This window comes from Ischnura elegans, chromosome 4, assembly GCF_921293095.1.
Source record: "Ischnura elegans chromosome 4, ioIscEleg1.1, whole genome shotgun sequence".
NCBI classification, from domain to species: Eukaryota; Metazoa; Arthropoda; class Insecta; order Odonata; family Coenagrionidae; genus Ischnura; species Ischnura elegans.
Window position 1 is genome coordinate 52,924,402 of NC_060249.1, and position 144,179 is coordinate 53,068,580.

The window sequence follows — 144,179 nt, forward strand, 5'->3', positions numbered from 1 at the left end:
CGAGCTCCCCGAACGCACTCTATGAGTAACATGCCTTGTTTTTGTGCGTTGTAAGTAAAGTAAGTGAAAAGAAAGATGTTCAAGTTCCTTTTATACACTCTGCTATCAGTGTGATTAGCTAATTTTAAGAAGGAAGAAATTATAATTTCTTCCTTCTTAAAATTAGCTAATAGACTATAGTCAATAATTGCAACAATAAGAACATACTTTGAAATGCTGTGGCATAACTATGACGGGCATAGTTCCCCCAAAGCCTCAGAGAAATAAAAAAAATATTTAAAACTATTGTCTAGTTTTGACGTATTACAACTGCATCTGCTTGAAAATGATGTAAATGTATTTTCAGGCATGTAATTTTACAAAAATTTTTCAGGACCCCGCCCGTTGTCTAGGGGGCCACCCTTAGGCTCCTTCATCCCCTGTCAAAGCATATTTCTAGTCACACCACCGCTGAAATACAAATGAAACCTACCTGGAAAAAATGAAAATATGTGCTGACGTTCATGGTCGTCAGTGACATTGTGTGTACGTCAATCGGTCTTGGAACTAAATACAAAATTTATATAGATAGAAATTTTATGGGGTGGTATTAATGCCTTAAAGTAGGAGATATTATGTCGTAAACTAACTTTTGAAGCGATTGATATTAAATTCAAAATCACCGCCATCTTTATAATCCATCCGCCCATTGGCCATTTGGATGCAAATGAAATCTTGGGATAAAGGCACTCTCATCCAAGCAAGCGTTGCGTGTTGGGATCTCCACAAAGTGAAAACAAGGGAAACCGGGGAAACTGATAAACCACTTTCTTATTGATGAATGAAGTTATTTATGTGTGGGTTTGTCATGCTAGTTCCTCACGTTCGCTGCGATGAAAGGACGGCCATTATATGCGTTCCATATCTGACATCGATTTCCCCTTCACCGTTGCATCTAGTTAATCATTGAAAGCAAGTGACGAAGGCCTTACGTAAAGATAACGATCGTGGGATGTGACTACAATCCGTGTGGCATAATATTGTCTCCGAGATGAACTGTCAGCGACACTGATGAATTTTGTGTATTTTAATTTAATCGATCTAATCTGCTAAAACTCTAATATGTCTTCGGGAACGTCTAGTGATGACACTGAGATACTGTATGATACAACTGGATACTATATCGGTTTGGGCCTGGCAGTTAGTTCAAGTTTGTTCATAGGTAGGGTAACTATGAATATACCCGTGAAAGTGCTTTGTGATAATGATACTAAACGATACTAAAATGATATTATTACTTACTATTTTTCAGGGTCTAGCTTCATAATAAAAAAGCGAGCATTGATCAAACTTAGTCGAAGAGGTGGTATCCGAGCTGGTGCTGGAGGATTTGGATATTTAAAGGAATGGGTGTGGTGGGCAGGATTTTTTTCGAGTGAGTTTTTACGCTAGTATTGTACTTTTCCAGTTATCCCAGTATTTTGCGCTTCAAGTTTCTTCATTATAATTTTCCTCTTTTTGTATTTAATTTATTCATTTCGGCTTATAGTATTTAGTGAATGAATTTACAGGGATACTGAGAGAAGCATTGACATGTTTTGTCTTGAATATGACTCGCAAATCGTCAGTTAATGTGGTAATTGGAGGAACTTACTTTTTTGTCATCTACGCTTGTCAATTGCGTATCACCCTGGAATGCACCTAATATTCAAGTGCTGAGCCTGAGAATCTTTAAGCGCATACTCGCTTGTCTTTACGATGTCACTTTGATTGCCAGTAGATTGCAAGATATCTTGATATTTTTGCATAGGGTCGATAGGGATTGAGTGTGACTCATGTATAAGTCCTCACTACTTACTCATCCTCTGTGCTTTTTACAACCCACCTTTTCATTTTTATTAGCAGAATAGTCTCGCCTTTTGTTCACTCATGTGCAATCTTCAAAATTTCTAATGTAAATGTGTACTTATTACATAATGAACATTTAGACGTGAGAGAAAATGTTTTCGATCTGGTTAAAAAACTTAGCTTATAGTACCTGACTGGCTATCTCTGTATCAGTGTATGTCTGTATTAATGATCAGTCTTAAATTGTTGTTAACATTTAATACATATCAAGTATTAGGCTCACTTAAAGCCAAATATGCCAATTTTATTTCTCTTTTAAAACTGAGCTTGAACAAAAATATACTTGGCTTCCTAACTTGAGTGTAATTACATCGTGCTGCATTTAGTTATATTATGAGGCCTAACTATGTACAGACCGGATATAATAGAATGGATTTCCTTTAGTGGGATGGAGAGGAAGAATATACTACTGGTGTATGTCATCATGTGAATGAAATTGTTGATGTTCGTTGCGATTCCTCATTTTTTTTAATGTCTGAAGTTTGATTCTACTCTCCGGTTAGAATTTTGGGTGCTTAACAGCTGAAATATTGGCATGGCCATTGTTTTATCACTATATGTGAAAGGGCTTATCCTAATGGAGCCACATGCTGCTTTTTTTCTCTTCTCTCTGTTTAAGCCTATTTTTTTGCTAAACTTTTTAATATAAATGAAGTTAAAATCAGGAGATAAGTCTCATGTGTGTTAGGATTACTAAAATGGAAGTTGGTATTATTGCTGCTAACAGGCTGTGCCACGACTTAACAACTAATTTTAACTCCCCATAATTAAAAGTTTTAATTGGAGTTAATGTGTCTTTCATGATATTGTGTACATTTTATAATGACTTCACTTTTTCTATCCAATTTTTAATTTTTCCTTTTGACATTTGAAATAGTGAATCTGAAGAACCAAACTCATTAATGCTCATACATGTGCACCCTTTCTGGTGTCGCTTCTCTTATTTGCAAGCCTCTCGTGAAAACCTTGAAAACTTGCACACCTTTATTATTGCATGAGCTAACTTCATTTGTAAAAAGTTAACTATTGCCACAATTGCTAGGTTCAGCTTTGTTTTCTGATGAAATAATTTGCCATTGAAAATTTAAGCTGGTAAGTTTTTTTTTGTTTCTGTATTTTCTTGATTTATTTTCACACCACCAAAACAGTTGGTGCTACTTTGGGTTTCGTAGCAAGCTAGTAATAAACATTTTTGAACATCCATACCCAGGATAGTTGTAATATGCCAAGGCGGGACTTGAACCCTCAGCCTTTGGTTCGGCAGGAAAAGACTTTACCCTGCTACCGCTGAGGCTATCCAACATTTTCGCATTAACCCATTAGTGCATAGCGTCCGATATATCGGACGTGTGTATTTTATTTTTTTATGGGCTCCAGTTGACTTGCGCTACATTTTAATTACATTTTAATACCTTATTAAGTTCAAATGGATGTCTGTCTTCACCCCCCCCCCCCCCGCTAATATTTTAGTTGACTCATTGAATTTATCGACTAGAGAAGTATTTATGTGAGACATGGCACACATCCGATGTTTCAGACGCTATGCACTAATGGGTTAATAGTAATCATATTGACTGAATGTCAGAGGAATGTTGCTTTCTCTCTGCTAATAAGTTATAAACACAGAAAATACCTGTGGTGAAGTGTAAGGGAAATCGGGAGGCTGAGAATGCATTTTTAAAATGTCAGAAATTCATCTATTATACGTATGAGCTCAGTCATCCATTTTAAAATGTCCAAGGAGGCTATGAAAAAGACATTTTTAACATTAATTTGCATGCAGTATGTTGCATCAGAGCGTTTGAAAGGTGTGGGAGTCGGGTTGTTTGCGGGTAGTGTCTCCCATGTGACTGAATGGGATGTCCAAATGCCTATCTGCTGCTTCAGGCTTGCACCTGGCTAAATGTGATTCATAAGCACTGGGAGACTGATTTCTTTGATGCATTTGAGTCTTGGGAAATCATCTAGAGGGCTGAAATGAGACAAGGAGATGTACAGAGGCTGTGTCTGAGATCTGTGTCACTGGTGGTGAAGTCATTGAAGAGTAATTAGCATATCATTATTATGTTTGGTACCATTACTCATCAAGTACACATTATTTTTGAGGGGCCAATTCGCTAAAATAGAATTTTAGATTCCTTTAGCTTTGCCTCAGGCAATTGCTCCTTCACCTCTATTTTGGGATGGACTTGACACTAGATAAAGCTGGCCCTTAACTTCTTTTGTAGCACTAAGGATGTATTCTCTTGTGATTTAATTTTGCTTGAAGGCCTGTTGTGGTTTTAGTGAATATAATTAGCTCAAAATGGCATATCATATTTGTTTGCACTTTTAGTGGGACTTGGCGAGGCAGCCAACTTTGCAGCATATGCTTTTGCTCCTGCAACGCTTGTCACTCCCCTTGGTGCACTTAGTGTGTTAGTGTCTGCCATCCTCTCCTCCTATTTCCTTCATGAAAATCTCAATCTACTTGGCAAGGTAAGGAATAAGTCAACAACCTATTTATTACATGTAGTTGTATGTGAGAGAAGATTTGTATTTGAATGATGAAGTGTCACATGGTTCAATAAAGATGACATTTGGAAGATTTGTCTTGCACATGTCAATGGGGAGTGCTTATCAGTCCACTACCTTTTCCCCCATAGTAAAATATGCTCCAGCTAAGATGTATTTCGATACAAGCTTATACTTTTCTTGAAGGTATGATTTTCATGGTAAAGGGTGAGATATTTTTATTTGTATATCTTTAATCTTGATAATTTTGACGTACATGATATCACATGTTGACTTAATGCCCCTCTCATAGCATCAGTAAAGTTATGCATTCTTGATTGCTGGTGCACATTTATAACTAAATGGTGGCAGAGATTGAATTAATTTGGAACTGACTTGTATTTGGAAAAAGGCCTTTAATGGCGGTAACTTAAAAACATATTAAAGGTAATGTTAAAAGACTAGTGGACTAGTCAAACAACGGATATTTTGAACATTGTTTTATCTGAGAACAAGGTGGAATCCAGAATTTTTTCTGGGGGCGGACACAAGGGCCCTACAGGCAAACGGTGTTCTTATATTTGAGATTAAAAACAACGTAAAACAATCACTATGTGAAATATGCTCTTTATTTAATATGAAAGTTATTAATATGAAATTAAATGATTTAGGCTCCATAATATACACAACAAAATGAACGTAATGATAACCATGTTAAAAATTTTGTCTATTTTTTTAAACATCAGGGGTGGGTGGGGGAGGGGCATGTCCCCCCCTAAATCCACTGATGATGGAGAAAGTATAATTTGCTTTTTAGTAGTATGATAAAAATATGAAATCTTGGATTTGAACATTAAACGAAGTGTAAAATTTTAAGAAGATTTAAGTAATGAGCAATGAAGCATTTTTAGGTATGTAAGTGGACACAGGCAAATAAAATGATGTAAAATCCCTTCCTTTGGGAATTTGTGAGTTTACATTATGACCCTTGTTCCAAGTGTGAGCATTCATTCTATGATTTATTCCTGCACATATGCCTTAAACAAGGTAGGTTGCCTGATCAGTGGCCTCCATGAATCCCTGAACCTATAGCTAATAGCAGTCCCAGCGGTTTCCCTAGAAGGCACTTTAGTTTCATTCACTAATTAGTAAGGCAGGGAGTGGATTCAGTATCAAATTTGGGGGAGTTTATGACCTTGGTATAATATGACCTTGGAATAACCCCCAGGAGAGAGGGTCGCTCTCCCTTGTAAAATATTGTACAGGGAGTGCTATGCCCTACGATAAATACAACTCAAACTTCTCTCATGTTTGTGACTTGTGGTTATGCATTTGCATATACACTCCCTTAACACTTTTACAAGGGTATAAAAACTATTAAATTTATAAGGATTAAAAATATTTGAAAAAATTTGGGGGGGTCATGACCCTCCCCCTAAATCCGCTACCGAAGTAAGGGGCCTCTAATTTCCTTCAGGTCAAGTTTCCATATGATGTGAGGCATATCCCTGTCTGCAAGTGTAGTATATGACATCAAAAGATGAATTTGAAATGTAGGCATATTTCCTGTTTTATGGAAATAGGAATAAAGGATGCCATCATTATGTTTCTTATGCCCTTCCTCCTATCAATTTTCTTATAGCCCCAGTGACAATAAGTTAGGTAGTTGCCTCCATTATATGCCAGACAAGGAACACTCTGGCAACATTTTGAAACTTAAGATACTTCTGGTAGTTAATCAAGTATTCTAATAATAGTTTTGTTTAATATTAGTTGTAATTATGGAAACAATTATCGATATACGTATATTTATTGAAAATTTAATCTGTACGTAATTATTGCTGTCGCAAAGTCAGCAATAGCAGAAATTCCATGAATCATGTAAATACAAGGAAATAATATGATACATTTTTCTACCGCCTGCCTTCAACCTAAATATTCGTGGATCATCCTGCATGTACAAAATTTAATTTTTTGCTCTTTCAAAATTCTAATGTGTGGACTGCTTAAACTGCAAACTTCTCTTTTGTTTATCCACCCTTCTATTTGCGTAATTTTTGGAATGCTCAGAGTTTTTGCTTACATTATGTTTTGTTTACTGTATGCAGCTTGTTATAATTCCTCCAAGCTCCTGAAAAATGAAGTTGCTCATGAGAAATTCACCCAATGTTAATAAGGGTCACTACAGGTTTACAGAGAAAAAGTAGATGTACCCTTGTGATTCATTCAATGTTTCTTAACAATACTTAATTGGGTTGTGTTCAAGCAATTCTGCTGGAAGATCGTTTCAATTCAGTATTGTCCTGTTAGTTCAATGACCTTTTGTAAAATTGTAATATGTTACAAGAACTTGATTTAATGCTGGATATCATTTTTCCCTTAAAGTTTGGTTTTTAATAGGGTGGTTTCCTATTATTTTTTTATTGCCTAAATTAAAAGATTATTACTGCTGGAGTAAATATTTCACCCTATTAGATTTTTAAATGACGATATCTATTTTTCGTGATTAAATAGAAGTGAAAATTTTGAAGCGCACGAAAACGCGACAGCTAAGTATGAATGCTGGGAAAAGCCCATGTGACGTCTGGCTGCTGCTGTGTGAGTCCACCTGGGTGCGTGGCTATGAATGCCACTACGATGCAGGCTGCTTGCTGCCGAGCATGGCGGTAGCGTAGAATACCCTGCTAGCAGGTAGCGCTTGATGATCTGATAATACATTTTCTTTCCATGCTATGACATATATCCCTCATTGCATTCCCCTTTTTCTCATCACTGAACTATCATATCCTAGTAAATTGATCATTTCCATCCCACTCTTTATTTTCTATGCCTTTATATCTTAATGTCAGCTGCTCCCAGATGATGTTGAATTTTTGAAAAATATCTTGGCCAGGATTGAATTTGTGTCCAGTTCCCCAAAAATGCTGATTATTGGTCATTGTTTGCTTTCTCCAGCTCGGCTGTGTTCTTTGTATCCTTGGGTCTACTGTGATTGTTCTTCATTCCCCTAAGGAGGTTGAAGTGGAAAATCTCCAAGTTCTCCAAGAGTACGCTCAAGCTCCAGGTTTGTGAGAAATGATATGAGATAATCAGATATGTGGATTTGTATGTTTTAAGATACATAAATCATGAATTGTTTGGTGTGGCATTGTTTGTGTATTCATCATCGTTCATTTAGCCAGTAGATATGTGTATGAAATTTTCTCTCATTAATATTCTGGTATTTGCCTAAGGACTTGTCAATACATGCTCTCATGTACTTATGCTACTATTTCTACTATGTATTACTACTGTTTCTTGTACTGAATCTTTTTGTTGTTAATTTAGTTAATAGTTATGTGGCGAAGTGTGGACCCTATTTACCTATTTATTTTTACTTTTTTATTTCCCTCATTTATTCATAACAATATTTCTTTATTTTCAGGATTTATCGTGTATGTGTCTATAATTTTTCTAGTCTCATTGTTTTTTGGGCTCTACTTATCTCCACGCCAAGGACATTCCAATGTTCTTATCTATATAACTGTAAGTATCACATGAACATGATTAATTCATGTATACATGCTATGTGTTAGAATATCAGTTTGGATGCTATTTACAAAACATTTTTCCCTAAATGTGTCCAATTGGAGAGTTTTTACTATAAATTATTCGATCATGTCCTACTAATGGGAAGTTCTGGGGCTGGATAGAGTTCTAATTGCAAAATTTTGTTATTTTCTAAAATAATCATGATTATAGTAAAAGCAATTCAATTAGCTGAAATTTTTAAGTTGATTAACTGATGTGAGCATTTCCTTTGTTTGTACAGTAACTTAAGGCTGATGTAACAGCCAACTATGTCAGTGTGTGATGTTAAAAAGTTAGTGCAATGTATACTTGTACATACCTATATATGCTTCACCCTTTTTTTGTCGTGAATCTGTTGTAACATCTGTGCTAATCCATTTTGACAGTGGCTTTCCCTTAGTATAGTTGGAGGTGGTACAATTATCTGTAAGGCAAATCATCGTTCCTTGCTGTTGTAAAACTTAAAGAAAGATGGTTGTTTTCCTTAAGATCCTCTTTTAAGCTAGTGTTATTTAGCAGATAGTGATGTCCTGGTGTAGTTAACTTTATGGATTTTCCGAGATTATTGGTAGAAAAGTGAAATCCCATCATTGCCTTCTTCATTAATGAAGCATATATTTCAGTGTTGCCTACTGATGACGAGGGTGAAGGGGTCAATGAGATTCTTTGTTAAAAGCAAACTTCATTTTATATTTAGGCCAGTTTACTCTACGCCTCATTTTGAAGCGCACTACAGTAGTGTCCCAATTTTATTTGATCTTATCTTATCCCCGTAAAGGAAAGGGGGAAATGTACAGAAATTGTAAGCCATTCAAATAACTGAGAAAACTTTGTTGTGGCTATTCTTTGGATGGCATTTAAGAGCAATCACTGTTGGAGTGCTTGTTTGCTGAGTCAGGTTTACCTCATGACAGCAGGGGCTTTATGTCCTATCGTATGCATGCGTTTGCATGCTGGTATCCATTCACAAAATTAGTTGCGCCAATTCTAGACTTATTGCTTCCTCAAAATGTTTATTTTGTCATCCTATACCTACCAATTCAGACCCAAATCTGAAAAAGAATTCTTGGAAGTGACAACTTTGCACTGATCGAAAGAAATGGACTTAACTATCACTAATAGATGCACTCTAAATTGAATAAGGCTCACTTAGTGGAAGATGTTTTTATACAAATTTTGTATTCTAACTTTATTGTGGAAAAGTTTGAAGTTTTTATAATGACCCTTTATCATTTGAAATATTTCATGAAAGTCTGTATGCCCTCATGATTGAAATTTTATTGGTCAAAGTTTACTATTCCTTTGTTCATCTTTCAATATATTGCAAGGACACAATGAAGAATTAAGTCAGTTGCTCATCGAGTAAGTTATTCCAGCCATGGCTATACATACATATCCAGCCAAGCCTTCCATTTTTTTTCCATTTGTGCAAAGGAAGGTTCAAGAGACAAATTGCACATACGTAAGTCTTATGAATGGGAATGCCTCTCATGCCTTGCACTTGTCTCCATCCATTTGTCTCTCTTTCCTTCACCAATTTTTGAGGTAACGCTTAGTGCCATTAGGTGCCTCTGCCATTGATAAATATCCCATTAAATGACCAAACTAGTTGGACATTTGTGATATATGCATATTGGTGCTACTTGAATCCCTAATATCTGGTGTCCATCAATTATTCTGGGCTGATTTTGCAGTTTTGAAGTCACAGGTTTTACTTGCTAAGGTAGCTTTGATGAAGGTCTTTGAAAATATTACTTTGGGTGTGTAAAATTCATGCATGTTTTATAAAAAATGTACTTGGTTTTTGCTGGAAAACTAATTGAGCTATCCATTATAGATATGTTCTGCAATTGGATCTCTGTCAGTCATGAGCTGCAAGGGAGTTGGACTTGCCCTGAAGTCTACACTTACTGGTCAATCATCTGAATTGGGCAACTGGTTCACATGGCTGTTGCTGGCTGTGCTCATTGGATGCATTATTGTGCAAATGAACTATCTGAATAAGGTAAACACTCACTGTAGCGAATTATCGCTCTACTTGAGGTGGAGCAAATAATAGCCAGTTAACCTATTTTCAACACTCATATAGGAACAGGATGGTGTGGTGACGGATATTATTCTATCTGATAAACTTAAGCATAAATCCAGAGGAGAGGCGATTTTTTTTGCATCACTAAATTTCCACTATATTTTCACCAAAATGAATGACATATTTGTCGAACCACAGGTTACCACATGAATTTAAGACTGAGCACTTCATGTTAACTTCATTCCTAACAGGTCCCCAACAATTACAGAGATTAGGGACTCTTGGTGAAGGTTTTTCCAGTGATGGAAACTCGAGCCATGGCGAGTACCAACCCAAAAAGGACCTTGTAAAAACGATTTTTTTAAAATATTCCAATCATTGGGTCAATTGATAGTGCATCTACTATCTCTCATAATGATGGGGGTCTTGCAATAGCCCTTACTCGCTTTAACATGGTTCCACCGTAGATACCAAAAACCTTAAAAAATATTTGGTATTAGACTGGTGATGGCACCAATTGTGGCAATTTTACTTTTCCTCCAGCACAACATAATCCAGTAGATTTACCGCTGTATTTTAATGCCTTGCTGTATTGACAAATGATTTTCATTTCTCCCATCGTTACTGATTTGTCAGCACAATAGACTACTTCCGAATCATAGTTGAATGCTACTTGTTCCTGGACCCCAGGAACACTGCATCTGCGGAATTGCTCAATTTCATTGTGTTGTGCTCGCTGTTGTTGTGTTTGATGTGCACGAACTAGTTACATTTGAAGCATATCTCCTTCATTTTCAGTCACTCTAGAACGCAATTCTGCCGTGCCAATACGGCTATTAATATAATCTGTTTCATGCTGATCATCAGTATGATTAGCACGTAAGATGGCTCGTCACAAATTTGATTGATGAACCAAGTTAGGTTGTTTTCTCCTAGGCATTGTAAATAATCAAAGAAAAGAAAGTTGTTGCAAACTTAGCATAAATAGTGTTGCTATGTCAAACTAACGTAAAAATAAATGGTTAGTAATTAAATTGGCCTAAATTAAGAGACGAAAATTTTTGCACTACATTAGTGAAGAAATAATTATAGATGAACTTTTTAACGACTATAACAGAGGATTTATTTTGTGAATAAACTTGGAAAGACATGTCAAACTACATAAACAATACTGAGAGTCGGCAAGGGGACAGTAAGCCGAAAATGGTAAAATTTCAGTAATCATTTCTCATGATTTCACCTGAATAGTAATTTTGGTTCATCATATCAGCTGGTATCAGCAGAGCTAGAGTTTTATACTTCACTAAGAGTATCTATACAACTACATGGAATATTTTTTCTTAAGCACTTATTGTTGTATCCTGCCTTTATTTTAATTTGTAATTTGATTCTCCTACAAATATGTGCACTGCATGACCCAATACGGCTTATAATGATTGACTTTACAGTACACTCCCGATTATCCGGGCTAATGATGGGGAGAGACGGCACGAATAATCGGAAAACACGTATAACCCAAACTTTCACTTAATGTCTTGCAATGTTCTTAATACCTGTAACAAACAATATATTATTGCATATTTGTGCAGGTATTCTGTTATTTTAGAGTGCTTCCCGAACTCAATGAGAGCTTTCTTTGCCAGTTCGCCATCTTTTTAGTGGCGATAACATGGTTGTACTCGTATTATTAATGCTCCATGTAAGGCCTGGTTTCGAAAACCAAACATCCGTGGCTGTGAGATCACGCATACAGAAAAGTGGCCTGCACGAATGCTTCAAAACCACTGATCGACGTCGGAAACTACACTGTCAGGCACTATGCCACGTAGTTTCATCTCGCACAAGTTGTTCGGGTTGTAACTGCTGCGAGACGTGTATCCGTGTTCAGGGAGCGAGGTTGCGCACTGCAAGGCCTGGAAAACAAGAGCACGGTGCTCCCGTGAATGCAGTCAGGGCGTGATCGCTTCCGTTTTACGAAGGGGATTCTAATTGAAATAACAAGCCCGGTGTTTCCTTGCATTAATGCAGCAATTCCAATAATTTTGCGTCCGATTTCATTATTTTTTTTAAAGATCGTGGAAAAAATTGAGCTAGAGTGAAAATCATGCACGGATAATCCGCAACCCGGATAAATCGCAGCCTGATAATCGGGAGTCTGCTGTAATTATATCATACTTCTATGGAAAAATTAACATTCTAAAGTCATCGTTTGATATCGGAATCGATGATATTAATAAAGAAAATCTACAATTCTGGAATTCCAGTACAGAAATATTCAATTTAGTATTCATTTTGATTTCATGCTGTGCTCTCGATTTTTTGTTTTAATCCATTCATAATTACTTTTTCTTATTTTTCAGGCTTTGGATGTGTTTAATACTAGTGTTGTGACCCCAGTGTATTATGTACTATTCACAACTCTGGTCATCTGTGCTTCAGCAATCCTTTTCCGAGAGTGGCAGCACATGTCAGCAGAAGATGTTTTGGGAAGCCTCTGTGGGTTTCTCACTGTGATTGTAGCTATTTTCTTATTGAATGCCTTCAAAGATCTTGATATCTCCTTTGGGGATGTACGTGGTATTCTACAGCCTAAGAGAGAATTAATTCCTGGTGGGCCTTCAAATTCATCTTCTAGGGGTGAGTCAAAATTTTCTAGGGTAGTATATAATTACTAAATATGTACTTAAGGGTCCTCCTTAGTCAGCAGAGTAATTTTTGTATCCTTGAGGCTGGTCCACATTAATTTATCCATCTAAAATTTATATATCAGATACTAATTGAATAACGTAAAGAGTGGCAAAAGCTGCTTATTTATTTAACTTATTTGAAGACAGAAATTGAAAATTTCTTATGGCTCAACAAATTGTCATCCCTTTTATGTTTTTTTTTCAATATTCTTTGTATTTAAACATGTTATGATGTGATTCACATTGGTGTAGATGAGTATGGGTGAAGATTTTCAAATACTTATGACTCTATGGCAATAATGGTTGATGGGAATAGTGATTGAGTTGTATAGAAAATGAAATACTTTAAATGATAATGATTAAAGCAGGGAAAAGTATTCAGTGCTCGCAGAGAATGTTCAATTTTAAATATGCTCTTAAAAATTATTATAATTTGCTCTCTCACTTAATTTTACCTGAAAGTGGTCATGGTTTTTGGGTCATCAAGACTATGTGCTCTGTTTTTGTTACTGCTGTTCCATTACTTAGGGGGCATCCATTAATTACGTGAGGCGTTTAGGCAGGGAGGGATCCTCACCCTTCTCACGTGGGAGAGAAGGGGAGTCCTGACAAGTATCACGTAATTTTTATTCTACAAGAAAAAGTGTAAAATGTGATTCTACATTACGATCTTAGTAATCTTAAATACCAGTTTGAACTAATCTTAAATAAATATCATTAAACAACATTTTATTTTTATAAATCCAACGCAATGAAGCATAGATTAATGTATTGACACTGAAAATACACATTTTGGACAATCTCAAGAGGGATTAGAGGGAGAGGTGTGGGGGTCAAGTAATTCTCATGATATCTCACTAAAATCATCAACATCACCTCACGTAATGTATGCCCCGTAAGTATACGTTCATGAACTTGAGAGCAAGAATAACTGATTTTTTTTTTGTTCAGAAAAAATAATTTTATTATAGAATTGCATGAGATGTCCTACAGCACGAAACAGTGCGTTAAATTTAGCTAAAAATTGAATCTGTAATCTTGTAAAAAAAAACTTGTCTGCATGCATGGGTTTCAGCATGATTTCCATTTAAGGTATTAGAAAAATGTTTGGAGATGAGGAGAGAGAATATTTAAATTGAAAATCTTTCTCTTGCGAATGGTGAAAATGCATGAGACAAGCATGAGTGTGTGACTAACAAGTATGGTGCAGCTTAAGGTGCATGTTATAAGTTATTAAGGTGTCATTGTAAATAAAAATTTAAGTTCATAATTCTGATCTAATTTAATTTCTTTAAAAATTTAATCAAAATGCTGTTATTATGGTGTTCAAAATGATGTCATTTGAGTCTCCTTTATGTAATTTTCTTTAAGTTGTAGAATGTGTAACCTTTTTGGCAGTCTTATTAATTTTGAGGTTGGAAGTAGGTATTCTTTTTTGAAAAATTTCCATTCTTTCAAAATCCCTCCGTAAGTCATAAAAATGACTAAATACTACTTACGAGAGCATGAATGATTATGTACACATGGTCTCCCTTATTAATGATGTTCCAATTAGTGCTGTTCCGCATTAGCACTGTGTACATTATGAGACCCTTTTCCAGATTTACGCACTCCAGTTCTGTAGTGACGCTCTTGAAAATTCTGCTATGATCTGTAAGTTCCACTGCAGATTTGACTGATAGTGTAGTGAGTGATGTAATGGCTGGGTAGTGATGGGCCATGTCCTAGGAAGCAGAAATGTGAGACTCACAAAATTGAGTGTTGGTTACCGCAGTAAAAATCCTTATCTTCAATCTTTCAAAGCAGAAATTAAAAATTGTAAAGGCCAAATTAGTTGTTGATGATATTGTGGATACATAAAAATAAATTTACTTTCATTTTCTGTTAATTTCATATCAAACAATCACGCAGTTACCAAAATACATCACTTCAAACTCTGATAACTTGACATCTTTTTTTGACAGTAGTTTGTCATCATTTCCTATCCCTCGCATATTGTGAAGGGTTAGTGGAGCACTTGGAAAGGGGAGGTTAAGTAAGTGAAATTAACTTAGCTATGGGAAGAGAAGGCTTCCTATTTATAAAAATCATTGTGACATACCCTAGGTTTGAAAGTTTGCCAAAATCAATGACAATGTTTTTAGGTCAGTATTTTGTCTACTATTTGATTCCAAAATTAGGTGGTCAAAATTTGCTGAGGTATCGTGGCCAACTATCAGGACACAATATGCCAACCCACAGGTTATAAATTGCGTCTTAGACAGTGATGAGGTCCTTTGCCCCAAATTGCCAACCATTGGACCTCCAAGGGCATTTGAGGATCAAAGGTGATTGGGGTATACATATAATAATTTTCCTTACTCAACCTCTTGCAAAAGTGTTATTAATTATATTCATAGGTACATATTTTGTAAGTTTCTCTTGGGTGGGTCATGGTCTTCCTCACTCTACAGAATAGAAGAGAACTGAAATTGTGAGATGAAAAACAAAATTTGTTGAGTTACATAGTTGAAATTAAAAATGTTATTTTTTCACTTGAGAACTGGTTTTCATGAAAAATGAAAAGCATTTGACTGGTATGTAGCGAAAAATTTGCTTTGAGGGTGCCTGGGAGGTATGAGGATTGGCTCTGCATGCATATCATTAAGTCAGGTATATAGTATTTCATTCACATAATGCTGAAAGTTAAACTCATTGTTCTTTATATGCAGGTATTATGAAATGTATTTACCTTGCTTTACAATATTAATCTTTTACAGAGGACCGATTGTAAAGCGAATTCAATTGTATGTTGAATCACCATTATCACTGTACAAGGGATCCATTTAAAGAGCCGTTTGCATGAAAATGTTGCTATTTTTAAAAAAAATTCATTTTAAATAAATTAGTATTAGTCACTTGATAACATATTGTAAAAGTGGAAACAAATTTGTTGAAAATTTAACAAGAACACAGAAATTCAGTTCAAGTTGCATATTGCACATTAGGGTGGGCCGAAAAAAGGTTTTTTTTCCTGATCAAATTTGCCCTGTGCGTGAAAGTTGCGAAATGATATAAGGATCTCACACACAAAATTTTTTTCAAATCGGATAATATTAACCACTGCCGCCCGAGCTCTAAAGTTTAAAATTTTGCGAAAAATCAGGCTGATTTCAGAATCAAACGGCTATGAAGACGAGGTTTATGAAAGTATGGGATAATGGATTATATCAAAGAGTGGATTCATGTTTATAGTTTATAAAAATGAAATTTGAAGTTTTTTTGACAAAATCTATGGTTAAAGAAATGTCAATGAATTAACAACAAAATTAGAGTATAGACCACCCGCACAACACAACTCATTTTTTGCCTACATTCTAAAACTCCATTTTGGGGGCTAAATTGCAGGTAAAATAATGTTTATTTCGATTGAATTTCATTTCTTATCAAATAAGTCATCATATGGTAGTAAATAATCCCACAAAAAGTAATAATTAGGAAAATTATTTGAAATTAACATCAATCATAATGATGAATAACGTACCTGTGGAACTATTTTCAACAAGAAATTCAGCCAAGGCTTAGAAAAATCAGAACCTGAACACCAAGCATTTCACTAAGTAGCTCTCTACTAGTTTTGTAAAGAAACTACCCAGAACTCACCACGAGGAACTCTACCATCTACTACTACTACGACTACATCTACTAAGAGACTACCATCGAGTTCCACCCGTGTCCCCCCCAGCCAACCTTCCGAAGGACACGATTGTGAAAGCACATCAATTACTCTGAGAAAATTATTCTATTCTATTATTATTATCCGTCTCTTATGCACGATAATACCCATCCATGCCTGCGTTCTGTACTGCACACGGATTTTGATGCTAACATTATCATTTGTACCATCCTTTCAACTGCTTGTGAATGGCAGGGAAAAGGTACTTCTAATGCAGATCTTTCCGTAACAAGGTCTTCCAAGTTTTTGTTTGTCATCCCAGCTACTATTGGTGGTTGATTTACCTCAATTGGCTCACAGTCAACCAAGTCGATATAATTTTGAGCATCGAAGTTTAGATAGATTTTGTGCTTTCCCGGCGAATGGACTGAGGGAAGAGTTATCAGGATCGCCAATGGGTCAGAAACTCCATATTTGCCGACGTTTCGATGTCCGACTCAGTCATCGTCCTCAGGGCTGTGAAGTGTTCATCGTCCTCAGGGCTTTGAAGTCGGACATCGAAACGTCGGCAGATATGGAGTTCCTGACCCGGTGGCGATCCCGAAAACTCTTCACTCCATCGTAGGTTAGCTTTGGAAAATTCGAATTTCCTCATTTCCTCCTGCTGAGTTTCTCTCGATTTCAATGTATTTGTGATGGCCATTGCACGAGTTTGTCTGCGTTCATCGGCTAACATTGCAAGCGGAATATTCTCTGGGTGAGCAAAATTACATTTCCCTGAATCATAGAGTCACGGCGTAATTTGATGTCTCTATCTATATATTTCATAAGAAGAATCATGTTCATAATATGCTTCGGGACTTCTGTTCAATATTGTCTCAATTTTATTGAAAACCGCATTGGATCGTAAACTTCGATAACAAATTTTGCCAGGGTCATCAGTTCTTTTGACGGTTCTGAACGATAGTTCATTGCAATGAAGCAGGCAAACAAACCAATGCAAAGGTCTTCTTAGGGCCATTTCTATTCTCCTGATTACTCCAGCATGGCTTCCGGTGTTAACCTCAGTTCCATCGCACACAATTGCTTGGAGTCCATCGATAATGATCATTTCCTCCCCTAGAAAATTCGTTATGGAATCTTAGAGGCCAATAGCTTTGCTGACACATGGGGTGACATGCCATAGGTAGCGTGAACCGGGCTCTTGAACGAGAGTTACATGCTCCTCACCTATTGTTTTTCACTTTGATTGACTATAAACGAAAGCAGAGTCTTTCCTCTCGTCGAAGTAAAGAGCTTGCAGTTTAACAGTTCCCAAATTCCTCCGAAGAGACGTGCGCAATCTTTCTCTTTCCCTTCTAAATTTGTTCTTGTCAACAAAAAGTACATTGACTCCTTGAGTAACCAACCCGATATCTATTAGGTGCGCAGATGCAAGTGCTGCAGAGGTATGGTTTGGCATGCAGAATTATTCACAGGATGATGCAAATCTTGGCAATTTCAAATTACTTACACTAACCTTTTTCCATGAAATACTCTCCTTCACTTGCATCACATAACTCTCTGTTCAATGTCATTTCATCACCTGAGTCTTCCAAACAGAAGTGTTATGACAAAATAGGGTGGAACATTCGGGTGTTCCTTTGTTCCTTCTAACCTGCAAAGCCTCGTCTTCCTATTTTTGGTCTCCTGCACATCGATGGTGCCTATCTTCATTTTCCTGCCAATTCTCTGTCCTTAGGGAATTCCCATTCTAAACAAGGCATTTTCGAAAGAATATCACGAACAGAATCAGTCTCACTAAAGCAGTTTACATGCCACAACATCAAAAAGCTGACGTGTGTGACGAAGAAAGTCTTGCCTTAGATCAATGAAAGCATTCTTTTTGACAGATCGAAGAATATTGCGATTATTTCCATGATATTGAATAATTTGTGAAACAATTTGCCTATATCCAACAACTGGGATAGAGGATCTATGCCAAATGCCTTCAATGGCATAAGCCACTGTCTCCGCGATTCCCGACAGAGAAATAATGGTATTTTAACTTCCTTATTCAATGTACCGAGAGTACAAAAACATTTTCATCATCTCTTCATAAGTGGGCAAATCATTACCCATGAAATTTTCGGGTGCAATAAATATCACACACTTCACTCCACACCTGGTACGCTTTCCCTCTATTCTAACCATTGCGTCAATCCTCCCGAAATCCTTTGGAAGGTTGGTTGGGGGACACCGGTGGAACTCGATGGTAGCCTCTTCCTCATGGTGAGTTCTGGGTAGTTTCTTTACGAAACAAGCAGAGAGCTACTTAGTGAAATGCTTGGTGTTCAGGTTCTGATTTTTCTAAGCCTTGGCTGAATTTCTTGTTGAAAATAGTTCCACAGGTACGTTATTCGTCATTATGATTGATGTTAATTTCAAATAATTTACCTAATTATTACTTTTTGTGGGATTATTTACCACCATATGATGACTTATTTGATAAGAAATGAAATTCAATCGAAATAAACATTATTTTACCTGCAATTTAGCCCCCAAAATGGAGTTTTAGAATGTAGGCAAAAATGAGTTGTGTTGTGCGGGTGGTCTATACTCTAATTTTGTTGTTAATTCATTGACATTTCTTTAACCATAGATTTTGTCAAAAAAACTTCAAATTTCATTTTAATAAACTATAAACATGAATCCACTCTTTGATATAATCCATTATCCCATATTTTCATAAACCTCGTCTTCATAGCCGTTTGATTCTGAAATCAGCCTGATTTTTCGCAAAATTTTAAACTTTAGAGCTCGGGCGGCAGTGGTTAATATCATCCGATTTGAAAAAAATTTTGTGTGCGAGATCCTTATATCATTTCGCAACTTTCGCGCACAGGGCAAATTTGATCAGGAAAAAAAACCTTTTTTTGGCCCACCCTATTGCACATGCAACAAGCTATCAGCACTGATCAGTGTGATGACCTCTGGCTTTGCCAAACATATCCAATGAGTGGTTGAGTTAGGTTGAATTCCTTCAATAGAAGACAGAATCTATATTCCAAATAATTCAGCAGATTTTTCTGTGGCTGTGAAAGTAACTTTAAGCAAGGTTTTTTTTACTGAAATTCTAGGAGGATTTTTAATTAACTAGATTAGTTTTTCAGGTTTTCTAGCTCTTTGATAACAAAGAAATTTTAGTTTCTATGGAAATACCAGGGATATCTCAGTTGAATCTGGAATTTTCTGGGGTATCGATAAGTGATACAGCAAAGGTACCAATGGCCATTTTTGGCAAGTTCCTTCGTCATATTGCACTTGTGTTATCACATTTTGTATTATGGTTATCAACAAAAGTAGGTACATTGGTACAATGTTTTCTACTTAAGTAGTATGTTGGGCTCTTATTGGTTATAGTCTGTAGTGAGTGGCGTAAAGATTTTGGCTTCATCGGCAGATTTCCCTTCAAATGTTGCATTATTTTAAGGTTTTTTTCCATTACAGAATTGTGTTTGTAATTTCTAACATCTGGTATTTTGTTTCTTTTTCTTTCATCTGCTTTTTGCTATTATCCTGGAAAAGACTCATTTCCATTAGTTGTTTAAGTTGATTTTTTAAATGTCAATGCCATCATCATCATCATTAGTCAACAATCCTAAGATTGGTTTGACGCAGCTCTCCATTTCTCTCTCCTATCCGCTAATCTCTTCATAGCTACATATTTATTCTCTTTTACATCCTTTATAACCTGACCTATATAACTCATTCGGGGCCGTCCCTTGCCCTTTTTCCCTTCCACTTGTCCTTCAACGATTGTCTTCATCAGACCATCGTGCCTCAAAATGTGGCCAACTAAGTTGTCTCTTCTTCTGCTTAATGTTTTTAGGAGGCTTCTCTTTAAGCAGAAGCCATGCATAGTAAAATTTAGTACAATAAAACCCTGTTCCTTAGCATCAGCATGATATTTATTTAATCCAAGAAAGGGGTGATGGGATTTTTGGTATCGTAATCTTTTTAAATTTGTACTACAAAGTTTCTTTATTATTTTCCCTAAAATGTGCTAGTCAAATAATATTTCAGTTCAATCATTAAAAAAGGGCACCCAGTATTCTCTTAGGGGCTCTTACCCTGGCAACTTTGACAAAGCAACTAAATAGTTCTAGTAGTAATGAGGAAGTCCCAATGAAACACACAGCATTGACTGTTGACTGAGCACGGGCGACTTTTTAGTTGCCGCAACTAAAAAGTCACCCGTGCTCAGTCAATGCCGCGTGTTTCATTTGAACTTCCACAAAGCAACTAAATAGTTGCCCAGTAAAATTTGCCAGTGTGCGGTGGCCCTTATAGTTAACAACAAAAAAACACCTGTAATGACAGTTACATGTAGTAGGTTGTGTATCACATTTAGTAGGTGCTGTTAAGGTTTTGGTCCTTGGGTCTTTCAGCATAATTTATTTCTTTTGATTAGTACAATGGAATTATTTTCCAAAAGAGTAGCCTTATCTCTCTGCTACATTCCCCTCTAAACAAAGCCTTGGCAGCACAACTTAAGCAAGTGACATGTCTTCAAATGCAACCTCACCAATTCATCAAACATGAAAGAGCTTGTAGTCAGGTGTCACACAACATTTTGTTTGGAGAGATAAAAGTTTTGTCTGGAAAACTTGGAAATCTCAGGTAATTTACCAATACCCAGTTGCTGGGTACTCAATTTTTTTAATATCATTGTGAGTGAATTTTAATTTCAACTTATGTGACAGCCTACTATTTCATATTTGGTAGGATCTCTGGTGTCAAAGCATGCCAGCTCTGGAGCGGAGGATGAAGAGAGTCTCATGGAGGCAGCTGCAGCAGCTAGAAGCCATGGTCGTAGAATTTCATATGGCAGTAGCCCTAGTATTTCAGCAAGAAATGGCCGGTGACGTACACCCATGCTTGCCACCCAGTCTTCAGTTGTACGAGAGATGTCTCCTTCAGATTTTGCAAGGCCTCCCAGTTTGCCCATGGTTCGGCATGCTAATTTAGAGGTTTCCATTGATAGTCATGTTGCTTTTGACTGGTGCTGATAAGGTTTCGGTCCTATTATATTAATTAATTTGTATTTTTACGAAGAATTTTATTTTGTGATTAATTTTTACCTGCAAATTGAGTGATCAAAGTGGTAGTGACTGTGAAAAATCTATGTTTTATATTAAAGCTTATGTAAATAAATTACCCCAAGATTTATTTTTGTCACAGCCATGTATTTAAAGTAAACTTGTATACGGTGAATATATTTGGTCTGTAAATTATTAATGCGTTTATTTTTCTGATCATTAATCAAACTTCCTGTTTCTCATAATTTTACATTTTAAGCTACCCTTTGAAACTTGTGCAACATTTCAAGCTTCCTTCAATATTATACGTTACTGCATTAACAATTTGCATCACTTGATGTTTTCAAGATGTTTATTACTATTGCCCATGTACACCATTAATTAAATATAAAAGATGCATATAATCAAGGTTATAGCTAGAAATTTTTGGAGAGATTCCTTTGCAGAGGGTGAGCTTCAATAGGGTGGTTTCCTATTATTTTTTATTGACTAAATCGAAAGATTCTTACTCCTGGAGTATGCATTTCATGCTTTTAGATTTTTAAATGGCTTTTTTGCCAATGAATGAAATCGCGAAAAAAATTTTAATTTTTTTTTGCGATTAAATGAAAAGTGAGAATTTTCAAGGGTGTGAAAACGCGACGGCTAAGTATGAATGCTGGGAAAAACCCCATGTGACGTCAGTCTGGTTCCCACTGCCGTCGTGTGAGGTGACCTTGGGGCGACGATATGTGCGCCGCTGTGATACAGGCTGCTAGCAGGTAGCGCTTGGCTTAAATAAGGATTATTAATACCATATCAAACGAAGGAAACTTTCCGACCATAGACAGTTTTATTAGGTGATTAATAAGAGATGTTTCCCTGAGCTCTGTGCCTCATGCATGCATTGGTAATCTTAGACGATGCAAAACTCCTCTATCTTCTCGTATAGAAACTAGGTCCCTGTGATGTGATATCACAGGGACCTAGCTGTGGAGTGGCATCGCGTGGGCGCCAATCTGGCCTTTTTCAAATGAGGTTAAAATTGACTTAACATTCTTCTAAACTGTGAGTTCTATAACCAAATACATAATTTGTATATTATGAATACACTAATGGTGGGTAACGAATCGCAATCAATGCCTTTCAATTTCTTTGATGAAGGCAACTATACCCTATTGTACTCAACAGAGCAAAAGAGGTGAGGTCAGAAAAGTTAACCTTTTCTAGAAGCGCTTTATTTTTGATACAACTTAGAGTTCAACTCCTTCTCAAAATCAATTATAGGTACTCTTCTTCCATTGAGGTTGTATTTCCAGGCTTGTACACCCACAGTTCCTTGTTAGTGGTTTGTGCTCCGCAACTTTAACAAATTCTACTGACAATGTAACAACATCATCTCAAAAAAATTTATTCACCAATGGGTCATTTCAGGGACATATGCAATAATTGCATTCAAATTAAGCCTGAAATCTGTAAAGCAGTGGTAGTAATTGGTAGAAGTGCAAAGTCAGTGGAAGGTCACATTGACTGAGCGGGTCATCTGCACTCCCAAAATTGGGGAAGCCATCGCTAATCCCGCCACTGATGTTAACATTCATTCATATTTATGCCAAAAAATTATTGAGAACAATGGAAAAACTTATCTATCAGTGGTGACTGTGTGGGAAAAAGAAAGAAGCTACATGAATTAAAGTTATAGATTTTAATATATAATAATTAAAGTTGATAAATCAGAGAAGAGGTGAGATGGATTATATTTTAACCTATTAGCTTATTGATAAGCATTTCTTTTTACGGCGAACACATACTTCTGCTATTATTTAAACTCCGTTTACTTTTCTTTTCATGGACAAATCATTACCCATTTCTCCAGCATTTTCAGGTCCTTCCTCCATTTACTAAAGAGAATGGGTGCTATCTGAGAGGATAACTTTGATGCTTGAATTTAAGAAAAATTTTGGTGGTTTTTTCACACATTTTCTCGCACCAGTTGACCAAGATTTTGACATGTACAGTGGAACCTCGTTAAAGCGAGTACGGGCTATAGCGACACCCCCGCTATTACGAGAGATAGCCGATGCACCGTCAATTGACCCTATAATTAAAAAATTCGTTTTTACGAGATCCTTTCGGTGTTGGCTCTCGCCATAGCGAGGGTTTCACCGCCGGAAGACTTTCATCAAGACTCCTTAACCTCTGTAATTGCTAGCGATCGGTTAGAAATGAAGTTAATGGAGTGCTCAGTCTCAAATTTATGTGGTAAACTGTCGTTCGATAAATATAATGATGACGAAACAATGCTTTGCATGATTTTTATTCAGTGCGGCGCTTATAAATTGTTTGAATAGTTAGTCGTTATTTGGGTAAGGAAATTTAGTGATGCCAAAAAACATCCCCTTTCGTCTGGATTTATGCTTACGTTTATCGGATAGATGTTTATCTGTCGCCGCACCACTCCTGTTCCTGTATATCTGTTCGCAACTGGTATATTGGCTATTATTTGCTCCACCTCCGGTAAAGCGACAATTCGCTATAGCGAGTATTTATTAGTGCACCGTGGGGTGTCGTTATATCGAGGTTTCACTGTACTATGATTATATCACCGAGGTAAAAGTTAATGGAAACAATCCTATTAAAGGTATTCTTGACAACCATGAAATCCTAAATGGGAAATTTATCTACTACCTGCCAGGCCTGATGCTGTAGCAACAGTTCATTTTCTATTAACACTTACACATGAGGTCTCTTTTAACCCATTCAATGCGGATGTCATTCATGAATGGCATCCGCGACTTGCCACCCGCGCGGATGTCTTTCATGTATGACACGGCCTTGGGTCCTTCCTGATGCTTTATAACGATACCACGCTCAGCCCCTTCAGTTTGCCGCCACTACGCCACTCTTCAGTTGGTTCCTAGCTTCTGTCCATTGCGCTCCGTTTCTGGTTACGCCCATTTTTCTTTTTTCTACGGATTTTTGAATTTTGTTGTTTTTTACGAGACTTTTGCTGAATAAGTTTTTATTGAAGTGTGCTCTAGTCTTTTCTGTTTAGAATTGACGTCATCTTGAAGAATTTTTTCTTCCGTTCAGAAAAATCATTGTTTTAAAAATCTTGATTGTGGTTATATTGTAATAGCCAGTAAGTTTTTCAGCAGATCGATATTTTGAGAATCTATGGCAAGGGATCATTTCCTCGGGATTTTACAAGCATTACATTTTGCAAGATATCCCAATGAAAAGGAACCGGTGCGCCGGCTTGCAAAGAGAGAAATGCTTTACAGCAACATACAGCCGCGGCACCTAGTGATCGTCTTTGTAAAATAAGACCTCTTTTAGACAGTTTCTAGGAGACGATGGAAACTGCAGTCTTGCCGGGTCGGGAACTTAGTGTAGATGAGTCGATGGTACAGTGGAGAGCCCGTCTAATGTTTCGGCAATGCATCAGTGGCGGATACAGATGGGAGGTGCATGCCCCCTCCCCTTGTGGGGCCGCATGTATTGCTAAACATTCCAGAACCACAATTGTATCTTGTTTATATCATAAAATGGCATTGTCTTGTGTTTTTACATAATCACTTCAATTAAAACTTCTTACAATTTGCATATGACTTGCTTATTTTTTATTACGATAAAAGTAAAGGTAACTCAAGGAATCATTCTGCCCCCCCCCCCCCCCCCTTTGAGTGTTTCTGTATCTACTACCGCAATACATGCAGGGAAAGAAGTACAAGCATGGTGTGAATATGCACACGCTTTGTGAGCCGTCTGGCTTAGTTCACCGATTGCTAATTTATACAGGCTTCGGGGGCAATAAATTGGGCAGATGGGGACATGGCGATAAAGTCGTAAAAAATTGTTGGAAGATTTGAAAATTGTGGCCACTGTTTTCATGAACAATAATTACAACAATGTTACAGTGACTAGGGACCTTCTTTGTCAAAAAATCTATTGTACAGGTACATTGAGACCAAATAGGAAGGACAATCCAAAAGAAATATTTGGTCACAAATTACCAAAAGGAGAGGTTTGTTCTCGGTGGAGTGAGGAGGGAATGTATGTTTTCCGCTGGAAAGACAAGTGGAGCATATCAATGATCTCGTCGGAATTAGGAAAAGACCTAGTGGCAATCACCAGACAAGGCAAGGAGAAACCAGAGGCCTTGGTTGCTTATAATAAATTCATGGGTGGAGTTGATCATTGCGACTAGCTCCTTTTAGAAATGTAAGGTAACATACTTGAGGCGAATATTTTGGCACTTTCAGCTGTTGTTCGTTATTTATAATAAATTGATGCATCATAACGTTTGATTGGGTAAAGTTATATTCTAAACATTAGCTTTTTAACCATGTTTAAACCAAAGGCATTACGCCCTAATAGGCACATATTTCCAATCTCAACACCTCCACCCAGAATCAGCGTTCTTAGGAATTTAAATACCCCAGTACACAACGTGTTAAGTGTGAACGGAAATAATGCGAGCTATTGACAGTAACGAAATGTGACGTGCAGGGTAGTGTTAGCATATCTGGTGGTTGATTTAAGAATCAATTTCACCTTTATACTTATGGTTTTGCATGTGAAGAGCAAGAATTCACACAATGCCGATATAATATTACGTAAAAGAGCTCACATAATAAACACAAAATTACTTACAACTCCAGTTCAAGATTTCTGATTTTTCCATTGCCGCCATTTTCACGTCCATTTCCTACGAGGGCACGTCAACGAGGGAGCATCTGCGTTCCCTCGTTCACTTACCCTTCGTTCCCTTGCACCCCCGCCGATTGGATCCACCCTTGCTGTCGTCACATCCGTAAGTTGACGATCGAAAAGTGCACGAAGGGTGAATAATTGCGAATTGGGAAACGGCCTAAGGCTTCACCTAGCATCTAACTCAAGACCATTAGATCAGAAGCCAGATGCTCTACCCTCCCAGGAATCCACCCTCAAACCTTAAGGATATGGAAACTATGGATACTTATTCAAGAACTTACTTTTCTACAGAAGTGAGGCATGGATAATGACAGCAGCAGAGAATTCAAGGGTAGAGGCCTTTGAAATGTGGTGCTAAAGAAGAATGATGAGGATCAAATGGATCGACTGAGTAAGTTATGAGGAAGTCCTACGAAGAGTAGGAGAGAAGAGAAGCCTCATGAAAACCTTGACAAGAAGATAGAACAACCTTACAAGCCATACCTTGAGACATCATGGCCTGATGTAGACAATCATCGAGGGACAAGTATAAGGCAAGAACGGAAAAGGAAGACCCCGCATGACCTACATGTAACAGGTAAATAAGGATGTGAAAGAGAAGAAATATATGTATAGGTGTGAGATTATCTGATAGAAGAATTGAGTGGAAAGCTGCATCAAACCAATCTTAGGATAGTTGACCATGACTGCAGTGATGATGATGACCTTCAACTTCTGTACACACAAAAAATGTAATGACAAACAATTTTATTTATTTAGGGCCTTAGGTTACAAAACAAACCTTTGCTAACAGTCCAAAAAGCATGTGATGCATCGCCTAAAAATTTATAAGGAGTGTTTAGGGAACTGACTAAGTTACGGAGATCAACAGAGCAATAACCATTATAAGCATTTAAAAAACTGATAAAAAGGGATGTGGCACTTCCGCCAACAGATATTATTTTTTATGCTAGGATTATCTCTAGCTAAAATTTGAAGAGACAGTGACAGGAGGAGAATGATGGCAACTGGGATCCATTTCAAAGAACAAGCAGCATATTGAACAACGCATACCCTCCCCACAGAAAAAAATCCGTATTCTAATGTGTATCACTGTGATCACCCACTTCTCACCCAGCCACCCAATCTACACCCAGGAAGACTTATGAGATCCACATTTCAAATTGTGCTGAATGGTATATTGCCACTGATTTACTGTTTTCATTTAATTGAATATTGTTATATGCAAACGGAAAATTCTAAGGATATTTTCCTTCAAGGGTTAACTGCATGAGAAGGAAAGACCCAGTCAAACAGGCACCAAATATTCGCAAACGATTTTTTCCTATTAGGTAACTTTATTGACAAAATAACCTTATGTACAAATCAAAAACACTAACTCCTATGCGACTTACAGTCAACTCATGCGGGACAGCTCGCGCAGATTAATTAAAACTAAAATTTAACGAATAGGAGTCCATGGAATCAGAATGTCTTTAAACATCTTCCTCTCTGAAAAAATAATGGTGACATTGTATTAAAATTACTAACTCTCCTTATGCAAAGGAGCAAATAGAATTATTGGCACCGCAAATCGAAGGATGTACCTGGTTCTGGAAAATCTTCTGGGTGCAGTTCAATGTAATGCCGAAGTACAGCATCTTTCCTTGCCAACCTTTGGTTCCTACGGTCATCCCAGTACTTTCCCAGTACAAACCCAGCAGCTCCCAAACCAATGTGATTTTGAATACCTAAAATAGTATAAAAATTAAATCTTGCACTTCCTCATTGACAGAAACAGAGAAATGCCGAACACTCACCGCTAAATATAGGTCTTTTCGTAACGTACGTGTACGTTGCAGCCATTCCTACACCCATGACGGTAAAAAAAAGGGGGTTGAAGTGCTGAGATAGGAAGGGATATGGACGAGGCTCCGAGCCTAAGAGCTCGTACGCCGATAGCTTTGGAGGAGGAGAAGGAATATTCTCCATTTTAGCCGTCCACGGCAAAAAAGAACTTATGAGGAACTTATAACCTCCTTAGATCTCAGCGGAGAGCACAAGCACAAGGCACAAGTAACCTTATTTACTTTCGTAATTCAGGTGTTTACAGCTTCATTAATTTTCACCCAGAGTGCAGCAGTTACAGGACAGAAAACTTTGGATTAAATGGCGCGCGTCTTAGTTCGAATATCCCACGCACATTACGTTCGTCTTTCGTCGTACACATTCGTCGTTCGTACAATGGAGTTATCTTGGAATCTTATTTTAAATGAGCGAAAGTAAATGCGGTGCATTATAATTGTTCTCATGTGGCTTGGAGGTCTCTTTGTAATTAACGACTACTTAAATGGAACTCAGTGTGTCTTCAGACTCATCATGTGAGTACATTCCCTTTTGTTTCAAGCTAATCAGTTATTCCATTGAAGGTCTCTCAAAAAAAAATTGCAAATAACACCATAAACGTAACATTTGTCCATGGCCGTGGGTGACTTTTTAAATCATCTGAAAGTATGACATGTTGCTTCAAAAACCTTTTCATTTACTCGAAAATAGTGTACTGTGTAGTGAAAATAGTGTACTGTACTATTCAAGTGTGAAGCATTTTTGTGTGTTTCACCAGCATTTTGTGTGAGGAAATGTTTTTTGACTTGAAGCATATACCATCAAATGCGCAAAATTGTTTTGCAAAGTAAAGTGGCTATTTAGGAGGACCACTCATCTTCCATTCATAGCGCCACTCTTCGTTTATTAGTTAATTTTGTTAGCTTCAAAGCATATTTACGAAGGTGAAGACCTACGTATGTATTCTTAGAGTTCGGATCAATATATTTGCGTAGTCTAGGGATTCAAATTCAATACTCCTATTACAAAATTAATTGTTTATTTTTCCCGTAAAAATATACAATTATCTTCCACGAACATTTCTTTTCAAGACAACACTCATTAATTTTCACAAACATTTACACCTCTCATTATTTACAAAATGTATTTTTGATGCTCGTTGTACGGTGTCCACACTGTTGTACTCCTTTTTTAAAGTACTTCTTCAGCATTCTTTCATATTTCATTCAGATATGAGATGTTTCTATACAATAATGTAGCTTTAAAAAAATAACTCATTGTTTTAACATCTCCAACATTAGGTTATTTAATTTTCTGGGTTGTAGACATCACGTCCTGCTATTCCTGTGCCTTCAGAGTCTCCCAACCATGGATATTTATTTGGGCATTCTTTGCATGTGGTCAAATACCTGAAAATAAGAATTTGAATAAATTTGAGCAGTTAAGAAAAAAAAGATATGATATGTAGTTTTTTTGTTTCCCATAAAGTTAGCAACTGAAACTGGCTTGACATTTTGCTGATGTGATTTGCATTTTTATTCTCTTCATGATCTATTATCATTTACTACTCATAGCTTGGCAATTTTCAGTCTGGTTTTGATAGCATACTCAGTGTGAAACTTTGATGGGTGAATGAAGTAAAGGCTCTCTAGATACAGAGGCACAAATATTTGACCAGACAGGAAATCTTTCCAATAATGATTTCATTTTGTTGTTTAGGTGGTTGTTTTGGGGTAGGGAAGGCTGTTCATTATTTTCTGCAGCGCCTAATGGTGGTATGCAATATCTCAGCAATAGTGAGTCTAAGGTCGGAGATATGCATAGACAAGTGTCTTGTAGATATTCATCAATTGTTTTGCAATGTTGTATGCTAAGCTGGTGAAATAGGTAAAACTTTTAATTGGAGAGGCAACCTTAAATAGTATAATCATTTCAATTTTCCCGGAAATTCGGGGTGTCAGCCACCCCCTCCTCCCTTTCATCCACCATATGTGACTAAAAATGCCAATAGTCATTGTTAAACTGCTGTTATTTTATTAATCTGCAATAGAGAGGGAGGGAGGGTACTGAATGCTGGGCAAAGAATTAAGCTTGTTAGTCGAGTACCTCATCCTCTTGAAAGGTCATGGCTTAGAATTATGGTCAATTCTGATAGCAGTGCAAAATCAGATGCTATACAACAGGAATTAAGGACCTCTTACTATGTATTACCTTGTTGTTGAAAAATTAGCCTCAGCAGTCTTGAATGAGAGAGCACATTTATTGGGTAGATTACAAGGTGGAGGTGGTATATCCTCTGGCTTCCGTTCACATTTCCATGCATCGTAACCAGCATTGACTTCTTTGATTGATCTTGGGTCTGTCATCCATACCAGAGCCTGAGTGATTGTCACATACCATACATCGGGCCTGAAATAAAATGCATATTAGGTACTTGGCATGCAAAACAAGAGCATTTATAAAGAAGGAACTTGTCTTGATTGCTTGAATGCATATGACAGAACCACTGGACAGAATATAATGGCATGCTATTCTTGACGCCTTACCAGGAAAGCTTCTTTTCATATTTAACCAGCTGTTTTAATTACATTGTTGCTTCTTTGATAGAATAAAACTACAATCAGGATAATCATGAAATGTAGAGGCATTTTTAAAGTTCAGAGAAGATTTTTTGGCAAAATTATTTTTTATTCTCAAAAGTTACCCTTAATCTTAAAGAGAGAAGTTAAATATGACAGAGAAATAATCTTGGTGGAAGAAATATTTTGTCTTTGTGGCTTATATTTTTTCTATTCACATTGTAAGCAACACTTCTGCTGCTCAGGATACTTGGAATCTACGGCAAAGTATGATCCCCATGACTTAATTATTAATAGTCCTAAATCAGTTTTTTGGGTTGTTAGTAATCACATTTTTGCAGCTCGTATAAGACAGGCATACCTGCATAATCCTTTGGATTTCACTCTTCTTACTTCTCAAAATCAACTGTCATTCAAGATCTATGACGAAATTTCTCTCTATTTTGACGCTATCTCTTAGAAGTTAAAGCCATGTTAAACACTTTGGACCCTATATCGACAAGGCTACGACCAGGTGGCAGTAGAGACGACCCATTTGAAATAGCATATGAAAACTCTTTTTATGACCCTTTTATATCACCAAGGAAAGACTGTTATATTGATATCTATTAAGTGCTGCAAAAAATATCTGTTCTTCATTTTTATGCCTTGATTTAGTCACCCCTTCATTTAATTCAATTTGTTAGGCCTATAAAAATGGATTATTGCTTCCATTTTACTCTTATTTGTAATTTTGACGATTCATATAAAATATTTATACATACATGTGCACAATATACTCCTCTCTTGGCAAGTTCATTGTATCATGTATTCTTATCAAAGATTTTTTTAAAGTATGGGAAGTGATTATTTGTAAGAAATTACTTGCATACATTTGATGTTACAGGAGTACACAGTATTGAACTTTCATTCAGTTACTGGATGTAAAAATACCTCCTGTAAGCTTTATGTACCCATTATGCATACTAAGTGGAATGAATTTTCATTTTTTTACCCCTTGAAGCTATGCAACTCCAGTGTGTGAGGAGTGAAGCAACAGATTTGGTCGAAAACGTGACTAACTGTGACATGGTATCAAATAAAAACTGTCAAAATACTACCTTTTTCATTTTTTTATTGATGGGATAATCTGCAATCAACTTACTGAGGAAATTGGAAGAAAATAAAAGGTAGCCTTTTCATATTAATTGTTAAACAATTGCTGTTTTTATAGTTAAAACAAGCTGTATTTGTTTATTGCCACTTCAAATTACTTGCGAATTATGTCAAAATATTCATTATGTATTTTATTGCCATTAAAATATGAATCACTTCTCTATGTACTTTGGTTCCATAGTTATTAGCATAAATGTGATTTTTCATTTTTTGTTCCGAGGCTTGATGCAGCTATGCTGCAAGGATCAGAATTTTCCATGGGTTAAGTTCTGAACTTAAATGAACCTGTAATAAATCTTCATAAGTATGTATACTTCTTTCCTATACATAACTTCTAGAGAAATTGGCTGTGGTCACCTGACACTCCTTTGCCTGATTTGAGATGAAAAGGCCCAGTAATAATGTACTCACAGTGTAAGAGTCCAATCAATGAATTTGTGCAATCCTTGCTCGAGCTCCTTGATCTGGAACCAGTTGGTGTGGAACGGCATCATGTAAGGCGCACGGTTTTGATCCCTGTGACGGGAGAAATCTTCCTGAAGCCATTCAAACACCTCGTTGGCATCATGACTATGCAGCACACATTGGTCAAGGAAAGGGCAGTGTCCTCCCTCATAGCTTTCGACATAATGAGCATTCAGTGGAACTTCCCAAACACCTGTCAGAGATAGAATTTATGCTTGACACAAGAAACACTAAAAATTCTTGTCAACAGAATTACTTGTTAGAGATAAGTGTTAGCCTTTGAAATTTGGTGGAGGTTGCCAGTTTCAGGGATCAAATACTAAATCAAGAGCTCTAGAATATCTAGGTATGCACTGCATGATAAAATTTCTGAGGAATGCTGTAATTATTGGATTGAAAGCCTGGGTGGGTCTCTGGGGGATATGTTTATTACGGGTCTACAAGTCTAAAGACTTTTTTTTACCCTGTCTTCAATGGGGGAATTAAATGAGTTTTCATTCGAGTCATGTGTAAAAATACAATTTTATCATTGGTTTACCAGAGTTTTAGTACTTCTGTATAAACTTTTATGTATGCCGTGTATGTATGTATGATTTTTCCAACATAACTGCTGAAGGGTTCTACCAATTCAAATACACCAACAATATTGTTTGAATAATTATTTAATAATGGAAATTGAATCATCAACAACCTAAATTGTTGATACCTGGACTTATAATATGGAATATAGCGTACAATGATCTCTGGAAACAAACCTGGAAATGATCTAGAAGGACAGGTATCTGAACGGCATTCATGTGGAATCTTGTAGTCTAGTGTGTATGGCCAAATAGGAAGACGAGATGGTGGTACACCCATGGAGCTATCATAAATGTAGCCAAAGTCTTGCAGCACCTGTAAAATGTTTTCGAGAAGATTATTTGCATTGAATATTTCTCTTCCATGGCTATTGTTTCAAAATCATCACAACTAATGAAAAACCGGAGAAGAAAACTAACTAGCATTTCAAAATTGTCAAACCTGGTGAAGTGCAAGCTGTGGCAACAATTCATGAAAAACTTTATTTTTAGGCTCCACCTGAGCAAAGTTTTCATCAGGTAGTAAAGATTAATTCTGTTGCTTTTGACTCTGAGATGTAGAGTGAAAAAATACATTTCTACTTTGGGATTCTTATTTTCCTCTCTCAGCACTCTCTGTTGAGCTTATTTTTACTTTTTACATCACTGTTATTACTAAAATTTGATGAAAAATTCTTTCAACTTAAGCCTCCTTAATACATGTGTATTGTAAGTGCATTTTTACCCTCAATTGCGCAATAATGTTGGCCAAAATATTCGATAAAATGAAGTGAGTAGTGTATGAGCAAGAATGGAGAAACCATGTCTAGTGAATTTTCGTGAACAAAAATTGATTGCTTTCATGGTAAATAGGATCCTGTACAGTTTTCTTGCTATTGAAGGTGCTAGGTATGATAACTTTTGCCTGAAGAGACTACTTAACCCATAAAATACATGCAGTGGCACATAGCCTGGATGGGGGGAGCTAAATCTCACTACAGCACAAACAGTTATTTTTTCAACTTTTTTCAGTAGTTCTTATTGAAAATTATTTTTGCTATGATCCTAGTACTATTTGTCAGTATCTTTCATTTTAATTTCATATAACTAGTATTTTTTGTATGAAATTCTTAAGTAAAGGTTGCATAATTAATCTATCCCACAAGAAGTGATCATGATACACAGAAGATCTGCTTTCAGACCTCCCTACCTCCTAAGCACCATTTCCTGCCATTTTTCTCTGACTTACAGGTTCTCTCTATCGTACATATGTAAAGAATGAGAAATTCTAAATTCTTTGAGGTTTATTTTTGATAAATATACACTGCTGAAGTATATTCAAGAGGTTATAAGAGTGTGCTATTTTGTAAAAGATAATCTATTAAGAAGGTTATGTAAAAATCCGATACCTTGCATGCTATCAGATTCCTACATACATATTTTTTATTCATATTCTTTCAATCCTTTGCTCACCTCATACTGTGTGTTCCTTCCTGGTTTTAAGTAAGGAGCTCGCATACCTACAACATCACTGCGAGTAACATTTGAAAAATGATGCAGAATCTCCCTCATGCCAATCATCTCTCCGACCCATTCCTCGTAGCCCTTATCTTCAAGCCCTCGCTGTAAACTGAAACAATTAGCATTACACAACCAACATCATTCATTGATTTTTCAACCAGAAATATTTCATTTTCTAGCAAAATAGTCGCTCATGATTCTGTGAACAGTTGTGAATTTAGTAAAATAGGCTCTTAAGTGGGAAATTCTCAACTTGATAGTTCAATTGTTCATTCACGTGTTATTTGATTGCATAGAATTGTCAGCAAAATATCACTTTTTCTTTTGTTTTAAAGGTTCAAAACATGTACTCCAGGAGAATTGTTTATTTGTGTACAGAAATACCTGAAGAGATATGTTTTTTTACATGAAAATGAAGATTGAGAATCTGATATTGACATACACGTGTATATCTCTATCAGTAAATTTATTGGTCGAAGAGTTTTACTTATTCTAAGGACAGGTGCACGTAAGGCCACAAGTCATGGACACTGATGCCAGTTACGAATGGGTAGCATCAAATTCTAATCACAGTCTCTAGGGAATGCCCCAAGACATGATCTGTTTGTTGTTGACTGCCACTTTTTGTACTTCCTTTAAATGCTTTACACAATAGAGATTGAATGGCTGGTGTTACAGTACCCTAGCATATGCAATCAATTGGCAACTGGTGGCCATCAAAAGTAGCAAGAGCTGGCCAGAATCCTGGCTTGGTTGAAAGTCACAGTTACTTGAGGCTTCACTATGTGTGAGGCTCGAATTAAAATTAATGCAAATCGTTAGCCTATGCTTATGGTGCCCTTTAGTGTCCGAGGTATGGTGGCCTTGTGCACCCCTGTCTTAATGAAAAGTCATGCAGCAGAGCTTTAATTAATCCTCCTGATGAAGATAATCTATTCATGCTCATTTTATTAAAAAATAATATTTACTCATTACTATATCTAGTTCATGCTCTCTTTGTATCGTTTGCACCAATGTGATTGAAAAACTTTTTTTTGTGAGGTGGAGAAAGATAGGAAAGGCATAAATAGAAATAGGTTCAAAAAGTAGGGTTTGGTGGAGGAATGACTTGGGAAGTGATTAGTGAAGACAATCTAATGAACAGCTAATCAAATAACTGATCATTGAAGCTCTACTGCATATATGTCACAGCTGTTCTTAATATGTATTAATAATTATTTGCCTAATGTGAGCTTTGATATTTATCAGGAAATATAATAAATGATTATTATACTATGATAGCACTACTGCAATATATTATGGTAGTAAAAACTATAAATCATGGCTGGTATAATTATGACTAGGAATTTTTTGAAGACTTAGAACAATTTCTCACGAAATAGTTTCCGTGGCTATCTCGTGATTCTCGTGGGCAATCTGCTGTATCATGTGGTAGTTGCTGTACTCATGGGCAATGAAAAATGTTCCACGAATCTTGCAACCATTTGGATTTGTCCGTCCCTCCTTCTGAAATACTTTTTGGTACACGTCAAAGTTGTTATGGTTGATTGCTCCATCAAATGTCAGGAGTATCATCTGGGGTGTCTGTAAAGATAATACATAGATAGCTTCATTAGAACTGGTTGAAAGTTTAAAAAAAATTAATAGCTTCTGACGTAAAATTGAGTTTATTTCGATGATGAAACCTAACATTTTTTTGTACAAAACACTGTGGAAATTTATTTCTCCATCATCCTTTAGTTAGACTTTAGAGTTTTCCTTTGCCCAAGCAGTAATCAATATCCCAACTACATCCAGACAACATTGTCAGTGTTAACATATGACATCCATGCAATATCCATTTGAATCCAATTAAAATTGTATAGATATCTGTCAAATTTCCGAAGGAACCACCAAACAACTTTGCAGGGATGTCCAACAGTGGACATGGAGATCCACATTACAACATCTCTCAAATGTCTTCACAGCATCTTATGAGTAGATAATGGGTGTGCTTAGTATTTAGGAATCCAATGAATATGTATAATTGTCTGCTGCTTGGGTATTGACTTATGTGTATAAGACAAATCAGTTTTGTATTAAATAAATAATTTAACTGATATCTGAAAATGCCATTTGCCATCTAGCTACCGCAGCTGAAGGGTTAATGGCTTTGTTTTTGAAAGTACATCACGCTTGTAAATTTTCTTAAAATAGGGCCTGAAACTTTTTTATAAGATAAAATATTTCCACCACCTCACATCTTTGACATATCTATGAATTTGATTCTTACATCTTCTGGGTCTAATCCACCAGGAATCTGAGTGCCATCCTTTGAGCAAAAACAGTATGGAAGGCTGCAAGCTGCTGTATCACATTTTTTCGCCAAGTCCAGTGGTGGTTCTGTTGATGGAGCCGGAGCTGTAGAGTAAAGAAGAAAGTTATTCCAAATGCCAAATAAATTTGATCAAAATTTAGAATTTCCCGATCAACATGCTTATAATTATTAACATGAAGGTACAAACCATTTGCTTTTTTCTAAGACGAGAGTATTCATTGAAGCCAGATATAATTTGGGTGTTGGAGTTAACCTAGAAAACATTCTAAAATTTCTTGTGTATTGATGTTGTTGTCATCTTCCCTCGTTATATCTCTAGCTATTACAGAGTCAACTCTTTCGGTGTTCTAGACAAGGATCCTTTTTTCCAAGTATGTAGTATTTTAAATTGTGCAAAACAGAAGTTGTTTTACTCCAACTTTTTCCAAGTGAATGTCAGTATGTGGGCTTGAGTTGTGATTATTATCGTGATTTAGCTACGCATGTGTAAAAATCATCCTCATTGCTTCTGCTATGTATGCAGTGAATTGACTTAAACATCGCAGCAATAACCTCTTTCTTTAATTCTTAAAACTGCCTATACATATATTTTATTTTGACTGCCAAGTTGGCGGTCAGGGCTAGGATTGGGCTCAAAGAGTTTTCTGCACCACTCGTTACAGTAGTTTGACCAAATGGTGCAAAGTTAGCCATAAATGGATGCCAATCTCGTAGAAAGGGGCGTAAAAAATTTTTCCCATAGGAAAAGACAGTCAAAACTGAAATTACTGTTTAAGGAAGATAATTTGGTTTTTCACTGTAATTAAATGAATCGTTGATAGAATTGGTGATGTCATGTGACCCAGAAAAATGGAGACTGTTTATGGATTCGTCAAAGACAAGCTTAAAAGTGGTCCTGTTGGCCAATGGGAATGAGTTACCTTCTTTCTGCTGCATACTCTGCTGATATGGAGGAGACTTACAGAAATATCAGCCGAATCCTTTATTATCGTGATTATAATTGATAAACTTGCGCTGATCAGAAAGTTGTTCATCTAGTTTCTAGGTCATATGGACAAGACAGATGGAGATAGGATCAAACTAGGACAGATGAAACACTTTGTGATAGCAATCTACTAGACAGGAGCTGAATTTAAATTTTTAACTTAATTTCCTCATCTTAGTGAGGTTAAAACCAAGGAAAGAATATTCGTGGGCCCCCAGATTTGGAGACTTTTCCAAGATTTGATTTTTATGAAACACCTGTATCGTAAAGAAAATCGAGCTTGGCTTGGATTCTAACACGTGTGTTAAGACTTTTTGGGTAGCAAAAAATGATGGCTATGTTGCTCATGTCGAGGAATTGCTGGCAGTGTATGAGGCCAGTGGCGCAGTGAGGGGGGGATAAAACCCCCCCAGAGCTTGGAGAAATTTTAAAGTTTAATCCATTTTACTTAATTGGATTGATATTACTAATAGAATAGAGTAACCATTAATAAAATATCCCTTAGAAATCCGTTAACTCACCATTTTGGACCATTTATCTTAAAATTCCGCAATTTATTAATCTCACACCTACCACTTATCCTGGTGGGTATTCCATACCCCTGCACACCCCGGTATTAGTTGCACCTAAGCCTTAATTCCTTGCTGTGCCCCTGTATGAGAGTAACATATCCCTAAAAATGCATTTCCTTCATATGCACCAGCACCTTTTCATAGAAAATTTAGGAGCAGTTTTAGATTAACACCGGAAACGGTTCCATGAAGATGTCACCAAATTCGAGAGAAGATTTTCAGGGTAGTTATTTTACTCTTTGCTGATGCACGTGCGGTATTGCGGGCACCAGCGTGGTAGCGTACCTTCTGAACTGTTGGCACACATGTTCATTATTTTTTCTATATCATGTTCTTAAATTTTTCCATTATTGCTGATATAAGCTGTTGATATATTTTTTCCATCATTCTGGGATATTTGGGGTAGGGGAAGATGAAATGGGAGATGAAATCCCTACCCCAAATATCATCCCCTTATAATGTTGCTAACTACCTATAATTTTGAAAAACGAAAAGAATTTTCATGACTCGACATAGCATTGAATGAAATATACTAGGGATGAGTCGATTCCAAATGTCGATTCTCGATTCCACCGATTCTCGGGAACGGAATCGAGAATCGATCGCCTAAAGTCGATTCCGATTCCATCGATTCCAGGAAGGTAAATGTTATGAGCATAGACTATAAGTTTGGGGCATAAAGGCTGCCACACACCTAAGCGGCCGCGGTGTCAGCCTTCCCCGCGCGGAGGATACACCCGGCACGCGGGTGCTGCGACGGGCATGCCTAAGAGGCCTCGGAAACATGAAAATGTCGGCAAGAGTGGCATTATGAATCACATTCGGAGAATTCATCTGGACCACCAATTTTAAAGTATAATAGATCGAAATATATTTTTTTAAATTTTGAATGGTATTGGAAGTCTGATGATAATAAAAATGTGCAGAGAGCGAGTTCTCCTGTGAAAAAAGTTTCTTATAAATACGCGCTGAGAGCGGGTTTTTTACATATGCAACTTCTTTTAGACTAACACGCGTCTGTGTCAATAATAAAAAATTTAGACACATTCGCGTTTGTATAGCCCAGTTTCATCAATGCAACCCTTGAGAAAGTTGATACTTGCTTGGCATAAGCCGCCGCGGCCTCTGGGCGGACTCGACAGGTTGCCTTCGGCCGCCACCGCGCACCCGCCAGGCTGCTCTCATATGTATGGACGTAATGAACGCTATATTATTGTTTAGCCACCGCGGCTACTGTTATTTTTAGGGATGGTCGGATCGGATACCTCGGACCCAAATATCTGCGGATATATGCCCTTCATCGGATACATCGGATCCAAAGTCGCGGAAGACATCGGATCTGGATCCGAAATTTTAAATAATAGCTTCAGTGAATGCAACGCCCCATCAGGGTGGATAGAGTTCCGATTCCCTCTTCGAATGCGCCGTCGCATGCGATTCTTGTCCTACTCATGAACCATTTTGTTTGAAAGCTCTCGCAGAGGTTACGAGTAGAATTTCAGCCATGGCCAGAATTTTCAGCCAGAAAATAAAAAAGGCAAAATACGACTGGCACATAGTGTGACTCTTCCCAAGAGATTGAACAATCATCGGAGGAATCTCAGTGCCGTAGGATAATAACGTAATAACCACGTCAAAAGTAACTACGTCGCGGATTTCAGAAAACCACCTTTGGCCGTCCATCAGCCCGTGCCTCTATTGTTGTTTTTTCTATCCGAAATCAAACGGATCATAAATCATTGTCTTCTAAGGAAAATATCAAATCACACGAAACCAATTGAAGCGTGTTTCATCCCTACCTCGTCGCACCAACTGACCTTTTTAGGGCTACCTGCTTCAATTCTCCGTTTCTAGACGAAAAATGCTAGGAGAGTGACTTCTGGGCCCGAAGATATCTTGATAGCTTCGACAATAAGATGACATGCACGAGATTTAAAAAAGAATTAGACCAAACGAGACGCATTCCTGACGATAGTTCTGTTTATTTTTCAGCTGTAATTGAATGCCGCTCAGTTTTCTATCTACAATTCTACTATCTCTAATTCAATTAGACTTTACTGATATGCAACATTGTACAAGCAGCACAATTTTCAAAGAAACAAGCGCAACATTAATTCCTCAAACAATTAGAGACGGATTGGAAACGCCAACTACATATATCATGTAGTACGCCCGGCTTCGCTTTGAAGGCAACGACATCACTGAAGCAAAATCTGACTCCGAACCGAACCGTGTGTGTGCACTGTGGCATAAATTATCGCGAGGATGTGCTAAATCCACCTCACCATACTGAAGCGTTTTCGGATGAAACACAAGTCCGTATGCGATGAGAAAGTAAAATTCGGGGGAAACGTGCGTGAGGAAAATTTGAATTCAGTCGATGGCAGGAGGGTAGCCAGGAATTTTGTTAAGGGGGGGTCCAAAACCAGGGGGGAAATTTTTAAACAACAGGGTACAAAGGAGAGGGTTTCAAACTAATTTTAACACACTTCATAAAATAAAAAAAATCATTTTGCAAAGATACATTTTTCTTTCATTTTTCATTTTTGTAAATTCATGATTTTTTAATATTTTGTTTCCTTTAATGAAGGAAAGCAATTGTGTTTTTATATTTTTGGGGGTCCTCTTGCTACGCCACTGGTCAGTGGTTCATCCTAAGATTTCTCCTATTTTCACTTCCAAACCCAAGTTAACAGTTTAGGCCCTGAGTATGTAAAGATGTTTAAAAAAAAAAACTTGAAAGCCCATAAAAATTTTTTTAACGTATAAATATATTAAAATGTGTATGAAAATCTAAAAATCATTCCATTGATTGTATGTATCCAGAATAAACTTAAATAATGACTTTGTTCAATGACAGGAATTTGAAAATGCCTTTGGATTCAAAAATATCCGATTCCAAAGATCTGGCTCCAAAAATCCTGGATCCGTCCATCCCTAGTTATTTTATTCCATTCAATTCTTAAATTTTTATGATAGCAATGCTACAGATAAATTAAAATCCCACCTGTTAGAAGGAATAAGAATCGATGGAATCGAGAATCGGGAATCGATTTGAAGGAATCGGAATTGGAATCGGAATCGAAAAAAAGTGGAATCGACTCATCCCTAAAATATACAATGAGAGCTTCTATTTGGCAAGACCTAGTTTGACTTGGGGAAACCCCAAAACCCTGTGCTCACATACAAAGACAATTTTTTCTTGTAGATTTCAGTTTTTTTGGTAAATTATTACTTGCAAATTCAATTATAAAGCATACATTAGGTTAGGGTCAAAATGAGTTTTGATGGAAGACTCAAGCCAGAAGTTATAGAGACAGACCAGGGCACATAGAACTACATTTGAATTTGCCTCTGCATCAGGAAGTCTTTTCTTGTCTCTTAAAAAAACAAACTATGTAATTGGATAAGGCTTCAAGTTCTTGTAACGTCATTTTGATGAACCTAATTTTGGTGGAAATTGTTCTATTCTTTGCATTGAGGAAAACTGTATTTCACATTCAATCAAAGGATTTAGCACTGGTCCAGGATAATAAAAACAAGATAATGTTACTTACTTGTAATGATTGGACCACACCTGGCTTCATTTTTAAAGGTACATAACTTGCTTATGTCGTCAAAATAAAGTCCTGAGGGGCAGCGATTCAGGTATGGATAACCGTCAACACACTGTAAAATAAAAGAGAAATGATTTTATTTGTATTGACTTGCAATAATATGAAAAATTTATTTATACACTCCATTGTAGTGGAGTGAATAAATAAATTCTTTAATATGTCGTATTGGCGATAATGAAGGTTAGCTCCATTGTCATCGCTGCTGGAATCATCTTACAGAGATCTTTGACTGAATAAAAATGTTCGTAGAGTTTGGTTGACACTATTAATATTATTATTTTAATTTGCAGTTTTTCACAGACGCGGAGTGTGACTTTCAAAAGATTACTTTTGATCCATAGGGATAAAGTTTAAATTCTTATTTGGGAAAATATAAAAACTATAATTGTACATGCATTATGCAATTATTTTTAAATACAAAAGTCGAATGATAATTTGTAATGAGCATATTTTTGTATGATTCATGCATTACCTTTCAAAAATATGCCACTGATTTACATATACATTAATGTTGGCCATAGGTTCTAATAATAATTAGTTTCTCAGCAAATCCCAAGATGAGTAAAATTCTCATGCAGATGTAGCTGAGACTTTCAGTGCTAACAGCTTTTGTTTGCATTACCATCAGTCAGTATTTAGTTTGTACAAATTTATATTTCAAGAGAAGTAAACAACTTTTAATCTTCATTTATAATACAAGATTAGTTCTTTTCCCCCTACATTTTATGGTTATGCTACATATCTGAATAACATGATGGTCTATGATGGAATTCCACATTGTTAACTTTTCTGTCCACCTTTGCTCAGAGATATGATGCTTTTATAATTCAAAGACAGGAGATCCGAAAAAGAAAATACATAATAATTAGTAGGAAAAATAGGTCTAAATATATTAAATTACCAACTATCTTCTACCAACTTTTATTTGCATCTGATATTCTTTTTCAGACTTGTTGATTTCAACCTATTAGTCACTTAATTAGACTAAATCATGTATGATCAATGCATTATCTGTAGCATTAATAATATATCGAAATTGGAATGTGAGATATGCTTATGCTGTGCTAATTGGAAAAATTTAATTATGTCATCAAAACTTGTGTGACATAGGTATTCTGAGTTTATATTGGAAGCTTTAGCAATTAATTTGTATTTAATCCTTTCCTGCCGGTGCCTACGAAATGAAAATGTTTTATATGCTACAAGTAGCATGAAAATATTTTAAAACTCTCTTTTTGGAGCTGTTTCTTGGGAAGGAGTTGTCCTGGAATTTTTTCCCCTCTGATTTGGGACCCAACTGAAAGCCTGAGTTTCTCGGGCGCCCGGCCATTACCGCAGCCACTGGACTAGACCCTCTAACCCTTTCTTAGAATGAGACCACAGTCAACTTATTGCATTAGCCGTGACTTTTGAAAATAAATATTGTGTATGATTTTCAATAATTTACACTTATATGAGAATAACTAACATTTTTAAATCGTTGTAGAATTTTAAATGGATTTCTAGCGTTGATAATCACAAAGTTAGTAGACGGAACATATTAAGACTTTTACTCCAGAAGCTCATTAAAAATAACAATAATTACGTTAAAAAATTGCTTATGCACATAACAAAGCAAAGAATTCGCATCACAGTATAAAAAATTGCAGTACGCAACAATTTTTTTGCTAAAATCTATGAAAATTCAACCAATTCACCGCAGATTACTGCTGTGAGAATCATAAATGAGAAGGAGGGTTGGGTCCAATTGGTGGCGGATCCAGGATAGGGACAAGGGGGGGGGGGGGGGGGGGTAAACTCCCAGCAGTAGTGGGGATCCAAACAATATTTCCATGCTATCTAGTGTACATTGGATCAGTGGATCAGCTCACAGAAATTTTTAAGTTAAATCTATTTTACCTAATTGGATTAATATTGCTTATAGAATAGTGTGAGGATTGATAAAATATCCCTCAGAAGGCCGTAAAAATCACCACTTTGAACCATTTATCTAAATTTTTTCCGGTGGAAGGCCTCCGCACCTCCCGCTAACCCTGGCGGGTATGCAATACCCCAAGCACCCCAGTATTAGTTGCGCCTGAAACCCCCCCTAGCCTTAATTCCTAGCTGCGCCCCCGCATTGGATACTCGAGGAGATAGGTCTAGCCCCCTAACCCCTCTCTGGATCTGCCACTGGATTTGAACATACCAAAAGCATGCAAAATAATATATTTTAGTTAATTTTCACGGTAGACTTGTAATTACGAAGTTCTGTGGACCGAAAAACCGATGGTTCGTAATAAGGAGTTCGTATGGTTTCTTTTAGGATTCATCGAAAGAACATTGCACAAACAAAACACAACTAACGATGAAAAAAACAACTGTCAACATACACTCTCTTCCCTTCCTCTGCATCAGCTAGAGCTGGCATTCGTTCATTTGCATTGAAAAAGTCATGCCGGCCCGAGTCGAATTTAGGTCTTTTGAGTATGAAAATGCTCATCAACTATACTCAACGTTGGGTGTGAAAGAGCTAATGAGCATATATTTTTAGAGTACATAGTTCTTAACTCATGAGTATTTTCAACCTCCGGTTGTAAATTATTTTTGTTGAATTAATACATATCAGCTAATACAACCACCCTGGTGATTGTATTTCCTGTGTTCTCTTGCACAATATTATATTAGCCAAGTTTTTTAAAGCTTGAAGTATGGATGCATATGCTGGTGTGACTTCATTGGTATATAACAAAAAATTAGGTGTGATCGCACAGTATGCCACCTCACTAAACCATAGTTAATAAATTCACACCCAGAATTTGCCTGCATTACTGGGAGAAATGAATGAATCGACACATGGTAAACTGGTGAGTATAGAGCTTAGAGGCTGTTTGAAGGGTCTCTGGTTCAAATCCTGCGTGAAGCTTTTGGACACCCCCAAATAAAAGTGCAAGAAGGCCTAGTACCAATATTTTGACTGTCTAATGAAAATAACTTAAATAAGTCTATGTGGGTTCATCTATATGGACACTAAAACTCACTTAGATTTCGTGTTGCTGGAGTGCAAAGCAAGATTATATGTGTAACACTGTCTTATTTTAGAGGTATCTTCTCTTAACCATCGACATGGGCGATGTTGAGCAGACCGTCGAGGGCTGGCACGAATTTTAATCGTTTTCCCATTTGCGACTCACAATCAGTTCTTCGTCCTGAATTCTGCAATAACCGCGACTAATGGTAAAGAATTTCCGATTCTATGTTGAAACTATCGCAATTTCTCCTAAAGAAATTCCTTTCCTTTCAATTGAAGTCTAGAACAATATCGAAAATTAAAAAAGAAAACTTAAGAAAGTTATAGAAAAGAAACCTTAGCACCTGTCCATTACATGGAATTTATAGCCAACAGATATGTTCTCATAATGACCTATTACGAATATTTGATCGGCGTTTAAAGTGTCGATATCCAAATTCTACAATGCCGGCAATACAAGCTGGTTTTAAAAAGTGTCTTCGATGCGAAGATCGGGAAGTCATTGGACACTAATGTTCCTCTGTTTTAAACATTTAAAAACATATGGAGAATAAATCACTAAGACCAAATAATACCCTGTTTTGGCAATAAACAGTGATAAATATAGCATTAAAGGTTATATTGATGAATATTAAAGGTTATTTAAAGAATTCTATGGTTTTACGATGAGTGAGAATGATCAACAACTGTTGAGTGTATGCAACCCGCGTGCCACCAAAAATGTCTGCCTAGGGTGGGGTGCGCTCACTCTTGGGACCGTATCTCGGGAGCCACTGGTAACATTGGAAAATATTTTAGGAGAACCATGCCAACTGTCCATGGTATCGTTAGTTACCATTGAAAATCAGTTGAAAAAAACCAACGCCTACTTATCGCCATTCATATCCGAAAAACAGCCGAAAATACCAAAATTTCCAAACTTTGGGTGCGATGCGGCACGTTTTCCCGTGTTACAATTGCAATAATATTTTACAGGATATGTTTTTACACCAATTGGCATAAAATGAGGGGGTGTCCCGAAAGAAATTCGAAAAATCGAAAAATAAGGACCACCCTAGTGTAACATGGCATTAAAAATAAATTAAGGTGAATGTAGTGAAGTCTTTAAACAGAAAAAGACTAAAAAGCATAAAAATACCGCAGGACACAAAAGTAGCTATGATATTAGTTCTAAAATGTCAGTTCTAAGCAATGATGAAAATAAGAATAGAAATAATGTCTTTGCTGTTAGATCAAGGGAAATAATTCTCAAAAAAAATAAAAAAACTACAATATGTATGTATGTATATCAGTTAATATGCTACATAATTTGTTTTAAATTATCAATAGACCTGCAAAGCAATTGTTTTGAGGACCTCATATTTTAAAAGGAAGAACTATTAAGCACAACATTTTTTAAGGGTCTTACTGCCGTAGGTTCACTGTCTATTCATGCTAAGAAAAAGGCCACTCATCCATTCTAGGGTTGACCATATGCATGCAGTAATTTTATACCGTTATAGTTTTGGATACTTTCTACAAGAACAAAACTTTCAGCAAAATATTTTATTTCCTAATAGGAATTTACTTTCAAAATAAGCCTTTCAAAACTATTTGCTAACTGCCAGAATTTTGGACTCACTCAAACTTTTTGACTCGACTAAAAAGTTATCAATTTTTTGGTGAAAGAGATCTCATTTTCATATGAAGGTACATCAGTTACAATGGATATTGGCATTTAAATCCTGTTATTCCAGTTCTGGACCTATTTTTAATCGATTAGAGTTTTCGTGCGTCCGTGCAGTTAATTTTTATTGGCCCTCCTTAAGTACTACTATCTGAATTAATTGAGATTATGTTGGAATATATTTCATCTCTGGGTAAGTCCCATGAATTACACTTGAAAAGAGTTGCTGTAAAAATTTTTTGTCTGTACAATTAGTCAGCAAGTAATTTGTATTTACTGGTGAAAAACGAAGAAAGGGTAATGAATTAGGTTCTAGCACTCTACTTTTTATGAAGTGTGTGTGGCAAAATATGCGGGCTTTTTTCAGAGTTTCTAACCTATTGTAGAAATTTGTAATAATGTTTGATTAATTGTCAAGATGAAAAATGAATAAGATTGTAATCTTTGAAAATAATTTTCTTTCGACTTTTTTTGTTAGGTTGACTCAATGATCCAGATTTAGATGTGTGTGTACCTGGTAAAACCTTCGGCAGGTTACTGGATCTGCATAGTTTCCATTCCCTGAATCTTCTGGACAGGTGTACTCCTCCTCTGGCTTTCCTTTATTTGTCCCAGACTGTCCTTGAACTGAAAAGAAGGTAAATATAACTGGTGAGAAAGTATTCAGAGGTTACTCTCAGAACTAGGTGATTAGTCAATTATGGAGAAAGTTAGTGATATCTAAAAATAAAAATATTCAAAATAGAATTTAGTGCAGGAAAATGAGTGCCTCTCCTTAGTCATTTTCATTTGAATATTTGCCAAAGCTGTTATCAATGTTTTCCTCCAAGTTTCCAATTATAAGGCTGGAAAAAATCTCAAATAACATATTATGAGGAAGGCCATCATAACGGATGAAAACAAATCCATTTAGTAAAACCTCTTAAGCAACCACCGAAAGTTCCACTGAAAGGTGGTTGTTTGATTAGGGTGTAGAGGTCCATGTAGGTCTATCTTTGACTGCATGTAATTACAAACGACTTGGTGGCTCAATTGAAAATGTTGTGGAAACTTTTTAGCTCACAATTCATTTAATATCGTAATAAAGTAGTAAGAAATGAGTTCAAATATCCAAACAGATTTGCCAAAAATTATATAATTAATGATGATTTAATTCAATGTTGTCATACCCCAATACATTAAATTACATGTGTCCCTGGAAACAAATTGCAAATGACAGTGTATGAGTAAAATGTGATAAAAACATTACAGATGCATGATGTTTCCTTTTACTTCGTTTTTAGTTTATTTTTTATTAATACTAGGCTGAAAAAAAATTTCTTGAACGCGTCTGCTGCAGGCCTTTGTGACGTGCACTTCATTTTTTGTGGTCTTTATTCAAAGTGAAGGGTGCACCCAGGTGGCCTTTGAATAGGGGTACTTATTAAATACCTTGAACCTACGATCACTACAGATGGTGCGGTTTTATACTGGTCTTTAAGATAGGTGGTCACTTAATCAGCATGGTTGTTTAGAGAGGTTCTTTTGTAGGTACCTAATGAAAATGGGAGTATGAAAAATTGATATTCCTATGCTTTAAAGGCCCTTTTGAGACTCTGTGCAAAACATATTTTTGACAAATGTTTTGATTAACTTAAGAAATCTAGATTCATTTATAATTTCAAAGAGAAAGGCATTTCACACCTCCTATTTTAACTCAGGGGTGCAATGGGGAGTGAGGTTGCCTATGACAAGAGTACCTAGTCACTGATCATAGCACCCCAAGTCCAAATCTTGCGTGAAAGCTTCAGAAATGCAAACAAAAATTTGAAAGTTTTAAGGTAAACCAGGGAAAGATACTGACCCCATTTCTGAATTTGTGAACTTCACATGCCTATTGTTTGTCTGGAGTGAGCTCTACCTTCACCTATCTAATCAGCCTACCTTCACCCATCGAATCATAATTATCTTAAGTGCACTTAATATTGTAATCTGTGATACTAATAACTTCGCATCTCTGATTTTATCTGGCATAAATAATCATGAAATGATTATAAGACTAATAATGGTAATGCAAGCCTCCCTATCAACTATTCTTCTTGCAATAAAAAGTAGCGGGGCAATTCTAGCAAGCATTGCTGAGCACTGCTACTGCTGTAGGAGCAGAGCCTAAAACAGAGCCCTGTAATGCATTACTTTGTAGCTGTTGTCAGAAGGGGAAGATTTGTGTGCAGAGGTACTGCCCTCTAAACATGATAAACATGAGGAATCCTAAGTATGAATATGGTAGGTTGCTTTGTTATCCTACTTGCATTAAGTTCAAAAAAAGGCTGGACCGATGAATCTTCATAATTTTTTATTTAACATTTAACCTCAGTCAGTAGCATCTCCATAGATCGCTATGCATTTCACCACTGCATATGAAAAACTATTATGGTAATTAAATGCTCACTTTTCTTACAAAATTTTAGCAATTAAGTGATTTTTAAAACCTTTTATTTCGTTTTTGGTTTTGAGAATGAAGCCAATTCTGTTGTCCTTCAAAGTTTTCTCGTTCTCAAAATTTTTTTGCACAATTAATGATGTACGTATATTTCAGCTGTCATGGTTCAATTTTGGTGATATAAATTACCTAGGTTATTCTGTCAGATTTTAATCCTTCAGAATAGATTCCTCATGCACATTTATCAAGATCCCATTGTATGGCGGAGGAAATGATGATTATTATGAAGATAACTACAAAACATGCAGTGACTCATTGACAAAAAGGTGATCAGCTTTTGAGCGTCTTGGAGCTTTCAGATTTTCAGAGCATCTTAATGTTGAGCTAATGAGTTAGGTAAAAATCAAAAATTATGTATTAAAGACACCTCTGTCCCAAAAAAAATTCACTGTGACAAAATGAGAAAGCAAAAACTTTTCTCTGCCAGGTTGTATTCTTTTGTTGATTTAAGTTAAAAAAAAAGAGCTACAATCACTGGTCTCTTAGACGGTAACAAGACAAATGAGAATATGTGTAATATTTCTAAACCTGCCGCGTGAACGGCGGTGAAATATACAAGAATTGCCATGAGAAAAAATTCCCCTGGACTGGGAATCGAACCACGGACCTTTGGCTTTCCGGGCCACTGCACAGACCACTACGCTATCCAGGTTTTTAATTCTCATGGCAATTATACCGAGGCTCGTGGTACTAGGTACGGAAAGCCAAAGGTCCGTGGTTTGATTCACGGTCCAGGGGAATTTTTTCAAATGAGAATAGTTTCTGATTCTATCAGTCATTTTATTTCTCTCGCTCTCCACTCCACAAATTACTCATGCCAATGTTAATTTTCAACAATTTTATATTTGTTTTTAGAATGTTTGCTAACTTGACTGCCAGTATTGCTAACGGAATATAAGCATGCTCCCATAAGTGGAAACAGTAATTTCATTAAGAATCTCCCACCAATATGAAATTTTTGAGTACTTCAACTGCTTATGCACAAAATATACAAAATCAAGTGACCTAAGAATGCCTCTGCTCTTATGATTAGTTGCTTGAAGGATTCAAATATTTATCTATCCATTTCTTTTAAGTTGGACTCCTATGCAGAGATGTATTTTTATTTACTTCTGATGTTCTGCCAATGTCTTAGTTCATTAATTACGTGACATGATTTTTATAATTTTTGGACTCTTCGTAAAGAGATAGTATCGTGAAATTTGGCTAGACCTTCTCCCCCCTCCCTCTAATCTCACAAGAGATTGTTCAAAATGCATATTTTCAGTGTAAAACATGCTTCATGTATGCTTCTTTGTGTTTGATTTATTAAAAAGAAAAAAAATGTTTCGTTAATTTTACTTAACACGTTGCGTACGGACGGCGAGAATTTTCATCATTTTTTTCCTGAACGTTCCGGACGGATGACGAAGATTCTCATCATTTAGGCGCGTCAACCTAAGAAATTTTAAAGCGTACAGTACGTATTCGTTAGCACGTTTTCAGTTGTTGTTCATTATTCATAATGAATTGATGCATCATAAAGTTTGATTGGATAAAGTTATATTCTAAACATTAGCTTTTTAACCATGTTTAAACCAAAGGCATTACGCCCTAATAGGCACATATTTCCAATCTCGGCGTTCCCTGGTATTTAAGTACCCCGGTACGCAACGTGTTAAGATAACGTTCACAGCAGCCTGCCGTGTGAACATACCAGGTACGTTCACTGCAGCGAAAGGGTTAAACTAGTGTTTAAGATTACTAAGATTGCAATTTTATACGGTTTTTGCAGAAAAAATATGTTATGCTTAATGGGACCCCCCTCTACCCCACGTGAGATTGGGTGAGAATTGGTTTCTCTGTCCCCCCTAAACGCCTCATGTAATTAATGGATGCCCTCTTACCCAATAACCGATTGTGCTTTACCACTCAAATACTAATTTCTGGTACTCATTAAAATAGACCAAATCGCTGAATATCTTAAACAAATTCTTTAAAAATCATGCTCGCAAAAAAATACATTCAACTTGGTCCAATACATTCATCTGTAAATAAAAACCTCCCGTAAAATACACCCATCATTCCCAGCCTAATTTGTGTATTATACTCTAATTACACTTATTTACCTTTATATGCCTTGTGAATAAAGTTCTGATTAATTCCTGAAACTGTGCCATAGAAAGCCTCTTTATTTCATCAACTCTTTGATATTAATTTAAGCTATACACCAGTCGCTGATGTCTAAGTTAAATTAATATCAAAGAAGATGTTACTACCTCTGATACATCCAATCTGTAGTAATATTGTCATCATAGTTTTTAGTGATGGCTTCAAATAGGTTTACTTCAAGCTTGAATATATAAATCCACAATACCTTAAATGGCAAGGAACTGAGAGTAGCAATAGCTGGTTTATCCTTAAATTTAGGCTTCCTGTCAAACACCTCCGAATTCAGTTTCTTTCCAGCTTAATAGAGCTGAATTCCGCAATACAGCTCGCTGAGTACTCAAAAAATTTGTAGCAGGGCAAAATTCATTCTTAGATTATTAGTCTATTGGAACCTATGAGTTTCTCTTGATTAAAATAAAATATTTTCCATAGTCTTTCCCAAGAAATCATCGGCCAAAGTGGAAGACTACGGAGTTCTCTAGAGAGATTCTTGGGTAATTTTTCAAACAGTTTAAATTCAGTTTTAGCGGCATTATCTGCTATGAAAATATGCGCAACCATGATCCTGTTTATGTGCATTAAAGTAGTTAAAAATTTCTTTTGAAATAAGAGGTCGCCTAGAAGACATAGCAGAAACGAATCTTTATATTGAATTTCAAAAATCATTTTTAGACAAAGGCTCGCTTGGCTGAGCAAGTCGAACCTTAATCGACCACGTCCATTACGATTTCTCCTTATTCAACCTTTATGTTTTTTTTACCGAGAATGCAGTCTCGTGTGCCGTAAAATGTACACAGAGACTTCCTTGAGCAAATTCTCGGATCTCATTACCTCCGGGAAGGTCGAATGGAGTAAGGAGTTGCTCAGTTAAAAAGGTGATCATTCACAAGACTCCTATTTTTCCCATCAAGGTCTAGTTTAATAAAGGAATCAGTCAGTTCCTTGATGAGTGTTTGGGGTTACGTGATTTTCACGTTTTTTTAGGAAAAAAAATGTTTTTGGCATCGTTTTCCCTTCGTTTACAATTGGAGTTGGTTCTCACCGCGAGCAGTTTTGTTCCGAGAGTTTCTCACGTACCCCATTTAGAATTTCCGCGATTTTCCGCAAAAACGGACTTTTCAATTTTCACTTTCTCCGCCCTAGCGTCATCGCCGTGTTTAGTTTCTTACGAGAGGCTCTGAATTGTATTTTCCGGGACGCGAGTGGAGGACTCGTTCTCTCCGGCTAAAATTAAACGCACGAACTTCAAAGTGACATAGATAGAGCGGAAAACCGTTCTTCGTACGGATCTCTCTCGTAATACCATTCATCAAAGTGGGCTGGCTTTGACGTGGATCCCTTTTCGATGATCTGTGCATACAATTGGGACAGCGGGAGGTAGAAAATAAGGTTCTAAACGTATCGTTTCGTATTTCTTTTCCAAAACCAGTATAGGAAATCGTTACACTGTATCCACCACTTGGGCCCGTCCTCCATACCTATGTACAGCGGTAGTGGTAGAATTATTAGCGTACATTTAAAAGCAAATGCATACAAATTTAGTTCATTAAAACGTAAACTAAAAGGCGATTCCAAACTTATCTTCATTTTCTGTAGTGAGGCGAAGATTTCCTGTCTATGACCCAAGGGCCGTTTAAGCTTATTTTTTATGGATTTTTGGCTGCATTGCAATGTTGTAAATGGTGTAGCATGCGTTCGAATATGGTTTATTGCGAAAAAATTTACTCGGGGTTATTAAAAATAATTAACATATAATTTTAATGCTAGTGGGATGTCACTGAGGTTGTAAAGTCATGACATGCGTTACAGAAATGTACTCATATTTCTGGTTAGGGCACTGGGTGATCCTGATGGAGCCACTTTAATCTCTCACTGGGTCCTGCTAGTTCCTGTCGTATCTTGGTAATTTATACCATATTAAAAGAGCGCAATTATTCACAAGACGATTTTTGCGAAATTAACCAAGCCAAATTTAGCAAAAATAGCCAAAAAAATAGTAAAGCCATATGTACTAATAACTGAAAAATAACTGAGCAAATATTCTATTACCGTACCCATCATCTGCCACCATTTTTGAGTACCATTGAGGTTTTGGCTATCTTCTTCTTGGCGGTTCAAGTAGTTTCGGGACGCCTGGTGGTATGCAATACCTCACGACAAAATGGGGCTCATTAGAAAAACCTTCGAAAAAATTAATCGGCATAAAACCCACAAGCGTTTTTTATTTAAGTGAATACTTAAAAACTTTATAAAACCACGTTATTAAAAGGGATTTTTCTACAATTAGGAGAATATCGGAGATGTAGGAGGGGGTAACGGTCGCCCTCACCCTTAATCCGCCACTGGCCACCCTCCAATGAAAAATGCCTCCCGAGTCGTGCGCATGTGTGGAGAGCTATGGATTGAACGCTCGAGCATCAGAAAACTCACCTTTTTTCATATTTAATATATCATGTTAATAGTAACCGAGATATCCATCGCTCCGTAATTTATTTTTTGTATAAGTATATAAGAATGTGTTTTATTCCCGTCTTCCGTGCGTGCATAGACTTCATTAACGCGTCACATTTACATCAAGGTTTTAAGCTATGAGAAAAGTTGAACGAGTGCCCAGTTATGGTCATGACGGTAGCATCGCGAGTTATATTGATAGCGTAGATATTTAATCGTGTGTCCAGCACCCGAAAAAACCTGTCCGACTAACTCTTTCTAAAGAGGTTGCGCACACGTGCTCGACTGAATGCTGCTTTAAGTCCTCGGAAAGTCTTGTTAGGTTGTGTAATTTTAACTAAGCAATAAATAATGATTTTTCCACAACCATATAGCCAGAAAAAATATTGTACGCACCCATTAGTTATTGCCTTTATTTTCCAGTAAAAACGAGATTCTAGTGTGAGCTGGTAAAACCGAACATAGACTGAGAAGCGTAAGAATTGCGTAATCAGCGTATCATATGAATTATTTTACATGCGCATTCGTCTGCATTAAATCTATTCGACGTTTTTTCGCCTCAAAATATGCTGATTCGTTCGTACAAGAATTTGAAAATAGATATTGAAGGATACACGACACTCAGAACGATTTATGGCAATGGAATGAATGCTTCCCGTATTTAGGCATCTTGAACTAATGCGGGTTAACACAATAGGTGGAGCTTTTAGTAGCTTGGTTTCCAAGGATTCTGATTCCAAATCCCGGGTGAACTCAACATAAATCCTCGAAGTATAGGGAGGCACAAGGAAAGGAGCTGGCTGCCCACCGTGAAAACGAGATGTATACCGGCCTTGGTTAGGGTGGGGTAAAGTCCTCTCTTGCCATACCGAAGGTCGCGGGTTCGAGTCCCGCCTGGGTATGTTGGACCGAGATTACTCATCACTGGTCGCAAATGTGATTGCTCACTGGTCCATTTTTGGCTGTTGAAACCCCTCTCAACTCTAATACGAGTATTATTCAACCACTCTGCAGAATGAGACTTTGTACTTGGAAAGTCTAGTGCCCACTTCTCCCATGATGTAGTTTTTTTAATTATAAGAATGAAAGCCGGTAAGAAATCCTATTTATCTTGCATTTTTTCTTGCCATTATACTTAGGCAAAATATGTTTACCCTCAAGTCTAAAACATTTCTCGACTCCGTCCGATTTACTACTCATCTATTCTACCGAATAGCGTTTGAAGTCCTTGGGAAATCTTGTTAAACTAATTTTTAATGGTGGGGAGCATCCCTCGATGTAAAAGACCTCATTTTTTTGGGGGATGAAGATAAGTTCACACGCCTATGGCTTAGTTTGAGGTGAGCTCTGACCTCACCTGCGCAAACAAACCTTCGGTTTGAATCACTGAGAGACAGGTCAAATGCTATGGTGGCCTTTTTTTTCGAGTGAAGAAATGATACACCCCCAAACCGCTTGTTCGTCATTCACGTGCATGAACTCGCGTCCTCTGCATCGGTGCCAATTGATCTAAAGGTCGCACCATTGGAGCCGCCTCTCTTTTTTCACCTCTCTTGCTTTTATTTGCCTCGTGTGTCCAGCAACCGAAAAAAACCTGTCCAACTAACTCTTTATATGGAGGTTGCGCGCACGCACTCGTCCGAATGCCAATTTAAGTCCTTGGGAAGTCTTGTCATTCTATTATTTACGTTTTAGGGTCCTTCATTTCGAATCAATTTCTTTAGCTCATGCACGCTATTCATTTTTATAATGATTGAAAATAAGTCAAAAAACAGTTACGTATATAATATATAACATCAGGGAGGGTTAAATATCAAAGTTTGGTTAGGTTAAGTAATTTTAAATAAGCAAACTCCATGATATTTCATTTTTTAAATAAACGTGCAGTAAAAAAAACAGGACGATCATAATGCTTGAAAATAATTGATGAATATCTTAAAGCCATTTGCCTTCGTATCTTAGACTTCAGACGCATTATCGCCGGTAGATATTTCATACCAACAAGAAGCCGCGGGAAGTAATGAACCGCTCCACTTCCAAAACAAGGTACTTAATCAGCTCCTACTTTAGCTAATCATCTATTTTAACAAATGGCGTTTGAATTACTTGGAAAGTTTTGCCATTAATATTCTCAGGTTTGAGGATCTTTTAATTCCAGGAATACATTTTGGTTTTGCATACCATTCCTTTTTCAATGAAGGCAAAGCATGTTTTCCCGACTGTCTGAATGCCCCTATTAGCTCGGTGTCTCATTTTTATTCATATGTTATTGATAATTATTATGGAGTCCCTGTTTTGAATAATAATATGATCGCATTGATGAAATTATGCCTTTCATATATCACCATGCTATTCTAAAAAGCGTTGTATTTATGGTTTCAACAAAGGGCCTTATTCCTGTTAGGGCAAGCGTCACCATCTGGGACGGAAAATCTTTGAAAATCATGGTCCTTCACCTACTGCATGGCTGCTCTTGCGCTTTGGAGCGCTTTTTATCATGGTTTGAAATCTGATATTTCTACGACAAAAGTAAAAATCATGAAGGCTGTTTATCCTTCTGATTGTGATGCATTCAGTTCGCCAAGTTCGATTCTGTGCGATAAGAAATCCTGCGATACGAATCTCATGAGGAAGGACAACAAAATGGTATACGTGGTAGCGGAAATTTTTGTTTTGAGCCAGAGGCTTTTATAATCTGCTTTTGATTTTTGTATGGGGGCTTGAATCCTTATTTTAACGCATAAATTAATTTATTTTTAGTAATTTGAAGGAAGTTTTTTATGTATTAGACCACGAAGAATTTATCTCGAATATTATTTGAGTTCCCTTTATTTAGAAAGAGTATGAATAATCTCAATTTCATTTTTTTAGAAATGAACTATATCCAAAACAATAAAGACTTGGTTCTGCGGACGTTCGTATGAATTTATAATTTCTTATAATGAATTTGAATCAAAGAGTAAATGATGATCTCCCCATTTACGACGATTTCTTCTGTTTGATAATCCTCACCATCATACCTAATTGTGTCTTCCAACAACTTCGCAACATTTTGGGTTCAGCTTTTTTGTAACTTTAACATGCCCGAATCTTTGTCCTTCTCTGTCTCTTCAAAACTCCTTTTTGGCCACACGCCTCAAATTTATCCGGTTTACGTCCCCCTTCCGCCTACGCCTCACCATTTTCAAACCGTTAATCAGTGAATTTTGTCCTTGAAATAATTTTTAACGGTGCAAACTGATCGAATTATTGTTCATGACGTCGTATTTTCACCTCCAAATTTATTCTTCCTCATGGCGAATTATTTATTTATTTCCGTTACCCCATAAACAGTACATTTACGGCATTTACAATGGGGAATTAACAATTAACAATGAAGGACATTCACACACACACCCATGCCCTGGATAAGGATAACTTACCCAGGCGGGACTCGGACCCGCGACCTTCGGTTTGGCAGTCGAGGACTTTACCCCGCTGTCACCGAGGCCGGCAAATAATAATTACGTAAATAATAATGTAACCCTCGGAGAGCAGTGTATTTTAACGAAACCGAAAATTACCAGACAAGTGTTTAGGATCACTCAATTGAATCTGCTTGCAATGGAAATTATTAATTGATAATATAGTGTCTAATGAGAAAATTTATGGTTTGAATATTGAAATTGCATACATATTTATATTATATAAATATTGAATTTGAAATATGTCAAGCAGGTCAGCTTCGTGAAATTAGGCATCGCAATTCTAGTGGAATTCTTTGATCTTCGGTGAAATTCAATGAAATATTTTCATTTGTGAAGGAGAAAATTTATTTTCATAATCGACGATCATGCACCGACGGAATCATTCTTTGAGTAATAGCACTTAAAATTTTTCTCTACTTTCATTCATAAGATTTTCCCCCAAAAAATTCACTTTCGTTATACGAAACTTTCAACTCTGGAATTCGAATCTTTTCCGTGGAAACCAGTCATTGGGTTGTACGGCCCAAGGTTTTGGTCCCGTTATGAACTAACGAGAGTTCCCGGGTCTTCGGTGCCAGTGATTTCGAATATTTCAATGTTAATGTTCACGGTTTAACGCTCACACGAGAACGGTCCGAAAAAAAACGAGATCTTCATCCCTAATACCTGTTGAGGAAGAAGTAAAAAAAAATAATTGCTGTGCACCACTAGATGGAATATTCTGTATTTCCGACTTTGAGATCAAATTCGAATGACGTCACAGATTTAGGCGAATAGCTGGGATCTGTTAGGAATTTCAATAAGTGACCGCCTACGTTGCACGAGTTACGGCTCACTTACAAGGCTCTCTTCCTCGGGAAAATGTTCATTTCCATAGTTCCATCGATGTTACATCGAGAGATGAATGACTCATTGTACGATTCATTTGAAGATCCAATAACTCTCGAATCATTGGCCATCAGCCAATGAAGCACCATCGGAAGATCATATTTTTCTGCTTTCAACAAAATAGCATTTACAAACTCCTTAATGGCAACCTCTGTTCCCGCGAGAAATCTGAGATAATCGCTCGAGGAGACTTCAACGACTGCATGGATTACTCACGTCTGATATAAGTGCAGAAAGGATGAGTGTTGATAAACTCATTCGGAAATACAGAAGTAACCTCCCCCCAGACATGCACCCAACGCTGCCCCACTGACCGACCCATCCCCTCTCCTCTCTCCCTTCCGCTCCACCCCCTTTCCCTTAACCCTTTCCCCCCCCTTCCCCTCCCGCCGCGGCGTCTGCGTCTCCCGCATTCCGCCGTGCCTTCCTCACCCGCGCCCTCATTCCCACTCCTCCCCTACCCACCCTCTCCTCCCCCGCCCACCCACCTCGCTTTCCCTCCCCCTCCCATCCTCCTCCTTTCGCGAGAGCGCGCATACGTCACTTCCCCGTTCTGCTTCCGATCTCCTGTGTCCCACTCCTATTATATTTGTGTACCCTCTTTTATGTGCATGAATTTGGCTGTACGAATCTATCCTAACTTTCTTTTTTCTCTCCGATAACTCTAACGATAAAATTTGAATTTCATCTGTGCCGCATGGTTAGATTCCTCTAATATCAGGCTTTCTTTGTTTTATTTGTGAATTACTCTCACTGTCATCAAAAATTTACCCCGAAGCTTTTTTTATTCTGTATTAATACCGTTATAAATTTCTATTTACCGCTAGAATAGTTACCCTTTTACTAATCGAATACTGGTGAATGTATGCTGTGAAATAGGATATTGAACGACAATAGTACGAAAATTCGATATAATGCTACTGGTGGAAAGAAAATGAAGAAATTATGGATCGAGTAAGTCATGTAGGACGAATACATAGTGATAAGTGCGCTGTGCGAAATTTTAGGCTGTTTTTGTTTGAAGGAAGAAAAATAAGATATTTTGGATTTCTTCAGTACTATGATTAAAGTTTCACAACTCAATCACATGGAACCCACTCAGGAGGGACATAGAACGCGTGGCCTCCGGATAAACTGACAAAGATTTCACTCCGACGCCAACAAGGCGATTGAAGATTTCGATAGGACTTTACCTCACGCTATCGCTTCGCTTCGTCGGGTCCACTTCTGCGGGATTCGCTGTGTTTATTTTCTGTTAGAGCTAAAAGGAATAATTCACGTATATTCCCGTTTCAAACCCCTACAACACTCATTCTTTCTGCACTTGTATCAGACGTGAGTGACACACGCAGGCGTTGAAATCTCCTTGAGCGATTATCTCAAAAGATTTCTCGCGGAAACCAAGGTTGTCATAAGGGAATTTGTAAATGCCATTTTGTTGAAATTTTAAAAATACGATCTTCCGATTGTACTACATCGGCTGATGTCCAATAAAAAAGCCTTTCCCTACACAATTTCCTGGAAATTGTATTTAAAAATCCGCATTTATGTACAGGCTCTTCGGCAAAATGATTGATAATGCTGAGATGTATTGGTCGTTTTGACGAATAGCTGACATAATTTTCGTTGTATGTTATTGAAGGGATGCTGTAATTTAAGTCGAGTTATATTAATTATATGAAAATAACGCTTCGGTATGCTCAATTTTCCAGGGAAAATGTTAAATTAAAAATATGAAGATTACATTATATACTATCTGTGTGTAATAATTGTACTTTTTACCCTCTAATTTTTCAAAATGACATACATGGAAATAATTTAGTTTTAATCGTGCAGTCTGGGAACCACCTCCGTATTCGTTAGTTAAATTGAGCTCTGAATAATGTGATTACGCCTACTGCGTACTAGTATTTTTTGCATAAAATTTCATTTGATTGTTTTTTTTAATCATGCACACTCCGCGTGCAGCCGGTTAAAAATATCGCTACTCACTCACCTCCGTGCTTTAAATACCAAGGTGATCGTCTCCCGTTGCGTGCAATCAAATCACCCCTTTAGAAAGTAACATTTTAGTGCTCGACTGAAAGGAATCGGTCGAGATTCATCAACGGGAATCGTCGGCGAAAGCTTTAAAAAAATCTGAGAATAAAAAAAAAAGAGTCCCACAAAAAATTGCTAAAAATCCTACCGTGGATAAATATGAAAAAAAAGAAAGCAGAATTTTTAAGTCCCTTTAGTCAACAGCAAGTTCCACATCTTTCGGAGCAGGAGGGAGAAAGAGAGAGAAAATATGGCAATGAACTACTTCGAAAACTTTCACTTAATAAAAACAGGCCAACACCGGTTCTTCCATCTCAAAAATGCCTTTTTAATTGAGGGACTTTTGGTATCGCCAGAGACATCGCCTTGATCGATTTCGAGTGTGCTCAACATTCGAATAGGTTTCCCGAACCCGTCCCGCCTGATCGAGGCGCAAACGCACCCATATCGACGGAGACAATTTCTCCTCAAACCGCCCGATGCTGACTCGTTACGAGCGTTATGTACCCAGCCGCCGCGTCAAGCGGTCTCGCCGATCTCTCTTGCCGCTAAAACACGGACAAAAAAAACCTTCCGCTTAAAAAAATAAAAGAATCTCCACGAAATCTTGAAAGCTGTGTGTCAATCGCGGCCGGGAGATCTACGCAACGAAGCGCATTGTTTCAGTCCTTGAGATCTCCGGGGTTGATTAGGAAAAAAAATTACAACGCTTTGGTTTGGAGAGGGGGAGAAAAAATACATCGAACGTGATCCTACCTGCGCTGAAGACACAGAAGAGCTCCAACAGATGCACCAAAAGTTTGCGATGTTTCATTATATCCCTCGGCTTCTGGATTCCCTGACCGGGAGTCCCGACACGTGAAGAGAAAACCTGTGTGCGGAGGTGACTGCTGTCGATGTTCTTGTGTTTCCGTGGAAGAGAGGAAAACCTTGAAGCACGCCCGCTGATTCTCTTCCAGACTCCGTCCTCCCTTTGGTTGAACTGTTCTCTGCAGTGGCCGTCTTGGCCGACGTCCGCGCCACTGCCTTCTCCTCCGCCTCCCCACCACCCCCTCCCGCCGGCTCCTCTTTCTCCTTTTCCCCCCTCCCTCCTCCACCACTCGGACCCCTCAGTAACACACCACCCGACATCAGTAGTTCTCGACTCCTCATTCAGGTGGCGTTTCCCGCTGTGCTTTTCCCGCAAGATCGCTGGAGGGCGCTTATTTGAATTGGTTGCGTGGAGTCTCTCTTCCGAGACAGTGGCGGATTAGAGGGGGACAGGAGGAGCGGCCGCCTCACTCCCCAATTTTTGGGAAAATTGAAAATATGGTAATATGTAAGGTGGCTCTACAGTGCGAGTGTTCAATGTGTTTGTAAATCTCCATTGTTTATAAAGCTTGCAAAAATTAATATGAATATCTATATAAATGTAAATGAATATCCAAAAGCCATTTTTTACGCATATCATAACTCAGACACGCTATTGTTGAGATGTATACCATACCACCAAGGCGCCGCGGAAAGTGATGTACCGCCTCTCCCAAAACAACGACTTTGATCCGGCCCTAAGGGCATCAGAGTAAATACAGTGGATTCCATTGGCGCACATGGGAGGGGCTGTGTGGCCTGCTTCCTCCCTGTAAATGCGGGAAAACGATAAAATTGCGGAAACCGTCGTTTGAATTACTTTATTGTATCATGCGTGAGAGCGGGAGTAGAGTGGCGTTGCCAGGATTTTAAAATGGAGGGGGGTTTACCGGAGATCTCGGGGACCTTCTAGGGTGCATGGAAAACACCTCAGGGTAAACAGGGTTCCTCCCCCGGAAATTTTTGGGATTATCGATGCTGAAAACGTGATGTTTAAGACTCGAAAAAAGTAATTTTTTACGAGTATTTATTAAAATTCATTTATTGAGGCCATCTTACTCATTTTTTGGCGACCTTTATCGAGGCTCAAGGGGGTGGGGGGGGGTTGAAACCCGGGTAACCCCCCTGAGGCTATGCCACTGCCAGAGTATGCTGTAATACTCCGTTGTTTATTAAATATTCCCATGTATTTAAATATAAAATATCATGTGGGGTTCTTCTCTAAAATGAGTTTACCAAACCTTAAATTAATCTTGGCCCCCCTTGCTATTAGTAGCACGAAATACTACTGGAGCGAGTGTATGAGAGGTAGGAGGCTAAGCCAAAATTACTTACTTGACTGACGAATATTCCTATAGAGTCCCGATAGGCATGATTGCCTCTCGTCGCAAATATTACGCGCGGTATTACAGCCAAACCAGTGTTTCGAGTTCTAATGGAGATCCCCTCGGGTAGATTGCGGAGATTCGGAACAACGGATGTCAGAGGCAGCCTCAGGTCAGCCTCGACTTGGATCTCCTTTCTTTGGTTAATTGGGGCAAAAAGCCGTTTTTACGGACCATGTGTTCAATGCTTGCCTGAATATATACATTTTTTTAAACATTAGACGCCGACCTTGTACATTCGTCCTCTCCATTGAACTAACCCTGAACGCGTTTCCTCTTTAATCGTCTCTGCTGCTGTTGCTCAAGTTAGAAGAACGCGTTCCCCTTAATGGAGGTTGGGATACACGTGCACAAATTTTAATCTACTCTCATAATTTCGGATAAACTTAAATAATTGTAATATTTTCTTAGTTGTTATTAAGAACGATAATACATTTTTATTTTCATGTGGCCTTCTTTTTCGTTTCATCGCCGATGTATTATATGTTTGTTATGCTTTTCATGTTGGAAATAAAGGAGTCAGGTTCACTATTATATTAATATGGGCACGGCCCGGGTTTCGTAATGTAGTTACATCGTCATGAATGGGGAAGCCGCTTAAGTGGGGAAAAGAATACCAGTCCCCATATAACCCAATTAACCGGAATGTACTGTCCATAAAAAAGCGTTCAAGTTGGCTGCGCAGGAACCAAAATCTGAGACTGATATTGAAACCTCCAATATTATTATGGTATCTCGAAAAAGTTAGAGAATTAAAGAAGTAATTTATGATGGATTTTTAAAAATCTTAATATTTCTCCTTCTTCGTGAGTAATCAGTTCAATGGAAATAAATTTTCCAATCGACATTAACGACATGTTATTTCTCTCCATTGTCAGAATCAGTCATTCGGGCCAATTGCGTGACATCGGATTTTGCCGTTACAATCTTCGTCGAAAGCCGATCGTATTAACCTCGAGGCAAGGGCAAGTTGGTAAGTTTTCCGCCTGGATACAGTCTTCTTGATAGGGATTCACTATTTGTGTGTCTCTGAATTGGTCAATTAGGCTGATTCTTCGAATTTAATAGATCTTCATTGTATTCTCTCTGATGCTAATATACATCTTTCTAAAAAAATAGGAAATTGTGGTTGTGTACCTTTTCATATTGTTTTATTATATTATTTATCTTATTTGCAGTTCTTCCACGTTTTATTTTTCAAACTCACTCAGCTCTTCAACCCAAGGGTTGGTTTGGGTATTTAAAGGCAGAATTCCCCCGGATTAAGCCACTAGAATGTGAAATTCATGCATTTAATTCCATACTGTGGGCCACCGCACCTTTTAAGGAAAAAAAAACATGCCTAATAGATGTTCCTTTGTGAATGCAAACGATCGTCACTATTGATAGGACACATCGGTAGATGATAAATGACAGTTTTGTAATATTATCAGAATCAGAATGTATTGGTAATTTCACGTAAAGATGTGGGAATGTTCCTTGAAGGGTCCCTAGGGCTTAGGGTCAACGTTTTCATTTTACAGATAAAAGACTACTTGTCCATAATCAAAAACGCGGGGCACGTCAATTTCAACATCTAAAATCGAATTCTCTCTCAGTAAATATTCATTACAATACTACCACTAGAATCTCAAATAAACGATATTATGATGAATTTATACTACTACAGTGTCAAACGTGAAGCGAAGGCGCACCACGTTTTTGGTTTTGAAAATGTAGTCTTTTATCGGTTAAATTTATGGGTTGGACCTTGGGCGAATGCAGGGTAATTAATATTTTATTTTTAGTAGGAATTAAAGCATTTTTTTAGAATAATAAAAATATATTGTAATACTACCTGGACTGTGTCGTTCGATTTTACTCCCGAAAGAAGATGAGTCAGTCACTGTACGGGATGAAGGGAGGTAGACTACATTCTAATAAAATAGTACACATGCGATAATGGTCATCAGGAATGAAGATTAGCTAGTGTTTTTTTTAGCTGTTGTAAGACGGAATTTTTTAAATAGTAATAATCGCTGATCAATTTAGATGTGGACGCTTTACGCGCGTTTCAGAGAATTCGTGACAACTCAAGTCTACGAATCCTTTTGCTAACCTCATTGACAGAGGGTTAGCAAGCGTTTGGAAGATAGTACTTCGTTGTAGTATCATCTTCTATCAAATTAGACAACATGTGTCGTGTTCCCAGCCTTCATTTGTTAAAAGGCAGCTGATGCTGGAGGTAGCGTTCCTCTTCAATCCTCACATCTCGGTCACAGGCGCAGATTAGGGGAGCTGAAATAAATGGTCACTCGGGGAGCAAATCGAAAAATAGGACGCCTTTTTTATTTTAATAAGCTAATTAATCGGGTATTTTAATTGGATGTTTAAAAAGATATATTAAGCCTCAGTGGGAAATTCAGCTCATTCGTACATATTTTGTCTCGCGATATGCTGGCATGGTATGAAAGCACTAACCAAATGATTCAACTCGAGGACTGGTTTGATTATTTGAGACTAGAGGTCACTTGTGACTAAGCCAGAGGCGTGTGAACTTCATACATTCAGAGTAGGGGGCCAGTACCTTTCCCAGCAATGTGAGGGTGTTCCTCACACCAGCGTGTACTATTGAATATTCAAGGTACGGTGAAGGCTTGGGTGGTACGTGAGTTCCCGATGCTGGTAATATTTTGCCAATTCCTACGCATCGGAAAACCATAATTTTTATTAAATGGCCTATAATTATCATTTGAATAATGCTAAATTTTTAAAATTATCTTTGGTTTTTACCGAGACGGCCGTAGGTATTATGTCTTGGTATCCGTATGCGTCCGAAATCCTCCTTATTTTCCGCAAAATACGGTGGATGTCATACGCCTGTGTATACTGAAAATACGGCCGTGAATCCCCCAAAATGTAGTCTGTAATAGTTTGCTTGAGGGCCATATTTACCAATGGGCTAATCAGGCTTCAGCCTAGGGCCTCAACATGAAAAGGGGCCTGCATTAAAATTGCTAGCAAAATTAAATAGAATTTTTCATAAAATTTAGTACCAATCACTACATTTTTACATTTAACATATTGATATACGATAATCACAATAATGATGAATTTTATTCTAATATCACAATAGTGATGAATTTTATTATCTCTCGTGTAATGTACAAGCTTAGAAGTGGGAAGTGAAAGGGCCTCATAAGTGGGCCTAGGGCCTCTTTTCATCTAAATCCGGCCCTGGTATGCTTACTCGATATTAAATGTATTTTTTTACTTCTTTACTCTTTAAATCAGCGGAGAAGTCAAGAGTGGAATCATTCGTAATGTGGTGCTATCGAAGAATGGAGTTACGATGGATGAGCCAAGTAAGTAATGAGGAAGTGCCAAGAAGGGTGGGAGGAAAGAGAAGTCTCCAAAAAACCTCAAGGAGAAGATGGGACAACGTTGTTGGTCACATTATGAGTAATGATGTCCAAATGAAAACAATGAGAAGGACCATTGGTTGGGAGGAAGGGCAAAGGACGTCCCCGAATGAGTTAGTGATGTCAGGTATTAACCCTTTCTAACCCTGAGCTGTTTCAAATTTCAAGATTTTCCATTTTGAAAACTTGAAAATTTTACAATAAATGATAATTATCGTGGCAGCTAAATATTTCGTCATTAAAATTTACACTACAAAATAATATTTAGTATAGATATCTCCTAAATATAGCTGAAAGTTTAAACACTTTTGATGTTGCTTAGAAGCAACATTGGGTTATAAGGGGTTAAAGTATTTTAAAGAGAAGAAATGCGCTATGAAAAGGCTAGCGGAATGGAGAGCTGCGTCAAACCAATCATAGGATTGTTGACTCATGATAATCTTGAATTATTTGATGTAAGTGTCAATCAGCCCAGAATGTTAGCTTCACTTTAAATGGTCCATAGCTCAATTACGGAGGGCCTGAAGCACTATGAAGTTCTTCATGATCGATTTAAATAGTACCACGGTTCAAGTTCACAATCGTAGTTAAAGCCATCGATGTTTTAATTAATCTACCATAAAATACTTTGTAGATTTCACATGTGATTGTGAAATGTGATGTGAGTGTGAATCATTTGTGAAATTTACAAAGTTTTTTTATTTAACGTGAAGCAATTGCACCAAGTCACGCCTCAAACCATCAATTTTAATCTGTCTATCTATAAACTAACCGTTTTTCCCTGTCCCATATTGCCCTTGATTCCTAGAAGGGATAGCCGATGATGATTCTTCAAACTATTTTTTTTAATTTTTAGATTCCAATTCGCGCCGGAGAGAAAATCCGCGAGGACGCCGGCGTGTGCCGCAGAAAAAATTCGCCCGCCGCCATCGAATTTTGCTGTCGGTCGCACGTCTTTCTCGGTTAGTTCCAATGGCAGTCACGAAAGTGCGCCTCCCCGTTTCCGTCTTCCACGACGTTCGTTAATCTGCACCGCTTGTTTGGAAAGCACCCAGAATCCGCCCGCTTTCTCCCCGCCCTTATGTAAAATAACCGACGGTCAGTCCATGTGAGGGATAAATTCGTGCCTCTCCTCCCCTCCCACCCGTGGTGTGACCGCACCTCCGCCGCTGCATTTGCGGCCACGCCACTCGCCCACACGCGCCGTGCGTAAGCTGCGCCGCCGTGAGACATGGTCCGAATCGAAAGCAGTCACTACACGACATAACGCGGCGTTCCCGTGCGGTACTTATTCCTCCTCGTGGAACTGACGCAAACGTTGGGGTATCGCGTCGTGGGGATCACTTTTATTCCGGTGTGGTGTGGCTCTTAGGGAAGATAAATTACATCTACAATCTACCCTGCAAGCCGCCTCAATAGGCGTGTTGCGGGGGATGTTTGGAGAACTGCCGTTTACATATAAAAAGGAGTGCTCTAACGAATTAACACCTAGAATTTAATATAGTCCTTTATCGTGCGGGAGAAAAACGAATTCCCGGATCTATCCGTTAAGCAAAATATCTATTGCTCCAGCAATCTAAGGCTATCGCGCAGCCTCCGAGTCTCTAGCGGCTACCAACCCAACATTCGTTTAACATCTATGTAACACCATCTGTAAGCCCATAGCTGTTTTTTACGAATTTCCTTTTTATTTTATTAAGTTCACAACTCAAGTCTTTCTACACCGGATCCCATATGCTCGCTGCATATTTTATGTGTGGCCAGACGAGTGCGAAATATCACATCTTTGTTCCTTTCTCGTCCAAGATTCTTCCCACAATACGCTTCGATTAACCACACTCCCTACAATAAGTTTATAGTATGAGGGATTGATTCGCTAATTTTGTGGGTACCTATTGGCATGCAAAATCTCACAACACAACGGGAGTCGCGGATGATTTTATGGTAAGGTACTTCGATTATGCACGTTAACAGATTCTTCCCTTGATATACTTACACTACGCTCTCGTAATCTGTGTATCCTGGTGGCCTGGTTATACGCGACATCAACTCAACGCGTTTCAACGTATCAATTTCAACGTGTTAGGTTGAAATGCATGAACGCGAGAATGAAACCCAAAATACACCGTGTAATCACGCAAATTGTACGAATGCATATACAGAAAATGGGACCTGCTCTAACTTTCTTCGTGCATTGTGGGTGTCTGGACTTCGAACTATCAATATTTTCTGGTCTGATTTTCCATTGGACCATGTTTCTGAGCCTTAGCATGCCAATACGCACAAAATTTTTTTCACTTACTGTTTTCTTGCCTGTTGTATTATGCAGCCTTTATGTTGCCAGCACTTGATTATATGTGTACGTTCCACAGTAGCGCCAGCATTTTCAGCTAACTCGTAGCACCCAAACGGGTGCTACGAGTTTGCTGAAAATACCCTCGTTTTCATGTTTTCATGTCATTTTGAGTAACATAGGCTGATTTTTTATCGAAAGTTAACATCTGGTTCTAACCGGATGCATTTTCATCTTTACCGTCATAGAGGTATGTATCCATCCACTCACATATGAAAAGCGTGGAAGTATATTGCAAGGAGTCTACCAGTAAGTGACGTGTATTGCGCCCCTTACATTGCCGCGGATTTTAATAATATTAGTAGTTTTATAATAGTATTATCTTTAATTACGTTTCTTTACGAAGGAACATTGGCAGTAAAATTTATTTGGTTTTATTTTAGTACGTGGATTTTCTGCGTTTATTCTGAGAGATATTTAACATACTGCTGTCGAGAACCGTGAAAAAGATGGGCTATAATTCCGCCCCACGAGTGATCATTCTCACCTTTGCTTTTTCCTTTAAAGTCATTCTATCGGTCATCATATTTCAGTTTCATGCCCTTGCTATTGCTCTGTAATACGCGGATTGAAAGAAAACAGAAAATTTACGTGATCACACGACATAAAAATGACTACTACTGAGAACTAAGTATTCATATTGGCGTTATCATTAGTTTTACTTAATTTAAAGTTATCCTGAGGTTAGGTAAAAGGGACCCTAACGTCAAGTACCGTAGCCTGGAAGAGGAAGAGAATTTTCTTTATCATGAGATGAAGAAAGAAGAAATCCATTCGTTAGGATACCTTCTCTTGACCCAGAGCAGAAGGCTAGAACTTCATCCTCTGCCTATACAGATAATGAAAAAATTCGAACGCCTTCCCTGTCCTTTCCATGTCTCTGTTTGTCGCTGATTAAAATTTTACCTTATATCCGTTTCGCTACTTCTGGTAAGAGAGGAAGAAAATAGGGTGGAACTGGTGTTGATGGAGAAGTGACTGCGGAGGTGCCTTGTATAAAATAGCTTAATTTGGAGTAACTATGGACTTGAAAACTCGAAAACAGCGTCTGCTATTTCACGACTTAAAATGGTGTAAATCGACTTTGGGTCATCATTTGTTGGTTGAAACCCAAATTTATCTCGCAATTAAGGAGCACCAAAGGAGATAAATTTTCCTATCAAAAGAAGTCCTTAAAAAAGCCCTTTCCCTGTATCTCGCGACTGTGTTGTGACTTTAAGAATGCGCTATTAGTTGGTCAGGTTCATTGGTCAAGTTACGCCAAGTTCAGTTTTTGTGGACGGGGCTGAAGATTAAGAGGGAGAGTTTGATGAATGAGAAGGAAAACAAACAGAAAAGTCCTTGAAATGGAACAAGAGGAGAGAAAGTTTGTTCGGAAATTCAAGAGGGGAAAAGGAGGTGAGGTGGAGCCAGTAATGAAGAGGTCTGTCGCTGCACTGAAGAAAGTGCAGCTAATTGGTTAGAGTGGGGAAAGGTATAGGTATTTTTGATGCAACGATGGTGAAAGGGAAACAGTTAAGTCCGGAAACAGTTTTCGGATAGAATGTGAAAAATAGATTAGCTTGGTAACGGATTGTATTTTAAGAAATCGGGCGGAAACAGGATAAAATGTTGGGTCAGAAAAATGGGACGTTGCGCCGCAGGTATATGCTGTTCAATTTCTGGTACACCCCCGGCTGCACGATAGCAATAAATCTGCTTTTGAGGATAAGGAATTTAATGAATTTTAGCTTTAAAGAGAGGAAGTTCAATAAGGCACATTCGCAATCAATCAGGAAGGTATCTGAAGTATGGCTGCCGTAACTTCTCTGACTCGCGCGTAAACCCGAGAGAAGATCATTCATTGTATTCGCCGGGAAAGTGTTAAATGATACGTGTATAATTTCGTAGATAACTGGGTTTTATTCAAGTGGTTATTTAGTAAGCTAATGCAGTATGAAAGAGCGTTGTACTACTATTATTGGCGGTAGCTGCCAACAAACACTAATGAAAGCAAATCATCTAATTATGGAATACGTATTTCTATTTTGGATATTCATTCCGTATACATTTCATCCGTGAAAACATTTTATTTTTAAAGAAAAATACTTTGAAATAAACTGTCTGCAGCATTTATTCAGAAAGCATTTCAGAAAGCAACCTTAAATCATGTGAAAAACCTGATGGATTTATTTTCCGGGGTATTACTTATGATTTCCTATTTCAATATTTCTTTGTCTCGAGATTGACCAACTTGACCATTGATTATGTAAGTACATAAATGACTAACCCGCGCCTTTAATCGCCTTTAACCCACGCCATCATTAATCGCCTCATTGAAATCCTATCCAATCTGAATCCTACGTCATTCAATATTTCGCACTCTGAGTAGTAGCCTGTACGGAGCCTAAGTCCTTAAAACCACATCTTTTTTCATGTATGTGTGAATTATCATTCCATAATGCCTTCTAGTAAATATTTTCCAAAAAAATCAAACATTGCGATCACATTATAATTTTAAGGCGGGTCCCTATATATCTTCGTAATCACTGCTATGGCATATCGGACTTGTCTTCTCGTAGCTGAAATATTCGTTACTAAGTCTTAAATAGCTCTCATTCTAGTCTCTGAGTGAGAATAGATTTTCTATGGAGTTGAAACATTTGTATGGAAACATTTGTATGGAAACATTTGTGGAATCAGCCAACTATCTCATAGTTCCGCCAAGGTACGCATTTCTTCTATTTCGGATTGGGGATTGAAACTTAGCACCCAGAGTTTGGTCCGAGGAACTGACGTTCTCCATATCCCTGGATTATGGAATATTTGGATTCTGCGAGAACGGTGAACTGGAAATTACTAGCAGGAACTAAAGGTTTACATTTCTTTACCATCTTTGAAAAGGGTTTTGGATGTTGACAATGCAGGTTGGTTGGCGAAATGAATCAAAGTTTATCTTCGTGAACTGATTTGGACTTATTAACTGGTTCGGTATAATTTCGACTTTAATATCAATGAAATATGCCGATTTCCATGAACGTTCATATACAATGTAATAAGGCCGTTTTACACGGGGCACGTAATTGCACAATCTGACGTACATACGAAGGCGCAGTCAAAATTGCATCGTGTAAAGCAGTGAATTGCGAGAACACATGCGAGAATGGGTGGACATGAGATGGAAAAATAGCTTGTTCTAATTTCGTTCATGCATTCGCGCAATTCCACGCCATTTTAGAAATGAATGCAGATCTAACCTTCGCAATTCCGTGCCTCGTGTAAAACGGCCTATAAAAAATCCACCGCGGCGTCATGGATTCATGGAGTCGGTTCAATCCAAATAATTGTGAATTTCCATGATTTCATTCGTTAAGAACGATTTAAAGTATCGAATCATTGTCAGGAATGAAATTACGTGAAGCGAATTCTCAAAATAAATCGAAACTCCGCGCTCTACGCAGGGGGAAACACAACAATCCACTCGCGGCCTAGGCATAAGGCCGGGTAGTAGAGGAGAAGCGACGACACACTCGGTTTGCGTTAAAACGAAAAAAATACGGGTTTTTTTATTTTTCAAACTCCATTGCAATCGACAGTAAGATAAAAATCGGTAAACTAACCCATTGCGTATATAGCCAGCACATGTTAATATTTCCTTATTTTCCCCGTACTACTCTGTAGTATTCCCCATATTATGACATATTTCCTTAATTTTTCCCCTTCCCTCCCTGCCTGCATCTCTCCCTATTACGTATCTCCTTCCAGCCAATCATTAATATATACCAACGATGGAGTGTACTGATTTGTTCTGATTAATTCGTCGATTTTCCTATGTGCCACATCTACATCTGTGCCGTTATTAGTCGGCGCATATACTTGGATTTGGTGAGTTTCTTTTATCCCACTATTGCGCTATAATTATTTGTCTTAGCTGCTGCGGTTCGTACGCTGATTACTGTACTATTTCGCATTTTATTTCTGTTATAAATATTCACCTGTGGCCTTGGTGTCAATGGCCCGAAAACCATCACTCCGACGGCCCCCAATCTACTTTTACATGCCCTTGTACGATTCCAGCTATGTTTATCTTTTCCTTCCTCCATCTCATCTTTAGTTATGTCAAGCTTCTCCCTCCTTATCATTGTCTTTAAGCCTTGTGCTCATATATCAACCGCTATCATGCTGTACATTATGAAGGCCATCCCTATTCTCCTACGCACAAGAGGTGGTTGAACCTATGTAAGGATTCAGTTCGATAACGAAATCAGCTGTAACGCCTTTTAATATATAAAGAACGACATAAGAGACAATATTTGCAATAATAATTTTTTTTTCAATTAATTAGCGTATCATTGGGAAAGGGCGAAAATCTTCCCTCCCCCAAATTCATATTTTTTTTAAAGATCATTGTCAATTCGTCTTCGTATTGAGTGATCCTATTTATTAGAACGGTTGCATTCTCGAGCTTCAACATTGCTTTACATACCTTGCTAGTCTTTTTGTACGGATAACAAAGGACAAAAAAAAACATTTGTCCTAAACACCACCTCTGTTAAGTATAAGTTGTATGTGTCAAGTAAACTTTGCGATAATGGTTTTTGCAATTAATGGAATGGAAATATTTGAATGTCCAATTTAATCATAGCAAAAGTTTATCATTGCTGTAGATAATTGTTAAAACAATTTTCTTGCGTTCATTAAAACGTATCTGATACTTCGGTTATTTATCATCCACCAAGATGATCCTTGCGATTATTCACACTGAAGCTAGGGAGCATAGCAAATATGTGCACCCTGTGTAGTACTTCTTCCAAAATTCATGAGTTTAACATGGATCGTTGCGGATCATGGGGGAAGGGGAAAAATCTTCCATCCCCAAAATCCAAGAAAAAAAAATTTTTAATGACTAAATGTTTAAAAAATTGAAACTGATCGTTGACTTGGTGTTCCAAATTAATGCTTATGAAGAGGCCTTCCATTAGGTACTAATGTAAAATTTGGCCAGAGGACCAAAATTTCTTCCTTCAGCACCAGGTTTTGAATTGAATATTACGCATGCTCACTGAAAGTTCCATCCCCCAGAATTTGTGTCTTGATGTTTCCTAAACGAGACAGCTTAGCATTACCATTAAAATAATTCTGCAACCTGGCTATAACACGATGAGCCCTTCGTGTCCTGTCGTGATTTTTACATTTTTTACTGATAGGCTACAAAAACTTCAATTTTAGGACCCATTCTCTACGTTCTAGTTGTAATGTCATTGAGGATGGGAAATTTAGTGGCAGTGGAAACAGTACTGAATATGATGACGTAAAAGGGTGGTTTTTGTGTAAACAGGTTTGGCTTAAAAAGACTTTTGAATTGTATGGGTTGGATGAAGGACAAATGTTAATATTGAGAGAAACTGTGTCGGCAGTCGGCAATCTACTCCCGAAGAAAAAACATTTAAAGGATTTTTCGAACTTCTGTTAAAGCCTTCATTGACCTATAAACAATCTGATGTAAGCAGGGTTGGCTAGTGAAACGAAACGAAATTGTCTCGCTTCGACCCGGAGGGAAATGAAAATACGAGGCCTAGGTTTATTTTCGTTCCCGTACGAAATTAAAATCAACAAGGAGTTTAGTTTGGCCCCGGACGAAACTGTACTGCCTGGAACGAAACTAAATTAATCGAAAATTCGCTGCTCATTCTTATGTTTCAATCCCATAAGTTAAGTGGAGTGGGATAAGAGGAAATAGTTTCGAACCATTACGTTTGACATACGTGTGGAGAGGTTAAAACCTTGAGCTTAAAAATCGAATGGCCAGTTAGCGTTCACCATTCTCCTGCCAGTGGTAAAAATATGCGTGCCCCATGCATCTAATGCCGGTAGGCTGAACCTCTACTTCATTCAACCATACTTCGTACTCAGTGTGTGGGTCGAAACTGTTCGAAGGTTAAGAACTTAGTCCCTCTGGAGCGGAACATAATCTGTGTTTAGTTTCGTCCAAGAGTTTTAGTTTAGTTTCGATCCGAAGTAGTTTTGACTCCGATTTCGTTTAGACCCTGAGTTAAGCTCCCAAGGTTTAAATCCATTTCGTTTCGTTTCTACATTTCACCCCCGGGAACGAAACTATTGAAAATTCACTGGTTTTGACTTTCGTTTCGTTTCGCTAGCCAACCCTGCATGTAAGGCATAGCTCACGTGGCTGCTTCTTTTAAATAATTCCTCTGGTTCATGATCACTAATTTTAAATTTTATCTTTCGCTTATAGGCCACATCTTGAGATACGATGGCCTGATGAAGACAATCGTCGAACGACAAGTGGAAGGCAAGAATGGAAAAGGAAGACCTCGAACAAAATATATGGAAAAAGTAAAGAGATATGTGAAAGAGGAGAAATACGTAGGTGCGAAAAGATTAGCTGATAGGAGAACTGAGTGGAGAGCTGCGTCAAACCAATCCTAGGATTGTTGACCAGTGATGATGATGATGATGACCTTTCGATTATTCTCTAAATTTTGATTTGCCATGGTAAAATTTACATGGGAACAATTTATGGAATGAGAATATCTAACTTCTGATTGTGATTAATTAATGATTACAGTTACTCCAAATGTTACTTTGGTATTACGATGCGTAGTGAAATTGTTATTACGCCTGAGTTTTGGGCCTTATCGAGAGACGTGGCGACTGGTTCCACCTAAATTTAAAAACTATATTGTGTTGGCTTTTATTAACTAGCAGAAACTCACGCATATGTATATTTTTGTGTGTCAACTTACACATTTGGACAAGTGCTGAATAGCAATGCGGAAAAAGTACGAAAAAGAAATGTACACATTGGTCGCGATGTGGCTATGTAAATAGGTTACAATGAATCGAATGAACTCTCTATCGTGCTTTCTCGGCATTGGGTTTTTATTTCCGTGAACCAATTTCTGCGTATATTTCGTCGGTATTTCATATCTGTAGAAAGTATGTAGCTGTTTTTTGGCTATTTTTCGAAGTGTCGGTGGGAGTACCTCATCAGGCAGCGCAAGGGGAAAATGAAGATGCGAGTTCGAGGAACCATTGTAGTTGAACTCTTGGAAGAGGATGGATTTATTTAAGCAGTAGAGTATCGCAAATATGGGAAAGGCTACATAAAACCTAGTGATAAGAGTATGATGGTAATTTTCCACGGTAATTAGGCTGTTATATGCTATTAGGGTCTCTCACTCTCACTATCGTCAAGTATTGGGAACAAGAGTCCTTCTCAGCATTCAAGACTGGAATTTTTTCGGCCAAAGTGGCCTAATCTCTTTGATTAATTCCGGCAGCTGCGTTTAAACGGAGCGGTTTTTTATGTACACATCGACAAGTTCGATGTGTTGTGGTTCGATTGCATGAGGTCGATATTCTATCGATATGTCGAAATATCGTTCAGTAACGATGACCGCGATTGGTCGTGTCTGTGCTTTTACATGAGTTTGGCGTTTTTAATGTTTATTACGTTGCATGAAGTTGTGCATTGAAACTTAACTGCTGGAAATACTTAGTATAAATTCGCTCTTATTTCATCAATTCATAATTTTGCTATGGCAAGTAGAAATCACGACACTGTGCATGATTTGGCATATTTAGGGAACATAGGTATTCTTAAATTCAAAATAAGTCAGGATGAAACCAATGCTAATAAGCGTGATGGGGTAAGTTTTTCTGCTAAAAAAATTGCTATTGTTTGAATTCATCGAAGGGCTAACAATAATCCTTGATTTCAGAATGAGCGAATGCTCATTCATTGGGCGGCTTTAGGTGGACATCCAGAAATTGTCGAATATCTTCTAGATTTAGGTTCTCCTGTGGATCCCCTTGATGATGTGAGTAGAGTATGCTGATAATATATGTGTGTTTGGATTATTACGGCTCTCATTAGGTTTTATCGTAATAAAAGCTACTCTCAATGGTGAATGGAAAAATCGTCAACAGAACGTCCTGCCTATCTCTCGCGCCAATATCGTGACTTTTTTGATTTTTTTGTTCCAGTTTTATAAGCTAAACGCTTTTTGATACGTTTAATTGTTGTTGTTTGCCATTTTGATATGTTTTGATGTATCTTTTAATGGTAATGTGAATTAATGTTTTCATTTTTGCCACATTGTCTTTCCAACCCTTATGTTATAATTTGTGCTGTAACTATTCATTGCTCTTCTACCATTTAAAATGATAGCGTAAATGAATCCTTAGTATGAGGCCCAAAGTTGATTTTATTGGCGGAAAAATATAATCATTGACCACAAATATTTTTATTTCAACAGAATGGTGCTACACCCTTGTTGCTGGCGTCTTCTGCTGGGAAAGTGTCAGTTGTGCGCTTACTTCTATCTCGGGGTGCCAACCCTTCCTGTAGCAACAGTGGGAAACACTCAGCTCTTCAGTATGCTTCATCCAAAGGCTGGCAGGAGGTATGAATTAATGTTATCATTGGATGCATTATAAATAGGGGATCGTTTTCTGTTATCCATTACTTGCTCTTTGTAGCACTATGAACTGTGTGGTTGAATGTTTGTTTTGGATAGAACATATATTTCCTTTGCATGAAGTCGAGGGCTGTGCAATATTTTTGCGGAAATATTATGATTACTGTCATGTATTTTCATCAGCCTTCAAGTAGCTTAATTATATTGCATAAATTGAATAGTTTTGCTCAAGGTATGTTTCGGGAAGATCTTTCTAGTTCTCTACGATTAGGTCGAGGTCTATAGGGTTATTTGAATATTTATGTTGTATTTTTATTTGTGTGGTTTGGATAATTTTTTTTGCATGTATTGGATATAGAAATCTCTGAAAAATTTTCCCAGGTGATTTAAATGATTTTGTATTACAGATACTAAAATAATCCTTGTGATGCCTAGTGTTTCAGCATCCTGATGAGTAATACATTTATTTGTTGAGTATCAGTCCTCTGCTGGGACTCAATTTTGGCATTCAGAATTTTGTCTCCTTTTGTTCTTCTTGGGCTTGGGGTATCTTATCAAATAACATCTTTCAGCTACTGAAAAAATCATTACCAAATATCTTATTTCTATCAATGTTTATAGGCTGTCTGACATTGTGGTGTAGTGTTAAAATGATTTACTATTTATCTTTCTGTATTGTTAGCTTTAAAACTCATTTATTTGTTGTAGCCTGGGAAAAAGTAAAATTGGTATGGCAGTTCTTATGGTACAGAATAAATCCAATTCATAAAACTTAAAACTTCAGGCTTAACTGTGTGATGTATTCAACTGTGTTTGACGAGATGTTGTGGAACATATTAATGATAATTGAAAATTAAAACTTTGTGTTTGTCTTTGTGTTTGATTCATGCCGAGCTTTCAGTCTTAAAATGGCAGCATTCCACTCAATGATTAATAGACTTGTGAACATTCCTCTTTCACTAGAGTCCTTTGCTAAATAACTGAACCACATCCATCACATCGCCTCAGTTAACAGTTACGATGGGTATCTGATTGAGAGGATATTATGGAATTCACGAATGAAGAAGGCCATCAAAGAAATCACAGACCTTCAATCGACCACAAATATGTATCAAGAAGTGGGTGAAACTACCATATGTAGGCAAAGAGTCTTACTAAGTTTCTCAGTTCTTCCGAGAGACTGATTCAAATTCGGTTTTTATTCCCCAGTGCCGCTGAAAACATTATTTGATAAATCGTTAGACAAATTGGACTCCCTTTATCCGGCATTTATGAAATCAGCTGCAACTCGTGTGACTCAACATATGTAGGTCAAATAGGTCAGAACTTCAAAGTATGGGCAGCGGAATATAAAAAGTGTTTTGAAAAGAATGACACTAAGTCCCAGTTAGCCACTCATCTCATCAACGAGGGCCATTCGTGTGATTTCGCCCCAACAATATTGGCCTTCGGAGAAAAACGACATCAGCTAGATGCACTTGAGCAGTGGGAGATCACCTAGAGGAGAAAAAGAAGAGGAAAACTTATCAACGATATTGAGTTCCTGAATCATTCCCCGCTGTTAGCCCTCCCCCCTAAAACCTCCAACCGAACCCCAATTCCTCACTTATCCCAACTGCTTCCTTACTCCATTACCCCATTCTTTAACCCCCAACCCCTCTCCCACTTCCGCCAACTCTGAGTTGGATATATAAGACTTCTTGATTGAAACCTGCATTTGTTCCTGATCATGGCGGAGGTGATTCGCTGAAACGCATAGTACAATAATAAATACTGTGAACATACACAAAGTTTTAATTTTCAATTATTGTTAACTATGTGAAACCTTTTCAGTATAGAAAATAAAGTAAAACATTGTTAGGTCCGCTAGTGTATTTAAATAGGTACAACCCGAGTTTTATGTTTAACAGAAGAGGGATTGAATGAGCCAGTGGATTTTTGCAACAAAATATATAATACTGGGAAATGGCCGAAGGACTTCTTAAAGATTGTGATGATACCAATACCAAAAAAGATTGGAACAAAAATATGTACTGAGTGTAGAACATTCAGTGTAATTATACATGCTGCTAAAATTCTGTTAACACTGCTCAATGGAATGGTGAAAACTATAATAGAAGAAAATGCTGGTGAGGAGTAGTTTGGTTTCAGGTAAAGAAGAGGAACGAGAAACGCCATAGGAGTACTGAGGATGATTGGTGAGAGATTATGGAAAAAGGCAAAGAAATAAGTCTGTGTTTTATAGAATTGGAAAAGGCTTTCGATGGGGTAAATTGGAAGAAACTGATGGAAATTATAAAGATCAGGGAAGTAGACTAAAAATTGAATAGTATTTGAGACAAAGGGCAGCAGTGACAGTGAATGAAAACATAACTGAATGGGCGGAGCCAGGTAGAGGGGTTAGACAAGGATGTTACCTGTCTCCGAATCTGTTCAATATGCATGAGGGTTGTACCAAAAGCAAGGTTCCCATATTTTTTACAAGTAGAAAACTTTGTTAATTGTTATCAATTTTCGCATTATTGAAAAGCTTACCCTTTTGTCTGTTTTTCAACGTAGTCTCCATTTTTTTACACACTTTTGAAGACGGTGCTCCTACTTTTGTATCCCTAAGTTGAAGAAGTCTCCTGCCAACCCATTGAGGAAGCATGTGACCTCTGCTCGGACTGCATTGGCACTCTTGAAGCATTTGGCACCTAAGTGTTTTGTTTTGGGGGTGTAATGAAACACCCATGTTTCATCACCTGTGACCATAGACTCCAACAACTTCTTCTTGTTGCCTCCCCCCTCACATTATTGATGAAATTTCCTAACAAAATCAAGGTGTTGCTCCTTGTGTACGTCAGTCAGCATCCAGGGGACTCAATGAGCACACATCTTGTCATAACCCCACATTTCTGTTGAAGTTCCTTCAATTGTGCTGTGGGAAGTTTCAGAAATGTGTTCAACAAGTTCACGGACAGTGACCCGCCGATCTTTGTGCAGGTCACTGTTGATCTTCTGGATAATTGCATCCGAAACCGGCGGTCTTTCACTCTGTTCTTCATCGTGAACTTCCGTGCGACCCTCAGTAAAAGCTCTGCACCATTTGTGGACGTGCTGAACGGACATGCACTCTTCACCATAAACTTCAGTCAGTTGCCGATGAATCTCCACGGGCGTTAACTTCCTTGCAAGGCAAAATCGGATTACTGCTCGATCCTCACACTTGGCGGGAAAGAGGATCAACACTTTCATTGTTAACGGTTGTGAAGCCAATAATGAGCGACATAGTGAATCGTGGATAGGCGGACTCGAGAGTTTGGGAACCACTGTGCACAGCACAATTGTGGGATATATGTAGTCATATAGCCTAGCACCTTCTCTCAACATTTTAGCTCATTGGGAACCTTACCTATGGTACAACCCTCATATGTTGAAGACATGATAAGTGAGACATTGAATGAAAGAGAAAAAGGAATAAGAATTGGTGAAGTAAAAATGAGATGCATTAGATTTGCTAATGAAATGGTGATTTTAGCTGAGGATACTGAGTCACTGCAGGTATTGATAACAGGGTTCGAGGAAGGAATGGAAACATATGGAATGAAAATAAATGTTAAGAAGACTAAAGAGATGAAAGTGAATATGGATGGTACGAGAGTGAAGACAAAAGAGGTTAATTAGATAGGGATGTGCGAGTACTCGAAAATTTGAGTTGAGTCGTTGGAACTCGACTCGAGTGCTTTGAGTAGTATTACGAATGTCTAGGCAAGTAGTTTCGGTTACAGAGCTGTTGAGGCCATTAAGTTCAGAAATCTACCGACAGGAGGCACTATCAGAAAACTCGTGTAATGATACTATTTTTAAAGTCGATAAGTCATTCTAATCCCATAGCCTATGACATTCAGTTTGTTTTATAGGTATCAATCAACCACCATTGTAGTGGAAGTGGGCGCCAAATATTTTTTGTCAGACTCGTTGGCTGATCATCTTCCGAACCAGCGGCATATTCGGAGTGGACCACTGTACCGCTCATATTTTGTTATGCGATACTTTTGTATCCTTTGATACTTTCTGTACTTTCCTAATTCTGACATGATTTACATCAAAGTTCCTCATTATCCTTTCCCTTTTACATCAAGCTAAGCATTCAGAATAGAAAAAATGGGAATATGTTGGAGCATGCATTTCAGAACTGCCTGGTTCACAAATGTCATTCTCGACTCGACTCAATACTCGCGAGTAGGTTTCAACTTGACTCGAGATCAAAAAGTACTACTCGCACTTCCCTAGAAATAGAGAATGTGAGTACATACAGCTACTGAGGAACTTTAATAACAGAGGACTGAAAGAGTATAGGAGAAATAAAGAGAAGGATAGGAATGGCAAAAGAAGTTTTTAAGAAGGAGAAAAGAGTGTTGTGTAACAAGGGACTGGACTTAAAATTGGGGAACAGATAGGTGAAGTGTTGTGTGTGGAGTGTGCTTATGTATGGATCTAAGACTTGGACGATGGGGAAGAGAGAAGAGGACAGGATTGGGGCGAAGAAGATGGAGGGAATACGGTGGATGAATCGAGTCAGGAATGAGCAAGTGTTGAATAGGATAGATGAGGAACGAATATTGCTGGCTAAAATTAATGAAAGGAAGCGTAACTGGCTGGGATATGTGATGAGAGCTAATGGCATTCTGAAGGTAGCCTAGGAGGGAACGGTGGAAGGGAACAGAAGAAGAAGAAGGCTGAATTCAATTGACAGTTTAATGATGGAAATATGTAGAGACTTAAAAGAAATGGCCGGAAACAGGAAAGAATAGAGACAGTGTTAGAGAAAGGGACCTGCCGACAGGCAGAACACCTGATGATGGTGAAGGTTGGGTTAAGGGATTTCCCTGTGTTGATAAAGTCCTCGAACAGCAGACAGTGGGATAAGGGGGGTTGGAGTGGAGGAGGATAAAGGAAGTATTAGCTGGGGTACATCAAGTTTTCATGTGTGGTTACAGTAACATTTTATCTACCAAAGAACAATACTTCATGAAATATCTGCGCAGATTTAGGTTGAAATAAGATATTATTTTTTAATTTCTATTTGAGGATTGAACTCAGGGGTTGCAAAATTGGTTGATTTTATCGTTATGTACGTATAATTTGTAATTATACTTATACACCAGAATTCCCCTAAATTGTATTGAATGTTCATTTTGTATTCCAAATTAGATTGAAATAAGAAACCTTATCATTATACTTTCAAAAGTATGAAATTTTTGGTTGAACACACCCTTTCAATGTATGAAAAAGATCTTATCTGAAGCTTTATTTTGCATTATATATTGTCTTTTATTTCTAGAAATTAGTTTTGCCTATTTTTACTTTTAGGTTGTAGACTTGCTGCTGGATCAAGGAGCCGATGCAAATGCCCAGGATGAGAGAGGAGCTACACCTCTCCACCGTGCGGCTTCAAAAGGAATTATTTCTGTGATGGAGTCCTTGGTTGTCAAAGGAGATGCCAGAATAAATGTTGCCGATTCCTATGGAAATACTCCTTTGTAAGTTTATTATGTTCTCATGTTCCAAAACTATTTGATGTTAATGTAGAAATTTGAAAAGAAATTAATGATGAAGACAAGGTCAGCTTTGATGTCGATAAACAAAAGCAGTTCAAATTTAAGCATTTATAATTTATATGATTGTAATTTTTAATGATAATTTTTAGTCATATTAATTCCTAAGTACAAGATTAAGAGCAATATTACTTCCTCCATCAATGAGTTTCCCCATATTTTAAAAATTACGAAAGTAACATTGAATTATTTTGGAATATCTTGGAGTTCTTGGTGACTTGTGTGATCATTTGGAGGCTAATAACTTTTACATATCACGGTGAGATTGCATGTTGTAGCTTTTCTGCATGCGTGCTTAAACTGATTTTGGCTGAATTGTTAGAATTTTTCTGCCACTCTAGTGTCTCTACTTTTTGTTTTCTGATGGAAAGAATGTCATGACTTGAGGTGTTATTTTGCTCATTCATATATCTGAACAAAACTTGTTTCAAGCACTATGAGGTTTAAATATAATTCTGGTTTCCCATGATGAAATGTATTGAGGTGATTTTTTTGTATTGAGTCGTGTCATGAAGTCACCAAATTTTCTCACGAGGGACTAAGGTCTTAATCCTGTAAAACACAGGTATGCCCCTTTTCCTCAGATATGACATTTTTTTGTGAAATTTTGTTGGAGAATTCAGAAATCTGATCTGATGGATTACTTTAATAGCAGAAATATATTGTCAAAATTGGTTACAGTCAAACATCTATAGAGCAAGCCTCTGTAGGATGTACCTATGTTCCTCCAATAATGAACAAAGACATTAAGTTCTAATTTTCCTCCTATAAGAATAATGCATTTTTATCCCCCATTTAAGGAACCCCTTAACTATGAAAAATTCTGTTGAACAAATTTTTTAGTCCTGAGTTGATTTCCTACCTCTTTAAAACTAAATAAATAAGAATATAGCTGTATTTTAGTCCTCTATATCAGTGATGTAATTTGTGATAGAAGTAGGTAGTAATGCTGGCGTAAAGAAGTGTGTAGAGGCCTGAGTTATACTAGGGCACATTTAATGTCATTTTCATCACCAATTATTTTTCTAATTCTAAAACCTTTCGTAAAATAGATATTCTGTCTGATCATAATGCTTGATAAAAGATCTGCTCCTGCATCTTAATTTCATTTATCTTTATTTGTAATGATGATTATTTTTCAAGCCAACTATTCCTCACCTTTATAGAATAAATATTGAAAAGTGCATCGAGAATACTGAGAAATGCGCAAAAGTGGAATTATTAATATTGGCAACCATCCACGATAACATTAAGAGTGGGGATGCTTTTTTCCCCCTCTACGCAGCAAAAACCTCCGATCAACAAGATTTTTTCATGATCCCGAGAAGTTAGTGATAAAGAAGTTTGACTGCACCTGTTTGAGTTAGGTATGAGCATAGGATTTGATATTAGTACATCTTGACCAATAACCATAAAATATTCACATTATTTTACTCCACAGATGCAGTTTTTTTTGTGTTCCTTTTTATTTTGTTGAAAACTTTATTTCTTTGGAATAATTTCTCAGTTATTACTTTACTTGATGATTATCTTGCATGTTCAACTTTTATTACTAACCTCCTGGTGATATTTTAGATGCATGCTTGTATGTACAATTTTGTTCATCCTTATGTCTTTTGTGCGGTGTAAAACAAGACATAAAACAATTGGTTGCTTGCACCACCTGCATTATGTGTTCCTTGGGGAGTGCTTTTTCTCTTGGGAAACACCTGCCCTCTGCCAAACACCTCTTAGGTAGCTAGCTAGGTATGTATTACAGTAGACTCTCGTTAATTTGAACAACATTATAACAAAGTTCTCATTTTTATGAAGCAAATCATTGATCCTGACGAAAAGGCTAATCCATTCTATTGTGAAAGAAACGTTATTACGAAATTTTCGTTATTACAAAATTACAAACATCAGTCCCAGTCCTGATGGTTACAAAATGAACTTTATCACGAAGTTCTTAGGATAAGCATTGGCATTTAGGTAGAAAAACACTGCGCGACGTCATACTCAGTATGCTTCATTATCTCCTCATGCACTGTGCCCAAGAGTGTCTATTATGGTTCTTTCTTCTGTAGGAGATACTTCAGTATCCATGCAACATCATATAATAACCTTCATTCCTGTGGACTTATGGTGACCCACTCATTACCGCTATTCAAGGGTACCTGAAATTTCAAATTTGGCACCTTTTGAGTTGACTGATGCGACACATTGTGGTGTGGTGGAGGAACTTGCACTTGGGGCACAATCTGAAAGCAGTGTCAATGAAATCCGTTGTGAGGTCAGTAACTGTTCAGGGTTTCGCCAATTCTTCCTTCCGATGGAGGGTGCATTTTTTGACTCATTCCACGTCGGACACTCAGCTAAATTGGTTCGTACAATGACTTATTGTAAAATTGTAATACAGTGTTGCGTTCTTCAGGATAACCACACTTTTTGATGTCTTGCGTAGGTCTATAAACCTACGAACGAGGTCTCGGAATGCATCTTGTTTGTGGTTTGAGGACTTACTGTATTTGTGGATAATTGAATCACTTATATCATGCACATGACTCTGAAGCTATTCCGCAGCGCGAGTATAAGTATAGGAAGATATTTTATGTACTTGATAATGGTGTAGCAGCTGAAACCGGTCGGAATTTTTAAAACATGTGTATTGTGGAAGTAACAAATTGTATTTTATTGATAAAATAGAGCCCTTCCACCACGTACAAGCTTCAAGTTTCAATGTTAATTGAAGATACAAGGAATTTTGCCATGGCATTTTTTTGCGATCATTCCTAAAAGAAACTCTCATATGAAGTTTGTTATTTCGATCCTCCGGTTTTTGGGTCCTATGAACTTTGTAATAACGAGAGTTTACTGTATGTAGATTTACCGTATAAGCGTGTGTAAGAGGCACACCCCTATTTTGAGCATCGAAGCTATAAAGAAAAAACATTTTTCCGGCATTTTTTTATCCTATCGAGCGGTGTTGCAGACGTATGCCTGGAATTTCGACAGTTATCGAAATTTCCTCTTTCAATGCTAATTGAAAGAGGAATTTTTGATAACTGTGGTAGTAATAGCGGCATAAAAAGGAGTAGAAAGAGTTCCGATCCTCTCTTCGCATGCGCCGTTGCTCTACGATGCTAGTCCTACTCACGAATAATTTTGTTTAAAAGCTCCCGCAGGAGTATTGCAACAGAATTGCAGCCGTGGAAAATTTTAAGGCAAAACACGACAGGCACGTAGCATGAGCCTTCCCAAGAGATTGGGCAACAATCGGGGCAATCTCAGCGTCGTAGGATAATAACCACGTCGTAGATTTAACGGAACCACATTCGCCCCTCCATCGGCCAATGCCTCTGCCATTTTTTTCCTTTCCGATACCCCACTGGAAAATAGGAAAATATCAAGTTACAGGAGATCAATAGAAAAGTGTTTCATCCCAACCCCATCTCATCAACTGACCTTTTTCGGTCTACCAGGTTCAATTCTCCTAGTTTCTGGAGGCCAAATGCTAGGTGAGTCACATACTGAGCTCGAAGATATCTCGATATCTTTCAGCAATTGTATGACATGCACGAGGTTCTAATCAAGAATGAGACCTAAAGCGACACGTATATCTGACAGAATTAAAATTTTTTAAGCTCTAATTGATTGACAGAAAGATTTATAGTTGAAACAAGGCTACTAATATTCAACATAGTCCAAACAGAACAATTTCGGAAGAAACAAGCGTAGCATAAGCGCATTCAAACAAGAGGAGACAGACTGGAAACTTCAGGCAATGCAAACAGCGTATATCACATTGCTGCGCCTTCGCTTTGAAGGCAACAACGTCACATGCAAGATCGGACGTGTTCTTCCCTTGCTCCTTCGCTCATAGTCTCGTTGCTTGAAATACGGAGGGGAGGGAGCGCGCTCCTTCCCCTCGACCTCTCCTTCAGCGCTCTTCCCTTATTAGCATTTCCGATTTCTTCTTTCCACCATTTAGTCCAACAATGAACACACTCGTTCGAATTTTTTAAACCGCAGGATGCCCACTCGTGGCAGTAAATTTAGCGCGCCCTCCGGAGCAAAAAACCCCACGCGATCTTTTCCAGGTTCACCTCTGGGGTACCGACATTACGGCGTTATGCGTACAAGAAAAGCAAACAGCCGCATTTTAAAAATACGTCACCAAGGGAGAAACTCCCCTGCCTGCCGCTTGTTTTTGACCCAGGGCTTCAGATGACTGACTCACGCTGAAAACCAAAGCCACTCAGTTCCCCTTGGGCTTGCGACCGGTGAAGGGGGAAGATAAGAAGTTTGTGTAAGAGGCGCACCCCCATTTTCGGCTGCAATTTCTGGGAAAAAAGGTGCGCCTCTTACACGCGCTTGTACGGTAATAGTAATAATGTGGCTCTTCATGTTCTCACTCCAACCACAAAATTTTGATGCCTGCTATTTAGGAGTTTATTATTTTTTCTACCAATCATTTGATTTATTTAGTGATTGTCATCATGAAATCTTGGTTTACAAACTTTGACTCATTGGCCGTAACTGAGAGTATGTCAAGGATGCCAGAAGAAGAAGAATTAAGTATTGAAATTTTACGAGAGAACTTGTTTTGGAGTGATCTTCACAATGGGTGCATTTGACTTAGGTGTTGATCCTGATTTGGTAATTCTTCATCAAAAATACCTACTGTAGCTGCTAGCTCCTTGCAGTAAGAGCAGAATTAATAGGGTTGCCAGTACCCTTATCTGAGCTTGTAAATACATATGCATGACACATGAGTAGTTCAGTTGTTCCAAATTGTATATGCATTTTACTCCACACTTAAGTTATTGAATTCAGTTTAGGTGGACATTTTCATCTCACTGGTTTTCAGTCCACCCACACGGCAGCTGTCGTAGTATTTTCAGCTTTGTCATTGCGTTTGCAAATTGTTGCTGCATTCCTAATGCTATCATGCTTGAATGAGTTGTATCTTAAATATCTTAGTGGATGATTGTAGAATCATACCTGATCTTACCTGACCATGTATTCATACCAAAAGCCAGATTTAATCACTGCAATGTATTTGCATGTTTCTATGTGGCGAATCATAAGGCACCTTGCTTGCGAGGAGGACCGTGGTGAGGCAGCACTTTTCCTTGTGTCGCATGGTGCCCTCATTGATGCAGTCAACAAGGAGAAGCTGACGCCATTGCAGCTTGCTAGTCATCCCTTAGCAAGGCGTCTAAAGGAGGCGATAGAGTCTAGACAGCCATTGTTCTCATCTGGATGATTGTTCCCTCCCCTGTTTTTTACCCAGAGTTGTTCTTAAATTTAACATTAAGTTTTGCCATTGTCATTTTGACGCATTGGTTGTAAATTATCTTGAAAAGATTATTGTTCCTATGGTCGTGAACAAGAAATAAAATCTTTGTGACCAAGTTCTTCTTTAAAGTTTCTTCCATTTGGTACATTCTTTTACCCATTATTAGTCAAGTACATTTCACACTATGCCAGTTTTTTTGTTAATCATATGGTTAAAAAAGTGTTGACTCCGAAATGGCTGCATTAACAAGGGGAGTGTCTGTTAACCAGACAGATGTTCAAAGAGTGAGAGCAAATGTTCTCATACAACTGGGAATTTTCAAACTAGATTACCCTTGTGCCATACAAATTCAATGTCTAGCATCACAGTATGAAAACACAAAGACCCAGCTATCATTTTTTGCGTAGTATGTTTTCGGCCACGTCTCATCTAAAATGGAGTTTATTTTTGCTGGGATATCTGTGAACATAGGCGACATTTTCATCAAATGAACCATTTTTCGTGCTTATAAAAAGTTGTATACAACCAAATGCTACATTTTATGCACTATTGTATTAAGCTACTACATCCCCTTTTTTTGGTACTTTACTGTACAGCCACCATCAACAGCAGTGCCACAGTGGTGCACAGTACGAGTGGTGGCGTTAAGCCAACACAAATCAAAAGAATAATTAAAAGGTACATAACTTGTTTTACTTCCATGAAACATTAGCTATTCACAGATAGTGGGTGCAGTAAAAATTATAAAAATAGAATTTTCCTTTCTGTCTAGCACTGGAATCCATATTTCTAAAACGGTTTTCCTGGGTCCTTCATTGCTCTTCTAGTGTGTTATTTGAAAAATGCCTTAGCATCTAAATTTCAAGTGATGAAGTAAGCACGGGAAATACTATTGGTTCCATCCATAATGCAAATTAGATAACATAATGAGGTGTTAATTGGTCTGGTTGAACATAGGGAGTAGATCACCCCCAGGTTCACAGTCAGCCAGAAACCAGAAACTGATGGAGTTCGGGCGTTATGTGGCTTGCCTACACTTATAGTTTTTTTTCTTGTGGCTTCTGATGTATTGGAAAATTATGCAGCTATTTATGAAATTGGTTATATGGTGAAAGGTAAATCCATCGCTGGTTATTGGAAGACATTATAAAATTCAACTGCTCAATTTGAAAAATGGAGTGCATAAGTGTCCCCTCAGCATATGTGTCTTGGGTAGTAGCCATTAAGGAAAAATATGGGGGGGGAGGCTGATGGTATCAAACCCGGTTTGTATAGGATTGAAGGAATCACAACCTAATTTTCTACATATTAAAATTTAAAAGCCAAATATTCTTGCACATTGCTGGATTCACTTTATATGGGTTAATTGTCAAGTGACGATTTTAAAAGTTTGTTTATAACTTAATGCCATTTCGTTTCACTGAATTTGTACCAGTACTTTAATTTTCACAAAAATTCATTGTAAAATGTTTTATTTTTATGAGATCATTCACAGAGAGATTCCGATATTTTATTTTTATAACATTTCTTCGGTAATCTAGTCAAAGGTTTACAAAAAGTAACTTTATTGCCCTTACTTGTACAAAGAAGTTGAGAGAAATTACATGCACATCATTTAATTGCATATAAAATCACCTCACGGCATGAAATAGCATAACAATGATACAATTAGAACTAAACAATGGGAATAATTTATTCTGATCTGTGAGTCTATTATATTTTCAAAATTGCTTACATGCCACAGTTAAACATTATGACTACAGTGCAACCTCAATAAAACGAGACCCCACGGTGCTCCAATAATCACTCGCTATAGCGAATTATCGCTTTACCGGAAGTGGAGCAAATAATAGCCAATATACCTGTTGCGAACAGTTATACAGGAGCAGGAGTGGTGCGGCGACAATTATATTTCTATCCGATAAACGTAAGCATAAATCCAGACGAAAGGCGATGTTCTTTTTTGCATCACTAAATTTCCGTACTCAAACAACGACTAACTATTCAAACAATTTAAAAGCGCCGCACTGAAAAAAAATCATGCAAAGCATTGCTTTTTGGCCATGGTGTCTGCCATCAAATGCTTTCTATTCACGCAACTCACGGATGTGCGGGTATGCTGCCGTCTGCTTTCTGTCGCCTAAGGAACAAAAGAAGATCAAGCATTCGCGAATCTCAATGCCACAATATTTTTACCAAAATGAACTACTTATTTATATCAACCGACAGTTTACTACATGAATTTGAGACTGCGCACTCCATGTTTTCTTCATTTCTAACAGATCGCAAGAAATTAAAGAGATAAGGGACTCTTGGTGAAGGTTTTCCGGCGATCTCACCGGCAAAACTCTCGCTATGGCGAGTGCCAATACGAAAAGGGCCTCGTAAAAACGATTTTTTTACATGCTTATTATAGGGTCAATTGACGGTGCATCGGCTATCTCTCGCAATGGCGGGGGTCTCGCGATAGCCCGTACTCGTTTTAACAAGGTTCCACTGTATAAAGATTTTACAATGATTTGTAATGGAATAATGATTACAGCAGCATATCAAGTATTTTATTTTGTGGTTTCACCTATTCATATACAAACCACAAATGCAGCAACTGTTTTAGCTAGTGATAAGTCATATTCCCATGCTGTCAAATAACCATTCCAGTTTACAATTCATGTTGGGAAACCACTAACTTTGGAGCAAAAAAATATTCCATCATACTCCCTATTAGGGTGAAGTTAACGATTTCCTAAGGGTAGTTACCTTCATCAAAGAAAACAAAAGGCATTGATTGCGATTCGTTACCCACCATTAGTGTATTCATAATATGCAAATTATTTTGTTTTAGAAATCCCAGTTTAGACGAATGTTACGAGTAGTCAGGAGTTTCACATCGTCTGAGATTACCAATGCATGCATGAGGCACAGAGCTCAGGGAAACATCTCTTAATAATCACTTGTTAAAATTGCCCATGGTCGGAAAGTTTCCTTCGTTTGGTAGGGCATTAATAATCCTTATTTAAGCCAAGCGCTACCTGCCAGCAGGGTACTCTGCTACCTGCTAGGAGCCTGCATCGTAGCGGTGCTCATAGCCTTGCACCAAGATGGCCTCACACAGTGGTAGCTGGAACCAGAATGACGTCACATAGGCTTTTCCCAGCATTCATACTTAGCCGTCGCATTTTCGCATGCTTGAAAATTTTCACTGTTCATTCAATTGCAAAAAATAGATATTCTCATTTAAAAATCTAAAAGCATGAAGTATGTACTCCAGGAGTAATAGTCTTTTGATTTAGGCAATGAAAGAAAATAGGAAACCTCCCTATTGTTCAGTTATCCCTGTTACACCCCCTCACTGCGAAGAGGGAACAGTTTGGATTTGAGGAGGGCATGCACTACACTACGTTCAAAATTAATAAAAATAAAAACTACATGCAATAAAAAAACAACTGCACTTGTCAGCCATTGCTGAGCAATGAGCATGTTTGGAGTGAGGCCGGCCATAACATTGAATTCGAAAAAGCGAAGATAGTGGCAAAAGAGAGTCGCTACTACCCAAGGCAAATCAGGGAAGCAATTGAAATTCACAAAAGACAAAATATTAACAGGGACAACGGCTACCCAATCAGCAACGTTTGGAAGAGAGTTCTGACCAATCAGCGCACAGGAGGAGATCGGCCAGTGCTATATAAGACGGCAAAAAATGAAAACTTCTCACCTTCGACCTGAAGACGGAAGCAGGATGGCTTCCAAAACTGTAGTCAACCATAAACGACAGACGCGGCTGGAGAACCGGGAAATTAGCAGTCATACATGCAATATATACTAATATAGTATTACTACTACTGATACCATCCACTCATTCTTTAAATCACATTCATACAGCCCTAACTACCTAAATGCTGTAATATATGTACATATACACCTAAATTAATCTAACGCCATGGATTCATGGCCATGATATACGAAGACCTGCCAAATCTAAGTTATTTCTAATCGATGGTAAGACACAATATAAAATCCCTACTCCCCTGCCCCAAATCTAAACTATAGCTGGGAAAAATACATACATTACTAAAAATAATAAACAGATCCTGTACAATAATATCTACAAAAATAAAAACAATATCATATGTCTTGATGTCTTCTATGTTCCTATCCTCTTTCTTCCATTCTTCATGAAAAACTAGCTGTTGCTTATTCTTGTTTTGTAGTCTCTCCAGTCTTCTGACCTAAAATCTCTTTGCAGGTGTCCATTTCACGGACGCCTATTTTTTAGTCTCCAAAAGCAAATGCTGTTGTTTTCCACAAGCTTAACCTCTGGTAAATAATAAAAAAATGTCATATCTAACGGAGAGGCTACAAAAAGAGTTAACTCTCAGCTCGTGTCGAGGAAGCATTCAGAAAAGATTATTTTTTTATTTATTTATATTTTTAAAATTCGATAATATTAAAGTGGGAAATTCCAAATTATTCAAAGCTGATGTAATGGGGTATATTTCAATGGATTTTGATTATTCTTTGAACATCTGAATGATATAATTGAGAATTATGAAATATCAGATGCTATTCTGCAGGCCATTATTACGCCAATCGGTATCCTGAACGATGGTAAGTGATAAATTTCTTCGGAATAAAGACGGGCTATTTCTTGTGCGAGCTATTTGGAAGCTCTGCCTTTTCTGGTATGAAAATATTTCTGAACGGTTTCCGCTGCCAATGAGAAAGAGGAAATTTTATTTTCTCGTATTTTAGCCGTTCCCAATCTGACAATATGCATCAATCGGACGTAGACAAATTGAGTCCGATGAGATGAGCATTATGTGTGAATCAGCCGAGGACTTAGGTTATCACGAATATTACGAAAGAGAATCCTCAACTATGCCTTCAAATGTGTTGTCACCCACCGCGCATTTAAATGAGCTTACGAAAGTCACCACTTGCGTCGCTGACGGACAAAGTTGAAAGTGGAGGTGGTATTCGAAATGTATATACACCATGATGTGATATACCAAATACTTAACTTTTCAATGTTAATCTTCTAAATTACAAGAATAATGCTAGAAAATATTGGGAAAAAAATTGATCGCATTGCTCTCATCTCCGCACCGCAGTCATTATTGAAAACCGATTAAAATTCTACCGAAGTGGCAGCAGAAATCAACCTCCTATGGGATAAAAATGGGCCTCCTCATTGCAGTCTCCTTGTAGGTTATGATCAGGTTTGTGATTGCTTTCCCGACCATCTTCTTTCTTTCCCACATCCCTTATATCCCGCCCCTCAGTGTTCTACAAACGATATAATAGAGATTTTGTTGAACATATAGGTATGGGAACTCGTTTTACCCCGAACAATAAAGGACTAAGAAATGCTCTTCGTAATTCTGTTTGAATATTTGCTTTTTATATGTAAATGGCTGGTTTTCTAACATCCCCTGCCACACGCCTTTTTATACGGCTTGCGGGGTAGTATATAAAATATAGAAGAGCATGTACTAGGAAGAAGTAACGGGGAAGCTGCACCTAAAAATATTGTGTATTGTCTAGATCCCATGTGGGATTACAATGGAAATAACGCGCTAAGGAACCGATCTACTTGCGCGAAGGATTTTGCAGGAAACCTCAGAACCCGATTGGTTTCACAGGATCAAATCCAGACCTTTAACGCCTTCCCAGTCATCACACCACCATCCTTCAACCTTCAACACTCATGTATAATATCCATTAAGTCATGGAACTATTCCTTCATGACTATGAACCGAAGTTCATTTGATATCCCCTTTAAAATGATGTATTGCGAATATTTAATGAAACAACGAACTTTGAGATGCGGAGATATATAGGAAAAATCTTAAAACTTGAAAAAATCGATTAGTGTTCGAGATATATCGACTTGAATTAACATGGGAGCCTTATGGGACTAAAAGTTTTTCGCTTTTATTTTGTACTTTTAAACGTCTGAGGAACATGATATTCAATGGACATAAACTAGAATTTTTGGTCGATTTTTTTAGTTTGGTTTCCATTGCGACGAATTGATATTTAGTATTTTTTATTATTTTTTGAACGTTTTCTATGCTTTTCATATGGAAAAACTTTAGGAATTTTTTGACCAATTTGCGATAATCGTACGACAAATTCCTTGAAATATAAGGTGGATGATTTTGGTTATCTTGGAATTTTCAAATGTCGAATTTCAAATGCCGAGGAATAAACGATTTCGATTTTACATTGTCGTGATGGGCGAATTTTAAAACTCGGATTTCGGCCTTGAGATATGTGCCATATGAAAATTTGGAATCTCCTAGAAAAACCGTATAGGGAGCTTCGCATCCTAACGTTTCAGCCTACTTTCCCCGTAACCCTCTTGGTTAATTCATAATTAAATTCCGAAAAATATCCTGCATGCGAAAAATCAGTCGCCATTTTTTTGTGGAGCATACAATCTTGAATATCTTAGCAACCGTTTCAGCTAGATGAATGAAATTTTCAGGGTAATAATATTATTAAAATATTCAACTTGTGCAATGATGGCCATTCCGCTCGATCGATTCAGGTGCGAGTTACATCGATACTAATCTCCTTAGTTACGCTTTAATCGCTAATAACTTTTTTGTTAATCAAGTTTTGAATATGAAAATCATACACAATACAACTTCTAATGTGTTTTATTTGATAAAAGTTAAATCAAGCCGATCCAATCATTAGAGCCGATGTTATTATCGATGGAAGTGTGCATTCGATAGATCCCTTTTTCTGAGTTATTTATATAGTTACGGGGATATAAATTTTAATAATTTGGTAAGAAAGAAAAGCTCTATGCACACATGTAAATAATTTTTATGGGTAATGGATGGGATGGGAAAATATATCGATATGAATTTATATCGATAGGTCTCATTTTCTCCTTTGCTATTAACCGTACCTGTCCGTAATTTTCAGGGTAGTACCTGACTGGCAATATAAATGTTTCTTTATAATGAGGGCTCCATGGCAACCATAGTTTTAATTTTATATCGGCATATAATTTCAATGTAAAGTGAATGGGGATACACTCAAATCGTTTTATACAAGTTTCCCCTTTTACGAGATAAACAAAAATTTAAGGATATAATCCTTATCACTGAGGTCACAATTAGCAATGATGGACATCCCGCTTCATCTATTAACCAGCAAGAAAAATCATATCGAAAATCCTTGAATCCGATTTTTACCGATATTTATTTTCAGTGTAAAGTTAATGGAAATAAGGCTGAGGTTATTTTTAGTACGATTTTATTCAGATTTTCGAAGTGGTTGCTAAGGCTGGAGGTGATTGTTGAAGTCTGGTAAGCCAACTCTACTGCACGTAAGCGTAACCAATTCATTATTTTGGTTTAAATGTTGACTTCTTTTTTTACTTTCAACGTCGTTTGCACGCATTGCACCATTTCACGATGCTTAACTGTATTTCTGTACTTATTATATTCGATTTGTTTTTAACAGTTTCAATTTCCCTTCAATAATATAGCTCCTTTCCAAAATTAAAAACTACATTATGCATCATTGAAAGACGAAAAATTCAATATTCAAGACACATCCTTACTTAAGTAATTTGCAGGCTGGTGATATTTTTGTTTCCCGTTATTCCGCGTTCGTGTAGCCAAACATCACGCTACCTAATCAAATAAATTTGGAATGGAATTGTAGTCATTATTATGTTCTATAAAATGATGCCTTCTATGGATGCACGCAGCAGCGTTAGTATTATTTATATAACGTATGGGCATTTAATGGAGTAATTTAATTTTTTTTAAACATTTCACACATTTTCACGGTGGTCGTTTTAAATTCAGTATCAACATGCTTTTTTTCACATCGATCATTTTGCCATCGTTGTGTTAGTGTAATTGGAAATAATGCAGAGTTCGCTACCTTTTATTTTTTTATTTTCCGTGGGCTGTTCGATCACAGAGTAGCTAATTATGCCAATCGGGAAATGAAAGACTGAGGTCCTCCTAATTATCTTGCGAGTACATTGTTGTTGTATTATTTTCGTGAGGCGTGGAAGGGGGAGTTTATTAGATGAGCTTAACCCTGCCGGACGTGGCCACACTTGCTTTTTGATCGTCGATCAGTCGTGTTTGACGAGTGACAAATAGCGCTTTAGCATGGGCAGACCAGTGGTTTATGGTCATGACATGGTTGGAGAGAGCCACTTTGTGAGGTTGGCGTCTCTTCTGGGGCACTGCCTTGAGAAAGGGTAGAGATTTTTTTCCTCTGTTTAACGAATACTTTATGCAATGTTTTTTTTAGTATATGTGCTTACGTTTCATTCCCTTATAGGTCGTCCCGCGACCGTTGGGCTCTGTGTATCAGGGCAGAGCACAGGAGAGTATCGGAGAGTGATGCTGGACGTGGGACGCTTTTCCTCTCCTGTGTAACGAATTGAGGAGGGAGATAAGATTTCATCAAATAAGGAGCAATTATCACCGAATTCTCCTCAGGCTTAAGTGTCTGACACAAAAAGTTGTCCTATTGACAATGTTACCCGCCCCAGCATTGTGGGGAAACATAATATATCGCCGCCATTTAGTAGCACTTAACCGATGGCTGCTAAAGAAAAGGAAGAGTAAGATATCAACGTTTCTACACATTTTCTGATTTATAATTACGTCAACTTTGCATTTGTGTTAGTAATGCCATTACATTCATAGATTAACATGGCACTCATTCCTTCCCATAGGTGGATTTCAGGTAATCGATGTCACAACTCCTTTTATAAGGGACGGAAGGGTGATAGAAGAGTTCTTTGAACGGTAAGCTCTTAAATGTCTTACTAATATATTCATTAATCGGGCGATTGTCCCTGCGTTAAAAAAATCCGTAATTTTTAGGTGGATGGGTCGCGGAGAAAGGAGAAGAAGAGATGGAATCCACCTTAACAAGAAAGGAATGCGCCTACTCGTATGTGTTTTACGGGAGGAGTTGAGGTACCCGTAAAACACATTTTTAACGGTTTCATAGTAGGCCTGTAAAAGGGGATTTCTTTTCCGTTGGGGTATTTCCCCGAAAAAGATCAAAACGCATTTTCCTGGTAACCTCAATAGGTAATGTGGAATAACCAGGGGACAGATGGCAACATATGCTGCTAGCAGTCGAGGTAAGTGAACACATTCTTTAAAATAAATATAGTTATTATCTCAAAGTTATACATGTCATTATATATTTATAAATTATCAAAGTCATGTTTTGTTACAAATCAAAACAGTGAGTCATTATCATATGTAAATACTCAATTGTAATTGTTTGAAACATACTAGAAAAAGTGGTAACTATTTTGAATCCGTGCATAGACATAGATACTATAACGTGTCCTAGATTAAGATTTTTTAACACCAGTATCAATATCAAGATTTACTACTTCGTAGAGACAATTGCCTCCTGATCCCTAAGGCATGAAAGATGATGTCGTAGGAATTTTCACGCCTGATTTGGGGGAAAAGAACGCCACTTATATATTTGATAACAAGGAAGGAAGTACTAACCGTGGTGAGAAATGTGAGAGCAGACCGGATAAATCGTAGTTTGCAAGTCAGTCAAAGCAAGCTAAAATGATGAACATGGTGGTTTCCTATTATTTTTTTATTGCCTAAATCGAAAGATTATTACTCATGGAGTACGCATTTCACGCTCTTAGATTTTTGAATGACGATATCAATTTTTCGCGATATAACGAAAAGTGAAAATTTTCAAGCGCGCGAAAACGCGACGGCTAAGTAGGAATTCTGGGAAAAGTCCGTGTGACGTATTTCTGGTTCCAGTTGTCGCCGTGTGAGGTGACCTTGGGGCGAGGCTTTGAGCGCTGATACGACGCAGGCTGCTGGCAGGTAGCTGAGTACCCTGCTAGCAGGTAGCGCTTGGCTTAAATAAGGATTATTATTCCTCTATCAAACGAAGGAAACTTTCCGAACTTAGGTAATTTTAATGGGTGATTATTGAGAGATGTTTCCCTGAGCTCTGTGCCTCATGCATGCATTGGTAATCTCAGGCAATGTAAAACTCCTATCTACTCGTATTAAAACTAGGTCCCTGTGACGTCACTTGGGGTGGAATCGCATTGGCGCCAATCTGGCCTTTTTCAAATGAGGTTAAAATTGGCCATTAACATTCGTCTAAACTGGGATTTCTAAATCCAAATAATTTGTATATTATGAATACACTAATGGTGGGTAAGGAATCGCAATCACTGCATTTCGTTGTCTTTGATGAAGGAAACAACCCTATTGGGCAAGTAGATATATACGGCTCTGAGGAAAGTTATTTGACTTCAATGCCTTGTGACTGAGGATTTTAAATATTTTCGTGAAGCGAGAGGAGAGCCTTAACTGTCTAACAGTGAACCAAACGTCTGTAGATGTGGATGCAAGTTTAGTGACCCACGCCGCTAAGTATTTCACGACAGTGCTTAGGAGACAAAATGTCACAATACGGTCAATCTCAGCCCCGAAACTGCAATTCATAATAATAATTCGGTGGATGGAAGTGGGAAGATAAGTTACGAGGAAAAATAGTCTTCAGCCATTTTCCGTTTAAAATGAAAAACACGCGAAGGTACCGCCCACATTTCATGAGTTGGTGACGTCATTATATTTTTGATAAATGCAACTGTTCAGGGTGGAAAAGAATTTATAACTAGAGGACAGATTTGTTGCTTCCTTATAATAATAGGCTAGCTATAGTTTTCTAGAAGTATTTAATATTGTGTACCAATGTACCCATTTCTTAAGGCCAGTTTACACGGTACATTAACACGTACGGGTTAATGTCTAAATGTATGAACGCGAGAATGAACGCCAAAATGCACCGTGTAACCACCCAACTTGTGCTAATGCATGCACAGAAAATAGAACCTGTTTTAATTTGGTTCATGCATTCGTACATGTTCCGTTCCGGTCCACAAAAATCATTCACGCAAACGTTCATTAACTCGTACGTGTTAATGTATCGTGTAAACAGGCCTTTAGGCGAATAATTGCTGTATTTATTTTCTAAGTGCTTGTAAGATATCTCTTAGAATTTTATTTGTTCTTATCTTAATAAGTTTCTACAATTTTAATTCGTGTAAAACATGGCGTTATTGTCGGAATAAATAAATGAAATAAGCAACATTGAATTTCGCTATTTTACGGGCAGTAACTGGGGGCGGTGACTCGTTCCGCATTAACTCGTGACAGTATTAACGTCTTCTAACTAGTGTCGAAACCGTCAATTTTTCGCCGAGAATAGTTTGATAAGTGGGCGGGGGATCGTTAACGGAAAAATATGCGAGTTTAAAAAATCATAATTGACGATAAAAGGAAGTCCTGAAGTTGTACATTTTGCCAAAAACAAGTATGAACTCAAAAAGACCTATCGCTCGAGTTGAATAATAAATCGCGGTAAAATAGGGCATGGGAGACAAAGGGGAAAAGTTGGTTGGGTTAATCGCGGTAGACAAGCAATTCAAAGTAAACTAAAATGATAATTATACTGGGTTAAGTTTATACCTATTTATCTGAAGCTAAACGAAAATGTTATTCCTCGAAATGAATATAAATGACGGCATTTCACTGTTATCACTGTAGGGCTGAAATTTGCGTTTTATACGTTAATGGTTGAAACTTTATTTGAAGAAGTCTCTTGAATTTTCTCATGATGAATGACCTTAATTCCATCTCTTTGCACAATTTATGTATATTTTGGATATTTTCTTTGGGATCCCTTGCCTCGGAGGAACAAAGCAGACAGAAAACTATGACAAGAAGAAGTGTATAATACAATTGAATCACTAAATGAATGGTTATTTTGTCATTTAATAGTTCTAACTTGCCAGTTCCCTGAGACAATATGAAGTTAAAGCAAAATGAAGCACAAGCTAAGCGAAGAAAATGAACAATCAAGGATATGTAAAATTAAAATGAATGAAAATTTGACTGATCGTATCTTAACCAGCACATCTCTCCCACGTGATCTTAAAAGGATTTACGGTCAATCTAATTTCATTTCTCGTAACCGAATGCGATGACTGAATGGAAACTTCACTGTATTGGAAGAAAAATCGCAGATTAAATTTCGCCTCTTAGAACGCAATTAAAATGTTAACTGACCTTTGGAAACCTCTAGTTATACAAAATAGTTACATTTGAAAGAGGATTAAATTATATGAGAAATCATTTATAGCCTCAAACATCGAATAAAATTAAAATGACGCGATAAGATCAAAAACAGAACGAGATCACAGGTTCTCAACACCTCGTTGAACACGATTTTCTACTAAATAATTTTTTTATACGGGTTATTTCGTCATTCGCAATAGCAATTATTGTCACATTTAATTTAAAGTCGAATTCACAGACACCATCGACACTGAATAACAATGCAATATGTGAAAGTTGTTAACTTTTAGGCGCAGTTATGTACTCACCTTTTAACTCCATGGAAGTTGCCGCCAGACCGAGGAAGATTTCCTGGAGACGCATCCTACGACTCGGCGAGTGTCATGTGACTTCTGGCTGCCACAATAATTAGTTCCTAAATATTTTTCAATCAACACAAAGCAAGTGGCAGCATTATATCAAGAATCAATAAAATATTTTTAAAAATTGCTTATTGCTATATATGGTTAATTAATATGTAAATCCTATGAGGTGCTTAAGATATTATTGCGTGCGAGAAGAACTTTAAATTTTAAGGCGCGGATTACCTTCAACGGAAAACAATAGCTTTACGCGGGGGTCACGAGTCAATTGCCTCCATCCACTTTCGTGCACTGCGCCTGAAATCTGCCGTCCGGGGCACGTGCCCCCCTGCCTCGCCCTAGATCCGCGCCTGCATACTCTCCACATGCGCCGTGATAGGGGAATGAGGATTTTTTTTTCTGTCCCCTCGAAGAGTCTTTCACATTTACCACAGGATTTGCATTATGCGATGTCGATGCGATTGTCTAAAGCAAGTTTTCAACCCAGCACCATATATGAGATTCGTGGAGCTCGCTGAATGGTAACTTCATGAATACCCCCTCGGCCACTTTTCTACACATCGACCTCGGATGCATCGTCGGCGTGTGGTATTGCATTACACCAAGGCGCTTCGGAAGGTAATGAACCGCCCCTCCTCCAACAACGATCTTAATTGGCCCCTTTTATTTTCTACGTTAAGTTAAGAATCCCGCGTTTAACTTCATTTGAAAATGTTGATGAAAAAATTAAAGATTTATGAGTTAATGGTGTGAAAACTATTTTCGAAAATTTTTCGCTCTCAACTCACCCTGGAAGAAGATATTAGCGTTGAAGGCGATTGATTTCTTGGTTAGTTTAATTTGATTTGCAACTCGCATGATACTTTGAAGTTTCCTATTGGAGTCAACAGAATACATGTACCTTTTCCTCTCAAGGAGAAAAAATTTCTCATTTAAAATTAATGCAAGACGAACTGTCTATAGTTACGTTGGACTAGCCATACAAACTCCAAGTTGAGAAGTTACATGAATATTCCTTTTTGGCATTATTTCTAATATATTTTTTTCAGGCGCGACTTTATGGAATCTACTGAGCATAAGGAAAAGTACAGAAAACTTTGTAATTTCACATAAATATTTAATGTACGACTAAGTTTCGACGTGACACGTCATTATCAGGTACAAATGCATAGAATAGCATTAATAGAATAGATATAATAAAGCATAGACTTAATGCATAAAATTCATGAAGTATTTATGCACAATTTCACAGTTTTCTTCACTTTTCATTTTACTATTTCTAATGTTTTGGTCTAATATCATGGTTTTAATCAACGACATCATTAATAACAATATATTTCATTACTTTTGGGAAAATTGCGAAAGTGATTGAAAACAAATAATTCATAATACCAAGAAATCTTGCGCGTCCTAGCCTGGATCGCTTAGCTATTCCTATTTCATCGAATCGCCGCTAGATGCCAGAATAGGCAATAACGCGCGCCAGTTACGTCGCCACCTGCGCTTTTATATGAACCTTTCGCAAGGTCAGTAAAGGACCAAGGTCCTTTGTGGACCTTGCCTTTCGCGAGCTCGAGTACAGCCACTTGGATGGCTATGGCTCGAGTATGTCATTAGATCCCGTTCACGCAACCCACGGTCCTTTCGCTGGCTTAGGGAATGGCCTTTTGAATGCATATCCTGACGTCGAAAAAAGCGGGGTAGGGTTCATCATCAACCGTTCAAGGGGTCTCAACACCCTCCGAAGTGTTCGGAATACTCATTTTTAGGGGCACCCCTCCATATTAGCCCCGCCCCCGAAATACGTCACCCTCCCCCCGCGAAATTTTTTTATGATTATGGCCTTAGCGTGTATCTAGTTTGTTATTTACTCTTACGATTTTACGATGGTGCAATTATTCTTCCGGGCATTCGAGCCAAGAGATGTAGGGAATGTGAAGAAAAAAGCTGTTGATATTAATAGTGATTTAAAATCAATGAATTATATATGATGAAATATCACTGCATACTGCGGCCATACCCTCGCACATTATCCATTGAAGTAATTCAAACTACGACGTTGAATGTTTTACTTATTTTCGGGTGGGGGCGGGCCCCTTGCCTCCCCCCCAACATTCGCATTTCATATAGTCGGAAATTTGCCTTAGGTATGGGCGTGAGTGAAATTCGGGCTGCCTAAACTGACAATGAATGTTTTTATTACTACCTATCGAGCAACCATATATTTCGTAAAATAAGCTATGAAGTCAGTTTCCGTATGCGGAAACTATAGTGTTGAAATTCAATTTCATCTTAGGTTTCCATCGAAATGACCGTATAGTTATAACGATATTGACGTTTACTTCCGAAATCCCCCAGATTATTCGAAAAAAATTCAATTTTACGGCTCTGCCGGCAGTAGTTAATGTGATCCCATTTTGAGCAAATTTTGGATCCAAGACCCTGATCTTTGTCCACAACTTTTATTAGTCGAGAGAAATTCATGAGGATAAGTGCCCTTGGGCGAGCTGTTTCCTATGTATGGATGTGTGGCGGGCAGTCAGATACTAGGGAAAATTTTCGTGGGGAGGTGGCGTGGCCCCCTAAGCCTGCTTCCAACCGTAGATAGAAGAACTTTTTTCACGCTGTGTTTTTATATCAGCCCACTTATTTACACGCTTTTTCTTAACTTGCTTCTTCTGTTTGTCTGTTTCATCGATGGAATCTCGTAATTGATTTGTAACCCACTTTCTATTGTCGGATCGGCTTGAAATTTTGTACACTTGCTTGCTTCTGATGAAAATACAATATTCAATAATCAGACATTTGAAATTTTATACCATCGTGCTCTAGTTAATAAACTAAAATTACACAAGGTAAATAGTATTAAATTTTATCCATAGATGGCGTTAGTTATACAAATTTTCGCCAAAAATTCTATAAAAGCTCTTGTTTTAATCGATAACATGATTCACCTCTAAACAGTAGAAGATAAGAAAGTAAAAAGTTTTTTAACAAGCACGCTTTTTCCAAAATCAGCATGGAATGCTCTAAAAAGATAAACATAAGCTTTTCCTCCCATTGAGATTGAAGCGTGGGTGCTGACTAGCTTTAGATATTAATATTACGTTTCTATCCTTACTCACCTATTAAGATTTGCAACACTCATTTCTAATAAACCTTATCAGTACTCACGATTTATTCTTCTAGTGATGAAAAACTTTATTTTTTTTAATTTTATACTGGTGTTGGAAAAAGTGTGCTTTTAATAATTTTTTAATTTTTTTATTCAACAATACTTTCGCTTTAGCTTGGATGAGGGAACCGTCACCTCAAATGAGGAAACCGAGTCATGACCAAGGGGCCTCTTGGTGAGAGTTGAGGGCAGTTCACATTGAACATAGGAAATGGAGAAGCAGCGATTGAACTTGAGTGTTAGTGAGTTGAAGATCTCCTCTCCCTTCATTATCTCTGCGATGAATTTAATATTCAGCATTAAGCAAGGCTGATTTAATGAAAATAATGGTTTACTGCTGCGCGCGAGATGCCACAAAATATCAGTACCAGCAACCCGCTGACCTCCCTCCCTGGCGTGCTATTGAATTTGACTTTCTTTCGTAAACCGTTGAGTTTAATCAGAATACCACCAATTTGGGTGTTTTCCCAAGTTGATCGCTGGGAAACTACCTTAGTGGGCGGGAACGCGTCTGCGTCACTGAGGAAGTGCTCTGATAATCGGACCTTTTCAAGTTGTTTTGCTTCCGTATATGTTTGTGCTTCAGAGGATCGTAATAAAGGGGCGTAATAGGGTGGTTTCCTATTATTTTTTTATTGCCTAAATCGAAAGATTATTACTCCTGGAGTACGTATGTCACGCTTTTAGATTTTTATATGACGATATATATTTTTCGCGATTAAATGAAAAGTGAAAATTTTCCAGCGCGCGAAAACGCGACGGGTAAGTATGAATGCCGGGAAAACTCCGCGTGACGTGGTTCTGGTTCCCGCTGCCGCAAGTGAGGTGACCTTGGGGCGAGGCTCTGAGCGCTGATACGACGCAGGATGCTAGTAGGCAGCTGAGTACCATGCTAGCTGGTAGCGCTTGGCTTAAATAAGGATTATTAACACCTTATCAAACGAGGAAAACTTTCCGATCTTAGCCAGTTTTAATAGGTGATTATTTAGACATGTTTCCCCTAGGTCTGTGCCTCATGCATGCATTGGTGACCTCAGACGATGTAAAACTCCGATCCTCTCGTATAGAAACTAGGTCCCTGTGACGTCACTTGGAGTGGTATCGCATGGGCGCCAATGTGGCCTTTTTCAAATGAGGATAAAATTGACCCTTGCCATTCGTCTAAACCGGTATTTCTAAAACCAAATAATTTATATATTATGAATACAATAATGGTGGGTAACTAATCGCAATCAATGCCTTTCGTTTTCTTTGATGAAGGAAACTACCCTATTAGCATGGGGCTCATGAACCCGGAATAAGAATATTAAATTTCAATCAATCATGCGTGAAGGCCGCGGCATGCAGTGATACTTTGTCCTTACATTATCATTCTTATGCAATTTATTTATTTACAAAACGTCATGGGTTGTCCTTCTTCAGTAACCTCACATTAAGCTTTGCCCCCTAACCATTATACCCGGGTATGCGCAACGCAGGCATTTGACCAGAATTTGGCTCTGGGGGAGCTAGGGAGATCAGCGGGTTGCCGGTACTGATATTTTGTGGTAACTCGCGCGCAGCGGTAAACCATTGATTTCATTAAATCAGCCATGTATTGCTTGCTTAATGCTGAAAATTAAATTCATCACAGAGATAATGAAATGTAACAATTTCGAAAAGTGAAGTGTCAGAAAATAGGCCCCCCTGGGCTAGTGTCTCTCAGGCAGATGTATCGCGGGTAGTCACTTCAGGGGAAGAAATTTCGGTGGAGGGGGATTGAAGCCCCCAAAGCCTAAATGCAGTCCTAAGTCCTAAGCCTCCGAGCTAGTCCAAGCGCAAAGAGCCAAAATCGCCTCGCTGAATTCAACGAGTATTCCTTTGTGTTCTGACAGGTCCGATCGTCTCTCTTCAGGGTGATGCTCTCTGCATTTGGGCCTGGCCAATATTTCGAGTTGCTTAAGCCTGAATCACACATTCATTTTTTTTCGTCGCGAAAGTGATCACTATGCTAGGCGAAATGACCACTTTCGGCGACGATCACTAGGCGAAATGATCGTCGCCGGCAATCGTTTTTCGCGTTCGCGATCGTGGTGAGGATACCCATCGCTATTTTTCATCACTAGTTCGGTCGCTTTTTCCGTCGCTAAAACGGTCACTAAAACCCCATATCAGCCAATCGGAACGCATGCCCGTATGGAGCGATTGCAGCGCAACGTTTGACAATTGTGGGAACGACATAGGTAAACAAACACGCTATATGTAAAAACTTTTCTCATATAATCTTACCCGCGCGGTATCCCGAGAAAAGTTTTTACATGTTGTTCGCCGGGAAAGTGTTAAATCATGCATAACCACGCTATATATTTTCGTGATGCGGGTCTTATGAAAACGAGCTGTGATATCGGGAATGATGCGAAAAACGACGTCGGGAGTGACCGTGTGATTCAGAAAAATGATCACTTGAGCGATCGCTTTTCGCGACGGGAAAAGTGATCGCAATAGTGATCACTTTCGCGACGAAAAATAATGTTCGTGTGATTCAGGCTTTATAGTAGCCCACTCACGGGCGAATATAAGGAATTGGGCCTTCTCTTGGCCCCCTTCCCGAATTGAGGATCTACGCCTCTAATTGTTATGTAGCCTGTATTTTCATTTTGTACATTTGGTATCGTCCATAAATTTCTACCGTTAGTTAGAATTTTAGTGAAACCTGTTTAACAAAGGCCCTGTGGGCCAAAGGCCTGTTTATCCCTGTGGGAAATTATCGCTTTGTTCTGTTCCTCGTAATACACATTTCTTTGAACATTGAAGATACAATGCGTTGACTGTGAGTGGCAAATGAAGGGCGAATTATCCAAATATTCTTTTGTGGACAGATTGCAAAGAAATCGCAAAAGAAATTACTGAACTGGGCGTGGAATTTATTTTCGGTATCTTACAGGCCTTCCTCCGCGTAAAATATGGGCCATGGCTTATAAGTGGTTGAGAATTGTATTTTATCTATTACATCTTCGATCAAATAGGCCACTAAATCAAGGAATAACTGTTTCAACAGTACAGGCTGAATTGCTTCAGATTTTTTGAGCACCAATAGCAATGCGGATGTGCTCAACAGACTTCTGATCTGTATCTTTATCATTAAGGAAATGTGAAATAAAGAGAGGTAAACCATATAGTAAGGAATCTCTTCTTCTACTATATCCACCTCGGATTCAGTCGCTTGATATTATTTTTTTAAATAACTACGAAACTGAAGAAGGTGAAATTCAAAATAAAAGTGGAGATGAAGGCAGATTTGCAGATTAACCCATTTTTGGTGTTGATTATTCGCTTGGTTTTAAAAACTATGCGAAGCAAATTATTTAAAATGCCGAATTTAAAAAATATATTTTGAATAAACCTCATAAAGCTAACTAAGCCGAATTCAATGCTTACATTGACCCCCACCTCAACTAATTTCATTTGCCATTCGCTGGAGTTAATTATCCTTGATAATAAGTGCGTATCTCGTTTCATTCTTATACCGCAGTATTTGCTATTAAAGCATTCATGTAGACAAGTGCGAAGTTGATGATTGGATAAAGAAAACTATTATCAGTGACTCATCATTAAATTTTTATCACAAAAGTCGCTCATGGAAGTAAGTTTGGTAAGATTTTCAAGTTAAGTAAGTACGTGAACTATGGATGACTCTTTTGCTTAAATATTGTTATTTTTGGTTTATATTTTAAAATACAATTTTGAGGACAGCACAACTGATTTCGCCCCTCATGTCAGCATTTCTGAGTGGAAAATACTTTTGCCCAGGTGTATGATCTTAGGTTCACCCGGCGTATCAGGTGCAGAAAAGTTTCTCGGGCTTTCCACCGGTTAATGTCGTCCGACAGCATGGAGACATGGACGACATCAACCGGTGGAAAGCCCGAGAAACTTTTATGCACTTTTGGCTAGGTTTTGGGGCCAAATACTTCACTGTGCGCCGATTCACATGATAGGTCTTTAACGGAGGTTTTATCGCTAGGTTATGGACTTAATTAGAATTTCCCTTTCATCGTGCGTAGTAATTTTCGATAATTTACCTCTCACCATCAGAATAAAGTTTAAGGCCTACGGAACAGTCTCCCATATCCTGAATTATTTTAATTGACGAAATAAATTTATTTCACCATTGGCAGGACACACATTTGCAAGGCTAAAGTAATGTATAAAATTTACAAACAATAGGGTGGTTTCCTATTATTTTTTTATTGCCTAAATCGAATGATTATTACTCCTGGAGTACGTATTTCACGCTTTTAGATTTTTGAATGACGATATCTATTTTTCGCGATTAAACGAAAAGTGAAAAATTTCAAGCGCGCAAAAACGCGACGGGCAAGTATGAATGTCGGGAAATCTCTCCGTGTGACGTATTTCTGGTTCCCGCTGCGGCCTTGTGAGGTGACCTTGAGGCGAGGCTTAGCGCTGATACGACGCAGGCTGCTAGCGGGTAGCTGAGTACCCTGCTGGCTGGTAGCGCTTGGCTTAAATAAGGATTATTAATACCTTATCAAACGAAGAAAACTTTCCGACCTTAGCCAGTTTTAATAAGTGATTATTAAGACATGTTTCCCTGAGCTCTGCGTCTCATGCATGCATTGGTAATCTCAGACGATGTATAACTTCTATCTTATCGTATAGAAACTAGGTCCCTGTGACGTCACGTGGAGTGGCATCGCATGGGCGCCAATCTGGCCCTTTTCAAATGAGGATAAAAATGGACCATTGCCATTCGTCTAAACCGGTATTTCTAAAACGAAACAATTTGTATATTATGAATACAGTAATGGTGGGTAATGAATCGCAATCAATGCCTTTCGTTTTCTTTGATGAAGGAAACTACCTTATTACATACATACATGAATATTGAAATTACCAGGATAAGATTCTTGGGAATTCCCAAGATAATAATTTAACTACGATATGTACAACATTAAAACAGAGTCCAGAGGGTTAATAAATACTATCAGAAGCATGGAAAAAATAGGAAGCATGGAAATAGTTGTCATCTAGGAAATTACCTTACAATGCATCCTCCAAATATTCATTAACACTGTAGTAGCATTTTTCAGCTAGGAGAAGTTTTAGTTTCTTTTTAAATACGGAGAGTGAGTTGCTATTTTTTATTTCTTCGGGAACGTGTGATATTCACATGACTGTGAGCTTCACCTTCTTCTGTATAAACACTTCTACCTTCACCTAAAACAACAACCCTCGGGTTGCATCAATGAGCGAATGAAAGTTAAAGGTCAATTTGTTGGATCTCGATTAGAGTGTATTTCTTTATCGCGATACGCAGTGGATAACGTGATTATTGTTGCTGTGGTTATTAGGCTAAGGTTATTAGTCAACTGAGTATCTTTTTTCCCCTTGAACCGGATTAATTATTTTGCTCAGCCTCGCGTAAGGCGTGCTTGTCGGGTCATTCTGTGGATTTCTTCTGGAGGGATTGCTAGCTCGTAATGACCTCTCTTGTCGGAGCACCGTAGAATAGGAACACCTTCAATTACGCTTCCATTATCATAAACGTGGCGGTTGCTGAAGGTCACCCTAGTTATTTTTTCTGTGGGGTCAATCGTTAGCCGTTATTACTAACCCGTGATCGGTAGATACGTGGGGAATATGACACTTTGGTTTGAATTGATCGGATTCCAGAAGTGAACAGGAAGTGGTTTATTCAGGGTTATCATTTCATCGGGGCAGTGTGCGTGGAGGAGATATTCATTTTTTTATTATTGGCCGTGGAGGAGAACCATGTAGAAGCACCTAGGGGACAAAGTGATGTTGAATGCGTTTAAATTGGAAACATTGAGTAGAATAAGAGTCATAAATGATATACTCTCTCTGCATGTTGTAATTAATAAAGTTAGTCGTACGGAATTGGATGGAAAATTTAAATTTTTAGTCCTAGAAAAAAAGGATAAAAAGGACATTCTATATGAGAAGTGTAAATGCTAACTATTGCATGAATTCAGCTATTAATGGAATGTGTATCTCATTCAATACACTTTCAAGAGAATAAAATGTAAACTTACTAATTGTAAGTGAAATGTTTCAAGGACATATCGTCGATTTTAGCGACATTATAAATTTGTACAGAATTTTGTATGTGACAATCAGCCAGCCTTGACTGCTTTGGTAATAAATTGAACGGTTGGTGTATTAATTTCTTTTTGTATCAAAATTGTAATTATGATTAATTGTGAAAATATTATACCATTTCATTGCTTCATGTCAGGTGAATTTAAAATTATTAAATAAATTAATTAATTAAACATTTCAGCCATGCACGGCAAAGATGTTTCGGTGGCATGAAGTTTTACACTTTGAAGCTGCTCTGTAACAATGATTCCCGATACTATTTTGTGCATTGCTCATTTCAAAATTTAGTTTTTTTCTGTTATCAGTTGTAAGTTAATGTCGCTTTTCCTATTAGTTGATTCGATTACCTTCGTAAGATTAGGGTAGTTACCTTCATCAAAGAAAACGAAATGCATTGATTGCGATTCGTTACCCACCATTAGTGTATTCATAATATACAAATTATTTGGTTTTAGAAATACCGGTTTAGACGAATGGCAAGGGTCAATTTTATCCTCATTTGAAAAAGGCCTGATTGGCGCCCATGCGATGCCACTCCACGTGACGTCACAGGGACCTAGTTTCTACACGAGAGGATAGGAGTTTTACATCGTCTGAGATTACCAATGCATGCATGAGGCACAAACCTCAGGGAAGCGTCTCTTAATAATCACCTATTAAAACTGCCTATGGTCGGAAAGTTCCTTCGTTTACCTTGCGCTACCTGATAGCAGGGTACTCTGTTACCTGATAGCATCCTGCGTCGTATCAGCGCTCAAGCCTCGCCTCAAAGTCACCTCACAGGGCGGCAGCGGGAACCAGAAATACGTCACACGGACTTTTCCCATCATTCATACTTAGCAGTCGCGTTTTCGCGCACTTGAAAATTTTCACTTTTCGTTTAATCGCGAAAAATAGATATCGTCATTTGAAAATTTAAGAGCGTCAAATGCGTACTCCGTGAGTAATAATCTTTCGATTTAGGCAATAAAAAATAATAGGAAACCACCCTTTTGGCGTATGTGATTCCTCGTTTGAAGTTAATTTTGTTTATTTATGACGATTGCGGGGGGAGCATTGTAGCCTACTAGGTAGAGCGCTCGGCTACTGAAGTCGTTGATTTTTTTTAATGATTCCCGATACTACTTTGTGCATTGCTAATTTCAAAATTTAGTTTTTTTCTGTTATCATTTGTAAGTTAATGCCGCTTTTCTTATTAGTTGATTCGATGATCTACGTAAGATTAGGGTAGTTACCTTCATCAAAGAAAACGAAATGCATTGATTGCTATTCGTTACCCACCGTTCGTTCGTTCGTTATTCGTTCTACGTCAGTCGCGTCACATTTTGGAACTCTATTTGTCGCGCGTCGTCTCACAGACACCATTTTCGAATGATTGAGCAAAATGTGTTAAAGTATAAATAAATTTTTAACTACAATAAATCATTCATTGAATACTCAATTTCATGAATGGAAAACAAATTTATGCATAATAATGGTGGAGATATTTGTAGAGGTGGAGATACTGAACACTACTTATTTTGACGTTTCCTACAGTTTTTCTTTCATCTAAATTATATCAAATTGATTACAATAAAAAAATTCGTAGCAATATGACGGATGTCCAAAATGTATTATGGGTTATTATAGACGTATTTAAAAAATTTGCAATGAACATCACGAAGCTCCATGTAACGTATTGTAACTCAAGTTTTCGCGTGCCGTCTACCAGGCTCCAAAAAAACAAAATATCAAAATTTATTACATAAATGTGACTAAACATATAATCATATTGGTGACTGTTTCAGAATCTTAAAATAATAAGATAAAAGGAATATGAGTTTCCTAAACATAAAAATAGGATGTGGGCGAAGAAATGAAAATGGCTAGGCGTCTGGTAGACGCCACGCTACCAGCGGTTAAAGGTGACTAAAAAAACCCATGCAAAATTCTCGAAGTACGAGGTGGTCTTGGGAAAGGAACTGGCCCTCCTACCTTGAATGTATGAATTTCACACGTCTGTGGCTTAGTCCGGGGTCAGCTCCATTCTCGCCTATCCAAATAATCCTTCGGATAGGGATACGGAGTGATCGTTCATTTGATACTAGAACGGATTAAAATTCTTAAAATATTATTTTAAATTTAAATTATTAATTTACATAGTACATTATTATTAATTTAGTATCACGTGCCATTTTTAAAAGCATGGTACTACCACGCATAAATAAGTCGTACTACGTTCAATTGAATCTTATGAATAAGTTGCGTATTATACTTTTTCTAACTGGAAAATTAGGGAATGATTCAGTTCGCATAAAAAATATATTATCATAGAAAATTGAGTGTTGCATGAGGTCTGACTCGATTAATTCAGTGTCATTAGTCCAATCATCTTATTAATTGTTCGAATGGGTAAAAAAATTGTGCCTCATGTAAACTTATTTTCCATAAAACACCTCCAATGAGCTAAAGATTTGTTTGATCTATAATCTCTGGAGCACAGCTATTTTTTATGAAGGGTGTTTACAGATCAAATCATGCGAACGATTCAAGACAGTAATGCTATATCTGCGGTGGCAAAAGGGAGTTATGCATTATTCATGTATGTGCTATCCATCTGGAGCCGACCTTAGTCCGTAGTAATCTGCATATTTTGCTGTATTTTCGCTGCAATTCGTATCCTATCGTCAGGAAAACTGGGACCTAATATTAAAGTATAATTTTCGTAAGTTTTTTTTTATTAAAGCACTGAAGGAACAAATGACTTTGTACGCAGTCACGCGCACGGGTGCAAAGTTAAATACACCAAAGGATGAAGTTCGCCATGAAAAAATATTTGACTTAGCCGGGATTCGAACCCGGATCTCCCGATTGCCGGTCAGGCGTGCTACCAGTTACACCACCAAGCCATCTTCTCAGAGCGAACTTCGGTTTTATTATGCGGTGCGTATTTACAATATTTCCCTGAGACCTTTGATAATGAGAAGACTGCCTTCATTTCAGCCGGCAGACGGATGCTGCAGGCAGGCTCCAATCACAGCAGCCATGTAGGAATCAGGGTTAATCTGCACAATCTCCGCCCCTTTCAGGATTTGAACCCGGGTCTTGAGGATGGGGAAGCAGCACTCAAAGCTACATCAAGCGGGTGGAAATGATGGTAGACTGGAGGAAAGGGGAAGAAATGTTTGGGGAAAGGTAAGTTTTGGTAAATCGTAGCGAAAATCACTGTCGGATTGTTTTTCATTGTAAGCGCTTTTAAAATGTTGAGTATTACCTAATTTAAAGAATACAGCTACACTTCGTGATGTATTGTAAACTAGCAGGCCACCCGACGTTGCTCGGGGAGGATAGTACCCCAAGAGGTGGGAAACTTGGATTTCAGGATCATAAAGGATTTTTTTTGTTTTACCTTTGAGCGAGTGATGGGGTGTGCCTACCCCGCAGGATATGAAACCGCAGAAGTTGTATGAAGTGACTTACCAAATAGTAATGAGAAAACTACGCAAAGGACGCGTCGGACGCAACCAAAAGCAGCACAAATTCGTTAGAGTGTGTGAAATGCGCAAATGTACTAACTTTGGCCGATATCCGTGTAGCCGTATGGGAACGAGTAGCGGACAGACAAACAGACATCCTCTTTCATATATGTATTAGGATGAGTTACATTTCACAAAACTTGATTTTAAATGAAAGAAGGGAGTTCACCGTCTCATTATCACACCGAAAAAGGCGTTTTAGTATCACTATTTCTTGGAATCTTTTAGTGAAGTTTTATGCTGTGTAAAGAAAATTTCTTCATGGATTAACTATTACAAAGAAATGATCATAATCAACAGAGGAGTGAACTTTATATCACCATAAACAATCGTTGATAACATATAGGGTGCCATGATAACAGCCTCGGTTTTTCTTCCTCGCTTCTTTATATTTTTTCGTCGGCGCCCGAGAAATAGCAGCATTTCGGGTTCCTACGGATTTCGCATTCATCTTCACATTGTGGCGCGAACCATATTACTAAGAAAAAAGAGCGTTGATTTTTCCTTCCTTGTTACTTGTATTTTTAAAAAGTCATCTGGCCCCGGGAAACCTCGAGATTTCGGGTTCCTTCGGATGTCGTATTGCTTTTCGGAGAGTCACAAAAACGATTCTAAAATCATAGGTGAATGTGTAAAGTTTACGATGCGCGCCGTGATTGGGTGGGAAAGGATACAGATAAGCGTTATTTTTCCGTACGTATTCAGGATGCTTATGATTAAATAAAAAAACAGTTTTCAGCAAAAAATAAGTATTCTATATATTCTATTTGCGGAAATCTCTCAGATGTTCTGCATACGCGATAATATGTCAACATATCTGGATTTTCAATTCTGTGTCACATCAGTTAGGATGTAATAATCTACATTTTGATCACTATCCACCCTTTTCGACCATATTGTATCCGTACCCGTCAACTAAATAAGCAATAAATTTTCTAGGATTGTGGAAAGGGCAGGTGGTACTGGGAACGATTTATATCCGATGAGACAAAACGCGAGCGTCATGTCTGCGGTTGAAGTAGATTGTTGCGCAAATGTCGCTCTAGGATATTAGTTGCGGAATTTTTCCGTTTCAAATGTATCTATTATTCACATACTTGCGTTGTTATGTATAATTGGAAGAGAATTAATTTGCTATAATGGACGCATTTGCATTCTTTTTATCACAAGTTGAATTGCAATGAAAGGAAACAGAAATTAAACTGCCCTTAACCTTCTAGACCTTAGCGTTAGGTATGGATTTCATGAATTGCAGAGAACATGATGCTTATTATTGAGTTATTCTGAATCAATGAATAGAAAGTTGGTCATGATTCACCTGCCTACGTGCTTCTGTTAAAAAATAGTAGAAGATTAAGTAATTCGACTAATATCTAATTCCATCCCGATTTGCGTTGTGCCGGAAATTCTATTGCCATTTGACGTGTAATCAATTTTTCTGTTGTATTTTATTTTTAAGTTTCACCGTCTGCAGGTGTTGTAAAAATACTTGTAATAGTCTTGTAATAATAGTAAAAAACTTGTAATAATTGTTATAATCTTCCACGAATTCAACTAATTTTACGATGCGTAAAAAGTGGAATTGAGGAAAAATAGATAACATTCTATATTTATTTTTAAATATGTATGCCCAATCGTCTTTAAAATCGACAGTAATTTTGTCGTCCCAGAATCTCGAGTTTCATTATATATTTTCTGGCCTCTATTAAATACGTGAAATACCACTTTTTAGCCATTGGATTTTCATGCAGCGTTAAAAAAGATAAAATATAATCAGCGGCTTATTCACAGTTTTTCAAAATATTTTACGAAAAAGTTGAATGTTATGTAATATTATAACAGTTGGATGTTTCTTGATTGAACTGTTGGAATGTTCTTACATGCGATTTGATTAAAATCAGTCGAAATGAACTCTGAAATTGAATTGGTGAAAGTAGCATATTTTTTTGGATAACTAAAATTGTGCCACAATTTAAAAAAACTGTATTTGATGCTTTAAATTCTCTCATGAACATTCGGCGTTGCTTCCAATTTTGTCATGCATCATGTTAAAACTATTGGAACAACTGATTGAACAGGCCTGGTATTTTCATATCGAGGGTTGGGGTCATACATGTGTGCGTAAGGTGTAGTACTGTGACCAGTGTCAACAATCATTGAAGCAGAAGTGTACAAAAGTATTCATTTCAATAAATTAACCCAGAAAATAATTAGCTATTTGCAAACACAAAAAACAAACGTCATATCTGATCACTTCTAGAAGTGTTCACCGAAAAATAAAACTCGATGGTGACCGTCGTATTCTTTGCGACGCGCTCCGGCTTACGGATATGGTCTCTACGGCGCGCATTCGCAGCTAGCGATTTAAAATTGAGCTCCATGATTGAATATCTACAAAAAGAATATTAATTTTAGGGCATTCAACCTATTACTAAGCAACAATTATTATTAACCTTTTACAATTACTATATTATGGAAATATCATCTTATTTTTAGCCGACTCAGCGTCCGCGCGGCAGCGTGAACTAGTTTGCGGTTGCGGCGGCTCCTACTTCTACATGCTACTAATGCTACTAATAGAAGTCTGGGAAAAGAGCTTACTCTTATTCAACGTGCGTGCAAGTAAAAATTTGGTTAGAAATGGCAGTTTCTCGTCAATTTTCATTTCCTGTCGATGGAGAAATTATAATATTCCATGCTGAAGCTTCCATTCTCGCTTATGCCTCATGTGTTAAACTTTTTTCCATAGAAAAATAATTTTTATGTTCAGGATATGTTGCTATGATATCTATGGTGGAGTCTCATGATACAATTACACCAATGTATTTTGAATTTTGAAAATAATGAGGTTGAGGGATCGAGATATATATCAATTTTGCGTTAGCATAGACTGGCATAGACACTTATGTTGAAAATTCAATTTTTTGTTCAAAAAAGTAACTCCTGCTTTCGAAAACTCCTCGTTGTCCGCACGACGTCAAATTTTGTGTCTTATCCTTTGGTGCGGAAGGTCTGTCCCTGTTAAGCTCTATTGGGATGAGAGGAGTGGGCCGCTATAATTTTCTCTATCAGAAACGCTTTTTACACGACGTTTCCCGTTCAAAAATACTTGAGACACCGATAGCTTTTGAGATTTAAATGAGTATTTTGGATGTGTGTATTTTTATGGGCCCTCGAAGCGAAGAATTAGCTTCTAAGTGCCATTTTAATTTGATATACAGACATATTTTTGCAACGGTTCACTCTATACACCTCGAAACTTTCATGATGGAAACGATTTTTATACGACCAATTCGTCGCGGAAAACTCCGCGAGGCGCAGAGGCCGCGAGGTGCAGAAAAAAATGGCTTAATTCCTCATATGAAATGGTCTAAAATAGCAATGCATTGAGATTTTTTGTTTTGTCGCAGTGATATGTCTCAGGGTATAATCATCGAGAATTTCTATGGATGGAGTTATACATTTTGTTCATGACAAGGTAACTCATTTACTTTTGCAACTGTTGATACGTCATTACAAGTCGTGAGAAGAATACATCTACATAATACCCTGCGAGCCACCTCTAGGGTGTTTGGCAGGGGGTGATCAATCACCAGCATGCAGCATGCATTTGGACTCCCACATGCACCTTCTCCTATATGTATGTACCTTCTCCTATTCCGAAAAAGTGTAATGAATTATATTAGAAAATTTGGATTATTAGAACGAATTGACACGGTACGAAGTATGACGGACCGAGAGCGAGTGATTCCTCCGCTGAAGTGTCAATCTGTACATTTTAGGGAATGTATTAAATCTCGCAAGTTGAAGGTTATGGTAGGCACTGGGTGTTTTGGCAGTATAGCTGTGTTCTCCTTTCTCTTTCCCTTCTTTCTGAGCACCTTGAGAGTAATGCATCCCAGCTCGCCCACGGGTGTCATTGACTTGTTAAACGAGGAAGCGGTGTGCTCGTGTGTAAACTTGGAGGTCACGGCGCTACAAAGGCCATGCCAAAGATTACCTTGCGTTGGTATCTGTGGCCTTATCTCATTGTCTTCCTACTCCTATTTTTCTCTGGAGCTGATGACGCATACCTTCCGCGTAACCGGCCGTATTTAGTATTTTTCGGTGACGTAGCATAGAGATTTGACCTTTGTTAACATTTGTCTGTATTCAAACTTTTAAAAAAATGTACGTGAGAAAATTCTGCGGCACATTTTTTTCAAATTTGATAAATAGGTAAACTTTGTCATTGGTAAATATCTGAGGAAGGGAATAACATTGATTAGGGAGGCGTTTCCCTTTTAATTGGCCCTATAGTAGGTGCAGAAAAAACTGGCTTAATTCCTCACATGAAATGGTCTAAAATAGCAATGCATTGAGATTTTTTGTTTTGTCGAAGTGTTATGTCTCAGGGTATATTCATCGAGAATTGTTATGGATGGAGTTATACATTTTGTTCATGACAAGGTAACTCATTTACTTTTGATACGTCATTACAAGTCGTGAGAAGAATATATGTACTATCGTTTTCAAAAGTATGTAGACACCCACGAGCCCCACTTAACTGATGTGGTAGGGTCGGTAAAAACTTGGAAGGTTGGCACATGAGGTAGCCTGCATCTCTCACCGGTACGCCAGCAATAGCCGACGAGGACGGACGCGGGGGCAACCGGGCTAGCGAGACAGGAGTCAAACTACAGGCCCAAGTGCCCTAGCGGATAGAATGCACTGAGGAAACTCACGTCCACCGTAGCCACCGAGAGACAAGGCCTGAGCAACCAGCCGTGACGTCACGACGAGAAGGGTTAGATTATTGCCACTCGTCGTTCGCTTGAACGATCGCAACTGGAGTGAACGTAATTCTTTCTAATTAGATAGTAGAATTCCTTCGCATTTACTTTGCTACGTTAAAATATTTACCACAAATATTTCAGGTGTAACGTTTTCTTTAATTTCCACTTCTATTACTTAACAAATGATTTTTATAACACTTTATAAATGAACTTTACAATTTAAAACTCGTGAGCATAAACAACATCAACAAGCCTCCATGACTATTATAATCCCATTTGTACTACCCGTACTGCCACTCACTGAACCGCTGCCATGGACTGCACCAGTGATCAGGGGTCTTGAGTACTGCCACGGCCGTGGTACTGCCGTATCCCTTTTCCTCCGGTCTCTTTCTCTCTCGTAGGCGCCTGCTTTTGGTCTGCGTCCTCTTCTTCTTTCTGCCGATTCTGAATTCTTCCGTATTTCTTCCTCCGGTCTCTCAATACACCAGTACTTTAATTTATCTCCCAATCTCTTACAACACGTCTATCTCTTCCTTCTCTCCATACACGACTCCCTTTTTCTTTTGCGTCCCTCACTACCATTATTGCCTCCCATTATTGCTTCCTCACTACTATTGTTAATTTTAATTCATTTAAATAAACAACATGGCAGCTTGTTTACATTAGCCCCATTGGAAAAGAAAATGGAATGACATGTAATTTTCTTTTTCAAAGCCTTCAAAAACAGAGTATTATGGGTGTGGCCCCAACGCCTTCAGTTTTGAACTTCCCTCTTTTCTTCATCTACCGTCTATAGTTTGCTTCTGAAATTGGGTTAAGACGGTTGTGGTGTTTGCGTGTGTGTGTTGTCTCCTTCCTGGTTAAACCTCTTTAAGTTGGATATGTGGAATACACCCCTAACATTCCCTGTGATTGGATGGAGAAGCAAGCAAGTAGCTGCGCCTCGAAACTCGTGGATTCTGAATGGACCTTCGAACAACGGCAGAAATCCGTGATATATTCCCTTTTCCTTGTCTGAGATGGGACAGGTACGTACTAACACCAATTCTCCTTCCTTCAATGGTATGGTCTTGCCCCGCTTCTTATGGCGATGTCGCTTTGCATTTCTCTCTCCATGATTAATTATTTTCCTTTTAATTTCTTCAATCAAGCGTGGAATATCTGATCTCATTTCCCCTTCTTCGATCTCTAGCCACTCATCCCAAGCTCTTTCTGGCTTTCGGCCGGTGTGTGCCTCCGTCGGCGTCACTCCCGTTGTCGTGTTGTGGGTGTCATTCATGCAAGCTTCAGCGACAGCCAACCATTTCACCCAAGTGTTATGCCTCTGGTAGCAAAATATCCTCAGCAATGTTTTCAAAGTTCGATGGTACCTTTCTACCAAATTGCCCTGCGGATGCCTTATGCTACAGAATACAGGTTTCACTCCTGCTTCCTCTAGTCTTTTTGCCCATACTGGACTAGTGAACTGTGTACCTCTGTCACTTAAGATCCTCTTGCATTTCTCTACTGTAGGGATGTGGTGCTCGAATACTATTTTAAGAATATTCAACGTATTCGCTCTTCGGAGAGGGTATAATTTTATATATTTTGAAAATGCGTCTATCACCGTTAGGATATATTGATGTCCATATTGTCCCTTGACCAGCGGGCCCACGATGTCTATACACGCCAAGTCGTTAATTCCTTCAGGTACTACGTTCTGCATTTCCGCAAATAGGCTGTTGTTAGGTGCTTTCATGAGTTGACATTGTTCGCACGTCGCCGTGACCTTCCTGATTTCATGGTGAAGCTTTGGATATGCGAACTGCTCGTCTAGCATTTGGAACAGTTTTTTCGCACCGATGTGACCATACATTTGATGGGTTTCCTTTATCAGACGTCTTATTATAGACTGCGGGATGCAGAATTTACGTCGGTCACCCACAATCCTTACCAATCCCTTGGGTGTGAGTTGGTATTTCGGGACGCTTACTACTCCTCCCTGCAATTGTTCAATTATTTCATTCCATCTTGAATCACTGCGTTGGCGTCTTCCTAAATTTCTTAACCCTTCTCTCAACTCTCTTGATGGTTGATCTGCTAGGATCATCGCTATTATTGTTTCCTCCTGTGGAAATTGGCCCTTTTCTTTGGTGTCATAAGGATAGCGGCTAAGTATATCCGCCACTACGTTCTTCTTTCCCTCGCAGAATCTAACTTCAAAATTATATTCTTGAATTAATAGAATCCAACGTGATATAGTCGTATTCAGTAGGCGGCAGTTGAATATAAATGACAGTGCTTTGTGATCGGTGATGACTATTATTTTAGATCCTAAAATGAAGCTTCGGTATTTCTTGAGGGCATGAATAATAGCTATGAGCTCCTTTAATGTTGTGCTATATGTCAACTCTGCACCTCTCAAACTCCGGCTGGCGAAGTACACAACCCGCTCTTCCCCGTCTTCCGTTAGTTGATATAAACGACTTGATATTGCGTACCCACTCGCGTCCGTTTGTATGTAGTATTCCTTCATTGGGACTGGGTGATGCAGCATAACGGATTTGCAAAATTCTTCCTTCGTACGCTTGAAAGCCTCCTCGTGTTCCTCTTTCCATTCCCAGGCACGGTCCTTTCTCGTCAGGTCGTTTAATATCGCCGTCAATTCTGCATGAGCTTGGTGGAATTTTGAGTAGTAGTTAATTAAACCTAAGAATGCTTTCATTTGCTTCTTATTGCGAGGCCTTGCATATTCTTTAATAGGCGCAAACTTTTCTTCCGCAATGGTAATGCCTTTCGTTGATATTTCATGGCCCAAGAACTGTAACTTTTGGCGGCAAAATTCCGATTTCTTGAAATTAATCGTAATGCCTGAATCTTGTAATTTCTTCATAACAGTCTCCAAGTGTTGTAAATGCTCCGTGAAGGATCTGGAGACAATCAGTAAATCATCTACGAAGTTCAAACAATAGTCTTCCACTTCGTCGCCTAGTACATGGCTGAGTGCTCTTACTAAAGCGCTGCTACTGATGCTGCACCCGAACGGGACACGTTTAAACTGGTAGATTCTACCCTCGAAAGAAAATGCACAGTACTGCCTTGAATCGCTATGTAGCTGGATTTGATAAAAACTCTGCGTTAGGTCGATGGATGTCATGAATTTTGCACTGGCACACTGTTGAAATAATTCCTCGGCTGTTCTGGAGGTTGCGTAATCTGGTTTTATTAATTTATTTACTGATCTTGCGTCCATGCAGAGTCTGATAGATCCGTCCTTCTTTATGACACAAACTAATGGTGAGATATACCGGGATGTGCTTCCTTCAATTATCCCTTCCTTAAGCATCTCTCGTATTACTTGCCTTGCTTGACTCCGGAAGTTCAATGGAATTCCATATCCTCGTTGACAAAATTCTCCCACCTTAATTGAAATTTTATAATCGTACCCTTTTATCAATCCGGGCTTATCGCTGAATAAATCTCTGTATCGCATGATCATTCTCACCAATTTCTCCTTATTACTCCAGGGTATTCCATCTATTTCCCTCACCGCTTCCTTAATGCGTTCTTCTAGGCTCCATTCTCGCTCTCCTTCCTTGCTCTCCACTTCTATCAGCCCCTGGACTTCATTTATGTGCCTTGAGCTTTGCTGCGAATCGTCTCGTAGCTCTCTGAAGGTGCAGGTAAATTTCTCTTCTCCATCGCTTAAAGTTATATTTCCGGTCTCATATTCAATTTTCGCGGATAGTTGAGCCAACGTGTCCGTTCCAATGATGCAGGGTTTAATCAATTCCGGTACTACCTTACAGGCCATATTGATATTTAATTTTCCTATCTCGACGTTTGAATAGATCTGTTTTCTTATACGTCCACTCCTTTTCCCAATAGCTCCTGTTATCTGGATTCCATTTACTGGTAACTCTAAACCGTTCCTTAGTACGTCCTCATTTTCACGATAAAATTCTTCGCTAATGCATGTCAGCTCTGATCCCGTGTCTATCAACGCATTTACGATGACTCCTTCTATTTTGATCTCAATTTCCGGGCACTTGACGATTCCCGGGGCATCCTTTCCTCTCTCCATCAGGTAGTCTCGGGGTGACTCAAAGACATTGCAGATCGCTCCTCCTCCCGCGCAGTTTTCATTCTTCTCATGTGTTACTATTCTTTGTGCCCTATTTCTCCGTTGTCTGACCCGTTGTTCCTTCGGTAAGTCCCAAATCGATCTCCTTTTTCGGCATTTGGCATGATGGGGCATTCTTCATACCCTGCCGCACTCAGTTTTCCGGCGCCGTCTTGCCTCCTTGGTTTAGTCCCTCACTGTTTTCCACCACTAGTGAGTTTATGGGGTGTCTTTGTCCCGATCTGAATCCTCTCGTAACGTAATCGTGGCCTTGTTGTCGGTCGTCTTGTCGCTCGTCCCTCTCATTTTCCCTCTCGAACCTTGGGTAATATCCTTGCGATTGATATGGTCTTCTCTCGTCCTGTCTCCTCGAAAACGGACGTCTCCCATATTGTTGAGGCTGCTGGTTTACCCATCTCGGTGTTCCTGCTTCCGGTCGCCGTTGGCTTCCGTGGTTTCTTTCCTCTTGCATTCTTTGGTTTTGATCAAACCATCTTCTTTGCCCCGTCTGTCCAGGATGTCTATCCTCTCCCGGGATCCTGTCGTATCTCGCCAGCAAAGCTAAGAATTGTTGTAGCGAGCTTACGTTGTGGGATACCATCCCTACACTCACCTCCACACCGAAATGTTGCTTAAGCAGGTATACTAAGCTTTTGTCATCTATCGGTGGCCTCAACTCTTTTGCTGCGCTGATTTTAGAGGTAGCGTATTCGACCCGTGTTTGCCTATCGTCATCCGGGTATTTTCCCGTTTCGAGGGCTCTCCTTACTTCTATCTGTCGCTCTTCCCCCCAGTATTGCTCCTGGAACATCGTCCGGAATGTTGCGAAGTCTCCGTATAACTGCTGCGTCGCGGCAAACCATTCTCCAGCCTTCCCGATCATCCCTTGTCTCACTACACGGAGTGCGTCATCTTCTGTCAAGCGGTACATTTCCCAATACTCTCTCAGCTCCTGGAGGTATCTCATGGGTCGCGCATTGTGTCTTCCATCGAATGAAGGGATCTTCATTTGCACCGCACCTACGGCTGTTGGTGCTAGGGTTAGCCGAGCGCAATCCTCCTTAACACGTCTTGTAATTTCAATGATTACGCCCTCGTCCAGATCGGTCACTTTGCTGATAGACTGCTGATTAAATTTCTTCACCATCCTCTTCTCTGTTTTCTCGATCTTCTCCTTAATTTCCTCAATCCCGGCCTTCATATCCGCTTGGCTTGACTCCAACTCTTCAAATTTTTCGCCAGTCTCACCAAATTTTGTCCCTACTTCAGCGATTATTTCATTCATCTGGTCGCGTATTTCCTCCATTCTCTTCTCTTGCTCGGCGATTCTCCCACCATATTCTCGCTGAAACGCCGTTAACCCTTCGTTGATGCTCTTCATTGTCTCCTCCAACTTTTTGTCTCTTTCTTCTTGTTTTCTATCTCGCCTCTCCAGTTCTGCCTTTAACTGACTATATTGCCTCTCCTGTTCTTCCTTCAACTGACTATCTCGCCTTTCCTGTTCTTCCTTCAACTGACTATCTCGCCTTTCCTGTTCTTCCTTCAACTGACTATCTCGCCTTTCCTGTTCTTCCCTCAGCTGTCTTAATAGCACCCGTAGGTCACTGTATCCTTGCTCCTCCGTTTCCATCTCAAACTCATGGGTCTCTATATCTATTCCTTCTTTTATCAAAAGCGGTTTTAAACGCTCCTGCAGCTCAAATTTCGCCCCTTGAATCGTCAATCCCCGATCCCTCAACAAACTTTGTAAATCCACCTTTTTCAGTTCGTAAAATTTTTTCATTCCCGCCATTTTGAATTCCCGCTCTCTACGACGCGACTCGTTCTTCAAGGCGTTCCGTGGTCTCGATCCTTTCGAGAAGTCGTGCCATACACGTTGCGGCGCCAAAATGTAACGTTTTCTTTAATTTCCACTTCTATTACTTAACAAATGATTTTTATAACACTTTATAAATGAACTTTACAATTTAAAACTCGTGAGCATAAACAACATCAACAAGCCTCCATGACTATTATAATCCCATTTGTACTACCCGTACTGCCACTCACTGAACCGCTGCCATGGACTGCACCAGTGATCAGGGGTCTTGAGTACTGCCACGGCCGTGGTACTGCCGTATCCCTTTTCCTCCGGTCTCTTTCTCTCTCGTAGGCGCCTGCTTTTGGTCTGCGTCCTCTTCTTCTTTCTGCCGATTCTGAATTCTTCCGTATTTCTTCCTCCGGTCTCTCAATACACCAGTACTTTAATTTATCTCCCAATCTCTTACAACACGTCTATCTCTTCCTTCTCTCCATACACGACTCCCTTTTTCTTTTGCGTCCCTCACTACCATTATTGCCTCCCATTATTGCTTCCTCACTACTATTGTTAATTTTAATTCATTTAAATAAACAACATGGCAGCTTGTTTACACAGGTTTACTTTATTCAGCTCTTAACGTCCTTATATATTTACGATTGCAAACTTAACCACCGAAAGTAAGCAAACGCAATGCTCGAACTTCTTGTTCAATAACACATTTTTGCTGCGGGGAATCCTTTGAAAAGCAACAGCTCATTAGTTTTCTCCAAATATATGATAAATTATTCCACGAGACGTTAATTAATACGTTTTAAAATCTGATCGGAATGAAGTAGCTGGCAAAGGCTTTAACCAAAATTCTCAGTATATCACTCCGGTAGCTTTAGACATCTCACTTACTTGACGTGCTCCTCTGCGAAATTGATTATCTGGATACCATGGACCTGTTTAAAAATAAGTCATAGGGGAGTGGAGGTGATGCATAAATAAGGATGTCAACAGTTGCGTATTAACATGTTTATTATTATCATCAAAACTCGAGTGTAATTGCACACATCACAGAGGACATTCTCGAATGCGGCTGCACACATTTCCCTGGTACTTTTAATTTTAAGCAGAAGTTGAGAGATAGAGAGAGAGAATAATTGCACTAAATATCTACATATCTGTGGAATAGTCAGGCTTGTTAACAGATTTCAAGGACAGGTGTTCGCCAATAAAGTAATAACAGGGATCACTGTCTGGCATGACAGATTTTCAGTAATCAGAGGCAATGACTAAGGAGTCACTGCTATATCTATCACAAGAGGCAGATCAAAACATTTGGGAGAAAGTCTCACCTAAGATTTCAACATTATAAACATTCTTGCGTAAGCTAAACTTCCCTAGTTTTAAAATTGGAACTTTTTCAAAATTAACACTAACATTGCGTGCCTAGTTTACCACAACAGAGAGCTAAATTCAAGGTATGGGGTTGAGGATAATGTGTTCGGAACAAGTATGCAGTCATGCTTATGAACCACTGTCCAAACATTTCACAAATCAAGAAACTGAACTTTTCTCCAAGATTCACTAAGCTTGAAATAATATTCTGTCGGTCGTATGTCTCCTTCACCCTAATGCTTTCCTCCACCGCCTCTTCCATTGCAGAAAATTCCTTCACCTTTCTTCGTTTTCCTGGGCTCTCCCGTATGCTTGCCTGAGAAGACAGGTAGATGGGGTAATAGGGAAGTTAGGATGTCACAGCGTCTCAGTCGTGACCGTCGTGACCATTTCAATGGTGCGGAAAGTAATCTCGCTGTCCTCTCATCATACTTCCCTAATTCACGAATTATGCCATGAGGAGCAAAATTCTCTTCACACACACCTGTAAAAGTAATGCAATTCACTATTTAGGTCTCAGTTTATTCTACCCCTCATGCCTTTAATTTTTAACCTTGAGAAAACTGAGGCGTGTATAGGGACACCAATGACTACAATATTTATTACGGAGGCTTCCGCGGTGAGTTATTTGGTGATTGGTTTTCGGGTTCATTCAGCATTGACTCATATTTTGCAGACGACAGTTTCGGGCGCGTTCCATCTCCCGTCTTCGGGTACAAATGATAATCAATGATAATGTCCAATCATTTGGAACCGAAGACGGGAGCTGGAACACGCCCGAAACTGCCGTCCTCAAAATATGAGACCACGCGGAATGAACCCGAAAAACAATCACCGACAACAAGATTTGTTTAACTATGAATAATCGAGAATTATGGCTTACAGGAATTAATAAGAATTGATTCACCAAATAGGAGTCATGAATAAATAAAATTTGACGAATTGCCCAAATTTTTAACTAGAAAGCAATAACTTTTCTATCGCTGCGATCAATACAATAAGCCTTCCAATGAAAAAAGCTATTAATAAATGCTACTCTAGCCGGTTGGATTTTTTATACCACGGCCGTGCTTCTTTTATTTATAACTAATTAAGTAAGTACTTGAATATTTGGCCAGCAAGACTAAATTTACACTCTTTGACTCCACCAAACAATAAAATTAAAATAATTTACACACTTCCAAGTACAGGAAATCTTGGACTGCTGTCAATTAAATTAAAAGAAATTCTAATTTTTTAAAGTAGTAAGTGGATGCCGCTATTCAACTCCTCATCTCTTTAATTATAACCCGCAAGATTAATTGTAAATATTTATATTAAATCATGAAAATATTTCATTCACATCAAACGGTGACATAAAAACAAAGATCTTTTATGCACTTGAGTAATTTCACTGTGCTACCTTTACTTATTACCATATTAAGAACCTTTCAGTAATAGCTTGAATCTGAATTAAATGATATACTTCGATCCACCGAATGGGATTCATGACTAAATTAAACATGCCGAATTACCTATTTAAAAATGAATAACTTTTCCACCACTGCAATCATTACCAAAAGACTTCCAATAACTAAGGCAGGAACGCTTAATAAATGTTTAATCACTCAGGAGACTTTAAAAGTATCCATCGATTCATGCCCTTCAAATTTAAACTCGGCAATTTCATCGAAATAATAAGTAGGCATCTTTAACAAAACCAAAAATTATTTTGAACACACTTTCATCAATACCTCTATAATTATACGATACGTACCTTATTGTTCTTTGTTGGCTCAAGTTCTTCTCTCATAATGGCACGAATGGATTTTTCTCAAACTTCTGGACGCTCGGGAAATTGAAAACAGACACCTTGGGCCCCGTCTTGTAATTTCCTCGGCAGTCAGAAACACTGCGGTAGTTAGAGTAATTGCACAACTTTTTACACTTTAGTAGAACTTCAGTAACATCCACTGCTACCGTAGAACGAACCACTGCTAAAAACATCTTTAATTTCTTCAAATTATAGTTTTATTTTCACGTCTCACTCATTGAAGCGACTTCTGTTTACCACTTCGACAATGCCACTATCCTTCCATCAACAACTCCCTAACAACATTTGTAACCCCACTCGTCCTGACGTCACCGACCTTCTCTGCTCGCTTGCGTAGGCCTTGTCTCTCGGTGGCTACGCGTCCACGCACAGGTTGGGTTGTAGGATTGTTTTTTTGCGGGCACCGTGGCGAGGATTTCCTCTCTTCAGATTCATATTTGGACTCACCGTGAACCCGGAATGCGTATGTGGCTCCGTAGTGAGTAGGATTACTTTACGCGCATTTGTTGCACTGAAGTTATGGGGGGGGGGGGATTCTAATCTGAGCAAATTGTAATATTTTTTTCATTTTGTGAAAGGTCAATTGATAACATCAACATAATAGATGTAGTTGATTCAAGAAAAAAATTAACACCGAATTTTTTAGCGACTAATTTAAAAAAATTAAAGACTCAATCTGCGTTAACGCATTCATTTCTGAGAATATTTATTCAAACAATGGAAATAAGCGGGGGAAGTGGCAAAGGTATTATTTTATCCTTGCTACTGTCAAATATCCGTTGAGGAAATGAATGATATCCAGTCGGTAATAAATATATAATTATTTATTGTTGTCCGAATGGTGCGGTCTGGTCAGGATGTTTGGTCGGCTATCTCCGAGGCCTCCGAGGTTATAGGGCCCCCACAACGCTCGCGTCTATCTCGAAGTGTATATGAAAGGTGTAATAAAAAACTCAGATTACTTTAACCAAATTATTGATAACAGTTATAAAATTCTAAGCTCTGATTATTTGCTTTATTTAAAGCATAATCAGCTTACAAAGTTTGTAAAAAGAATTAATTAAATGAAGGTTTTAGAATATAAAAGAGAACCTTATGCTTTTTGAAAGGGTTATTTGAAAGTTATCTTGGAGGGTTTTTAGATTTCAGTCCGGTTTAAAGGTACAAATATACTAAATAGATAATAGAACCATCATACCTAACTAAATTTTTAATCTATGTAATTCTCATTTTTCTTTGTATTTTTATTTATGAAATCACTACCTTTAATTAACTTTAATATAAATTTTAAGAGCCAGAATAGAGCCAAAATCTATTTCTGGGCATGCGATTTCCCAAAATCTTCCGTTGGAAAACCCCCGAATCATGGGCACCAGCCGAGGTCACACAATCACCCCAGACCGATCCTTCGTCCGATTATTTAGGGTGAAAGATTTCATGTACCAATTTACTTCCACTTAATCCTTGGAGATATTTGTAGTTCGCACTCCCATTGGAAGCAAAGCGTTGGTGCTTTTAATTACATAACTTCCCACGCTGTTGAACAAAGATTTTGTCCTGGAGACGTCGCGACATTAATAACAAATGGAGTGGAATTAGAATTTTTTACTGATTTATGACACTAAATTTGATTCAGACGATTCACTTTGACAAATTCTGCACTATAATTAACGGCAACAGAAATAATTCTGCTCTGATAGATTAGAGAAAAGAAAATATCATCACATATTTCAAAGAGTATCACGAGTATCACCGTGTCGAACAACCATATTTTTCGATAACTACATTAGAAAAATTGGGGAAGAAAAATAATAAAATAATTTAAAATCCAGGTCGTTGGATGATCCTGGACGTATTTTTGTGCTGATTCGGAATCTGGGCTTAGATTATTTCCATCACATCTAGTTTCATTAGGACAGCTGAATGTATGTTTTTGCTTTTACAAAAGTAGTAATTTCTTTCATTTATATATTATAATAGCAAGAACAGGTAAAAATAAAAATTTCCTGTCATAACATGCTGTCCGACGATGGCATGCCTTCCTATCCCAACAAAACATATAATTAAACTTACAATAACCAATCGTTTTTTTTCGATGCAATGCACAATCAGCTTCCACTCCGAAAAAGTATGTGACTGTCGGCACGTAAAGACATGTGTTTTTCATCTGCAGACGGTTTGAGAATTTTGTTGCTCGCAGGAAATGTCAGCTTATTACATTGTAATCGTTGTGAAGTGTCTTAGCTTTCATCGTGGGGTCAATCCATTTCAAATCACCGATGCAATGTTGGTCAACATTTTTAATTATCCTGATTTTTTTATCATTGGTTCTCTACAAGTAGACAATCACAAAACACCATTTGAAAAAAATTTACAAGCCATTCTTTTTTTGGGCAGCCATTTTTAAAAGGGCGAATGGGCCTAAACAGTGCGTGAACTACCACGATGACTTTTTTTTTAGGTGTGCGGTGAAATTACTTTCAAGGCTCAATGGCGGAATATTAACTTTTTGAGACAGTATTTTAGACTTTATTTTGACTGACCGTTGGGTGACCTGGATACAGGATCGGAGCCTTATGTGATATGTAGCACATGTGTAAGGCTTCTCACTTGTTGGACTGATGGAAAACGTCATATGAATTTGTCGGTCCTCATGATTCGGTGCGAAGATAAGGATCATATTTGTGACTACTATTTTTGTGAAACAGAAATTAAAGGAGTAGCACCGAAGTCAAAACACACTGTAAAATATCCAAACAACCTAGAGTCAGCCCCACACTTGAAAAATTTACCAGTGCTGGAACCACACAAAATTTTAAAAATAGCGAATATTCAGAAAGTATGTGAGAATGATGGATTCAAAAACTCGAAAGACCCAATTCTCTGGCCCAATATATCTGATAGACCTCATTTTATGACGCAAGAGGATTTAAGTGATCTATTGCGCAAATTGTCTAAAAGCACAGTGAAATCTTAAGATCACAATTGAAGGGTTGGAATATGCTGGATCCAAACACAAAAATTTCTATGAATCGATCTCTCAATGACGAATTTAAATCATTTTTTTCTCATGAAAACAATCTTAACTTTTGCAATGATGCTCTCTCTGAAACTTACTGAAATTGATAATTTTAGTTTTTGATTTAATTAGATTAGGGTTTGTTCATTGATTCTTTTAACGTCAGTTTAAAGGCTGTTTTTTAACATAATGGAATAGAACTCCCCTCGAAAGCATTTTCTCATGGAACTGACATGAAAAAATCTTATCAGAACATGCAGTAAATTTTTCACTACGCAAAATTTGTGGAAAATTAAAAGGAGCTGCATTTTTACTAGGCTTACAGTTTGACTACACGAAATATTATTGCTTCTTCTGCGATTGGGAAGGCAGAGACAGAAAAAATCATAACTTGAAAAAACATTGGCTATAACGTAAGCACTCGTTCCTGGATTCAAAAATGTCTTTTTTCAACTTTTTTACGATCCAAAAAATGTCATTTTGCCACGTCTAAGTATTAAATTAGGGCTTTTTAAAAATTTTATAAAAGATATCTGCAAAAATTGTGCAGTTTTTACTTATTTGAAACAAATCAAATCAATGAAAAACAGAAAAAAGGATTTTTTATTGGCCACAGGTTTTTTTAAGAAGCACTGATGGATAAGGAATTTTGACATCGAGAGTTCAACAAAAACATCGCGTAGAAGGCATTCAAAAATGCAGTTGAAGGTTTACTAGGAAATAGAGTGGCTGAATAATATCGCGATCTGGTGGTTAATGTAATAAAATTGCACAAAAAATGGGCTGCTCTACGTATTCAAAACAAATCACTTCATCGGAACACACCTGGACGTTTTTCCTACAAACCTTGGCGCCGTTAGTGATCAACACGATAAGTGTTTCCACCATAATATTTTACTGATGCACAAACGGCACCAAGAAAAGTCCAGCAACATGTTATCTGATTACTGGTGGACACTGAAAAGGGATTCGTCAGAAGCTAAATATGGGAGAATATTCCGAGTAAGTGCCCATTTTTCACATTATTTTACTACACAATTTATTTACTTAAACTGACTTGAATGCCCGAATGAATTGTCGTAAAAAACTTAACATGATATAAAACATCTGCGCCCAGATTCGGTATCAGCCCGAAAAACACTAGGGGATCAGCCAAAAACATGGCTAGAACAGAAAAAATTATTTCTTGGTTGATCAATGTTATCGATTGAGTTGCAAACATGATCTAGGGCTATCATTTTGATTTCCACAACTAGTGTATCTGGCTACTTATTGAGTATTGTCGATTATATGAATAGAGATTTTTATCACCGGATATTTGACAGTAGCAAGGATAAAATAAAGCCTCTGCCAATTCCCCTGCTCATTTTTACTCTTTGAATAAATCTCCTCAGAAATGAATGCGTAAACGCAGATTTGAGTCATTGATTTTAAAAAATTGGTCGCTAAAAAATTCTGTGTTAATTTTTTTCTTGAGTCAACTACATCTATTATGTTTATGTTATCAATTGATCATTCACAAAATGAAAAAAAATATTACAATTTGCTCAGATTAGAATCCCACCCCCATAACTTCAGTGCGACAAATGCGCGTAAAGTAATCCTACTCTCTACGGAGCCACATACGCATTCCGGGTTCACGGTGAGTCCAAATATGAATCTGAAGAGAGGAAATCCTCGCCACGGTGCCCGCAAAAAAACAATCCTACAACCCAACCTGTGCGTGGACGTGAGTTTCCTCAGTGCATTCTATCCGCTAGGGCACTTGGGCCTGTAGTTTGACTCCTGTCTCGCTAGCCCGGTTGCCCCCGCGTCCGTCCTCGTCGGCTATTGCTGGCGTACCGGTGAGAGATGCAGGCTACCTCATGTGCCAACCTTCCAAGTTTTTACCGACCCTACCACATCAGTTAAGTGGGGCTCGTGGGTGTCTACATACTTTTGAAAACGATAGTACTCTTCTCCTATGCCGAAAAAGTATAATGAATCATGTTAGAAAATTTGGATTATTAGAACGAATTGACACGGTACGCATTGTGAATGCAGTATCTATACCTGCTTATAGCACCAGACAATTTTCAGTGGCAAGCTTGTTCAAGAAAAATACCTTTCCTACTTTTTGGAACCCGTTGACTTTCGGAATGGAGACGAAGAAGCACGTTAGCCCACCCTTGTGCCCTTCGTTCCGAGGACACTCACCTCGTGTATCTGAATGGGGACATTGGCTGTTGCTTGAATTTCATGCTTCTACTTTAAATTTGATCATAGAGGTAAAAACAATATGAAATATATTTTAGGTATCCTTAAAAATCGCAGTAAAAGCGCGTAAATATTAAATATGTAAGTGCATCATTTAAAAAAAGTGGCATTGCCTCTGAGAAACCGCGAAAGAGTTCCGTTTCAATGTGTTTAATCTACTGTCTAATATGTTACTAATCTATCTTTTGATAATAAAAAAGTTGAAAATGGAAAATATTTACCACGGATTCTATTGGATCGCTGTAAGAGAAACCCCTGTCTTGAACGAATTAGTAACTTTTTCTGCTTTAGAGGTTTGAGGTAAATTCTTAAACGACTGGGTGTTAATCATTTTTCAGTAATTAATTAGTGTTTTTTTTATTTTTGCAAAAATAAAGTTTTTCATCATCGTTGAAAACTGTATCAGTCAAGTTATTCTGTGAGTATAAATTTTTGCTCTCCGTTAGATATGGATAGTTTATCCAGCTTCACAATAATTCTTTCAATCCTAGCTATCGTGCTTCGTATTCGCGACCAATATTCGATATACTACGTAACCTATGCGAATTCGCACTTTTATGTGCATTTCGTACTATTTTTATTTTTTGGTGTCAATTCCAGTAGACAATAATTCTTGGATACTTGCAACACGATATTTTGATTTATTAGTGATACCCATTATCTTTTGAGTTCCTTACGCACTATGTTTCTTTTAGAGAACGTTTAACATTCTTTACACTTTTTAAAGAAAAAAACTGTTCCGTAATAATATATTGTGTAATTGGAGGAATTTCAGTCATTGGGTACTTGCCAATTGGCACTGATAACATGTGATTACATTTAAGAAAATGTATGGGATAGATTGAATCATCACTGTAAAGTATTTTCAGGTATGCATTTCGGGTATTTTTTAAATCTTAGATTTAGATATTGTGTCACTGCGGAAATATTATGTGGTGAAGACAATCATTATTTCGGTGATATATATAGTTTTTTTTATAAATTCTTGGTGGTAAATATTTTTTTGCGTAAGAGCAGATGTTTTGTAGGTTGAAGAGGTGCTCAGAAAATGAAGGAGAAGCTTGGTAAGAATGAAAAATCATTGACAGAGTAGTTGGGTAAGAAATGTTGATGTGATGAGGAGTTTAAGGAGATAAGGATGGCAGCAAACCTCTTCCAACACCGTGGAAAAATATGATGAATATATTTTATTCATCATTTCCTTGGGTGATATGACATATGTATTTATAATATGCAATTGCGCTTTATCTATCCGACTCCTAAGTCATTATGCTTTTGCCCAATGGTATTGAAGGCTGTGAAAGGCATTCTCATCTGACCTTTCGTAACAGCGTTTTTCTGTACATCATGTATTCTATCGTTGCTTTTACAAAAGAAGGGTTATCGTGAGTAAACAAGGTGAAGTTCTGGAAATATTAAAGTATATATCTTACTGCATATTGGCTGTGGTAATAGTTAAAGAGGATCGTGTCATTAGGTGAATCGAAAAAGCTTTCTTTTCGTAATCAATCTACGGCTACTGATTGAAATTTTTAGTTGGTGGTCCTCATAAAATCCGGCGACTCGAATATATCATAGCTTTAGGGTACGATTCTTGGTCAAATTATCAAATTTTACGGAATATGTTAACAATTTGCAAATTTAATCATGGCTCCCAATTTTTTCAAGTATGATTTAATGGAAAATAAATGGATGGCACGTATAGAACCTTATATTACTGATTGACTCGGTTTGAATTTGGCAAAAAATTTACTTTTTGCTCTCCAAAATTGGTCAAAAAATGCTAAACATACGGAAATTTTGCGGATCTTATTTAAGCAATAATGATAAATTACCCAAAACCACACCCGGTTGGAAACCCGTTACTTAAATGCTCTACACTTACCTCCTTGGCCTAGGTATAAGGCCGTGACCATTCTAAGACCTTGGCTTAGGTATTGTATTGTTGCTCTCACGATACGCCCCGAGTATCTCAACTGTTTATTCACCATTCTGTCGTATGATATTCTCTGCCTTTTGTCCTTCATCTGACTCCATTTCATTTTCCTTCCATAAACATGTTTTCTTAATGGGCCCATCAAGTATTCTCGCATGATCTAACTAACAAAGTACGCCCCTTCCTATGTATCCATTACCTGGAAAAACTCTTCTAGTTTCCCAATGTTTTGTCTCCAGTTTATGCGACGGTGTTGTCTTTGACGTTGCGGCCACGTACATATTTGTCATGCTACAGTTTCGCCAGTTTTGCTTTCGGCATATGCAGGCGATGAGTGCTTCTTTCGTCTACGCCTAGTGATGACTGCCATCACAGTTTCCTACTTGACCTTGTTGTACCATTTTTTTGTGTCCTCCTCAAACCTTCAATGAGAAAAACCTCTTCAATATTTCCTGGGCCGTCTCAATCTTGCCAGCGCATAAGTTTAATATCGCATGCCCGCTATCACTGTGATACGCCCAAAGGAATTTTTTTTTTTTTTTTTTGGGAGATAATGGTTCAGCGAAAAAAATGTCTGTCGGTACATTGCGTCCTCGTTGCAGAAATTAAAGATCTTACTCACCAAGTTTAAGGATTGTATCCACACTACCTTATCAGTACCTACAGCTGTGTAGAATGTATCAGGATATGATCCAATATAAAAATATCAGTGATGAAAATGCTCAATATTAAATGATTACGATAAAGCTAAATTTGTAACCATAATTTGACGAAAATAGCAAAAAATATCGGGAACAAAAGGACCTAATGAATCGATATCCTTGCATTAAAAGAATCGTATTCGAAATGATGGTAGATGATGTCTAAGATCTTAATTCCTATGTAGGAAATTGCTATGTAGAAAATTACTAGGTAGGAAAACTCAGGAATATTACCAAATGCGTAAGCGGCGCCACGGAGGGCTGCCTCTCCCTCCGCATAATAAATGGTAAGTTGAGGTTCAAACACAATTATCTCTCCAATTTTAGAGCAGGGCACGCAACCGCCTCCTGGTAGTGGATGGCATCGGATTATGCATAATAAATAACATTATACTTTGAACACGGTCTGATGCGCTGAAGAAACTCCTCCTTTCAGCCTGAAGGATCCGAAAGTGTACACAAGGTGAAAAATTCCACTGAGGAATAATCAATTGTATCCTATTGGAAAATGGGAGTGAAATTATGGATTTAAGGAGAAGACAAATGCTGGGGAAAGCGTCATGGTCCATAGCATGAAACTTGCAGCTCTTGCATTGAGGTAAAGAATTGGCGAAAATTAATATCTACATAGTCGAAATTTCAGAAATTCCCGCTAATGGATGAATTTTTTTATGTATTGGCAGCTACTACGTACACGTTCGTTTGTGGTTGTCAACTGCTGAAAACTGCTACTAGCGAGCAGTGATCGTTACACGAATTAGGATAGAAGGCGCTGGAGACTCGGAGGCTGGGTGCTAGACTTAAATTGCTTAAGCAATTAGGTAAAGGTACAATTCATGGTACCGAGGAGAACATCATTTTAGCACCTCACTAAATTTCATGGTCTGACGTCAAAAATAAAATTAGAGAGTTTTTCGGAACGGATAGGTGTAGGAATTCGTTTTTCCCTGGAGCAATGATGCACTTACATAAATTGTAGGCCTTGGTCTAATCATTTAACCAAAGCAAGCTTGAATTTTTCTAGTGCATTTACAGTTTTTTGTTCTTATACCTCTCGCCGCTTCCTTATTTAGGCGGTTTGTGGTGGTATGCGTTCCAAAAAAATGTGAATTTACTGCTTTCAAAATCTTACAAAAATTTGTACCGAAACGAAAATGAGCAATAAAGGAAGATAGATTGCCTCGAATTAGTACCAGTGATGATTTAGATTTTGGGAGCATATTAAACTTTGAAGGGAGAAACTGCAATGGTATTCATTGCCAGAAACACAACTTCCGAAGAAGGATGGTATTGCTTTGCTGTCCTATTTATCTCGTCAATGGTCAATGGTTTGGGAGCCATCACTCAGACTCGATATCGCAATTCATTAAAAGTATTCCATGGATGGAAGAGAAAGATATGCTACGGCGAATAATAATCTTCATTCAGTCATTCTTTCGTAAATTTCAAATAAAAAATCATTGAGGGTAAGAATCAGTCAAGGAAGTGTAAAAAACAAAGAGCAACGTGATGCCGATGAGTGAGGCCCATTATTTGCGGAAAGATGGTGACCCGCTCGGCAGGAGTTCGTTACGTTATCAACTAATGTGAAAAAGGTTTTAAGGCTTGGACGTTTTCGCCACGAATAGCTCCAGAAACAGGCGACGATGGTTCGATTCCTATCACCATCAACTGGTTGTCTGTCCACTGGCAGGTCCAGAACACTAGAGCTGTCTCCACCTCCTCCTTTCACAGGCCTCCTCCTCGGTTCCTGTATAACCTCAGTTAATTATGACTCAGTTGTCATTCTCAGCCTTCTTCTTCCTGTTTTATCCTTTCTCTTTCCAATGTTCCCTCCACGGCTGTATTTCAAATACCTTTCCCTCTCAAAATATGCCCGAATCAATACCCCTCTCTCCTCTGTTTGATATAATTTTCAATAACTTTCTTTCCTCCCTAACTCTATCCAGCACCTCCTGATTTCTCACTTTGTCTACCCATTTCACTCTCTCTAGCACAGTGCTTAATTACCACTGGAACGGCGTTCGGGCACCTCTAGGGGAAAATTGGGACGTGTCGAAAAATTTCATCGTCTTTCTTTCAATTTGCTAAAAAATAATTGGGTAAACATCATCTTTGTAACTTTTATTGCGAGTTTAAAAAAAGTTCAAAAAAAAATTTTGGGGGCGAGCTAATATTTGGGAGTTGTCTGGATTAAATGTGTTGGTATGCGTTACGGTAGATACCTAAAATTTTAGAAATTAATCACTGCTCTAGTCTCCTCCACACACACGTCTCACAAGGTATGTAAGGTTGTCTCTTCTTGCAAATGTCCACATTTTGCATTCATACAACCTAAAATTGCCCATATAGGATTTCAACAGTCGATTCATTTGCATTCCCGTTCCCTGGAGATGTTTTTTCCATTGCAATATATGTGAACTTAAACTTCGTATCTCGGACCAACCTCCTTAAATCGCATTCCAAGAATATAAAGGAGAGCTGTAAAGTGTCGTGGTCGGCTGAAGTGTGTAGAGGTCGCCGTCTGATGCGTATGAAAGGCTTTGGAACATTCTGGTGAATGATTGCTAATTGCGCCATGATGGCTTGCTATTACTATTCCACCCTTTTCTTGATCTTTTGCCCCTAGCCTCCGTAATGATTTCGCGGCCTTCTCACCTTTTGAACCTTGAAAGTTGTTGTATCGTGTATCCGATGGAAAATAAAGCCTCACACATAATTAGTTTTAATTCAATCGATTCTTAAGTTCTAGAATGCGTTCCAGTATCACGTGAGTGATGCGTGCTGCACGTGATTGGGGGAAGCGTCTATATGTTATTTTTTTCAGACTAATTTAAAATCTGTGGGAGCGCTGTGGATGTATGATTGCTGCAAATTATTTTCTTCATATCCTATCTAGGTGACTTTGCGACCGCAAGCGTTCGAACACACCACAGATGCGTCACGTGCCCTACGATTTAGTATCGTGGAACGGAATCCTGTGCTTCCTTACTGATGCGGTTTCAGTGTGGGCAGGCGTGGAAGGATGCTATCCTGACTCTCAAGGTCGTGTGGAGAAGTCTGAGTGCTATAGATTTTATCAAAGCAATTTAATATTCAATTGAATTTTCTCAATTAGTAAAACAGTCGATAAACATTAATTTTTGTGTACCAACTTAAGGGTAAATGGCGATTTCGTGGAATCGTTTGAAAGGTTACATTAACTCTGATTTTCTCTGGTATGGTTCTCTTAATCTTTAAAGACCCGCCAGGGTTTTTGCAAAATATGCGCTGTGACCAAGATTATGACATAGTTTGTCGCGACCTGGGTCGGTATAAAAATCTGCGGTCCATTCAAAAGTGCATTTGAGGTTATCGTTAAAATGTTCGTATTTTATTTTTTTATTAAATAATTTTTGAATCCGGCCATTTAATGCCTCCTTTAAATTCCAAATTAACGAACATTTTATTTCAGTCATTCCCCTCCATGACTGGTACCATAACTGTGTACCACTAAACACCAAGTGTACCAATCGCAACTACACCGTATTTTGTGTTTTTTTTATAAATTATTATGATCAATTCTCCCGTGCTCACAATCGATCCACTGTAGAGGTGAATCTAAAACATGTTAGATTAAATTTTTACAGCTGTTCCAGCTCAATTAGCATTTTTCTCCAGTGGTTTTGTCATAGAGAGCCAAAAGGTACTTTTCTCACAGCTTTTAATAAAAAGTAATCCAACCAGTTGAGAAGAGGTTGCAGTGATTTTCAGTTTTGAAACGGCTGCGCTTTTTCAAATCTCGGTCAATCACTTTAAGAACTATTCGGGGTAATTTCTTAATTGCCTAACTGTGCATAAGAAATTTAATTTCAAGGCATAATTTGATTGAACTCATACAATTTTGAACTTAGAATGACACTTGGTCAATTAAACTTGCGGTATTATCATGCTAATATCTAAACCAGTGCAGTTTGATCAAATTATATTTTGAAATTAAATTGTATCGTTTTATTCAGTAATTTATTAACCGAAGGATCCATATGCTCCTTAGACGTGAAGAATATCCTGAAATTTAGATTTTATATTGCTCTTGATATTATGACTATTTTAGAACAAATCCCTAACTCCTCGGTAATGAGATGCATCAAATAATAGAAATGAAGATAGAAATCCGACGTCGGTACTAGGTTCGTCGATCGAAAGGAACCATTGGGGTTAGTTGTTTAAATAATGCATTCATCCAAAGTCAATTAAACTTGCGGTATTATCAAGCTAATATCTAAACCAGTGCAGTTTGATCAAATTATATTTTGAAATTAAAGTATATCGTTTTAATCAGTAATTTATTAACCGTAGGATCCATATGCTCCTTGGACGTGGAGAATATCCTGAAATTAAGATTTTATATTGCTCTTGATATTACGACTATTTTAGAACAAATCCCTTATTCCTTGGTAATGATGAGATGCATCAAATAATAGAAATCAAGATATAAATCCGACGTCGGTATTAGGCTCGACGATCGAAAGGAATCATTGGGGTTAGTTGTTTAAATATTGCATTCATCCAAAGTGTGGTTAATTATAATTCATATCGTGTATCTCTCATTTCGGCTCGTCAATCCGGTATCTAATCAGAAAGAACGATTGCCTCAATTACGTGCTTCTGTTGGTCGGTTTTTATCGCTGAAATGTGGTGAGTTGTGAATTCGATGTAGAAACGGATACTTACATTTTTTAAGGAAATTGTTATAACCTGCATCTCCCGAAATTTATATTTAATAGCTAACTATGTTTAAAAAATCAGCGGCGTTTGTAAGAAGGAGTCCCAGGCCACCAGAAATGAGGGATATATATAGCGTCTCAGCCGCTTAAGGCCGGTTTACACGGTGCATTAACACGCACGAGTTAATGTCTAAATGTATGAACGCGAGAATGAGCGCCAAAATGCACCGTGTAACCACCCAACTTGTGCGAATGCATGCAAAGAAAATAAAACCTGTTCTAATTTGGTTCATGCATTCGTACATGTTCCGTTCCGATCCACAAAAATCATTCACGCAAACAGACATTAACTCGCACGTGTTAATGTATCGTGTAAACAGGCCTTTAAAGCTATCGTAGTACTTCCTATCTAATAGTATCTTATACTTTTTTATTTCACGTTTGTTTTTATTATCAAATATTTATGAGGTGTTACACGTTAAAGCTTTTAACCCATTTAGCATTAAACTCAGTTTTCATGTTCCATCCGTCCCCCCAGAAAGTATATTCTAAATAGACTCCTTCAAGAAATGCTTCTACGATGTTCAGTCGCAAATGCCTCAGTGAAAAGCTTATGCGTCATTTATCACTCAATGTTTGGGCCTTTAGGTAAGTAAGTGGACAATCAAAATCATTTTCTGGTAATTTCTAATACAAATGTCTGTATCTGCGGGAGAAGACGCAAGTTGCTTTAAAAATCTTCAAAACTGATGACGATAAAATATTTTGTAGTAGTAATCGGTAAGGGACTTGAATCAATGTATGATTAAATTCTATTGTTTCACTTCACAATATATATTTCTTAATTAATAAGTATTTAAACACATTTAAAAGGGAGATGACGTCCATATTGTTCCCTTACCCCCGTGTACTCCGGGATCTTGTAGTTAATTATAATTCATATCGTTAATCTCTTATTTCGGCTCGTCAATTCGGTCTCTAATAAATGATATATTGATAGTTTTTTTTCCTTTCGCCAGCTGTATGCGTATTAAGGCATTATGATTTTTTTATTGAGATTTTATTGTTCAAAGGAATGAAAATTTTTGATCGATATCTTACCTCTGTCATTCTTTTCACTGCGTCTCACTTTGAAATTCATATTTCTGAAGGTGAAGAAAGATGCATTGCATGAGGTCAAGCGGGGTAAAGAAATGGAGAAATACGAGCAGTAGAAAAGAATTGATGAAAAGGCGTTATTGAGTCGCGGCAGTTCATGTAGATTGAGATGACGGTTTATTTATCGGTGCTGCCATTGGTGTTAGGTCAACACGGAAAGAAGAGGAGAGAGGCATTCAGGAGCCAATGACAGGGTGAAAAAAAACCACAGTGTACAGGTAGTTATCGCCGTTGCTAAGGAAAACTAAGGCACGTGAAAAGGCAAGGCGTGTCAGGTGAGGCTTGCGTGGAGTGGATGAAGGACGAGGTGAAGCCAGAATATATCAAAGTTAACCTTCGGATTGGCCACTTACGTTATTTGAGTTAGGTATTTGTGCGATCATATTTGCTTTCAGGCGTAAAGAAATTGATTGGTTCACTTCACAATATATATTTCACCATTAATAAGTATTTAAACACTTTAAAAGGGAGATGGCGTCCATATTGTTCCCTTACCCCCAGAGACACATGTACTCCGGGATCTTGTGGTTAATTATAATTCTTATCGTTAATCTCTTATTTCGGCTCGTCAATTCGGTCTCTAATAAAATATCCAGGGTGTTCCGCGACAGTGAGACGTGGGCGTTGCGAAATATATGAACTAAATTTACACAAATAACTATGTTTCAGGAGGAATATGCAATACTTCAGAGGCTAGTAGGGGAGACAATAGTAACCATTTTTGTCCATATGCACCGGGTCGCAACTCCTTCGTTACTGAGCTATGGCAACACAAACATTTTTTTGATGCCATGCCATGGATGGATTTTGCAGTTACCATTAGAATGCTTTTTCTTGGGTATCCAGCCTTGCCGAGATGTTATATAATATTCTGGAATTTTAAGGACGTTAAAGTGTTAAGATTTGACGAAAATGTGCGATTACAATAGGGTAGTTTCCTTCATCAAAGAAAACGAAAGGCATTGATTGCGATTCGTTACCCTCCATTAGTATATTCATAATACACAAATTATTTGGTTTTTGAAATACCGGTTTAGACGAATGGCAAGGGTAAATTTTATCCTCATTTGAAAAAGGCCCCATTGGCGCCAATGCGATTCCACTCCACGTGACGTCACAGGGACCTAGTTTCTACACGAGAGGATAGGAGTTATACATCGTCTGAGGTTACCAATGCATGCATGAGGCACAGAGCTCAGGGAAACATGTCTTAACAATCACCTATTAAAACTGGCTAAGGTCGGAAAGTTTTCTTCGTTTGATAAGGCATTAATAAACCTTTTTTAAGCCAAGCGCTACCAGCCAGCAAGGTACTCAGCTACCCGCTAGCTTCCTGCGTCCTATCAGCGCTCAGAGCCTCGATCAAGGTCACCTCACAAGGCGGGAGGGGGAACCAGAAATGCGTCGCACGGACTTTTTCCCATCATTCCTATTTACGCGTCGCGTTTTCGCGCGCTTGAAATATTTCACTTTTCATTTAATCGCGAAAAATAGGTATCGTCATTTAAAAATCTAAAAGCGTGAAATACGTACTCCAGGAGTAATAATCTTTCGATTTAGGCAATGAAAAAATAATAGGAAACCACCCTATTGTCTGAGAATTAATCTCAAAATGGGTGGCATAGCTCTCGTTTAATTAAGCTCAAAGGTTAATTTAATGCTTTTCATTATATCTAAGTTTAAAATCCTTATTTCTGGTGGTAAAGGAAAAGATGCATTGCATGGGTTCTTGAGACATAGGATGATGGAGAAATACGATACGAATGAACTAACGGATGGAGATGTTATTGAGTCATGGCAGTTCATGTAGCCTTAAATGACAGTTCTTTTTAAATACGGAGGTATGAATGGTAAGTCAACGCGGAAAGAACAGGAAAGTGCCATTTGGATGCCAATGTGAGAGTGAATAAATGCATAGAGAGTTATCGTAATTGCTTAGGAAAACTGAGGAACGTGAAAAGACAGAGTGAAGTTATTTATGAGCTTTGAGTCATCGTATTTGCGAATAACTCCATGTTGCATGTTTTATACAGTATTGTCCGAGTAATCCATTTGTAAGCCACCATTTTTTTATTTTTTATTATTATTCTCAGTTATTTTTATTCTTGTTTATTTGGTGAGCTAAGTCAAATTTTCGTGTTATTGATAATTTCAAGCCGTACGATGAGAATGCTTCCCAATGAGGAACATAAAAAAATGACGCGTTATAAGGTTCAGTTATGAATTTTAATAAATACGATACTGGTTTCATAACGGTGTTACTTAGTTATGCTATCAGGGTATTGGCTTATAAATTTCGTAAAGTTGACGTTATTGATGATAAACCAGTTGATGGCTAATTATAAAATAATAGATCATTAATCGTATTACGTGGACTGATAACTCTATGATGAAGTGAAAACTTCAAATTTCTATTTGAGACGTATCAATACACACTGCTGACCGACTGCACTCCATCTTCTCCATCATGCTATTAATTCAATTCTCTCTTAGGCACTCGGTACTTACAGTTATCGATCAGTACTACCCCTAATAACTCAAATCCAGACTTCGAAAACATACATAAATAGTATTGCAATTCCAAGATTGATATGCTGCAGTCCTTCATTTCACCCAATCCCAATCAACTTATTTTATCTCGCTGAGGCTCATCTTCCCCGTATGTTTCTTGATCTGTCCTAGTTCCAACAAAAATTCTCTCGGTATATTTGCCCAGGCCAAGGTAGGAGGTGGGGGCATATGGAATTGGAGTGAAGGGAGTGGGAGGGGGAAACAGTTTAGGTGAACAAATGAATGAAGGCCGAATATCATTACCATTTGTGTTTTAATCATGGATATAGAAATATTCCACAAAATTAAGCCTGAAACGATTTTATACTTTTCCATCAATTTTTCCTTCCATAATGCTTCCCACTTAACTGCTATGTTTCATTATGTGGCCAATCCGCTGTGTTATTCTTTGACGTTCAGTGATCCATAGTATTTCTCTCCATTGCTTTTCGGGTTAGCTCCGTCGAAGTTTAGTTCTGATGAAGTTTCGTGGCCTATGCTGGTCACATCTTCAGATCAGATGAGGTCTGAGTGCCGAAGATAGAGATGGCCCGCCCGGATTCTCTGGGTAGCCTACCGGTGGCAGCGTCGAGGACCTCGATTTTTGGCGTTCTGTTTTGCGTATAAGTCCTTTCCAGGTAGTATTTAAGGTGTGCCCATCATCTGAAGGTTTCTGTTGATTTTTCTATTTCATTTGCATCATTCCTGAGGCTATCATTAATTAACCGCTATCTGGCTCACCATGCTGTGTCCCGTAAATAAAGGCCTACTGTCTATTCTCACCGTTTTTCTCCGAGGGTGAGATAAATGCTGTTCTAATTATCCGCAGCGATAAAATATTTTTACAAGGTGTAGTAAACGTTTAAAAACTCCTTTTCCGGGAATTTTTTTAACGGTCAATCGTAAAGGGTCTCATTTGAGAATGCTGTTTTATCTAACAATCTACATTATAATATCGTCTATCTCATGAAGTTTTCGTCCCACAATAAGATTACTTTTGAACCTGCTAGTTCTGATTAGTGGAAATGATTTAGTGGGTAAATATTTTTTCACTGTCCCTTTATTCCTAGAACCGTGGGATTCAATGAAAGTTTAATATTTTTAGTGGATGATGGATATTAGTAAATTTAGTATAATCAGTATTGTAAACGTATGAACAATTTTTATATTTCTTTTAGAACATGTGGTGTATGAAGTAAAATTCAGAACTTGCAAGGCGGGGGATGTGAGGCAGGGCAGAGAATGGGAAAAGCAGCGGACACAATTTTCGAGGTTGGTGCTCGATGATTAATTAGCCTAAAGTTTAAAGCTCGCTTTACACGGAGCATGTTTATGCACTAACTGACGTAAAGTGAGAGAGCGCATATCGAATTGCGTCGCGTATAAAGGGGTGAATTTCTAGAATGAATGCGAGAATTCATGAACGGGAGATGGTCAACTAGCCTGTGTTCTAATTTTACCCATGCATTCGCGTAATTTCACGCCAGATTGAGGAAAATGGTAGCTGCGAGACGTGTAATTGGATGCCCCAAAT

The 144,179-nt window shown here is 37.9% G+C and overlaps 4 protein-coding genes and 2 long non-coding RNA genes across 6 annotated transcripts; 4 read left to right on the forward strand and 2 right to left on the reverse strand.

The window, feature by feature from the left end:
• Positions 1 to 713: 713 nt before the first annotated feature.
• LOC124157473 (magnesium transporter NIPA2) lies at positions 714 to 21,597 on the forward strand. Its single transcript, XM_046532209.1, has 8 exons — positions 714 to 1,201; positions 1,292 to 1,414; positions 4,223 to 4,365; positions 7,336 to 7,444; positions 7,805 to 7,905; positions 9,788 to 9,955; positions 12,340 to 12,616; positions 21,089 to 21,597. The coding sequence occupies exons 1-8, from the start codon at positions 1,102 to 1,104 to the stop codon at positions 21,226 to 21,228; spliced, it is 1,161 nt and encodes a 386-aa protein (XP_046388165.1). The 5' UTR covers positions 714 to 1,101; the 3' UTR covers positions 21,229 to 21,597.
• A 5,817-nt stretch (positions 21,598 to 27,414) lies between these two features.
• On the reverse strand, positions 27,415 to 28,177 carry LOC124157475 (NADH dehydrogenase [ubiquinone] 1 subunit C2). Its single transcript, XM_046532211.1, has 3 exons — positions 27,897 to 28,177; positions 27,684 to 27,827; positions 27,415 to 27,588 (listed from the first exon to the last, which is right to left on the reverse strand). Exons 1-3 carry the CDS (start codon positions 28,066 to 28,068, stop codon positions 27,539 to 27,541), a joined length of 366 nt encoding a protein of 121 aa, XP_046388167.1. The 5' UTR covers positions 28,069 to 28,177; the 3' UTR covers positions 27,415 to 27,538.
• Positions 28,178 to 28,287: 110 nt separating this feature from the next.
• On the forward strand, positions 28,288 to 46,985 carry LOC124157476. Its single transcript, XR_006864604.1, has 2 exons — positions 28,288 to 28,457; positions 46,844 to 46,985. It is a non-coding gene; the product is annotated as an uncharacterized LOC124157476 (long non-coding RNA).
• On the reverse strand, positions 28,944 to 60,857 carry LOC124157474 (chitin deacetylase 1). Its single transcript, XM_046532210.1, has 10 exons — positions 60,601 to 60,857; positions 46,880 to 46,992; positions 41,630 to 41,741; positions 36,471 to 36,598; positions 35,574 to 35,782; positions 34,151 to 34,307; positions 32,876 to 33,014; positions 32,067 to 32,313; positions 30,133 to 30,330; positions 28,944 to 29,330 (listed from the first exon to the last, which is right to left on the reverse strand). The coding sequence occupies exons 1-10, from the start codon at positions 60,656 to 60,658 to the stop codon at positions 29,228 to 29,230; spliced, it is 1,464 nt and encodes a 487-aa protein (XP_046388166.1). The 5' UTR covers positions 60,659 to 60,857; the 3' UTR covers positions 28,944 to 29,227.
• A 14,354-nt stretch (positions 60,858 to 75,211) lies between these two features.
• LOC124157477 (26S proteasome non-ATPase regulatory subunit 10-like) lies at positions 75,212 to 87,251 on the forward strand. The gene is made up of 5 exons (XM_046532212.1): positions 75,212 to 75,484; positions 75,557 to 75,655; positions 76,094 to 76,240; positions 81,611 to 81,780; positions 86,926 to 87,251. The coding sequence occupies exons 1-5, from the start codon at positions 75,374 to 75,376 to the stop codon at positions 87,101 to 87,103; spliced, it is 705 nt and encodes a 234-aa protein (XP_046388168.1). The 5' UTR covers positions 75,212 to 75,373; the 3' UTR covers positions 87,104 to 87,251.
• An 8,604-nt stretch (positions 87,252 to 95,855) lies between these two features.
• On the forward strand, positions 95,856 to 112,096 carry LOC124156862. The gene is made up of 3 exons (XR_006864412.1): positions 95,856 to 95,928; positions 96,007 to 96,272; positions 111,910 to 112,096. It is a non-coding gene; the product is annotated as an uncharacterized LOC124156862 (long non-coding RNA).
• The last annotated feature ends 32,083 nt before the right edge of the window (positions 112,097 to 144,179 follow it).

Excerpts from the sequence above, each read along its gene's own strand:
- LOC124157473 (XM_046532209.1), top strand. The coding sequence starts at position 1,102 with ATGTCTTCGGGAACGTCTAGTGATGACACTGAGATACTGTATGATACA. Across the intron at positions 9,956-12,339 it reads AAATGAACTATCTGAATAAG|GCTTTGGATGTGTTTAATAC; the intron begins GTAAACACTCAC and ends CTTATTTTTCAG. Across the intron at positions 12,617-21,088 it reads TTCAAATTCATCTTCTAGGG|GATCTCTGGTGTCAAAGCAT; the intron begins GTGAGTCAAAAT and ends CATATTTGGTAG.
- LOC124157474 (XM_046532210.1), bottom strand. The coding sequence starts at position 60,658 with ATGAAACATCGCAAACTTTTGGTGCATCTGTTGGAGCTCTTCTGTGTC. Across the intron at positions 33,015-34,150 it reads GAAGGAACACACAGTATGAG|GTGCTGCAAGACTTTGGCTA; the intron begins GTGAGCAAAGGA and ends AACATTTTACAG. Across the intron at positions 29,331-30,132 it reads GCTAATTTTTCAACAACAAG|GTATTTGACCACATGCAAAG; the intron begins GTAATACATAGT and ends TCTTATTTTCAG.
- LOC124157477 (XM_046532212.1), top strand. The coding sequence starts at position 75,374 with ATGGCAAGTAGAAATCACGACACTGTGCATGATTTGGCATATTTAGGG. Across the intron at positions 75,485-75,556 it reads ATGCTAATAAGCGTGATGGG|AATGAGCGAATGCTCATTCA; the intron begins GTAAGTTTTTCT and ends CCTTGATTTCAG. Across the intron at positions 81,781-86,925 it reads TCCTATGGAAATACTCCTTT|GCACCTTGCTTGCGAGGAGG; the intron begins GTAAGTTTATTA and ends GCGAATCATAAG.
- LOC124157475 (XM_046532211.1), bottom strand. The coding sequence starts at position 28,068 with ATGGAGAATATTCCTTCTCCTCCTCCAAAGCTATCGGCGTACGAGCTC. Across the intron at positions 27,828-27,896 it reads GAAAAGACCTATATTTAGCG|GTATTCAAAATCACATTGGT; the intron begins GTGAGTGTTCGG and ends ATACTATTTTAG. Across the intron at positions 27,589-27,683 it reads AGAAGATTTTCCAGAACCAG|AGAGGAAGATGTTTAAAGAC; the intron begins GTACATCCTTCG and ends TTATTTTTTCAG.